The following is a 121,896-nucleotide window of genomic DNA, read 5'->3' as shown; positions in this document are numbered from 1 at the left end:
TTGTCGAACCGAGTATTCTTGATGTTCGATTACTCAACAAGACAGTTGGCTTGAGTACCTCGAATTCAAACTTGACTCAATTAGCAACAAATGCATTTTCAAAAATTTTCTGAGTCAATCTCGAGTAGCTCTGTTACACTTTCTAGACAATATGTTTGAATTCAGATAAAACTGCTAAGAAATTTGTGAGAGAAGTCTAGTCTGATTAAATTCATAAACATAAATAATAAAGCACAACATGATCAACATTATGACCACCAAAAACTGAGATTCATCTCATCTTGCAAACAAGAAGCATTCATCCCAATTCCATTGATAGAAGGCACCAAACTCATACCAATTTTATTAAGAACACATGATTAAAACTAGAAACAGAAAGAATTGCATCAAGTGCTTGCATTTACCATGTACAAAATACACATATATAGCTTCAGGTAAATGAAATTACCTAACTTAGCATGAGAAGAATTATTGCTCGTAGCATGATCCTGGACCAACCGGAGGTCGCCGCGCGTAGAAATTGGAGACCGGAGCAGCTGCAACTCCACGCCTGTTCAATAGGCATCTAAAGTAGTGAAAGCGAGGTAAAGCTGTTTCAGTACTGTTGGCCTCTCTTCTGCTCCACAAGCGCTCTGTGGCGGAACCAAATGCAAAGCAATATATGTTAATGCCAACAAGAATTACAAGAACATGCATGTTTTACCTACATGATTTTGTCGTGTTATCGATTTCGGATGATTTTTTCAATTGATATCCAGTAAATTATACAGCATTTTACTTACTTTTTTTATGTCTTGCATGGTCTTTTTTATTTTACCAAGACAAGTGTTTTTTTTTATCAACCACTGATGATTAACCAAGTTAAATGGGTAGCTGAAATCTAAATGTGATAAAATAGTCAAACTACCCTCGCATTTTCCATCACCCTCCCCTAATTCATGACATACTTGTCGCGACTAAACTTGAATCCGGACTGTTATAAGTAATACTAGAGCCGACTCGAGTGCTATAAAGCAGAGCCGAACTTGGAGGGGAAGGAGGTGGTGGTGAACCACAATACCCAAGATGCAAACTCAGTTCCACCGGAGGTGCGACCTGAACTGAGTTCAATCGCGTCAATAACATCATAAATAAAGGGGATTGTATACAGCCTCTTTAAGTTGTTTAAAATTCAATCACCAAATTAACTTGAGTTAACCATTTCAAGTTGATGGCTGGGACCTGAAAATTTAATTGGACGAGTTGGATTCTAAACATTTTAATTCAAACAAACCATCTTTGTATTTTTTTTTTGATGAATAACCATCTTTATATTTATCATGTGGGTTTTTACAAAAAAACAAAAACAGCAATTTTTAGCAAAATTTGAAGGCATTTACGTCGTAAAAGAAACATCAAAATATAGGATTGGAGAAGTTTCCATGCAACATAGCTTACAAATATTTGTCTTACTCATTCTGATAACGTTCTTTTAGTTTCAGCAGATAGTGTGGTAAGAGATCACACTAAGGCATATTAAGCAACTGTGCAAGAATCGAAAATGATATTGTATGTCGAATTAAATGCTTACCTGCAGCTGCAGCTGCTCGAGGCCATATTGTCTGCTGAACAACAGAGGTATCAGCTGTCTCAGCCCACATGCAAACTTCTCCTCCAAGCACAAGCTCTTGCTCAGAAGCATTTTCTATTCCTTCCAGTGGCTCAGCATTGTAAACTTCGTACCAAGGGACGTCTAGATGATCAAGATACCAATACCCTTGATTGCTGAATATGCATCGGAAACCTTTTGCAACAGCTTTTGCACAAACCCCACCGACCAACCTGTAGCATCATGCAAGAATGTCATGTTTCAGAGACTGAAAGTGTTAAGAAATTTTAGCTTGATCAAGTATGCATGAAGCTATATAGTATGAAAATGCTGAAACGGAAAATACTGAAATAGAAAAAAACGAAACTGTGTTTTCTTCAAGAACAGGTTGTATTTAGAGAGTTTTGGAGTTTCATAAGTGTTCCCGAAAACGGAATTGAAAGGCCAATATGTAAGACCGAGAAGTCTATGTGCAATATAGGCATGAAGTATAGAAGCACAACTCACCAATTGTGCACTATCGTACTTGGATGAAGGTGTGATGGAAATGAAAGAAATGTTTCTTCCCTGAGATGAAAAGAAAAATATCAGATATCCATAGAGAAATATGTTTAAAAATTTGAACACATAATATCAAATATTTTAAGAACCAAACTAGTCATCAATCCGGATAACCTGGAGACTACAGATATAGGACTTAAATATCAGTTTTCCCTCCGAACAGAATATAATTTTAACAGTACATTAATCAAAAACTTATTAATTATCATGAATTTGCTCCATAACCCAGCGCATGTATCCCTGATCCCGCTTGTCAAATTAATACAGATTGATGAGTTTCTGAAAAATTTGATAATAAAAGTAATTGATGTGCCAAGTGACTAGAGCATGCAAGTTCATGGGGCAAAATTTGTAACAGATAGGAATATACCAGTTGACAGGAGTCCAGCCTTTTGAAATTGCTATCTCTTGAGCTCTAGTTACAAAATGTTGATATGCATCCTTAGTAGTAAAGTTCTGATCTTGAAGCCTATAGTTAGATCAGGGAAAATTACTAAAAATTAATTTCCCTTACTTTATAACTCTAGTTTTAATCGGAAACTGAAAAATTCAATAGTAGACATTTAACTAAAGCATGTTAGACATGCATTCCATATCCTGCAACTGTGATTTTTTGGAAAGATGAAACGAAGATCATCAAATGCCTAAATATACATGTCACTGTGATTGTGCAAAAACCTAATCAAAAAAACCATTAGGATGATTCAAGTTACGTACCATTGCTTCACATGTGGAGTAGATTTCCAGCAATCTGTCAAATATAGAACCCATTTCTATCACAACATTTTACCATAAGTGCATAAAGAGTGTACTCATACTATCACATTCATATAGTAAAACAAAAGATAATTTTCAAATTCACTACAAGTTGACCATGAGTCAAACATGAAGGTCCTCAGCTTTGTTTTTGGCTTCATTAAAGTCCAGAGATTCTCTTTGGACTATGAAAGTGTCTAATTCTGAGATAGAAAATGTGTTTTTGAGCAAAAATGAAAAAGCAATTTTACCTTTCATCTTTACATTGCACGGAAAATTTTCGAGTCTTCCGTGGCATTTGTTACCATTTCCTAAAACGCTTCTGAAATTCCGAAGTTTCATATATATAACCTATTCTAGAAAAGAAATTGTTTCATTGTCTCTAGTTTCAGAATTTCAGCTTAAATTAAGTATTACAGCTAAAATTACAGCAATGCAATAGTATGCCAATTGTTGTGAGTCTTGACTCTAATTGCAGTAAGCATTGCAGTAGAGTCTGCAAGACGGAATGTTTTGCCTTCTCTAGTTGTTTAACATATCACATAATCACTTTTCTTTTAATATATAATCATGCCACTTGTTTTGTTGATTATAAAGATAGCAAACACTCAATTTTCCACAATAAACCAACACAAACTGACCTGTGTTAACCTCATCGCCACCCAAGTGGAAGAGCTCAAAAGGAAAGATTTTTCTCATGTCTGCAAGACAAAAATTACAAGTAATAATCAGAAGAAAAAGAGTGGAATAATAATGAGAGTACATTTTCAGTAAGTCAAGCTGAAGGCCTAACAACTACACCCATGATTAAAAACTCTGAACTTGGGTCACTGAAAATAACATACGAACTCATTCATACTGTATTTATCTGTCAACTTGATACGTGCAGAATCTATGAATTAAGCATCAAACCAAAATCTTATTTTCTACATTAATACATATTTTAAAAGTAATACTAGTGACACCGAGAACATTAAGTTTGACATCGGCATAAACTAACCTTAACAAGCAGCAGGTTTAAAAAAAAAACTAAAAACATCTTACCTGAGAGAATGCCAGATATCACGTCAAAAGTGAAATTTTTTGAAACATCGAGCGGCTCTTTACAGGAAGTGGACGGCCAAAGATCAGGATATCCGGCTCCCCTGCACAGAAGAACACCACAAGAGTAAGGAATTTCATATAATGAAGAGTTACATGGACCACCATTTGTATACTCTGCATAACTAGTCGTTTATGCTGTGAAGTACTAAAAGTTTATGCATCAGGTCAGTTTTGCTCGAGTTCTAGAAGTTCCTCGTGTTCCTTAAGTTTTAGGCAGGTAGTCCTCTAGCAAAAATAATTTTACCAAAGGAGCCAATTTAAGTTCCTGATGTATAGACCAAGTTTGCACAAGATATAACACATGAAAGAAATAAAATTTTCTTCTTCGTTTTAGATTCCTTCTAAAGCTTCATGTTTAAAAAGAATACTATATGCCAAATCTCAGCTTAACTAAATGCATTTATGAAGAAGAAAATTTGAAATTACACTGTTTGAATTTACAGTACTGTAGCAAATATAGAATGCAAGTGGTGTCTTACCATGATTCTGCATGCCCAGGGACATCTATTTCTGCCAAGACATTGATGCCTGCCATAAGTGCATACAAACAATTTAGTTTTGAAAGTCATTCTACAGATCATATATTATTTCATGACCCAATCACTTAAATTTATTTTTGACTTTAATCTGCAGCTCTGCTTTTCTAGTAAATAATTAAACAATTAAAAAGAGTTCAGATATAGAAACTAATATTTGTTTTTATAAAGTTGCAAGGAACCATGATGATGAGGCTCACCTCTTATTTTGGCAAAGCTGCATATCGATACATGGACATAGGAAAAAAAACAGATGTTAGCCTACTCAAAGTAATGAAGCATAACATGCAACAAACATGAATAGAAGGCCTTATATATATAAACATAAATATATATGTATATATATATATATATATATATAGAGAGAGAGAGAGAGAGGAGCAATTTATATTTTCTACATACTTATAGCAATCAGAATGAATCTTACTTTACAATATCATAAGCATCCTCCACCGTGTATCGCTCCCACTTTGAATATGATCCTTGCCACAACTTTGGATACGTTGGTACTTCTAAAGGAAATGATTGCTCATCTATAATGTGCCAATGAAGGACATTCTACTGAATGTAAATTCCAATATCAGAATTGTATGACAAATAGTAAGATAATAAAAAAGACAGTGTAACAAATAAGTGCATGCCTAACTAAATTAAATTGGTAATTTACAAAGATTTTAAATGTATAGCATATCTTACAAGTTTGGCATATGTCATTGATTCAATTATCTGCTTAATAACATCAATTGGTAAGTAATGCCTCGATGTATCTGTAAAATTATGTAGATAACATTTCAGGACGAATTATATTAGAAGATTTTAATTTCTTTCCCTAGATAAAAGTGAGGCTTACCAAGTAGAAGCCCTCGATATGCAAATCTTGGTTTGTCTTGGATGTACCATGGTGCCTTGTGGATTTGGACAGATTTGGTTCCATAATCAAAAGTACATAATTGGCTGAATGTCTGGAAAATCACATAAAAGAAGATCGACTAAGAAAAGGAGAATTCACACAGCTAAAACCACTGCAAGTTCATCAATCTTTTAGCTTAGCATCTATACTTAAAAAGGAAGCACATAATGTATTCATTCATAGACATATTCAAGTAGATACATACCAAAAACGGATGCAGCATTTTTATAGTTTAACATCCAAATAAAGAAAAGCTAACTGGCCTCTATACTCTAAGCACAAGAAGCAAGTTCTTGCTCAGAAACATGGATTTATGACCAGCAATTTATTTCCAAAAAGGCAGGTGCTTATGACTAATTGAATTTGACACTCATGAGAGAAGAAAAAATACACTTCATACAAGTGACACCCTAGCATCGAGGGTATCACTTATATGAAGTGTATTTTTTAAACTTAGGCATCGTTGCACTAGCATGAAAACTATCAGGGCCTTTCAGTTTCCAGAGACTACAAGTTAGTCCATTTACTCCATAAAGTAATCAAATACAAATCTTTCAGTAGCCATTTTATATCTCCCATTTCATCCCATGCTTCAGCAAATGTACAACATGACTTTTTAAAACTCTTCGTTTAAAAAAAAAAAGTGTTCATTGGTTATAGAAACCAAATTGACATCAAGAAAACAAGTTATCACGACTTCGAGGATGGCCATTTTAATTCAAGAGTTCTTCAGACCATGATATCGGACCTGCATACAAAACAATCCACACATGCAATCCAACATATAAAATTTTAGTCAAATTGAATAAGCTACATCTTTTCTATATCTAATCTATTACGGAGCACCAAGGTCAATCTCAGTAACTGCAAACATATAATCTAATTTTGAATGCAAATGCTTTGTGACAAATTCACATTAATCATAAATACCTCCAATCCCCGCAATGCACCATAGATAGTATTTGCCTACAAAAGAGGGAAAAAGAATATTATTTGCCTGAAACAAAGTCAATAGCCACACTCCATGAATGAAAGCATAAACAACTTTAGTGAAAAGGTATGATCACACTTATAGCTTATCACTGAACTAACATGTTAGACATAGTCCAAACTTTCTCCTAATACAATTTGTAGAATCAATCTAGCAAAAAGTCAACACAAAAACAAATATTTCTATGAGGCCAAATATTTCTATGAGGCCAAATATTTCAGATGCACCATCAATTAAACAATCAATACAAACACACAGCTTCATGTAAATCTAATCATAAAAATAACCCACAAATCTCAAATCTTAAAACTTTTTACCTCAATTGTAGCCTCTCCAATAATAGACTGCCCATCCTTCTTATCCACAAACAAACTATAACTCTCATCAACTCCAAGATGAAGCTGCAAAAACACAAAAACACAAACAAAAAAGTCAAAATTGTCACTTTTTTTTCTTAACAGATACACTCCCCGAGCCGAAACTCATGATCACCGTCAACCCCCAAAATGTGATCATCCGCAAGGCCACATAACCGACAAATGCGGACTATAATGGCCAGCAGCCCCTCCATTTTTACCCGGGGTTCGAACCCGTGATCAAAATTCTGACTTAACCCAATTAAAATTCAAACAAAATTCAACAAACCCACCTCATCACTATCAGAAAAAACGACAATCTTCAAATGGGTAACATCAAAATCAGGTCTTTTAAACCGAAACAAATCAAAAACCGAACTGGAACCACCACTATGCTTAAAGATAATCTTTTTATATCTCTCAAACGCATCTTTAACAATAGTAGAGCTCGATTTAGAATCAAGAGTCAAAGAAAGTGAAGGGTCAACGGAGAGAGTGAGATTCCCAGAAGTGAATTGGGATGGAAGTGGCCAAATGTAAGTTAAAGAATCAAAATCAAGAACATTTTTAGTATTATTGAGTTGAAATGAGGGGTTTATGTGGAGTAATATTAGAATTGTGAGTATTGTTACAGATTTCAGTGTGGTTTGTGACATTGTTATGAGAGAATTTGAGTATGGTTGGTAAGTGAAGTGATTGAATGATTGAATTATATACGGTGAAATGAAATTGAATTAAGAAAAAAAAAAATTGAATTGAATTGAGTCTGTTTTTACCGTTGGGTAGATGCTTCTTATTTTGTGTTTAAAAGAACAAGATGCTTCCTTGTTCGCTTTCATGGTAATAAAAAATATGTTAAAACGTTGCCGTTTTATCTATAGTTATTCCACCACACCACTATTCATTATTTTCCTGTTTTTTATTTACCCTGCCAGAAGAAGAGAGAAATGTATGATTTCATGCACTTTTATTAGTTCATTAATTTTTAGGTTTGGTTTAAAATTATATGATATTTTTTATTATTAGCGCCTCTAACTTTTTTTTAATCTTTAATTATTTTTTTAATTAATTGGGTTCTTAAATTTATATTTTTTTCAACAGTTTAATCCTTAAACTTCTACTTTTTTCAATAATTGGGTCCTTCTCCAATCCATTAAAATGACTCAACTGACCAAAAAATATATATATTCTCACTAAAGAAGGAAAAATTAAAAATAAAAATAATCAAAAGTTATAGTTTTAGGTAATTTTTATTTGCATATAAAATTATAATGTTTTTTGTTTTTTAATATAATATTTAAAATTTAAAATAAAAAAATCAATCTTTAATTTCTTTTACAAGTAAAAGTCTTTTTCTTTTATTTTACGATCTACAATTATTATCAGGTGTTGTTTCAGTCAATAAAAACGACCATAACAACATCATCAAGTAAATTAAAATATATTAGTGTTAAAAACTACAAAAAATATATAAAATTGGATTTTTTCTGCTAAGTTTAAAAGTTTTGTTTAAATCACCATAAACGTAAAATTGTTGAAAATTTATATGGAAATAATCCTTCATTTTTCTTTTAATGTTTAAAAAATGGATATACTTTTGAAGTATAAAATACATAATATTCAAGAAAGCGGTTAAAAATTACAAAAATTAATGGTCGGCCGAAATAATAAGTTCCACCAGCTTGAGCACAAGTACTTAACTTTTAAAGTCTGTTTGCTTGATTATTCCTCAATAATAATAATAATAATAAATATTGATAATAATAATAAAATAATATTTATTTTTGTTGTTAGAATCATGCATTGGGCCAATGAACAACTTCTCTAATGCGGTAGATAAGCCCAATATCCTAGCCAAATCCACTAATGGGCTTGAATGAGGTTTACCTGTATCTATTAGCCACAATGGGCTACTGGTTTCATTGGATCCACATTCTCAAAATTGGGTTTAATTCAAATAAATCTCACGATTTTATAAAATGTGTTGCTAATTAAAATATTTGCAATAGACCAAGTTTATGTACTTATGATAATTAAATGTGCTTTTTTTCCTTGAATAATTAATTAAATAAATTAGATAATGATATGACTACTATATTTTTATGATTTTAAATATAATTGAAAAATAATTCATGTTAAGAAAAAAGAGTACTATAAATTGCTTGTGTGGCCAAGATGTCATTGTCTAGAACTAGGAGATATTGTTCAAAAATTAAATAAATAAATAAAATAATGTGTACATGTTTGTGTAAATTAATTTAATTTAACAACAAAAACAGGGGGTATCCATTTAAAGATACAATCATTCTACAAATATATTAGTTATATTGAATGTCCAAAATAAATATAAGTGACCCTACCGAAAATGAACTTATCTATAACTTTTCTTGTATAAAATCCTCACCTCTAGAGTTGTGGATTCTTGGAATTCAGCCAAAATTGGCTACTATACAATGAAAAGCTCTATTTTAATATAAAACAAATATTTATCATTTATTTATACTCCTGATATAAGCGTTACAAATAAGTATGCTTAATTCCTCCAACAAATGTTTTTTAAATTATAAAAATATCAATAAAAAATTAATAAATATATTTTATTATTTAAATTATATTTGGTTGCATATAAAATATTCTGATATTTTTTTGACAATTAAAAAAATATGCATTTGTGAGAATTTGAACTCGCGACTTGACAATTTGATGCTTATTGTTTATATAATGTGAATTATAATTCATTGGTTATCGGATATAAACTTTCTTTTTGATAATTAGAAGGTGGGGAGCGCTTGTGTGAAGAATCAATCCTATGCTCTAACAGATTGTTGTCTAACATTTATACCGTCTGGGTTATAACTCATTGGTTATCGGATATAAAATTAACAAATGGTCCCACAAATCCTAGTTGCTTACACCATCCACGTAAGCATCCCACAAATATGTCAATCGCTTTCTCTAATTGTCATCATAAATCCACCATCACACCTAACTTGTGTGGTCAAGGTCATGAGAAAGTTTTTTACTACCATCATCATATCTTCAACTATTGTTTTTCCTAATTTTATATTATTTAGTTTTAAAAAATAAAAAATATTTTGTTATCAAAGGTATTTTCTTGACCTTTCACTATTAACAAATAAAAAATTTGATAAATGAACTAAAAATAAGTTAGACAATCTTTTTTTCAACAATGTAATCTTTAAGTCTGAATTTTAAATACTTTTTAGTTGTCTTTATGAAATCAAAATACTTTATAGTAAAATAATATATGAAATCAATCAATTCAAATAAAATCTTTGATTATCTCATCTCCACACGAATACCAAACTCCTCCACGCATCCAGGCACGTGCTTACCCTTCAACCAATCACAACCATCCACGTACGCAACAAAACTTCCTCTTTTATATTTCCCCCTTTCCTTTCCCCCAACTCTCTGAAAAAGCTTCAACAACAGCTAGCCTCCATATATTTCACATTCCCAAAACACCCTCAGCGTCCCATCAAATTTTCAACTCCATACCCTTCAATGCAGCAAAACAAAAACACCACCATTTTTGCATAAAAACTCAGAGCTTTTCTTTAGCTAAGCGGAAACTGGCCCAATAATGGCACATGAGCACGAAGAAGAACTGTCTTTATTGTCTGTAAAAAACAATGGTGATCAGTCTTGGAGGTTAAATTTTGATGGGCATCAGTTATCTACAGAGTATAATAAAGAGAAACATTTGCCTCCCAATTTCCATAATTGTCTTGGGGTTTTACGTAATTTACCTTTACTTTTCTGTTTTTATAGTGATTTCCATTAGTGTGTCTAGTTTTTGTTTGATGCTTAGCTTGTTTTTTTGTGGGTTTGTATAAAGTATTGATCTTTTTGGGTTGTTTTAATGGAAATAATTTAGTTTAGCTTTTGTTTTTTTGGGTGTTGGTTATCTATTTTTGTTTTATTTTTATGAATATTGGGTATCTAGGTACCACGGACACGGATAATGGTGTTATTTTAAGGTTTTCTATGTAAAAAGATGAATTTTTGTGTCCGAAATGTCTAGTATCTGTATATGAAGTGTCCGTGCTACCTAGTTGGGTATTAATTGATCAATTCGTTGTTTCGTTGGCTAATTGATTTTAAATGTTTGCTTGTATAGTTGATAAATGTGGATGATGGTTGTTTGCTATAGTTTCTGTAAGAGGAATGTTTTAATGGATATTTAATTTTTTAGCTATTTTAGTAAGATTTTAGTATAAAACACTACTAGTTCTTTGTCGTGTTTACTAGTTTTTTTTTAGTTTGGTAGTGTGTATTTTTGGTTGGATTTTACTTGGTCTTAGTTTTAGTTTTCTTGATTGACTAAGAGGGAAAATGTGTTGTTCTTGTTATTTACTTATAGTAGTTTATCATTTTGTAGCCTAAAAAGGGTAATGGCATGCTTGAAATGCACTAGCTCTTTGATAGCTGAGTTAAAAATGACATGCTTAGCTGAGTTACAACTCTTTTGTGTTTTTTATGATTTAGGTCCAGAAGATGATGTTGCAGAATACTATCAGCAGCAGGTGGAAATGCTCGAGGGATTTACGGAAATGGACGCCTTGGCTGAGCGTGGCTTTATTCCTGGAATGTCGAAGGTGTTTGGCATTATCTTTCTGTCTCTTTTGAAACACAGTTGACATAAGCTCTCTGTTCCTGAAGCTAAATTTTTGTTGTTATGACTGCAGGAGGAGCAAGAACATTTAGCGAGAAGTGAGACCTTTGCGATTCGAATATCAAATATTGCTAATATGGTTCTTTTTGTTGCTAAGGTGTATGCATCTGTCAGAAGTGGTTCATTGGCCATTATAGCTTCCACTTTGGACTCTTTGCTTGACCTTTTATCCGGTTTCATCCTATGGTTCACTGCATTCACAATGCAAACACCTAGTCCTTATCAATATCCTATTGGAAAGAAGCGCATGCAGCCATTGGTTAGTCTTGTATCTACTTGTCTAGAAACATTGGTCATTTTATTTATTTTGGCATATTTTTCTTATATTACACGAACCAGTGCTCAGAACTTGTTATTGGATCACTTATCATATTACTTACTTGTTTTGGAATGTGTCATTCATTGTTTATCAACATATTTATCAGGAAACTAACATGATATGATACTAGTGCAGAAACTTTGGTCATTATATTTATTTTGGCATATTTCTCTTATAAATCACGAATCAATGCTTATAACTTGTTATAGAATCACATATCATGTCGCCCATTACTTTTGGAATTGTCATTCATTGTTTATCACCATATTTTATCAGAAAAGTAACAATGATACTAGTCTCGAAACTTTGGTCATTTCATTTATTTTGTCATATATCTCTTATTAATCATGAATCAATGCCCTCAGAACTTGTTATTGAATCACATATCATGTCACCCATTTCTTTTGGATTGTGTCATTATGTCATATTTTATCAGAAAAGTGACATGACACAAAAAAATTGACTTATAATGTCAATAGGACGTTAGATTCGAGCGTATGGCAAGTAAAAAAGAATATATTGTGTATCATACTTTATTTTATTCCTTATAACAGTGAAGGGCAAGAAGTTGCTGGTTAGACATGATTTGATAATGCTGCATGGTAATGTCGCATATGGCTGTCAGGCAAAGAATATTTTGTCATATCAATACTTCTTCAACTGTGATGCCAATTCCTTTTGATTTTTCTCTGCTTTACCATATTGCTATTTCTTTTTCATTTCTTTAACGGATAAGATCTTGCATTGACACTAAGATATGGGACTAGATTTCGTAATGTTGTTTTCTTGAAAAGCACAAATCTAAATAAGTAAATGTTGTTGACTCTTAAGATATGGACTTGATTTCATGGTGTTGTTTGAGATGCGCAAAGTAAAGTATTATAAATTTAGGTCTTTCCAGGATTTCATATAGAAATTTTGTGTTTATTAGTAGTATCTACGAATTTTCTCTGCACTTCTCATAGAAATTCTGTCTGTTGAATACATGGATGCCTATTTTTTTTCTTTGTTGTGCTATACATTCCTTAAGTACCATTTAAGCTCAACACCATAACCTGTGAGTTATATGTACAGGGAATTCTTGTTTTTGCCTCTGTTATGGCAACTCTGGGACTTCAGATAATCTTGGAATCATTGCGTGCATTGTTATATGATGTAAGTGGACCCGAATCTAGTGAACAAGTCTTTTTTCCATCGATGAATATTCCATTTTATTAAATATAAGATAAAAAAAATTCCCGGATGTACGTGAAAGGATATCCATGCCTGACATATGGACTACTGCTCTTTCCAGGATAGTCAATTTGATTTGACAAAAGAGCAAGAACGTTGGGTCGTGGGCATAATGCTTTCTGTCACTTTGGTAAAACTTCTTCTGATGGTTTATTGCCGCACCTTCACTAATGAGATTGTCAAAGCTTACGCCCAGGATCACTTTTTCGATGTTATTACAAACATTATTGGCCTAATTGCTGCACTCCTTGCTAGCTACATGGAAGGATGGATGGATCCCGTTGGGGCAATAATTGTAAGGAAAATTGCCTTCTTCCTCTTTCTGTCTCCTTATTGTTTTTCCATTCATTGCATTGATAGATATGAATATTTGTGTGGTAATCGTAATCATGGACCATTGCTTTTAAATAAGTGAAGTTTACAAGATTTAAAGCTGAGAATTGGCTACAAAGCATAATTGGTTGGCTACAATTGATAAAATTATCATTGATATGTGCCGAACTTGTCTAGACTTCATATTTTCTTTTGAAAAAAGAAAAGTTCATATTGCTGCAATTTGCTAGCGTATTAGACACTGACATATAGACTGAAATGGAAAATGAATGACAATGTGAATGAGTTCATGTATTACAGCTCTTCGGAATTTGGGGCAGCATGTTTTGTTTGCATTATGAAGCTGAAATTGAGATGTTAAGTTTCTTGAAAGCTTGTCAAGTCTTATGTTTGATGTCTTCATTTTGAAAATGAAAATTCTTCTGAAACTCCATATTTATATTACGTTTTTTGTAAAACATATCATATAGTCACTTACCATTTCCACGTTTCTCGATTCTGTTTTTCTTTTGCTTCTGTACTACATAGATGAGATGTTTAATTTTGAAGGCCGAATGAATAAATTTTGCAAATCTTTCCTTTTTAGCTGATTCATTATGATAAGCCTTCTATCTTAACATTAATGTTTGATATTCCTTCAGCTGGCCCTTTACACCATTCGCACATGGTCGATGACAGTGTTAGAAAATGTGAATTCTCTTGTCGGAAAATCAGCTACTCCAGACTATCTGAAAAAACTCACATACCTTTGTTGGAACCATCACAAGGCGGTTCGACACATCGATACAGTTCGAGCTTACACCTTCGGATCTCACTACTTCGTGGAAGTTGACATTGTTCTACCCGCTAGCATGCCCTTGCAAGAGGCTCATGATATCGGAGAATCCTTACAGGAGAAGCTAGAGCTGCTGCCGGAGATTGAGCGAGCTTTTGTTCATCTTGATTATGAGTACACACACAAGCCTGAGCATGCGCAGTCCTAAGCATAGTAAGAAGTAAAATTTAATATGTTTTTTGCTATGTTCTTTTGGTTTTCTTCCGAGTAGCTTAGGCTGTACGTAAGCAAGTTGATTGAAAATTATCATATGCAGATGATTGTTGATTGTAAATTTCACTAATGCTCAGTTCAAAATTTAGTATTGGTGGCATGTATGGACTAGGAAAGACCGAAAGAGGATTTGAGAAACATAGTAAAGTGAGTCTGGCACCATATCTAGGAGTTAAAATTAGTATGAGCAAAGGGTCAATCCGATCCTTACACTTGTAATTTGGAATCAAATTACTCACTCTTAGCTATTTTGATCACTTAAGGACAACACTCCTCGTTTTTAGAATAAATAAGGATAAAACTGTATAATGTATACACATTCAGGAACAAGAATGATCCAATTTTGTCCTTAATTGATCTAAATATACAAAATATTGTTCTTAATTGATTATAATGATTGAATAAGAGTTATATATCTCGATTCACAAGTTTATGGATCGAGATGACATTTACTCAAGTTAGTATAATATATTTTTGGTTTAATGTTTAGGAACGAAGGTTCATTTCGGCCGTCCAACTTGTGATAAAAGATCAGAAAGTGTTTAAGTTTGAAATTGTGAATTTGACATAACATGACATCAATCTTGATGATCAAAGTGTGTTTTCTTATGCCAACTTGAATGGTTCATAATAAACCTTGATTGTAATGTTCAATGTGATACAGCAGTAAGTATTGTTTCAGAACTGAGAAAGGAATAGAAATTGGCGCCAATCTATTTTACTCATCCCTATACAAAATGGTAAAACAAGAGTCGAAATGATGTGATTGCATCGAATCGAGCCAATTTGTAAGTTACTCGAAATTCATTCAAAATTGATTCGATATTAAACGACCCAAGTTTGAGTTTCAACTATTCGAATCAATTGTCCAATAGAGTTCAAACGTTAATATATTTGCCTTATTAAGCTCGCAAACGTAATAAAAGTTTGGTTAATTTATTTTTTATTATTTGAAAGTATTTATTCATAGTAATATTTTACTATACAAATTTAAATTTATTTTTATGTATTTATTAATTTTGAATCGATTTTTGAATTTTAAATATTAGAATTTATCTGAGTTTAATCTTTATCATATATCTAGTTTACTAGAAAAAACCTATCCACTTTTTTCTTCTTCGGCTGACATTAATAGTTTAATTTTTCCGTTGGCAGTGACTATCTATTTTTCAATATTACTATAATTTCATAAAATTTAATACATAGCAATTTGTTTTTCATTTTTGTTCTTGATGGATTAAAATCCATTGATGAAGTGCATATCAAATTCAAATTATCACAAACTAATAATCAAAGATAGAAAACCATTCAACAATAAAGATGAAATCATTTATGGGTTATAGTATATTTTTAATGTTGTTTTCTTTATTGTTTTTTTGTCCTTTTTTGCGTGAAAGGTTTGTCGTTATTTTTTTTATTATAAAAAGTCCATTCTTGTGAAATGGTGGTTGAATCAAATGTTATGGATGTAGTTTTTGATATCAAAATTTAATTTGCAGGTGTTAAAAAAATTTGATCAACAAATATACTCTATTGCAAAACGGTTGATAATTAAGATTAGTTTTCATAGTAAACTACGAATAAAATATTACATATTAGCGTATATTGTCTATTCCATATTAAGTCATCAGATCTAGATTTTCAATTTTTTCAATTTTTTTTCTTCAGATATGACTATTTCAAATTCGACTTAATAATGATCATTTTAAATGGATCTGTAATATTTTTTTTTTAAACTATAGTCAATTATTAGTAAGCTTGGGCGTCCTTGACATGATAATGACATTAGCCTCCGGCCGGTCCACCGTCCACGGGACAGCTACTCTATCCTCCATTTATAAGATCATCCATGCCTTATGCCATTAACGAAATCACGCAACCACATTAGTAGTATTATGCAATGCGTACACGAAATAGCTTCTTTTAAATGATTTTAAAAAAAAGTGCAAAGTCGCACATTATTTTTAATGCCGACTAATTTCAGTTCAAGTTGACTAAATTAAAAATTATATCCCTATATTGGTCCATTAATTTTATTAATTATCCATATCCAAATTGTAATGTGTCTAGTTCGATATAAGTTGCTTATGTTGATTTAATTAACTAGTCTGAGTAGAAAAGTTTAAATTTAAATTTTGATATAATTGTACATGATTTGTGTTGTGCAATGTAGACACGAACTATCACCTGGTGAATTGTCATGCAAATAAGCGTAAAACAAAGTCGAGGAAAGCATTAAGCGTGGATATAGATACGAAATCATGATGTTTGCACCGGATAATGTCGCTCAATGATAAAGAAAAGAGTATCATTTTGTGCCGCCGAATCGACTGTGCCGCAATGTTCTCCTATCAAATTATGGGTATCACTTTGTGCCACAATTTCGGGAGGTGATAATTGGTGATTTTGTTGGACTTTTGTCGTTTGGGGGAAATGACTCAAAAAATTATTTAGGCACTGTCTTTTGATACTCTCCATTAGCTATCAAATATATGTGACAACGTCATATAATATAGGAGAAAGAAATGCATCTGCTACCTTAAACCGGAAAATGAAACATTTTAATTTGGTCCCCTGTACTTTTATAAAACTCTAATTTTGGACCCTATATTTTTTTTTATAACGAGGACTCACTCTATTGAGCCGAAACTCAATATCATTGTTAAATCCCGGGATGTGGGCCGCCCGCAAGCCCACATACCTGGTAATTCCGGATAATAATGGCCAGTAATCCAACCTCAACCACTCCATATTAAGAAGAGTTTTTTACATAAATCCCCTAAAAATGCTATGGTGTTTCACTTTTCCCTCACCATTTTGATTTTGGCAAAAATCTCTCAAAAAAAATAAAAAGTTTACAAAAATCCCTCATAACACAAAATAAAAAAAAATGAGACAATATTGTCCTTGATATTTGTCAACATTTCATTGGTCTATGTTTGAATCAATCAAATGATGACACGTGGCAAATGTGGATTTGGTTAGACAAACTAACCAACCGCCACCGACCAATTTTCGGTCCGACCGGCCGGACCACCGCGGTCAACGCCGGTCAACGGCCAGACCCCGCGGTCAACGGCGGTCAACCAACGGTCAACGGCAATCAACAATAGTGGTGAGATTTTAAAAGAATTAAATAAAAATACAAATTTGCTATTAGTAGGAATAGAACCCATGACCTCTCACTCTTTGTCCATGTGTCTAACCATCAAGGCAAGACATGTTTGTTGTCTTTATTTACTCTTTTATATATATACATATACTCTTTAATAATGTATAAGAAAGCATTTAAACTAAATATAAACATATTAAAATGGTTGATTATAAATTATATATTATTATAAAATACTAATAAAATATTACGCTTGTTAAAATTTAAATTAATTTATTCTAATTAAATTAATACTAGTGTAAATTAAATATTAACTTAAAGTAAATTAAGTTAAAATAAATTTATAAATTAATGTATTAGAAACACAATTAACTTAATGTCAACTCGATATAAACTCAAAATTAATTATATAAGTTAATTTAGTTGATATTAAGTTAGTTTTTAAAATTATAATAAATTACTAAAAAAATTGCTTCAAATTGACATGTAACCTTCATCAAGTTTACATTGAGTTGACATTAGGTTCACATCGAGTTGACATTAGGTTCACATTGAGTTGATATTAAGTTACATTTCAAAATTAAAATAATTTACTTTTTCAGATTGACATTAAATTTATATTGAGTTGACATTAGGTTTGCATTCCATTGACATGATATTTACACTGAGTTGACATTAGGATTACATTGAATTGACATTACGTTTACATTGAGTTGACATTGAGTTGATATTAAGTCGACGTTGAGTTGATATTAAGTTAATTTTTAAAATTATAATAATTTACTAAAACATTTACTTTGAATTGACATGTAGTTTACATCAATTTTACATTGAGTTGATATTAGATTTACATTCACTTGACATTGAGTCGACATTGAGTTGATATTAAGTTTAATTTATATTAAGTTTACATTTAGTTGATATTAGGTTTATATTGAGTTGACATTGAGTCATCATTGAGTTCACATTGATTCGACGTTGAGTTGACATTAGATTTATATTGGGTTGACACTGAATCATCATTGAATTTACATTGATTTGACGTTAAGTTGACATTAATTTACAAAAATAATTGCAAAAAATTTTAAATAATTTACTTTCAATATACAATTAGTTTATTTTTAAAAGTATGAATTATAAAAAAAATAATTTTACTATTATAATAAAAAATAATTTCATTTAAAATTTATAATTATTTATCAAAATATTTACTTTGAGTTGATATTTAGTGAACATTAAATTTACATTAAGTTGACATAAATTTATATTAAGTTCACATTAAGTTTACTTTGAGTTTATATTGAGTTGACATTGAGTTCATATTAAGTTTATATTCAGTTCATATTAAGTTTATATTGAGTTGACATTGAGTCATCATTGAGTTTACATTGATTCGACGTTGAGTTGACATTAGGTTTATATTGGGTTGACACTGAGTCATCATTGAGTTTACATTGATTCGACGTTGAGTTGACATTAAATTTACATAAATCATTGCGAAAAATCTTAAATAATATACTTTCATTCTACAATTAGTTTATTTTTAAAAGTATGAATTATAAAAAAATAATTTTACTATTATAATAAAAAAATAATTTCATTTAAAATTTATAATTATTTATCAAAATATTTACTTTGAGTTGATATTTAGTGAACATTAAATTTACATTAAGTTGACATAAATTTATATTAAGTTCACATTAAGTTTACTTTGAGTTTATATTAAGTTGACATTGAGTTCATATTAAGTTTATATTCAGTTCATTTATTTTAAATTTACTTTCGACTCATGTCAATAAAATCTTAGATAGTTTGCTTTTAAATTACTATTACTTTATTTGTCATTTTATAAATTATTTTTAATAGTATAAATAATAAAGTTAACATTAAGTTGTCATTGAGTTGACATTAAGTCGTTATTAGGTTTATATTGAATTTTTGTCCACCATGGCGGGTCCCACCACCACGTATCCGACCACGACCACCTCGGGTTTGACCAGCAAACCATTATATTTTTTAATTTTAACAAGTGAAATATCTTACTAGTCTTACTCATGTATTAATAAAGAGTGTAAAATATAAATATATGTATATTGTATATTTGTACTGTGTAAATATTTATTAAATAAATTAAATTAGACTTATTTAATAGTAACTTTAATTTAAACTGATATTTAGTTTATATTTAATTTATACTATAAAAATAATTTCATTTTAATAAATTTATAATCAGATGTATATAATATATATATACATTATAGAGCAAATGTTGACAGCAATAAGCCTTTGCCTTAATGGCAAAGCACTTGGTCATTCTTGTAAGAGGTCAAGGGTTCAAATCCCCTTAACTCTAATATGATGTTTTATTTAATTTTTAATTATTAAACAAATATTGGTCCAACCATTAAAAATGGTCAGACCACCAACCATTGGTGGTCCGACCGACGTTCACCAGCATTGGTTTGACCGTTTGACCGCGGTGGTCCGGCCGTTTACCGGCATTGACCGCGGTGGTCCGGCCGTTGACCGCGGTGGTCCGGCCGTTGACCGGTGTTGACCGCGGTGGTCCGGCCGTTGACCGGCGTTGACCGCGGTGGTCCGGCCGTTGACCGGCGTTGACCGCGGTGGTCCGGCCGTTGACCGGCGTTGACCGCGGTGGTCCGGCCGTTGACCGGCCAATACTGATCTAACCGATGGTGGTTCGGTTAGAATTGGCCGGTTTATGTAAAATGAGGAGAAATTATTAGGTGTAATGAAAACACAATAGGTAAAATACACCATAGGGATAAAATAGTAATCACAACTATTAAAAGGTAGGGATGAAAAGAATCTTTTAAAATTGAGGGATTTTTGCAAAAAAAAAAAGTTGTGTAATTTATACAAACTTTTGAGTTTTTGGGTGATTTGGTGTAATTTTCTCTATTAAGAAAAGGCGTAGCCGGGATTCGAACCCACGATCTTTGGCGCCCAGATGGCTAAGTATTAAACCACTAGACCAAATCCGTGCGGGCAGACCCTATACTTTTGTTATGTTAAAATTAGCCTTAAATTTTTATTTTGATAAAAATCGTTGTGTATGATACAAGTGAATTTTATTTTTTACGGTCATAATACGTATAAAATGAAGTTCTTTTTTATATATTTTTATTAAAGTTAGCAATATTTACAATTATTTTTCGACAAAATAAATATAAATAAAATATTAAAGATTATAAATAAAATATTAACATTGTAAAATATAATTTAAGTTAAAAATTTAAAAAAATTATATCATTTAATGACTTTTATTTTCTATTTTTTTATTATTCTTAAATAAAAAAATAAAATTGATTCTTTTAGTCCAAACCCTAAAAAATAGTAAATTTTTACGATTTTTATCAGTTATGACCAAACATTTCAAAACTTGCAAATATAACCTGTTTTTATATATTATGTTTCTTTTATAGCCATTTTTGAATTGATTTAGTTTTTTTTATTGTGATTAAACCTTTTATTATAACACAGCACGCAAATGTTTGATATTTTATTGTGATTAAATCTTTTTTAATCTTATATACATGACTGTCATATTGACAACAAAATTGGTTTGATTTGAAGTTAGGTGTAAAAGGAACATAATTTGCCAAAACGGGATTATATTTGCAAATTTTAAAAAATTTGGTCATAATTGACAAAAATCGTAAAAATTTAGTATTTTTTGAGGGTTTGACCTTTTTTTTATTATATGTAGTGTTAATAAGATGGATAATAATAGTCTAAAATTTATAGTTGTTAAATTCATATTTTTTTTTTGAAATAGTTTCTTTTCAAATAAGTGACTTATATATTAATTAGACAATGGAGACTACATAATTTTAAATTTTCATAATTTAAATTGAATTGTATTTTTTTGTTGAAATAAGATGGAAATGGTTAAATGCAATTAAAATAAATTTTAAATTAAAAATAATTAAGTTGAAGATAAATCTTATTCATTAAGTACAACTAAAATTAAATTAAAAAATCACATATTTGATACTTATAATTTTGATACATTTGTTCAATAAGGGTTAACAAAAGTATAACAACCAATTTAGAAGTTAATATTAGATTTTAAACTTTTTCATAGTTTTAGTTGAGTGATTTTAATTTTTTTTAAACAGATAAAAATGAAATTGATTAAAGTTAAGCTATAAGAATTAAACTTATTAGATAAAAATCATCATTAAATAAAAAGATGTATTATTATCAAAATAGAAAAAGAAGGAGTACTATTTTTAGCAATAAAAGTACAAGGTTTAAATTTTATTTTTGTAAAAATAGAGGGAGAAAAGATGCATTTGTTCCAGGAATATATGAGTTGGTTTGGTGTACGTAACATTGATTTGTTTGTTCTTTTTGTCCACTTGAACTTTTCCGGAATGACGTCCCAATCCATTTCAATGAATCTTGGCACTTTTATAGCCTAAATGACAAGTCCTTTTAGTGTATTTATATAATCGCAATAAAAACAATTATTACTACAACACTACTCTCAACAACTCAAAATGGTTTATTTATCATAAAAAAAAGTCTATTTAAAATTGGCCCCATCCATTTTTTATGTTTAAAAATTTGTTTATCCTTTTTTTTTAAATTAATCTAGTACATCGGGTTTTCTATTTATCTATTTTAAATTTTAATTCTTTTTGACTGAAATAGAATGTGCATACTTGTTGTACAACCTGCATGAGAATGAATTTAAATATCCATAATTCAATGGAGTCAATATATTGATAAAATAAAATATCAAACTTGAAAAGAAATTAAATTAATAAAGTTTACAAATATAGAAACATATTGCATAAAAACAACTTAAAAAAGAGACTATATAAATTAAAAAATTGAATATATAAAGATCATTTATCATAACGTGAAAATTATTAACCACATAACGGTAGTTGAACCACACTTTTATAATATTCATCTATAAATAATTCATTAGATAAAAAAGAACTATAAAACCTAATGAATACTATTTTTTTTAAAAACCAAATAAATTAAAAATTGAAATATAAAATTCTTTAATAAATTAAACCTTCAAAATTGTATTTAGTCAGGAATGTATAGTTTTTAATTAAAATAGATTAAGGAACAAATAAAATTTATTATGTTAAAAAAGAGTAACAATTAATTTTAATATATTTAAAAATATCATATTATAGTTGAGATTCGTTCATAATACTTTATTCTCTGTATATCGAAAATAAAAATAAAAATCTATAATCACTACTATTTTCAATCGATACTTTTAAAAATCTTATAAAAGGGGGCATCATGACTTAGAGTAATTGATCTTTCATTGTATTTTTAAAATTTAAAAATATAACAATAGATTAGATTTTACTAACAAACTTTTATTGTACATATTTTAACAAAAAAAAAAGTAAATTTAACTCTCGAGGTCGAGATATAAAGAGTTAAAATTTAACATTAACGCCTTGACTCTTCGTAATAACGAAACAGCCCAGAGCCCGCCAAATTTTACCAACAGCAACAAAATTAAAAATTCCCCATATACCCCACAAATTAAAAATTAGATTCAAATCCGTCCACGCATTTTTGTTTTTTATATAATTTTGGACCCATTTCACGCTTTCTATCTACCACAAACTTTTGCAATTGGACCCCTATCTTCCTCCCAATAGTTTTCCACCTCTCCGGTGCGCATGGAGATAAACTACGCTTCCATAAGCTCACCGGACCACCTCACCCCCACAGCTATGTCCTCCTCATCTTCGCCGCGATCCTCCTCCATAACCCGACCCGTTAAGGTCATCCCGCTCCAACATCCTACTACGACGTCGTCTTCTTCCGCCGATAATATTCCTTCTGCTTTATTTTCGCGATGGAGAACTCAGATGAAACGCATGTCGTTTAATGAATGGCTGGAAACGCTGTTACCTTGTTGCCGTTGGATTAGAACTTATAAATGGAATGAATATTTTCAATCTGATCTTATGGCTGGTATTACCATCGGTATTATGCTCGTTCCGCAGGTGATTATTATTATTTTTAACTGACTTCCTTGACACACTTCCTGGCATGCACTCATACGAAATGCGTTTTTAATTCGTTCCGTACGGTTTCAACGAGCTTAAATTTATTATTTTCTGTTTGTTTCTCGAGAAAATTAAAATTGTTCCGGATATAATTTTTTTTCCTTTCTAATGCGTTTCTGGTCTTCATTTTGTCAAACTGCACGTTTTCCGCGTCATTTTTTTCTGTGATAAATTTATATTAATCACTCAACTACAGCTGATAAAATATATGGCTGCGGTTTTTGAATTTTTCAATTTTAAATTATTTATGGCTGCGGTTTTTGAATTTTACAGCATTATGCGATTTTGATAGATTTTGTTTTCAAGTTCAAATCAGTGCTTTTTTACTGTTTTGACTTTTTTAGCCTCTCATTATTGGTTGTGGATTAATTTGACAACAAAACAATGTAATTGGACTAAATTGTACTATAAGTTGATTAATTTTGGCTGTAATTGAACAGGGAATGTCATACGCGAAATTAGCAGGGCTTCAACCAATTTATGGACTCTGTAAGTCTAGCAGTAATCTTTTTTTTACTGTGTATGATTTTTGAATTTTTGATATTAAATATTATAAATAAAATTTTACTGAGATTTAAGTTTGTGAGTTGATGGTTTATAAGTGAAGATTTTGTATTGACTTTGAATGCACTGTGTTGGTTTTGCAAGGTAGATACTGGTTTTGTGCCAGTGTTTGTTTATGCTATATTTGGGTCATCTAGACAACTGGCAACTGGTCCCGTGGCATTAGTTTCTCTGCTAGTCTCTAATGTTTTAAGTGGAATCGCGGATCCGTCGGATCCTTTATATACAGAACTTGCAATACTATTGGCACTTATGGTTGGAGTTCTGGAAGGCATCATGGGGCTTTTAAGGTAAATCTGCTCAATGTTATCATCGCACTAATAGTCGAAAATGCTTCCGTGCAATTTGGTGGCATATATGTACGTATATACATGTCAGGCATCCTAGAGATGTAACTTTGCCAAAATCTTGAGTTTGTTTTGTTCTGTCAGTAGCCGCGCTAGGAATGTACTCTTTGGTTTTAGGGATAAATAAACTCTGGAATAGGGTGCCGATGTCTTTTTCCTTTTCCTTTGTAGGCTTGGATGGCTTATACGCTTCATCAGCCACTCTGTGATTTCTGGTTTCACAACTGCATCGGCCATCGTGATTGCATTATCTCAAGCAAAATATTTCTTGGGATATGATATTGTACGAAGTAGCAAGATTGTGCCATTGATTAAGAGCATAATAGCTGGAGCGGATAAGGTATGATTGTAGAAATGGTGGATTCTCGATATTTATATTTGTACATGTAGTTTGAAAACATTAGTGTAGTGGGGAAGTTTTAGAAAGGTTTTCCTACCGATGGTGATCATCTACTACTTTCCTTTACTAATGTTCCAGGCTTGGTGCTATCACTCATTAATTCCTTCTGTTAACAGGTGGTATTTTCCTTTTGTAGTTCTCGTGGCCCCCTTTTGTGATGGGATCTATCATTCTTGCAACAATTCTGTTTATGAAGCATTTGGTATGATTCAGTTCAGTTTCTATTTCGCTGTGAAATTTGTTTACTTGGATCAATGTTTATGATTGCAATGTTCCATGTTTAAGGGAAAATCAAGGAAACAATTCAAGTTTCTTCGAGCAGCAGGACCACTCACAGCTGTTGTTATGGGTACAACTTTTGCAAAAATGTTTCACCCATCCTCCATTTCCTTGGTATGAACGACGGAACTGCTAATACTTACTGTACCTTTTTTCTTTCTTACTTTATGATTGATGGACTTAAGGTGCAACTTCTTTGTTAAAACTTTCTAAGTGTACATGTTTTCAATCAGAATATATCAATTGTACATGCTTTCCAGTTTTGGCAACTGGGAGACTACAATTAGAATGAATTCTTTCTCATAAGGCTTGTCATTTCCATAGGGAGGGAAAATTAGCTCATTGATTATCCAAGTGTTTTTTTTACTTCATGTTTGGTAGGATTGCCACTCTCTGCTCCCCAAATCAATTACTCGTGTGCTTTATGGTCACTGAAGTCTTTTTGATTTTCACTTGTATTGTATACTTCTCCACAGCCTATATCTTGAAGGCCTTCCTCTTTATATTTGTGTATCCAAAGATTTACTTTTTGCATTTTTCTCTCCAATGTGCAATATATGCCAGAGGTTTTGGTTGCTTGCCTTCCTAATGTTTTTGGAATTTCCAGTTTGTAGTACATATTTAACATAGAGTAAGCCATATAGGAATGATGGCTATATAATTTTTCTTTTTCACATTTCATGTGTCTGAGTGTATGCTTTAATTTTTATACTTTTTTATCTGAAAATTTCTTCTCATTTAGATAAATCATTATCAGAGCAAACTTTGATATTACTTCTTGTTTTAGGTAGGGGATATACCCCAGGGCCTGCCAAGCTTCTCGATTCCAAAAGAATTTGGGCATGTGAAATCTTTGATCCCAACAGCTATTCTTATTACTGGTGTAGCCATATTGGTAAGAGAATTTATGATGAATAAGTCTGTTTCTAATTCATTGTTTCATTAATTCGAGTTGCTATTTTTATTCCAATAGCCTCGAACTTTATACTGTAGGAATCTGTTGGGATTGCAAAAGCCTTGGCAGCAAAGAATGGGTATGAGCTAGATTCAAGTCAAGAGGTATGTTCGAATGTTCGTGAAACCTGTGGTCTCATTTCTATGTAATAACTGTGCTGTTTTTGGCACTTTGCATCCTCTGCTATCAACACTAAAGTAGATAATCTTCCTTGCTCTCAGCTCACAAATGAGCTGTACTTTTTTCTACAGACCAATAAGAGTTGTGTATAAAAGAAAATGTGACATTGTTGATTGGAGAGTATGTTTTATGGATGAAAGGCACTGCATAATTAATTAGGATGGAGGCACAATTGGTTATTGTGACAGTTCAATAGTAAACCTGCAACATTTTGATCTATATATGTTTAAATTGGGTATTAACATAAGTGCACAAGATAAATTGTAACTCCACTGTTTTATTTCAACAGTTGTTTGGTCTTGGTTTGGCGAATATCTGCGGCTCTTTTTTTTCAGCATACCCTGCAACAGGTTAGATTTCTGATGATCTCCTACAAAATGCAAAATTTTCTAGGATGTTAGCATGGAAATCCGTGCTGTTCTTCACATTTCTGTTTATTGTAAGTACTTTTACTGCAAAGATATGAAGTAAACTGAGGGTCCTTTTTCCAAACTTGTTATGCAGGTTCATTTTCTAGGTCAGCTGTAAGTAATGAAAGCGGGGCAAAAACTGGCTTATCTGGAGTTATTACTGGTATCATCATATGCTGCTCTCTTCTATTCTTGACGCCACTGTTTGAATACATTCCCTTGGTGAGTTTTCATTACTAATCTATTTTAGTTGGTAATGCTTCAAAGGAAAACTACATTAACTACTATGGTGGTCATAATCCAAAATTTCCTGTCAAACATGTAGTGTTTATTTCTGCCAGTTGATATAATAGTTCTCTCTCTCAAAATGCTCATGATGGCTCTCTTTTGGATTTTTTTCCTTGCAGTGTTCTCTGGCTGCAATAGTAGTGTCTGCTGTGATGGGACTGGTGAGTAAATTAAAATGAGCTTTTTGAATGATAATGCATTGTGATTTTTCATATATTAATATTCCTGCTTTCGCCTACAAATCAGTCATATCCAAGTTGCTAATGTATTATGTACCGTTGTTGGATTTCATTGTTGTGGAGTATAAATTTGGGGTGCTCTTAGTTACATTCATTCAGTTTTGGAAGTTAAGTGTTTTTCCAAAAAAATTATAGCAATAACTTTTTGCTATATTTGCATATTTAGAAGTATATGTTCTCTGAAATGCTGAAAAGCTGATGTTATTATTTTATTAGTACTTACACTTTGCATTGTCCTATTAATATGAAATAACAAAAAGTAGCTGAGATCAATATATGTAGAAAACTATTTTCTATTTTTTCTTTAGAACTTCCTATATGGTGAAATGAAACTATTTAATTTTTCTTACAAGCCAATGAAGGAAGAACTGGAATCATTCAATTTTACAATACTAGTTAGTGCTTGCGCATACTTGTGCATTTATAAAGAACAGTAATTTATTTGTTTTTCAGAATAAATCTTCAATTTAATATTTATTCTCTCAGTGATGGATGTTCTTCATGCTAGGTGGATTATGATGAGGCTATCTTCTTATGGCATGTAGACAAGAAAGATTTTCTTCTTTGGACCATTACTAGCACGACAACACTGTTTCTAGGCATTGAGATTGGTGTCCTTCTTGGGGTAAGTATTTACATAAATCATAAATTGTGGGATTAGTGTCTTGAGCAATATGAAGGGAACTTTCTTTTAACTTTAATTTTGTTTGGATTTGTAGGTTGGTGTATCACTTGCTTTTGTTATCCATGAATCAGCGAATCCACACATTGGTAAGTGGTTCTTGCATTACAGTTTTCAGCTGGTAAAATAGGTATATAATATTTTATGTGTGTTAATATAGGTGTAATCATCTTTTTCAATATTTTAGAGGATTTCTACTTTTTGATCATTCGTTAATGTTCTTTATGTCTTTAGGAGAGTATTTTTTTCACTAAATAAATTAAAATAATTACTTTTTTCTTTATGTTTCCGAAATGCAGCTGTTTTGGGGCGTCTTCCTGGCACAACTGTTTACAGAAACCTTCAACAATACCCAGAAGCATATTCTTACAATGGAATTGTGATTGTTCGAGTTGATGCGCCAATTTATTTTGCTAATATAAGTTACATAAAAGAGAGGTGCATATATCTACTTCCCTAAATGAACTGTAGCCCTATGAAACAATCTTAATCATCACCAATCTTTTATCTCCTTTTCTATTATTATATCAAGTTTGTTTGAATTTTAAGCCAACAATAACATTTGTTGTCAGACTACGGGAATATGAAGTTGATGTAGACAAATCTTCCAGACGCGGACCAGAAGTTGAAAGAATTTATTTTGTGATTTTAGAGATGGCGCGTAAGTCTTCCACTTTTATTTGCTACCTTATTGAAATATTAAACCTTGTATTTTCATTGAAGCATTGAGCTTAATAGTTTGTTTAAAAGGAAGCAAAATTAGAGATCTGCACTGCATATCAAGAATTTCTGAAGTGGCACTGGTCATGAAATGCTTCTGGTTATTTTTTGGCTGAGTTCAAAAATTATATTACCATGATTATAACTGACAAAGCATATGACATTGATATATTTCATCAAATGTTGATCCGTCTGTGTGGAAACAACATGATATTTGTAGAATAAGTAACAATTTTATGTTTAAATTTATATAATGCAATTTGGGAGTTGGAATCTAATGGATAAGTTTGTCATATCGTCGATGTCTGATAAACACCTCACCAGTAGTCAGCCAGTCTATTACTTCCCTAAATAATTTCCAAATCTTCTTTTCAGTACTTGTGGATTTGTTTGTGAAGGTTATTGAACCAAACTTTGATAATGGCTCACCAATTTACTAAATTATGCATGCTACAATTTTGCAGCCGTCACATATGTAGACTCCAGCGCTGTTCAAGCCTTGAAAGACTTGTATCACGAGTACAAGTCACGAGATATCCAGGTTTAGTGTTCACACCGCTACAAATAACATTTTAATTATGAATTGTTTGTTTATGGATTAGAATTATAATCCTTCTGCATGCACCGGCTTATTTTGCAGATCGCCATCTCAAATCCCAACCGAGAGGTTTTGCTATCCTTAATGAAAGCTGGTCTGATAGACCTTATTGGTAAGGAATGGTACTTTGTGAGAGTGCATGATGCTGTTCAAGTTTGCCTTCAGCATGTTCAGAGCTCAAACCAGACACCGAAGCTTGCAGATTCATTAAAAGATGATAAATCAAGTTTCTTTCGTAGGTTACTGAAAGAAAGAGATAATGACTCCTCTGTTGCTGACGTGGAGTCAGGCGATACTAAACTGTTGATTTCCAAGAACATTGATCCCCAATTGGAGCCATTGTTATCTCGGAAGTCGTGAAATTCTCTCGGTTTCTATAGCAAATATTTGATGCTTTTTTTTTTTGCAATCAAAGGCAATGCCTATATAAAACATATATATGTATATCATTCAACTTCCCAAGCTGATTAGGTGGATTGTTTTCTTGTAAGTAGTCTTCATTGTTGTAATAATTCATTGTAATTCTTCATTTTGATTTTTGAGTAGGGATTGATCATTGTAGATTACACTGTTAAATTGTATCTCTAATAAAATTTGTCAGTTCACAATTTCCATCTTTTGATTCTATTATTTTGTTCTTGTCTATGTGCAATCTCTATCCTTATAATATGTAAATCATCAAGCCATTGTTAAACATTTTTACCTTCTTTATCCAACTGATACTTCTCAAGTCACATATTTTGCTGGCTAATGTACTTGTATCTATATGGAACTTGATCGAATTTCATTTTGAACAATTCTAGCTAGAATTTTGTAAAATTGATGAGATTCAAATTTAACTCGATTATCTATATAAATATTATTAAGTATACAAATAAAGATATTATTGTAAGAGTTTGTCAAGTCAAGTATTATGATGTTCGAATTCGCCTCAACAATAGACTCGAATTGCTCGAACTCGACTTTAGCTCATCAATTGACATCAAATAGTTCCAATTTGACTCGATTCGATTAATACCCCTACTCTACATCAAATAATCCCTGTTAAAAGAGGCAAATTTACTAGCTATAAGCACTAGAAGGCTAAAGCTAGTAGTAGTGATGACTTTGAAATCTAATAATTAAAATATAAGTTTCAAATAACATAAGCAATAAATCTGTTCAGCAGAATATATAAAAGAAAGAATTCAAATGATTGAACACTGAGCCAAGTATGTGAAAAACTCCTGCAAGTGATACAAAAACCCACATCGGAAACAGAAGCACATGAGTTGTAAGCGAGACTCTATAAATATAATTTAAGCAGGACTGGTCAAACTGCCTTAAACTAATGAGTAAGGAAAACAAAGCGAGCGGTGGGAGCTGCTCGCCGCGCTACTAGAATTTGTGCGCAAGTATTTTTGGAGGGTAATAGGCTGGCCGAGTGTTGACGCTGCTTACTTTTGCAGAACTCACTTGTGCGGGCCTCCCGTTAAAAGGACCCATCCCCCAAAACAATTCTCAAAGTTTTACGTATTTTGTTCAGCCAATTTATTTCATATCCAACAGGAGATAGGGGTCCAGAACAAGAGAAGAATACAATGTGGTTTCAATTACATCCAATGAACTCGATACATCGTTTTTTTAGGCTTAATTTTTTAAAAAAATCCCACCGTACCCAATTTTAAGTTTTTATGTTTCATCTCTACCCAAAAACATTAAATTGTACTCTTTTCATTTGAAAAAAAGTTTAAAACAATCCTTCATTTTTAACTTATATACTAATTAGATATTAATGTTATTAATAGTACAAAAATACCATTTTTTTCAAAAAATTAAAAATAATAATATTTTTTTAAAAAAAAATATTTCCGACAAAAAATTAATTAATTATTTGGATGTATTTGATTATTTTTTAAGTTTAAGGATTTATTTGTATTTTTTAAAATAGAAAAAAGTATGTTTTAAACTCTTTTCCAAATAAAAATAGTACAATTTAATGCTTTTTGAGGTTTTTTTAAGGAATTAAGCTATTTTTTTATTCTTCCTTTTAGATTTACATATAAGGTGTTGATTGAACCGACTACGGTTTATGGAAACATATTCGCCTCCCATCTTGGTGAGATGACTAATAAGGGTGAAAAAAACCCGGCCGGATTAATCGACCGAAGCAATGATTTTTGGTCGGTTTGGCTCAATTATAAATTCAGATCGGTCGATTCGGTTTTGACATAAAAAAATTTAGTTTTAGATTAATGGTTGGATTTGAGATTGGATTATTCAAATTAAGCGAACCGACCAATTATGCCATTTTTTTTAGTTAATTTCTTATATTTTGTTGGTTTTACCAAAACCGATCGGATTACCGACCTATACGATCGATTTGGTTTTGAATATTTTTCCCTTTTCTGATTCGGTCAGTTCGGATAGAATTTTTATTCACTTGGTTCTATTTTAACTATTCGGTCGATCGGTGAATTCAATTTGGTGATTGTCACCGAACCGGCCGACTGCTCACCCTAGTGACAGGTAATTATTTTCTGCAATGTTTAATATGTTGGCAGGATGTTTAACTATTGAGTTGCACGGAAATTTATAAAAACTTGTAATTTTTTCATGTTTATTTTTGGAAAAACTTCTCAGTCCTAAAATATTATAACTATAAGTTATTTTTAGAAGAATATAATTTTTCCAGGTGGTATTTTATCTTTTTCTGCTTTAGTGTTTTCGTTTTCACCCAGCTTGTAGTTATGCTGAAAGAAAGATTATTCTTTTTTTCGGTTTTGGAATTAAAACGTTTCGATTTTTATTTCTTTCTTGATTTGCAGTGTTATACTTTTTTACAGATAGCAATTCAGATGAGACTATTTTGATGAAAATGTGTTGAAGAAACGAACAATTTTTGTTGTATTAGGATGCTCCATCAATTCTTAATTTGTTTGCTTTACCGAATTTGCATCAATAATTTATGTACTGTCAAGAAATTTAAATTGTGAAACTTATTCATATGATCTTTCTTTATCATTTTCTTTTGCTAAACAAAACAAACAGAATTTGGACTTGTAAATTAATTTCTTTTCAATATAAATATTTAGATAACATTAATTTTATATATCCACAACTATGACCAAATTGACGAAAACATCTTTAGGATTTTTTTGACAATAGATATGACAATTATTTCTAAATTAAAAAAACAAATTAATAAAAATATAAAATATAAAATTCATCATCTCAAGTTATTTCAATAATTAATTAGTAAATTTTCGCCATTTAAAATTAGAGTGAAAAAAGAATCAAAAATCCTATTAATATGTTTGGAATTCTTGATATAAAAGCCAAATTAGAATAATATAAAGTAATATCAAGAGTATATATAATTTTTTTTCAACTCGAATTTGAACAAATGATTACAATTGAAACTGAGATTTTTAAAAATAGAATGAAATTGATGATTTTAAAAAGTTTGGACGATAAACAAAAAAAATTAAAAAACATAAGGTATTTTTGAACAATAAGCCTAATTTTTTTAAAGATTTATGTCATAAAAATTTACCATATTTTTTCACTGGAAAAAAGTTCACATATGGCTTTTTATAACATTCTAAAGTTGCCCTTAATAAAAAAATATATTCAAATATTGCAGTTTAATTTTTTTAAATAAAAAACATTAAATCAGTTTATTTTATTTATTTATTTTCAATTTTTTTAAACCCTTATATAAAAAAGGTTTATAAAATTCAAATAATCTCACTCAAATGATTCACTTTAAAAATATATAATATTAATTAATGAATATTAAATTTTTTATTAATAACAATTTTTTAAATACAACGAGTAGTAATTTACAAAATATGACAACCTACTACTGCTGCCTGAGCCGCCACCGTCCATGTCTCCTCCTCAGCGTCCCAGACTAGATTTCAGGCAAGGATTATTTTTTTTAGGGTGATATTGCTTTTAAATTTTTAACATTATTAAGAAACTACTTAAAATCAAAACATAAAAAAGAATAAAAAAAAAATCAGTTTGATGAGGTATTGTGTTGGTCCTCGGCACCATTAACCGGTCAAGAAAAATGAGTCCTTTTGCAGCAAATTACATGCGAGCAGATGAATAAAACGGTGTTTAGCATGCACAGTAATAAGGCATCGACGCCGGACGATTTAAATCCAGTATTTTTTTATGAATTATTAGAACACAATCCAGTATATGTGACTGATTTGAGACCTATTTTACTGTATAACATGGCTTATAAAATCATATTTAAAGGTTTAGCTACCGTATGAAACATTTTTTCCTCGATTTGAGACAGTTCAAGATCCAATTTTTTTGGTTCAATCAGTTCAATTTTTGATTTGATCACTCAGTTCAATTGCCGATTTAATCTAATTTAACCAATTCAATTTTGTGGGACTGCATTTTAAATTTTTAAACTCAGTTGAACCGAACAGCTTATTATTTCTCATTTTAACCAGTTCAACTGGCCGATCAGATCCGGTTTTTTAATTACTGTTTTACACCACATATAGTTTCTACTCAAATACGGATATAGAGAGTAATTCGAGCTCTGCAAATTATAGGACACACTAAATTTTCATTGTACCTGTGTAAGAGAATAGTCTTGTTCATTTCTTGGTAGCTTTTAACGATCTTACAAGTGGCAGCAGTTGATTGGAGGAGAAAGTTAAATTATTTGGCTACTTTTTAGATTACCATTTGGGAACTATTGATTTGCCCCTTAGTGAATGTTTTTTGAATTTTAAGGACCCACCAATCACGTGGAGGAGGCTGCCTGAAATGTAACAAGACAAAAAAATTAGAGTAATTTATAAATTGGAAAATTACAAAAAATGACCTATATGTGTACCAACAATTGATTGAATCCCAATTTGATTAACCATCTCTATCGAATGCATTATAGATGTGTAAAGGTTCAAACTAGGGGTGTGTATTACATGTTCGGCCGTCGAATCAAACCAATGGCGGAGCCATTCACTGATCAAGTCTTGCTCCCGCTTTGATCAGAATTGATCGGAAATGTAAGTTTCTTTTACACATTTTGAAAAATTTGTCAATTTTTCGATTTAGTAGATTTTTTTATAATAGGGTTTGATTATGCTAATGTTTTGACTGGAATTGAGAACGAATTTATGGCTAATCGTGTTAGAAATCAGTATGTTTTATAACACAAAAACCATGTCACAAATAAATGCTTTAATAGAAGATAATCGCCATCCATTTATTAATTCGAGAGAAATAGATGATTCACATTCAGCCTCTACTGTTTTTGCCAATTGATTATTTTCTGATCTTTGTGATAATATAAATGTCCAAAAATATTTTGTTTATCCAGAGTATGAACTGCATAAAAATCAGAAAGGGTAATGTTATTTAATTCATTAACTATACGTATTTTTTTAATTTAATAGTAATAAACTTTAAAAAGTGTAAAACAAGAACTTCTATTTTTTTTTAAAATTGAAATATGAGGTCATACTATGCTGACGTGACATTTATATATTGGTTGATTTTGCTGAAGTGAAAGTCATTTTAATTGCCACCTCAGCATATTATGACCGGCTTAATCACCAAAAAACCCCACCTTTTAGCCACTTTTCAATTGCGCCTTGACGTAGCAATTTTGTCAGCTGCACCTTCGCACCTTTGAGTTTCAATTCCATTCTTAAAATCAAATTGAACTCTTTTCCACTCGGAAAAAATTCATAAAAATCCTTATAAATTACTTATTTGAACTCTTGTCCACATAAAAAACCCTTTGTAATAATAGCTAAATTGTATTCTTTTAGTTGCAATAATAGGCAAATTGCATTTTTATGCGAAAACTTTTAAGTTTTGAGTTTTTTTGCCACTTATGATTTTTAATATATCATTATTTATCAAAAAATAATAGTAGCCTAATAGACTAACTGAAGATAAAAAGTTTGACCAACAATTTGGCTATTATTCTAACAGAAAACTGCAAGTTGGCTATTATTATAAAAATTAAAAAATTTGAATTAAACTATAATAGGTCGTAAAAGTTTTAAATTTTTTTCACCATTAAATCTTTCTTTTAAAACCTGAACCTGATTTTCAGTCCTCAATTTTTCACAGACTAACTCACAGATTGTACCTTGAGCCCTTGATAAGTTTGATACTTTTTACAATTAACAATTTTTATTTGCAGCCATTTTTTAACCTTTTTGTTTTATTTGAATTCGAGAATAGAATATGTAAATGATGAGATAAACTTACTTAACTACAATACACCTATAATATTATTTTAAAAATAAAAATGTCAATTAATTAATGTTTATTTTTAAATATTTATATCTACTCGTATCTATAATTATCTATTTTATATCTTGAAGACGATGTACCCATTGAGCTTGAAAAATTTCATATGTTAATTACTTTTTACTTTAATTGGTTACATATGTAAATAATTGTTTTTATTCTATTGGACCGTCATAAAATATGAATCTCTTTACATTGTGAAGAAGTCGTGTATTAAATTTTTGAGGACATTGAACTTTACAAAAGTTTTAAAATGGACATTGAACTATTTTTTGTTATAAAATGAATATTAAACTTAGCAAAACGTTATAAAAGGAGGATACTCAGCCATTTTTCGTCCAATCAATAGAGAACACGTGGCTGGAAGTCCTTATTTTTGTAACATTTCGCCAAATACTAACTTTATACCAAAAATTAGTTTAGTATCAATTTTGTAGTTTTAATATAATTTAGCAGAAGGAATACCCTATTGAAGTCCGTCCCAAAATTATACTATTCAGATTACTCTTTGATTGATATATTATTTGCCTTTTAGTGGCTATGTTTTGTCCTTCTCACCTTGTCCCTTTAGGCTTTATATTATAATATTTATACAGAAGTTCATAAACTTCATCTTCATCCTCCAATCTAATTATTTCATTTCTCCTCTAATTAATTAAAATAGCATATATCATAATTGTTTTTCCTCAGGTTCATGGAGGATCACTCTACTGCTTCATACATACACTTGGTTAGACTTATTAATTAATATGCAGGAGATCATAAACTTGCTATATTTTTTTATTGATAATTTAATTAAATTCTGTTGATTGATTTGATTATTAGCTAATCATCAATTAAATATGAATTAATTGTTCTATTTAATTTTATTCAGGTTCACCACCTTATTGAGAAATGCTTGATATATCATATGAGTAAAGAGGAGTGCATGGAAGCCATCTCCAAACATGCAAACATCAAACCTGTCATCACCTCCACAGGTTTCTCTTTAATTTTCTTTCTCCTTCTTAAAAGTATCAATTTACCCCCTAAATTTGTCGTCCGTGATCAATTAGCTCCAAAATTAACTTTTTATAGATCACACATTTTGGATATTTTTGATCAATAAGAAAATGAAAAAGACTTAAAACAAGCATCCTATTTGATCTTTCTTTCCTATTCCTTCTTTTCTAACATGTTCTTCAAAGTTGCACGGAAATAAAAACACTGAAACGAAAAATGCTAAAAATTAAACAATGAAATAATTTTTTTAATAAAATTATGCTATTAATGTAAATTTTCGGGGGTTTTAGAGGCGTTTATGGAAACAATATCCGGAAACAAAACAACACAACATAGAACTCGATGAATTTCCGAGTAACATGGATGTTTTTCCAAGTCATGAGTTGTATATGTGCATATGCAGTATGGGATGAACTAGAGAAGGAGAACAAGAAATTCTTTGAGGTGTATGCTGAATCCAAAGGCAAAGATCACATAATGTCACGGGAAGAAACAACTCAAATGATCTATAAAATCTCTGAATCCTCAAAAAAATTCGATGATCAAACATCGAAATGAACGATCTACGAAAACGCTCGATCCAATCTCTCTTTTGCTTCCTAGAGATTGTTAGTCTTGCCTTTCTCTTTTCTAAGTTCATAAATTAAATCCTGTGAGAAGCACACATGTGGTCCCTTTAAATGTAAATGTGCATCATGAAAATGTAAGACAAATAAAAAAAAAGCAAGAAAATGATATTGCTTGTAAGTATTAATGTAATGAACTCATTGTTTCATTATTTATGCATAGATAATTTTCGATTACTGAACTATATTTTTTTATAGAATGGTTATCAGCGTTTCACTTGTTATATTTTAATAATCGAACTTTTAATAATATTTCTAGGTTATCCATTCAATTTCGATCAATAATTTCCTATTGCTGCCAATAGGTTAGAATTTCTCGGTTGCTGGGTATCTAACTTTATATTCTTTGTTGCAATATAAATTTTTTTAGTCCTTACATTTTACTGAAAAAACTAGCTTAAAAGATAAACAATTTTTTAATTAAAATGGTAGTTTTTTTTATTTTTGTCAAAATAAAAAAGAAATATACATTTTAAGTATTTTGTCGATTTCCTCATGCTAAATTTGGAAGTTGAGATTACTTAAATTAAGGACTACAATTATAGCAGCCATGCATGGTCACAGTCAGCAACTTTCCTCTTATGAAGGAGATGTCTGCGGCTTATGCGAGAGAGCCGGTCTAAAATCAACAATATGCCGCTCACTTCTAAATCATAGTACACATTCAATTGAAATTTAATATATTATATTAAAATCTATCTAAAACCATCTAAAAAAACTTCACGCTGTTAATTTTTATTTTAGATTTAATTGCTATTAATTTTAACCTGATTTACAATTTTAACACGAATTTTTAATTTTGAAAATGTCGGAAATCAACTTTTGAAATTTTTGATTCGAAATATGCCAAACAATTTTTCTATCAAAAAATATCGATGTGGATGCCGGAACAATGTTTATTCCGGAATCCGGTGTCCACATCAACATTTTTTGACGAAAAATTCTTTGATATATCGAACTGTAAAAAATAATAATTGTATGAAATTTCCAAAATTGAAAGTTCGTGTTAAAATTGCAAAACACACTAAAATTTATAATTTTTAAAAGAATTAAGCCTTTATTTTATATGCTCTTTTTTTTAATTTTCTTTTAGGTTTAATCAACCGAAAATACCTCATATTTTTACTTTTTTATATCCCAAACTTTTAGAATTATAAATATTATCTTATTTACCAACTTTTAATTTTAATTGTACCCAATTTTTCAAATTGGAGAGTTTTCACTTTAAAAAAAAATTAAATGTCTTTCATATTTGATATGTAGTCTCAATTTTTAGTGATTTTTAAAATATTAGAAGCTTATTTTAATTAAGTGTTATATATGAATAACATTTTTGAACGAGTAAAAAAACTCCAATTTGAAGAGATTTGCAGTAATGGGTACAATTCAAATTAAATTTTTTAAAATGGAGTAAAATTGATGATTAGAAAATGTTGTATATAGACGATTTGCAGCTTTAGAATTTCTGGATGAATTATGAAATCGTTTTGCAATTCTAGAATTTACTAGCTAGATTATAAATTTATTCTACAACTATAGAATTTCTGGCCGAATGATAAAATTATTCCGCAATTTTAAAATTTGTTGACCAGATTCTAAAGTTATATTTCAAATTTTCTATTTTTTCTGATTTCTAAATTTATCCAGCAACTTGCATGATTTACTACATGGACTCTAAAGTTATACTGCAGCTCTATTAATTTTGGTTGGAATCTGAAGTTGTCATGCAACATGCAAATTTGGTGATATTTGTAATATGTTCATTAACGTAAGGTGGATGAATTGGTGTCTGGTTTGATTTTCAGTGGATTAGGCTGTGAGAGGTTGTTTCTCACTAACTACTTGAAGATTTGAGAGTGAAATGGCTCGGCCGATATATTTTCAGAACGATCACCGGCTGCTTAGGCTCCGCGTTTCAAATTTGTTATCCTAACCATCTCCTCTTCTCTACCGGGAGCCTGGCCCCTTCTTCTATCATATCTACCGCCTTCGGCTATTGAAATCTTGAATGGAGCCTAACCAAGATTTACAAATCTTGTTTTACTTTGCGATTCCCGAATATATAAATTCTAGCTTCGCCTGCCGTCACTGTATAGAGATTTTAGGGTTATTCTATGTTGGTTATTCGGAGAATTTAGCGAGTAGAAATTAGGGGGATTTGAGTTCTCCATAAATTGAGCTTTTAAAAATTAAGAATTTTAGTAGAAAGTGTTTTAGTAATTATAAATTTAGATAGGGGAGGTGTTAATCTATATGGATGTCATTATATCTTAGCCACATTAAAACGACTATTGCTCATTAAATCTGTAGAGCCGGGTCAGCGGAACTTTACTACTTTCTATTTAAGGCACCGTTTGGATTGATGGATTTTAAACGATGGATTTTAAACAATCAATGGATTTGGACAAAATCCATCGTTTGTCTCAAAAAAGAATTAATAGAATCCATGGATTTATAAATGAGAAAATTACACATATGGGCTAAATAAGGGCTTTTATAACAAAAATGCTAAGCCTCTTAAATTCTTTCATCAATGCTAACTTTTTCTTTACATCTATGAGCTAAACACGGTAAATTATTACATCTCATACATAGTTAATCCTAACCTTCCACTTATTATATCTTTGGTTCATTTTTTTCATAAACCAACACATGTTGCTTTTCTTTTTCTTTTTCTTTTCACTCTTTATATTTTCTTATTTATTCCAGCCATGTTAACCTTTTCATCAATTTTTTTATTCTTTTTAGTTCTCCATTTATTTATTTATTTATTTATTTATTTTATTCTTTTTGATTCCTCATTCCTTTAATCGAACCCTCATTTTTTCATTATTCTATATAAATACCTGTCATGGCTAATAACCTGGAAGAATTTAGTTTTGTGTTGTTTTAGTAGTGAGAATTGAAGATTGAGTGATTAAAAAGAGTTGCGGAAATGGTGTTTATATAGAAGAATTTGATGGAGTGATGTGTGTGTAAACATAGGCACGTTATGAGCCAAAGAGGGTGATGGATGGCAGTATTAGTAGGTGGTGTTGTTAATACTGTTGTAACAAACACATAATTTTGTTATTAATTATAGAATTTGCTATTGGTTATTAACAGGTGTTGGACCCTCTTTATTTAATGCTTTTGCCTACATTTCTATGTTATATATACCTTCTTCTACTAATTGAGATCAGATATTAATTTATCACCGAAATATAAAGTTGGTTAATTAACTTCCGATAAGTTGTTTCCATCAACAACAAAAATGTAGTTTCCAAAAGACCTTTTTTGATTTTTTTATGGTAAAATTTTGAGAAAAATTACACTATGCATCTTTCTTTTTAATTTTTTTATATGAATACGCTTTAACTGCTATAAAAATACTTTTTTTTAATTATTAGTTTTATAAATACCCCATTTTATTAATAAGCTATTAGTAATCTACCAAAATGTGTTTTTTTTTTTGCAAAAAATAAATAAAAAAAATTGGAACGTATTTTTGTAAACATTTAGTTGAATCGACTTCATCTTGAGTATTTTTGTAAAAAGCCCAAAATTTTGTCGGTGAATCGACTTCATCTTGAGTTCTTAATTTAATAGCATTAGAGGCTAATTGAGAACTATAAGAGCTGTAGTCAAACAAAAGGGGGATAATTTTGGAGATTTTCAGTCTGAATTGCCCATAATAAATATATTATTAAAATTATATTTGATATGTATTATTTATGTATTTGAGATGTATTATTTATATATTTTTATGTGAGTATATCATTTTTTATATTTCTTCTTTAAATAATTATAAGATTATGTATTAGATTTGTTTCATATATGTATTTGAGATATATTTTTTCAATATGTTTCATTAATATTATTTGACTATCTTCGAGATACATATCAGATACATATGTTATACATTACAGATACATGTCAGAAACATCTCAATTACATTTATTTTGAAATACATATTAATTCATCAAATGTGTTTGACATGTTTCTTAAATGTATTTGTTAGACAAATTGGTAATATATAATTTATACATGATAAATATATCTTTGGTATGCGTTTTCTCGTTAATGGTGGTACCTCAATGCCTTCGAGATACATTTTCGGTACATCTCATATACATTTTCGATACATCTCGAATACATCATCAATACATATCGGAAACAGTTCAAAGAATATTTAAATATATATTCTATATATATATATGTCGTTTAGATGTATTTTTAGATACATCTTTCATATACAATTAAAACATGATAAATATATTTTTAATACGTATCATTGATAAATAATTTATACAATTTACAGAGCATGCGACATATTTTTTATTTTAATATATGTTATATATAGATTTTAACTACTCGTAAGTTATATATTCAATGCGATAAATATATAACTCAAATACAAATACTATACATATTTGACACTTTTTTGTACATATCAGAAATAGTTTCGACGTATATTTTTTATTTTAATATATGTATTATGTGTGTATTTTGAGATGTAGTATTATCGATATATCTCTGATAAATTATCGATAAATCTATGATACATCGTGGATAAGTGTTTGTAATTCAAGTGAGGATGTTTAGTTTGATAAAAGTTGAGCTAAAAAAAATCACAACTTATTATTTGCATGCTTCAATTTATTGTGAATAGTAACATATCAAAATGTTATTGATATTATTTGATGCGTGAATTTTAATTAAAGCACGTGATATATATATATCTTTTAATTTAAAATATATTATACATACACCTTATAGACACATAAATAATATATATTAATAATATATTTATTTATTTATTTATTTATTTTTATTTTAAAAATATGAAAAAATAATAATCAGATATGTCCTTGATACATATATGATACATAACAGATACATAAACGATACATGTTTAAATAGTTCGACAAAATGACGCGTGACTGACGCACGCATCTGACGCGCGTGTCAGACGCATGTCAGACGCGTTTCTGACGCGTTTTTAACCTATTCTGACGCGTTTTTGATCTTTTTTTGTTTGTTTTGTGTGTGACATGTGTCGCATTTTCATTGGAAAGGTATTAAATGTAAAGTTTCAATTTTTTGAGGTGCTCATGTAATATTTCAGCAAATTTAGCATTGTTATTTTCTTCCTCTTTTTGTATAGTTTTGTTATTTTCTCTTTATAAATTCCCTCATTTTCTACAATCCATCATTTTTGAGGGTTTTGATTTCCCACCTAATAGGTGGGAAAGTCCAAATCCACCATTTTTTATGAATGATGTATTGTTATACTATTTATTTTTTCCCATAAATAATGTTAAAAACCATTGATTTTATTTTCAATCCAAACGATGGAATTTTAAAATCCATGGATTTAAATTCCATTGATTTAGAATCCATCGATTTTGTTAAAATCCATGGATTTTAAAAACCATCAATCCAAACGGTGCCTTAATTCAAATTCGGTCCGTATCTCACATTTGTTATTCAAATTTGACCTTTATGTTTTAAGGGAGTTTATGTATTGGTCTAAAAAAATAAAAATATGTGCATTTTTTATCTCAATCCGAAAAAATTAAAAAAGATGCCTCATGTTTTTTCTGATTTATTGTTTTTACTCTTAATATTTAAAATAATTATGATTTTACTCCGTCAACATATAGGTATCATTATCATAACTTTCTATAAAATTATTTTGATTTTATTCTGTTATCATATAGGTATCATTATTATATATATCATAATTTCTTTGTATCATTTTACATATTTTATCACTACTATTATCATAATCTTATCATACTATTATCAATACTCTCTTTTTATAAAAATTATTATTAATATTATCATAATGTATTTTATCATAATATCATCATAATCTAATTTATCATAACAGTATCATAAAATATTATCATAACATTATCATGACTGTATCAATAACATTATCATAATTTTATCATACTATTATCATAAATTTTATCATACTATATAAAAATATCTATCTATTATCATGAGCATGTCATAAGGTTATCATACTATTATCATAAACTGTATCATACTATTATCATAACCATATAATGCAATGATACCGATGTGATAATATTATGATACAGTTATAATAACATTAATGATACCGATATGATAATTAAACATTGTTTTCTTATAAAAAATTATTTTTTGCAGTATTATGATATCGATATAATAATGTTAATGATACCCACATGATAATTACACATTGCCTTCTGCAATTTCTGCAGATTTTTAGATATGAATCTAAAAAAATTCAAAAGCAATTTTTTTGATCTGTAAATTAAAATAAATCGTAATTATCACAACGAGTTAAGAAACAATTGCTAAAATTACATATGAAGAATGGCAGAACGATAGAGAAAAAATGACAAAGAAGAAGAGAAATAAAATGGAGAAGAAATGCTTAGAGTAAAAAAATAAAAAATAAATAAGTATTATTACAATAAAAATAAATTTCAGAATAAAATAATAAAAATGTTAAAAAGGTGAGATATTTCCTCTATTTTTTTATTGAAGTAAAAATTATAATTAATTATTTTAAAAAATAGAATATTTTCATCGATTTCTCAATATTTGATATATGTGAGCTCATTCCGCACACTTTTAGTTTATATATATAAAAATTTATATTATAATAAAAGTTTGAATCCGTTCATTTTTATGGGTTGGACTCAAACTAGACTAAACAAAATTAGTCTGTTCAAATCTTGGCCCAAAACTGACGGAATAATCCATTAATAAATTTCTTGCTCACTTTCTGGAGTATAGATAGGGCCGGCCCTAGGCATAGGCCACTAAGATCTGTGTCTGGGACCTCAACTTTTAAGGGGGCCCATATAAATATAGAGTCCTTCAAAAATATATGATTTGCTAAATATATGATTGATTTTTTTAATATGTATATATATATTGGACTTTTTAAGTGATATATATGAAAATTATTATTTTAACAGTTAACTAGATTTTTTAATAGTTAGAACCTTGTGAAGGGAAAAGGGCCCCATATTTACCTTAGGTCCTCTAAAAGTATATACATAAATATTAAACCAATTAAAATATACATATTTATCATGCGTTTAGTAATAAGTATTGCAAGTGTTATTTTAAAAATTAAATAAACCCCTTAGTAAAATGTATGCGGTCTCTAACTAATACCAACAAAAATAATAGATTATTTATATATTTTTTTATCGATTAGGTCCTAATTTATATCTATTTATCTACTTAATAAAAAATTGAATATGTATTTTTTAAAATTTTGTAAGAATATGATTTTTTTAACTTTTTTTTACAAACATGCGCTTTTTAAAAATTTACCAATGATGTCTATCAAAAATGTACTTTTGTAGAAATAAAAAAAAATGAAAAATGAGTGTATTTTAAAGAAATAAAATAAAACGAGCGTATTTTATAAACAATTAAAGAAAGTAATTTGTTTTCTAAATAGCTCCAGAAAATCGCCCAGAGCTTCATTTCGTCTAAGGCCAGCCCTGAGTATAGATTACAGTCACATGAAATCTAAAAGGTGTAATAGACTAAACTAGAAAATGGAGATAAAGAAGTAAAATGTACAAAATTGGGGGCTAAATAATGCAATAAATCAAGAATAAACGTAAGAATGGATGTTGATTGAGCTAACCTATATAAGTCGAAGAAGACATATTTGGCAGCAGCAAACAATTGGTGAATGACAAGTAATTGTTTTGTTATGCACATTAGACCAATATCACCAATAATTCTAATTTATTTATTTCTTTTGTTTTTTAGTTGTTTGTCTCATATTTCTTGCAAGACAAAAGTACTAGGCTTACAACACTTGAAAGTTCCATGGCGGTGGAAAATTTATTTTACTCGGTTCATCTTATTTTAAACCAATCAGCATATGACACATCATCTTGCTTAATCTACAATCATATCAAATACTAGCTTTATATGTACTAGTGCCGGTTGACATGGCAACCAATGCTGACATGTCATCCTAATTCACCATGCTTTCAATCCACACTATGTGATTGTTGAGGATCGATCCTTCTTCTTCAGATTTTTTGCATGGTTGGATTAAAGAAAAGTAATTCATTTTCCCCCTCAACTTATAAACAATGGACAATTAACACGCATGAACTTGCATATTATGGGCAATTAGCCCCATTTTGAAGAAATAGCTTAAACTTTAATGGGGCAAATTGCCAATTGAGAGACAAATAACTTACAAATTTAGAGGGCAAATTACCAAAATAGGGCTAATTGCCCATAATATGCAAGTTCATGACTAAATTACCCACAAAGTTAATTTATGTGTTAATTGGCCATTGCTTACAAGTTGAGGGGGCAAATTGTTACTTAAATCTTAAATTCTCTTTCCATTTCAATAAATGATCCACTTTGTCATATTTACAGATAGACAATACTCTAAATATCTATAAATATTTTTTTATAATACCTTATTAATACTATGATTAATTCACTTTCATATGATAATTGTGAATTTACGATCAATAATAATTTTAAATAAAAACAATATAAAAATTAATTTTAAAAACTATACTTTATTATAGACAAGTATTTAAAAAGAAGAGGAAATGAATGGGAGTAGTAATTAGAATTTAAGTAATAAATTTGGAATTGTGGATATATCAATATAATTTGCAATGATGCATGAAAAAATAAATAAAAATAAATTATGCTCTAATAGTGGCATATGGATTCAAAATAGATACAAATTTACAATAAGTTGGAAAAAGTACAAATTTAAGTATATAGGAATAAATTGAGAAAAAACCTCACTTTGTATATTTTTTTCTAAAAAACATAAAAAAATTGATTGTAGTACTTCATGTCCTTTTGTGCGCTTCACTCCTTTTAAATTTTCTTCCATTCTCCTCCTTCATTTAAAACTTCAATCAAAATTTATTAAATTCATTTTTTCCCTTTCTTTTCTAATGATTTATCTCAATCCACCCAAAATTTTAAATTTAATTTCTTACTCTATCTCAATCCACCCAATATCCCATCTCATTAGAATATTATCTTGGTCCTTTTCAAACGCTTTTATCTTCATATTTTTATTTAAATGTTATTTAAAATAATTTAAAAAATAAAATTCCTAATATTTATCAAAATTTTACGAATTTATATCTAATTGTTTTGAATTTATTTTTAAAATAAATTTTATTTTTTCGATCCTATTAAAAATTAAAACAAAAAATTAGAATAGATCATTTCTAGTTTTTGAAAATGTAAGCCGATAATTCCAAATAAATTACAGGTCCAGAAAGTAGAGTTGGATATAAACCGGTTAACCGGTCCGTAAAAATCATTTGCAATCTGACCATGATATTGTGATTATAAAATTAAAAATCTACACTTAAAATATAAAACAATTAATCATTTAGAACGTTTTGATTTTTAATTATACCAATTTTAGCTACATAACCATAAAAAAGTCTAGTTCAAAAAAAAAAATTAAATTTTATTTTCTTTCAAAAAATTGCTATACATTATTTTTGAAAATTTTTTGTAGGTTTTTTTCTCGTATACAGAATAAAATATTTAAATATTTAATATATATGCGTAACCGTGATAAATCATGTCATATGACACAAGTCTCGGAATAGGTTTAGTTCTAATATCACAAACTAATCTGATTGAAAATCCGCTCACGGCCAACAATTTATGAGATCAACTTTATTAGTAGATTATAGGAATGGTGGGTAGATGCTGACACATTTCGCCATTTTTTTATAGCCGTCTTATGTTCTAAACATACATTACTGCTAATGATAAGAAAGTATTGTTGGTTGATTCATATATACACCGCTACAGTTACTAGAATTGGCAATGTATAACTAAAATTTTCTTCATAAAAAATTTGATATTGAAGATTGTGATGCACACTCTTATAATAAGAAAAAATTTAGTCTCTGATTTTCTCCTAAATAAAGTTAGTTTTACTTTAACTATCAGAGATGATATGTACACCGTTATTAAGGATGGTTTGTTCATCGAAAATAATTTTGCTACTGACGGTAAATGTTAATTGAAATAAAGGTAGCCTTCCTACTTATGTTATGTGATTTTAATATTTGACATGCTAGACTCTGTTATGTCAATAAGAAAATTATTAATAATATGAATATTTTTGATTTAATATTATAAATGTCATTGAATAATTTCAAAAAAATTGAATTAGTTATGCAAAATAACTAAGATATCACATAAATTTATTGTCATAAAAACTTAACCGTTTGATTTAATCCATTTTAATTTTACTAAATTCAGGCGAGGAGCAGATCTACTCCTCGCCGGGAGGAGCAGATGCTCCTCGTTGAGGAGCTGTCGGAGGAGCTGCTCCTCCTCCGAAAACTTAAAAAATTGTTTTTATTCAATTTAAATTTAATTATTTTTTTGACTTTATGAAGAAGATGAGTTTTTTGTATGATTTATTATATTATAGAATATTTAGATTATTTGATAAATATGAGGATCTATTTTAAATATTAACCAAATGAAAAGAGTTCAATTTAATATTTTAGGGTGCAATTGAAACTCAGAAATTTGAAATAGGATAAAATTGAAAAAATCGTTACGTCGAGATGAAATTAAAAACCAAAATAAAGATCAGGGTTTTTTCAGTTCATTAGCCTTATTATAAATTCATACAAATATTTTTCATGTTCGAGATATGAAGTTTCGATGATTAATACAAATCAAACTATAAATTTAATTTAAATTAGATTATAAAATAATTTTAATTTTCAAATGAAATTATAAAATCAAAGATTTTAAAAATCCAATATATCAAAGAATTTTTGTATAATTTAATTTTATTATAAATAAAATTTAATTTAACTTAATTTTTTAAAAAATGAAATTTGAATTGGAAGGGGCCCATTGTTCACGTGGAGGGGGTGACTAAAATGATAATCCTACAAGACAAAAGAATACTCAGTAACAAATCTGCCCTAATCCCCTCCCAACCAATGATTATCCATCTCTCACGTGGGACTGCTGAATCCATCTCACCCCACCATTACCCCCTCACTTTTCTATAATTATAATCTCTGCATTGCACCCCCTGATATCGATCATTACATTTTAATTCCTTAAGCTGCACAGTATAGTAGTTCATGGGAGACTCCTCTGCTTCATACATACACATGGTACTTAGACTTAATTATTATATATACATATACTAGTATATTTGTTTCTGTTTCTTGTTGTTCAAGTCTGTGATCTTGATGATGATGATGATGGTTTCATTTGTTTAGGTGCACCACCTTATTGAGAAGTGCTTGATTTTTCATATGACAAAACAAGAGTGCATCGAAGCTCTCTCCAAACATGCAAATATTACGCCTGTCATCACCTCCACAGGTCTGTTTTCTCATCTTTTTACCTATTTTTCACTCTTTTTTCATCAGAAGTCAGTCAATCATGTCATGATTGATATATTTGTTGTTAATACAAGTACAAATTTAACAATATAGAACTCGTATTCCTGTTATTTTTCTATCTTTTAAACACTTATGACATGATGTGTGATCAAGAGGATATTAGCTAGCAAGAAAATCCAAGTTGCATACGCTGATATATTTAACCAGGTTCAGCTGTTGCTAGGGCTGACCTAGTTTTAACTAAAACTATTATTTTTTATAAACCCTAATGATCCCAGGCTTGATTGATTAAGAAATTTTTGCATGAACTTAGTTCACTTCTCATGATTATGAACCACGGATTTTTTTATATAAACTCAGTTTTTTGTATAGGATCCTAAACCATTCTTATATCACTAGACACATAAATGATACTAAATGAATGAATGAACCAATCACATTAATTGATATTTATTTAACTAAATTTAAAATATTTTATTGTGATTGTTCATTCATTCATTTATACTATGTGTCACGTTATAAATGAATAGTTTATGACTTTATGTGGTGAATTAAATTCACATAAAAAAATTATGGGATGGACTGGAATATGATAATATTGAATTAGAGAGGAAAAAAAAAAGAGATCCTATAAAAAACATGTATGTAAATCCAACATAAACATAATCTAACAGATTCTCATTCAAAATTAATAGTTTATAACTGTAAAAATAAAAAATGAAAAAACATTTTCAATTTTTTTGATGAACAATACGTATTCAAAATTAATAAAGATAATAATCATTGTTTTTTGGATTTGTAGCTCCTTTGTTGTTGCCTGCCACATCTTGTGGTCGTTCAAATAAGCTTATCATTATCCACAAAAATAAATACTGAAGTCTTTTGTGCAAATAGCCATAAGTAGCTTAATTTCATCTCATGGTATTCATTAATATAATACATGAAGATATTATTTTACGTGATTGAAATGAAACTATATAATATATTGACATGAAAATTTTATAATTATGCAGTTTGGAATGAGCTAGAGAAAGAGAACAAAGAATTCTTCGAAGCTTATGGTCGATCGAAAAGCAAAGATGATGATAGAATGTCGGAGGAAGAAACAAGTAAAATGATACAGAAGATGATCTCAGAATCAGAATCAGAATCCTCTACTAAACATTCTGATGATTCAATTAAATAATAATAATAATAAATAAATAATAATAATAGTAATAATAATAGATTCTTTCCTTTCTGATATATAATTGGTATTATTGGCTCCCTTCCAAGAAAATCCACTCACTCCAAAACAAACACAATTTGATGTACGTGTGGTCCATAATTACAATATGGAATTATATGTAACAACTCATGCTCTATATGCCACATCAATGCCTTATCAACATTTCATATATTTGTATATGAACCAACTGTTTTTTTATCAGTTTTTCAATTATAAGACTATTAAAAAAGTTAAAAATAAGTATAAGTTTTTTAGGCAAAATACTTCTAAATATATAATTTTGACTACTTTAAGAAATATATCCCTAAAAGAATTGAACAATATGGTTCATTGATTTGACGAGTTAGAACATTCATATCCAAACCACAATCCAAGCAAAGTTATGGAGTTTCTCTTTCATAACTGAATCATTTAAATAAATTCATATAATCACTTTAGATATATTTTGGATATTTATTGTCCCAATTCGTTAAATTAGTAAAAAATATTAATAAAATCTATTTTTAAGAATATATCTGCCAAAATAGTCAAGATTGTGGATATATAAAATTATTTTATCGCTTTTTTGGTATGATTTGTTACATAGGCAAGTAATTTGTGTACACTACCATCATTAAGTTGCCGATATAGAGCTTACTTTATCTTTTAGTACACGGTTGATTAGGAAAAAAAACGAAAAATAATTGATTGATATATATTTTAAAAATTGAAATACTAATTTAAATAAATATAAAAATTCAAATACTCAAATAGTATTTTCAAGAAAGTTCATACACCAACAAAGTAATTCTTCTCTAGATGTAATATAGTCCATTTCTTTTACAAAGTGATAGTAATACTAAGTGTGAACAGTTCAATCATCCAACTATTTAATGTAATTATGGAAATGACTCAAAAGCTTGTGATTGTGATTATGAAGTACACACTATCAAGTTTATAGGGCTCTCGAACTTTCAAGGTACAATACAGTTGTGTGATTCAGAATTTCGCCCTTATTAATATGAAATTTTGTGTCCTCCTTACAATTAATTCATTTCCGGCAATATTCCCTGGTTATATGCCAATCATGATCATTTCCTTTATTATGAAGAAGATGTTTGCGGGTTCTACAAGTCTAAAATTAATCAACGACTACATCATATCAATTATCAATTCGGACCATTATATTATATATCATGTGTTTACTCGTGGGGTATATGATCAGACACCACACTTGTCTGCCTGCTTTATGGTTTTGTTTTTCTGATTGGTTAGCTTTTGGATGATAATCCTAATTAACGTTGTTATTTTTGCACTTGCTTGGGTGCATGCAGCTGCCGGAATCATCTGATCTAGGGTTATGATGTAACATACAAACATCAAATTAAATGCAGGTGATCTGATGATTTATAACATTTACGATATTTAACTCTAAGGTGTGTTGATAACTGGTATTATAGTTCGATTTGTTTTCAGATTTAGTCTGCATGCATTTATGATTATTATAGAAAAAAAACTTTCGGATCCGTAATTTGAACATGAGATTACTTGATATAAAAAATGAACCAAAAAATATATTTGAAAATAAAAAAACCACCAATTTTAAAATGTCAAAACTCGTTGATCCGCAGGTCTGAATATTTGTAAAGTGAATTTTTATGATGGAGATCAATATACTTTATACTATATGGAAGAACGTATGAAGCCTTAGTAAGATAAATGATTGAGATATTCGTTGCCGAGAGTCATTCTGCAAACAAGCTGAAAAAATTAAGCTTCTAGGGGATAGAAAAGCCTCATGACTGCTCTTGGATTTGGAGAAAAATCTTGATGATTAGAGATAAGGTTAAGCACCTATTCTCTTGTGTTTTCAGTAATGGGAAAGCCTTCTCATTCTAGTTTGACCCCTGGATGAATGGCATGTCTATTAAAGATAAGTTTCCAGAAGTTAACTTAGTGGATGCTGATATTCCTTAAGAGGCCAAAGTTTCTGATGTGTGGAGAAATAACAGGTGGGCTCTTCCTGATCCAATGGATGAGCAAACCCAATTTGCTTGGAGCTATGTGACTAGCAACTTCAAAGTTAGAAATCAGGTTCCAGATATGATTAAGTTGAATGGCGAGCAAAGTGGTAAGTTCTCTTTGAGTAGTGCCTGGAGAAGCCTTAGCCCTGTGCAAATGAGAGTCCCTTGGTATTCTATTATCTGGTATCCTGGCTTAATCCCCAGACACTCTTTTATCACTTGGATGGATCTAAAAGGAGATTAAACACTAAGGATAAATTGATGAATTGGAGTAGTCCAGTCCAACACTCGTCATATATGCAACTCTCAGACTGAATCTATTGGTCATCTGTTCTTTGAGTGTAGTTTTTCTTCGAATGTTTGGAATAGAATACTAAGCATTTTTGGAGAACTAAGACAGAAGCTGAGTTGGAGAAGGAAAATTAGTTATCTCTCAAGAAGAGATAGAGGAAGATCTGTGAAAGCCAAAGCAAGAAGGCTCTGGTTTAATGCAGCAGTTTATCACTTATGGAAAGCAAGGAATGATGCTGTTTTCAATGGGTAATTGATCCTGAAGATCACTGAACTTTCGAGTTTTTTCATTTCAGTCACTAAACTATTTTTTTTCATTTTGATCACTGAACTTTCATTTTTTTTCATTTTGGTATTTTCAGGCCAAAAATGCTTAGGTGGCAGACATAATTAATTTTTTTTAACCTGAAAACTTGCCATATATGCATTATTTGATCGAAAAATTCATTTTCAAAGTAAAATTATGTATGTATGATAAATTTTCAAAGTAAAACTTATAAAATCCGGTTGTCACATGTCAATTTCCGGCTGCCACCTAAGCATTTTTGGTCTGAAATACCAAAATGAAAAAAAATGAAAGTTCAATGACCAAAATGAAAAAAAAAATAGTTTAGTGACTGAAATGAAAAAACTCGAAAGTTCAATGATGGTCAGGATCAATTACCCTGTTTTCAATAGCAAAGTGCAGAATACTGATCAAGTTGTGTCCAGGATTACTTTTGATGTAAGAGCTAAGCTTAACTAAGCTAATGTTGTTTAGTTTAGCCAATCCTTGTGTCTGCAGGGTCTTAGTTAGTGCTTGCAGGCCCTGTGGGCTAGTCTTGTGCCTTTGGGCTTCTGTGTAGCCCTTTGGGGTTGTATTCCTAGTTTTTTTAGTAGTATATTGCTGCTTTTGGTTGATGAGTTAATTAGAGGAAAAACGGGAATCAGCCAAATTAATTAGATAAATACGGTCCTAAGTTTCATTTTAGAGATTTAGACCTTCTTTTCTTTTTTTTTGATTTCTATACTTTCTGGTTTTGACAAATACGATCTTGTTTTTTTGTTCTTCAATTAAAAATTCAGTTCAAACCCTAACATAACCAAAAAAGCGGCAACCTTCGACACCATTCCTCCGCCATCACTGAAGCAGAGGTCGCCTTCTCCTTTCATTACTAGGTTTGCCAACAGAATTTAAATTTCTTCGCCGGAAATCGCATTCCGCCATGACTGAAGCGGCAGCGGTGACGACGGAGCGGAGATGAAGAAGCGTGGCGGTGAGAAAGGTTTTCATAGACAAATCTCTTTCTTTTAACACCCCACAACAAGAATGGGATAATTCTCCATGATGAAGAAGCTCTACTCCATTTTTTTCTATTATTTTTAAAGTAATGGTTAATTTCAACTCTACTTCTTGAGTTTTGTTGGGTTCATTATGGAGGTTGGTGGTAGATTGTCGTGGATATTTATGGATCTGTTATTTTTTTGTTGTTTGAGTGTTTTGCTGGTCTTTGATGTCGATCAAGAAGCTACAACAATTTTTGATTTTTGGTGTTGCACAACCTGCACTCTAAGTGTTTGAGGAAATGCTTATGAGAATTGTAATGTTTTTGAGTGTTTGGGTAACCAATGGCTAACATTAGGTAAACCGTTGGATAACTTGTAGAGAAGATGAGGCTGATGCCATTCAGTGAATTAGCCAAGGAGATCTGCTTGGAGAAGGGGATAGCGGTGCTGCGACAACGTAAAATGTTTATGGATTTGCTCATTTTTTTGTTGTTTGAGTTATGAGAATTGTAATGTTTTTGGGTGTTGGGTAACCAATGGTTAACATTAGGTAAATCGTTGGATAATTTGTAATAAATTTTATTTTGAATATATTATTCATAGTTATGCGAGACTGCGAGAAGCGAAATTGATGATCAGCCTGCACTCTAGGTGTTTGAAGAAATGCTTATGAGAATTGTAATGTTTTTAGGTGTTGGGTAACTAATGGTTACTATTGGGTAACCAATTGGGTAACTTTGTAATAAATTTTATTTTGAATATATTATTCATAAAATCGTTAGGTAACTGGTTGTCGTCGCCGGAGATGGCGGATCTGTTGTGATAAAATTTATTTTTTTGCTATTTTACCAATCGTTAGTTACTAATTTTTCTTTTATGAACGATTGTGGTGATGTGGTGGTGGTTTGATTTTTGGTGTTGCACTGCCTGCACTCTAACTGTTTGAAAAATTGCTTATGAGAATTGTAATATTTTTGGGTGTTAAGTTACCAATGGTTAACATTAGGTACACCGTTGAGTAACATGTAATCAATGTTATTTTGAATATATTATTAATAAAAACGTTAGTTAACTGTTGTTGAATTTTATTTTGTTGCTATTTAACTAATGGTGTACTAAAAGTACATTAATGATCTTGTTTTTAGTACAATGTTGGTTAACAAATGGTTAATTAATAATTTTAAATTTTAAAAAGACGATTTAGATTTTATTTGACGGTTGATGTGGCTGTGATGAAGATGGAGGGATTTGTAATAGGATTTTCAACTAGTTTAATGAAAATGGAGATTTGAATTTGTAATAGTTTTGTTTGTTGGTTAACCAACAGTGTTAGTATACCGTTGGGTAACCAAAATCGTATTTCTGAGATTAAAAAATATATTTTTGAGAATAACAAAAGTCGTTTTTGCAAAAAAAAAGTTCAGATTGTATTTTTCAAAAAACGATTTTGAGGTAGTATTCTTGAGAATATTTTATCTTTTTTTGGTATTTATCTAAAAAACCCTTGGTTGATTGACTAAAAAACAATGATTGAGATAATTTCTGTATACTCTTTTGATATTCTATAATAAAATCAAATTTGTTAAATGCTTTCTGAGTTTATTGAGTTAAAAGTTTGTTTGAGCATTGTTGGATTTTGATTAAAAAAAATCATGACATTGCAAAAGAGATTTTGTGTTAGTGGTACAGAAGATGGATTACAATGTCTATAATTGAAACAACATCACTTAGATTTAATTGGATCACTGATAAATCAATTTATTTGGGGATAACTAGATGAGAAGCATATGCTAGTAGATACAGGAGAATATTTGATATTCCCTAGCCTTTTTTTAGAATGGACCTGACCTACAACCTCTTCTGTCCAGAGAACATGTCAAGTGCCAAAAAGTTTACGAGGAGCGGTCATATGACCGCTTCTACAATCTAAACCGGTCAGAGAACCGTTTTAGCAAAATGACAACATAAAATTTTTTGATCCAAAATTTTATACAGATTTGGTTATTTATATCACATATGTGTCAAGATTTTGATTGGATTCCAAGTTGATATTGGAGTTAAAATTATGGTTAAGGGTCACATATGCACAATTTTGAATATTGATTTAGTGAAAGAGCAAGATGCATAATAAGACATGTAGGACAATAATGAATGTTAAACATGATTTCAAAATGCACATCTTTTAGGTCTCAGTATATAAAATGGTTAACATATCTTAAAGTCCTTGCATTTTTCATTTTTTCTTAATTTCGTCCCTAGACATTTTTATTTCTTTACTCGGTCCTTGTATTTTTGAAAATAATTTTATAAAGTTTTTTTGTTTTTTTATTTAGTACTTTGAAAAACACTCGAATTTGCTGTCTCACACTTTCGCATTTTTATTAACAAAAAACCTTTGTAAAATTGTTTTCGAAAGTACATGGATCAAATAAAGAAAAAAAATATAGGGACCTTAAGATAGATTTTGCCTGTATAAAACTATAAATTTGTCAATTATTTGATGTTGAAGTGAGATTAAATATTGCACTTGTGATATGTGATTATTGGGTTGGTTGATCATTAAGGGATATTTTACGATTTCAACATTTATTTGTTTAGTTTAATCGTTATAGGCTATTAATGACTTTTTTTCAAATATTAATTTTAAAACCAACAAAATTCGAATCACAAAATGTAAATTTATTCACCTCGCAATTGAATATTTGAGACAAACTGGTAGTTCGTGTTATTTGATAAAGATAATCCAAAACGACGTCGCATGGAAAAGGTCATGTTGGCACTGACGAGGCAATTGGTTTCCAATGGCTGGAAACGGGACATAGGCTAAAATGTAAAAATATTTAAAAAATTGGACTAGTATTTGAAACAAAGAGTAGTATGTGCTTAAATTGCAACAAAATGCTAAAAGTTGTGCTATTTGATAGGAATGACTCTATTATATTTGTTTTCATTCTAATAACTGTTTTGTTAATTTAGACTATTTTAATCATCGATTGTAAAATCACTGTAAGTAATATAGATATACTAATTAATATAATTTATAATATATATAAAAGTGTATTAGGGGCAAATATTTTCATTTATGGATAAAAATACCCTTTTCATAATTTGCAGAATTTAACTATTAAGAATCTTCTCTAATCCTAATCAACCACTTAAACTTACATGAAGATAAAAAATCTTTATATATTTTCTTAACCTTAACAATTAAAATTTTCGTATTCCTGATTAATCACTTGAAAATTATTCCTAATTCTTATCAATAATATTGTACTCTATGAATAACATAAATATAAAAAATTAAAAAATCATGTTTTGAATAACATATAAGTATAAAAATTAAAAGTTACGTTTGACTATTTTAAATATAAATTATAAATTATAAATATTTATACTTAATGAAATGTATATATATATATATGATAAATTATATAAACTTTATATTTATTAATATAAATAATCAATTAGCGCATCATATTACTAATCACTATGTATATCATACCTAAACAAAATAAGATAAATTAAGAGTATAATTTTAAATAAATAATATCAAATAAGTTCACATAACATGCCTATGTAAATTTTGGGAGTTATAATTGATGGATCTAAAAATCTTATACAACTAATGAATTTTATATTTTATCAACTTTGTATGATCATATACATTAGCTTATTAATATTACTAATTTAATTTTAAATTCTATATTTATATAATATTAAATATAAATGACGATAAATGTTCAAAAAAACCATCCGTAACAATTTTAAATATAAAATCTCAATACATATATAATTAAAAAATTACATTCAATAATCTCAAATACCAACCATAAAAATAATAAAAGTATAACTAATGTGCAGCGCACGAAATGAGTAAGTTGGTGAAATAACTTGGGTTAGGGTTGGGAAAATAAAAAGATTTGTTATATGAAATACTGTTTTTTTTTGTTATTTATTTTTTTATTATCCTTTTTAAATTTTTTACATTTTATAACGACTTTTTCTTATATACTATTTTTAAAAAACTTTACTTTTTATATTAACTCTTATTTTTTTTTTTATTATTTATTTTTCACCATTATATTTATGCACTTAATATTTATCACATATTTTTTTTATATAATTTTTTTGACTTTTTTGACTTTTGACTTTTTTTTGACTGTTGACGTTTTTCGTCAGTTTTAATAAAATATAAAATCAACATCATGTAATAAGCTAAGTAATTTAAATTTTTCAATCTTTTTTTACACTAATTTTTATTTTTTCAACTTTATTTCAAATTAAGTTTTCATTTTTTAATCTATTTCACATATAATGTGGTCTTTTTCGTTAATGCTAAAATCAACATAACATCAACACAATATCAACATAACATCAACACAATATCAACACAACATCAACATTGTAAAATTACAATAATTTAACATCATTATTGTTTTTTTCACTAATGTTAAAATCAACAAAATATCAACCGAAAATCAATACAGTATCAACACTGTAATGTTAGAACAATTCAACATGGTTATTTGTCTTCTTCCACAATACTAACATATCATTATATAGTCTCGTTTTTTTTTAACTTATTTCACAGATAAAATTATCTTATTTGCCAATGTTAAAATCAAGAAAATATTAACTGATTACCAACATAATATCAACATAAAATCAACAACATTGTAACATTACAATAATTAACCAATCAACCATCATTTAAAAATCGTACTACAGAATCAAAAAAGCGCAGAAATACAAACAAACACAGTAAGAATGCAGATTTAACAGATTTTTATTCCATAAAATCACAAAATTATTTTTATACAACATGAAAAGATAATCTTTATACATGTTTAATAATGAAAAATTATTGTTATATAAAAAAAATTACAGATCTGAAACGAAAAAGAAGAGGAAGATGAGAATCGATAAAATTCATATTTGATGAAATCAAAATAAAAAACAGCGATAGTAATAACGAGCGGAAAAATGACTTTGATTGCGAGACAAAGGTGGAATGGCGGAGATGGAGCGCGAATAGCAAATATGAAAATGTTGATCTATTGTATTGAAGATGAACAGAGATGATTATAGAGAAGTAGAAGAAGAAGAAGCTTTGTGAAAATTTGAGTAGAAATAAAGAGAGAAATATGACGAGAGAGGAAATAATTGTAATTATGAGAGGAGGGGTATATATGTAAACAGTATAAAAGATATTACATCATCCATGTACCGTATTTTAGAGATTGGACCTGTGTAAAAGTAGTATGTTTGAGATAGTTGGTTATTTGTGTAAAAAGCTCTAAATAATATGGACCTCGTATAAAATTTAAATGGAAAATTCAACCATTCATTACCCATCTAGTCGCTACCTACACCAACGCATTTGCCATCTTAACTCTAAAATCATGCAAGAACTAACAGATTCTTATATGATATTTTATTAATAGCTAAAGTTTAGAGAAACCAGCCATTACTCATTAATAGCAAAAACCACTACAAATAGATTCTTATATGACATTTTATTACAGAGGATAGAACCAGCTTGGTTTTGAATGTCATACACACACACTTCTCAATACATTTACATTTCATAGCTAGAGTTTGCAGAACTCATAACCTGGAACCCGTTTATGCGACCTTGGGCGCCCAGCCTGCAATTACATGTTCCTTTGCAGCTTTGGTCTTCACGAAAGATTCTCGAGAGAACATCATCTGCAAAACAAAGATTATGCATTAGCCTACCCCGGCAAATCCTTAAACTCTTAACTTTCATGAGTTCTTACTGCGCATATGAGAAAAAAGAGTCATAATTCCTTAAAAGCACATACCAATATGCACATTTCAAGGAACATAGTGAGAAATTTAACCGCGATAGTCAAATGAAAAGGAGGCTACTTAACATTGGTTCGATTTCATTAAGAAACAGCGATGAAAAATAATCGATATACTATACTGGCCAACAATAACTAAATGTTACAGCGTATGTGTAAGCAAGGACGGAGATAAGGAGGGGTGTGCAGTGGCACTTGCCCCTCCAAAAATCAAAATTATCCAAATTTTATTTAGTTTAGTGATAGAAAATTTATAAGAGTAATACTTTTCTACACAATTTCACCACTATAAAACTCATATGCATTATATAATCTAGCTAATACAATTTCTTTAATTTAATTGATCATTTATTTAATTAAAAAATTAATTATGTCATTAAAATATATTTTATACCTAACTAAATCTAATTCTTATTAATATATAAAAAGAAGTGTAGAAATTCGCGACTAATATTTGATATTTTTATACTGAATTAGACTCAGTTATTTTTATTGATAAAATTAAATTTATTTTTTATTTTTATAATTAAAAATGCGGAAACACTTGTGGGAGAAATTGAACTCACAATGTAACAATTTACTGTACAACGCGTATACCAGTTAAGTTATAGCTTATTAGAAATTTTTTTATTTTTTATGATAATTTTTAAATAAAAATTATAATTTTTTTGCCCCTCTAAAAAAAAAATTCTAGCTTCGTCCCTGTGTGTAAGTTTAACAGCAAATACCCACCCTCATATAGTCGTTGACACAAATCAAGTCTTCTGGGACAAACCACTTCTTAAAATGGCCAAGAGCAATGTCAAGATGGTACAGCTTTGGAGTCAAGCTCAAATCAGCAGCGGTGACCTTTTCTGCGGCAATGAATGGACCCTAATACAAAGCTCCATTAAATTAGTGTCTATGTTTATGCTCTACACCAAAACATAAGCATCTGTAATGATCTACGATTGTATTTCAATTGTATACATACATGTGCTTTCAAATGCTCATCAAATGCCTTCAATTCCGCGACCAAAGCCTGTTCTGATCCGTCATTTGGATCCTTGCTCTTCAAGAATTTGAGAAAAGCAGAGAAGATGCCTGAACCTCTGCAGTCTCAAATCATATAGATCATAAAAATGAGATTCCATTCCAAGATTTAGAGCATTGACATTCAAAGCAACCATACAAATTCACATTAAGACAGGAGCATGAGCAAAGAGACAAATATTTGAGCTTAACGTAAAGCATCTTCTAGCAAGATTTTATGCTAAACAAGAGAATAAAAATGAAGTTACATGTACATTTAAAGTTAATTTCCCAGATCTAACAAAAGATTAGCAGGATGTATTTTCTCCAAGCATATTATGACAAAAATGGCAATCAATAAGAAAGGAATCTTGAAGATTAATGTAATTGTAACGACAAAACGAACTTCTCAATAAGCAGATTTTTAAAGAAACTATAGAACGCGAACGTAATTCAAGAACAGCAAAGCAAATATGTACAACCATAATTCCCATACCATCATTTCATCTGGTAAAGATTTAAAAAGGCGGCCGGATCAACGAAATATAAACATAGAATCTACCAGAAGCGAAAGCGGATATGCTTACACAGAAGCAAATTCAGGAGGAGTAACCAGAGATGGCTCAGGATATTTCTCCTCCAGAAGCCCAACAATGACATCAGAGTCTAGCACAAATTTGTCATCATCACATTTGAGAGCAGGCACCTTCCCTTCAGGGCAAACCTGCAAAAACCTATCAACACAGCAATAAACCTCAGCTAAGTTTCAAAATCCATATAAGCAAATACAGACAATAATTCAAAAAACAATAAAAGAAAATAAAATGAACAATGGGTCAACCAGGTCCTCGAACTCGTACCTTGAAATCAAATAAGTCATTTTTAATTATTTTTAGTCAATTAGATCCTCAAACTCGTATTTCGTGGTCAAAGAAGTCACACGTTTGAGATCTATACACAGATAAGGGGTTATTTAACCTAAATTAAGAGAGTTAGGAATTTAATTGACTAAAAAAGTTAAAAATGACATTTTTGACCCCGAAGCACAAGTTTGAGTAGAAGTGATTTGTTTGATCCACAAACACAAGTTCAAGGGTTAGGTTGACCATTGCTTAAAATGGAATCATATGCTACAACTAAATGAACAAAGGGTCAATGCGACCTTTAAACTTGTGTCTCTAGGTCAATTAAATACATTTTAACTTTTTGGATTAATTAGATCTCAAATTTGTTTTTTCGGGTCAAATAAATCATTTTAAGTCATTTTTAATTTTATTAGTCAAACTCTCTTAATTTAGTTTCATATAATGTATATCTCAAATGCGGATTTATCCGGTCTCAAAACACAAATTTAGAAAACTAATTGATTAAAGTGGTCAATTTGTCCCTGAAAACACAAGTTCGTGATCTAATTGATAAAAAAGTTAAACTGTATTTATTTAACCTCGAGACACAAGTTTAGGAAACGCCTTGGCCCTTTGTTTAAAACTAAATTATCTCGAACTTTGAGATCTAGCGTTAGAATTCCATCATGTTTGATAAAATGAGTTAAAAGATTTCAAATTAACTAAAATAGCTACTTTGAGCTCGTTTTGTTGAAGAAAAGCAAGAATTTTCAAAGTGTTTTTTCACTATTTATAGACTGAATTCAACGCATAAACAGATATAATTAGCTCACACGCTTCACACAAACCATAAAGAAAACATAATCATTAAATCAATGATTCAGAAAATATACCACTGTGGCTTGTCACTGAGATTGACCAATTTATAAGTGTACGGAATCTTCTTCTCTTCCAGAGTCAACAGAGCTTTCTGACAAAACGGACCTGAAAATTTAAAATTCAATTGAAAGTTGAATTTCAAATGCATAATCATTAATCACTCCAAATTCTGAATTCAACAGAGAAAAAAAAATTAAAATTATGAGAGTTTTACAAAGAAAGCATACAATCTCCGAGAAGATCAGGTTCACCGGCGGCCGCCTTCACACATATCTCGAACGGCATTTTTCTTTTGTGAGATTTTTTTATGAGTGGAATTTGAGTGAGATGAAGAAGATAAGGAGCTAGGCCTCATTTTATAGTGGCAGTTTGTTAAGGTTGAACCGGATAAAAAAAAACAAGCTGGGTCAATTGAACCGAACCAAACTCATATGGTTGGTCTATAATTGACCAGTTAAATTATTACAGGTAGGCACTGGCTTTTGGGATTTTTTAAAAGGTAAACAACAAAAGTCTGTTTCTATTTTTAATTATTAAGTACTTTTGGTTTTATTATTTTTTTATTCATTTCACGTTTATAACATTTAAGATACAATCACTTTATTTCTGTAAGAGATTTTTATATTATATCTTGAATTTTATTTTATTTTTTGATGGAAATATCTTGAAGTTAATAATTGAAGTCTGTAAAATGAGAGGTTCTTATGATAGCTTCCGGCACTCCGAGCTTAACATTTTTATAGTCGGAATTCACAATAATTCCTATCTTTATTTTTTTTTTTTAAATCGAATTCCATCTCGACGTGGAGCCAGCCCTAACATGCGCCCCTAGAAAAAATCGTGCGGACGTACCCATCAACTCGAAAACAAATGTAATCGTTTTGTTTAGTTTTTCAGCCAAAATAATGTGATTTGAAGTACCACAAACACAAAGAGATCAGTATTGACATTAATTTTTTTAGTACAGGTCACAGCAACAAATATGAACTTTTCTTTTATTAAAAAAGTTTCATTAAACTAAATCGAAAGCAGCTACGAATGTGTAAAATATTCAGAAAATGGACCAAATAATTGATGATGATTTGACATAAAGCGATATGCCTAAGCAAGAACAAATATGATTTTAATATCTGATGAAGAAATGCAGCCATTGCCTAATCAAACAGTAGTAATATCAATACTACAATATTATCGTTTTTTTATTAGTATTTGTATAGTACACAGAACCATCAGCATTCAGTTTGGTTTTAAGGTGTCGTATACAGTTTTCTGTTACATTTCATAGCTCGAGTTTGACTCGTATAAGTTGTAACTGTGTTCATGGATTGACCTTAGGCTCCCACCCTGCAATCATATGTTCCTTTGAAGCTTTGGTCTTCTCGAAAGATTCACGAGAGAACATCAACTGCAAAACAAACATTTCCGTGAGTTCGTTGTATAGCATACTGAGAAATTGAAAACAATCTCAATAAACGCAAACACACCAGCAAACACACGTCGACAAATTTTAACAAACACAATGAGTGAAATTCAAGTGCATTAATAACACTAAAGACTATTTCTCTGGAAAACACAAGGCTTATTGATTGGTAAATGCCGGTAGATTCCGTACTTGTGAAAAATGAAAATTGAAAATCAACCAGTGTATTGGTTTTGATCACAACAGAGACCGAGGAAGAAAGAGTGATGTAAGGAGGCAGGGGCATGGGTCTTTTATGTGGCACAATCAATACAGAAGGGCATATCAAGCTAGGAAGCACGGAAACGTTGATGTGCCAACGTTTCTGCGTTTCCTAACGTTTCCGAAACGGGAACGTTAGGGAAACTCACCCAAAACGTTTCGGACCAATCTGCAATTAAGCAAAAAAAGACATGGGAAATTCTCTCATATTAAAAATCACCCCTCTGTTTCAGAAACTCAAATTAATTCTCTTGTCAATTATTTCTGATTTATACTTCATCTGCTCGTCTGAAAATGTCACCGCACCGCTCATCGGAGGTTAGCTTGAAGGAATTGTAAATTCATAATTTTTTTGGATCTGATTTTAGAATTGGTGGTATAAGATGAATGTAAAATTTTTATATTTTTGAAGAATTTTAATTTCAAAACAAGGAGCTGTGCATGTACAGAAAAGATACAGAGGTTTCAAGAAGAAGAAGCAGCATATGGCGACGATGACCAAATTTTGTTGTTTGCTTGTGTTTATTATAATTAGGTTTAGTTGACTGTGGGCTTGAACTATCTATTTTAACAAACTAATTTATGTATAATTAGGGCTTGAATTTTGGTTATTCATTTTATTAACTTTTTTTACAGTGAATTAATAGTTTTAAAAATGAATATTAATAATTTTATTTATAATTATTTATTTATATGAAATATCACAAAAATATAATTTTTATATATAATTTTTATATAGATTATCTTGTATAATATTTATATATATATATATGTGAAGTTTTAAAAATTGTAAAAATACCCTTATATTTTTAATATTTACACGTTTCCCCCACGTTTCGTGTCCTTCATTTTTAAAAAATGTCGTTTCCCCGTGTCCGTTTCGTGTCGTGTCCGTTTCCCGTTTCCGTTTCCGTGCTACTTAGATATCAAGTATTCTTGATGTGGAAATTTAAATTCCATCATTCAAATTTTTCAAGCGAAAAGTCTGCAACCAACGATAACTGGAGTTATGTGAAAATGATAAAACATTAGCAACTACATACCTTCATGTAGTCTTTGACATGAGTTAAATCTTCGGGTACAGTCCACTTCTTAAAATGGCCAAGAGCAACCTCAAGATGATACAGCTTTGGTGCCAAGCTCAAATCGGCAGCAGTGACCTTTTCTCCAGCAATGAATGGACCCTGATTCAAAGCTCCAATAAATTAATTTACATAATTTTATGATACCAAAATCGAGAAATTAAAAAATACATTTTTACTCGATTTATGTTTGGGTTTCAAGTGTGAACATACATGCGCCTTAAGATGCTCTTCCAAGGCCTTCAATTCCACAAGCACGGCCTGTTCTGATCCATCATCGGGATTTTTGCTCTTCAAGAATTTGACAAAGGCAGAAAACATCTTTGAACCTCTGCAGTCTCAAATCATAAAATTGCAAACATAAGAATACATAAAACCTTCAAATTCAAATTTATTAAATAATAAATGCAGCTACACAAATGCATCAGCAAACAAGAACATGAGCAAGCCACAAATTTATCCATAAAAAGTAGAGTAAGCGTACTTATTGACACATTTAAACTTCATTTTTCATGGTGAAATCAACAATTTACCGAGCGTTCTGTTAAAATATCAGGAAATTTAACTAGCGATGAACTTATCAAGGAGCAACTGTCAAAACTACTTAAATATGCGAGGCACTATAAGCAGAGAAATAAGAATCACAGCCACATTCCAAATTCTGGAGAAGAGATTTAAGAACAAGACGGTAAATGTAGAACTACTAGAATCTATCACTAACCCTCAGAATCGAATCAGAGAATAAAATGAAAAAAAAAAACAATAAACTGATTACCATATTAATCTAATACAAAGATTTCTACAAGAAGAAACAAAGAAACCTTACACAGAAGCATATTCTGGAGGAGTGACTAGAGATGGCACAGGGTACTTCTCCTCGAGAATCTTAACGATAACATCAGAGTCTGACACCCATTTTTCATCAACTTTTAGAACTGGTACCTTCCCTTCAGGACTTATTTCCAAAAACCTATGAGTAAAACAACAAACATCAGTGCTGAATTCTTAAACTGTCCACAGATTGTTTTAAAAAGTACTCTAAATGTTACAAAAACATGGTCCTGAAAGAAAACTTAAAATCAATAGTCCCCAAAGAAAACTTAAAATCAATAGTCCCCAGAGAAAACTTAAAATCAATAGTCCCCAAAGAAAACTTAGATACTTTCAGCTATTCTCAATCTTTTACTAGCTATACAGCATTTTTGGTCCCGAATTGACTTTTGGGTGAACTGACTTTTCGACAAGCCTCTATGATCGAAAGATCTACCGTTCGGTTCAACCATTAGCAACCCTATTTGAATTATTAAATATTTGAACATAACATATGACGGGTCTATGTGCTTGTTCACGACAAATCTAATGAGAATTTGAACGCGGAGATGTATTAGAAATGTAAAAATCATAAAATTATAGTTGCAAACTCTAACTCAAAAAGTAAACAACCTAAATAATTGAATTAAGAAAACAAATATCAGCACATAAACAGACATAAATATGTAGGGCACAAGGGCAGAGCACAAGACAAATAAAGGTACAAAACTTTGTATTAAACAGACAAAACAATGCAAATCAAGTGGTAAAACTTCAATGAACCCATCACATCACCAGCATAATAATCAAACTAGGAATCAACATGGTGTATACATAAGTTCAAGTGTACTATACAACTAGGTAGCACCGACACGGACATCGAAAAAGGGTGTTATTTTAGTAAAAAAATAAAGTTTCGTGTCCAAAACGCCAAGTGTGTTCGTTCAATAACACTAATTAAGAAGATTATTTTCTAACCAAGAATGAATTGGAGTGATTGAGATATACCATTGAGGTTTATCAGTGAGATTGATGAGGTGTAATTTGTATGAAATTTTCTTCTCTTCTAAAGTCAACAGAACTCTTTGAGAAAATGGACCTGCATAAATCAAAAAAGAAAACCTAAATCAATCAAAAAAATTAAAAATTACATACCATAATCTAAAATTAAACCAAAATTTTGTCAAGAGAAATTGAAGAAATTACAATCTCCAAGAACATGAGGAGCACCAGCAGCAGCCTTCACACAGATCTCCAAAGTCATTTTTTATGTTATTTGTCAAAGTTTCTGCTGTGATTTGAAGCTACCAGTACAAATATATGAAGGTCAGATCGCTCTGGGCATTATTTAAATGTTCAATTTTTTGGTAAAGTTCTGGATTATTCCATTTTTTCGACTAACCAAACCAATTAAACCAAATCAGATCGAACCAGGGCGGTCGGATCGATATATATCTGATAGTATTATCTAGTTTTTAATTTTAAGATAATAGGTAGCTGCCAAAAAATTTAACGTGAATTTTTATTTTTTATTTTTTATTTTTTATACAAAAATAATAAAATATCTCTTGTTCTTTTGGTCTTTTGCAAAATTATGTAATAGAAGTCAAATTTGCAGGATATATCAAGTTTTGTTTGTGATTTGTTTTCGTTAAAAAAAATAATGCTACAATTATTTTTGGTTAGAGTGGCATTATTAGAACAATGATTACTTTGTATGAAAAAAATAGATAATAAGTATAAAAAAATTTGATTTTTTTTTAAAAGTATATATTAGTTTTTTTAACTTTTTAGTACATTTAAGCCCTTTTTTTGTCAAATCACCAAAAGAGGAGCAATTTTATTGCTTTTTAAGAGATACACCTGAATTACACTGGTTAAAGAACCAGAAAACAAAAATCAGAATCTACTTCTGCTAGTTACATTACATCTAGCCTCAACTATGCTTTTAATACTGCAGAAAATTTGCTCTACTGACTTGTGCTTCTGGTTGAAGACTAAGTCATTTCTGGTGCACCAAATCTGATAAATTGCTGCACAGAAGCACATCTTCCTCACTCTTGCAATATTAGATTTCCCTTTAGTTCTTCTGATGAAGAAACTTACTTCTCTCCTCCATGTATAACCTTCTCTACTAAAACCCAAATACTCCAGAATTTTCCTCCAAATGGCTTTGGTAAAACTACACTCAAAAAACAGATGACTGGTACACTCCATCTGATGATTACAGAAGCAGCAGATATCATCTGCTATTATACTCCATTTGCATAGCTTATCCTTGGTATGTAGCCTATTAAGGAGGGCTAACCAAGCAATAAAAGAATTCCTGGGAATATTCCCTTTGAACCAAACAAGTCTATACCAAGGCACATCATCAATAACAGGAAGCAATTTCTTCCAGGTGCTACTAATAGTAAACTTCCACTAGCATTTGCTTTCCATGTGACAGTATCTTCCTTATCCTCTTCTATAGCAGCATGCCTTCTAATGTAGTTCCACCCAGTAGCAGTATTCTCATCTATGGGGTCAGGCAAAGACCACTGGCCTCTACTCCACAGATCTTTAACAACTGCAGCTTTAGAGATATCTGCATCTTTTATGTTAATGCTAGGGAAAAGTTGAACTACTGATTTTTCTTCTAACCATGGATCATACCAGAAAGAGAATCTTTTACCATTCCCTAACTCATACTTGAATAAATGCATGATATTCTTTCTAACATTCAAAAGCTGCCTCCAGCTCCATGATCAGTCTCCTGGTTTACTCAGGCCCCAGAAACTTAGCTTCTTCAACTTGTTTATTATGACCCACTTTGCCCAGATAGTTGGCTTCATGGTGACCAGGTCCCAGACATGTTTACTAATTGCAGCTATATTCCAGAGATGCATAGGTTTTACACCCAAGCCACCCTTATTCTTGCTATTACAAACGGTTTCCCAATTCACTAAACCACCTTTTTTAAGACTGTTGGAACCATGCTATAAAAAGGATCTGCAAACTGCCTCCACTCCTCTAACAACAGCCTTGGGAATCAGAAATATAGAGCACCAGTATACATGCATGCTCAAAAGAACTGAGTTGACTAGTTGAAGTCTCCCTGCATAGGATAGGCTCCTAGAAGTCCAGTGGCTTATTCTATTGGTGATTCTCAGGGTGAGGTTCTCACAATGAGATTTTGTGAGTTTAGAGGAAATTAGGGGGAGTCCTAAGTACTTAATGGGTAAGCTGCCTTCCTGAAAACCTAAAATATTTAGAGTTTCATTCTTACTGCTAACACCATTAAAGAAGACAGAGCTCTTATTGTTGTTAGGAACTAGTCCAGAACAATCAGAAAAGGCATCAATAGACTTTTTAATTATACTCACAGAGTTCACATCACTCTTGCAAAACATGAAGAGATCATCAGCAAAGGTTAGTTGACAAAGCTTCAGAACATTACAGCCTTTGTGGTACTTGAATCCAGTTCCAGGTTTAGTGTTTCTGATTACTAACCTAGTAAAGTACTCCATACACAAGACAAATATGAGAGGGGAGATTGGATCACCCTGCCTGAGACCTTTACCACCATTAAAATACCCTTCTGACTCCCCATTCATCACCACAGAGAATTTAACAGTTTTAATACAAGTCATAATGAGCTTAATGAACTTGCTAGGGAACCTATAGCCAATGAGAATCTCCTCTACAAAATCCCAGTTGACAGTATCATAGGCTTTTTGGATATCAATTTTTAAGGCACAATCATTACTATCATTCCTGTGGTAATTTTTTACTATCTCATGAGCTAACAAGATGTTATCCACTATACTTCTTCCAGGAACAAAGGCAGATTGGGTATCATTTACTAGCTTAGTCAATACAGTTCTAAGCCTATTAGTTAGAATTTCTGAAATGCATTTGTACATCATATTACAACATGCAATAGGTCTATAGTCACTGATTGAGCTAGGATTATGTACCTTAGGAATGAGAGTAATAACAGTTGGGTTGGTTTCTTTCAGCATTTTTCCATTAGCAAAAAACTCTGAAATTGCCATGTTAACATCACTTTCCACAATCCTCCAGCTCCTCTTATAAAACTCACTGCTGTACCCATCTGGCCCAGGGGCTTTATCTCTTTTAATAGAGAACATGGCCTTTTTGATCTCCTCTGGGGTAACATCTCCTACTAACAAGACTCTGTCTTCATCAGATAGCACATATCCTTCAAGGAAAATGTTAGGCTCAGCATGATATCTCCTGGGATTTGCAGTCCCTATGAACCCCTGAAAGTGAGTAATGATCTCCTCTTTAATCTCATCTTGATCTTCACTAACAACTCCATTTTCTCATCTTAAGGGACAAGATTCTCTTTCTTAACTGTCTCTGCTTAATACAGTTGTGAAAGAATTTTGAGTTTTGATCTCCAAAATTTATCCACAAGGCTCTTGATTTCTGTCTAAGGATGTTTTCTTCCCAAGATAGCAGCTTAAACAAGTGAGCATTGCAAGCTCTCTCCTCATCTTGAAGAATAGTGTTGAAAGGATTCAAGGATAAGTTTGCTTGGAGATTCAAAAGCATGTCTCTAGTCTGACTCACCCTTTTAGAAATGTCATTAAAGTCCTTGTTATTTAAAGACCTCAGACTTCTCCTAAGATCTTTCAGCCTTTGATAGTGTTGATACATTCTATTGCCTCTAAAATTTATCCTCCAAACTTCCTCAACAATCTGTAAGAAATTGTCATGTTCACACCAAACATTGTAAAATCTAAACATAGATTTCCTGTGGGAGGGATTAATGTTTAAACTAATCATTAAAGGAGAATGATCAGACACTCCAGGGCTTAAAATCTCATAGAAATTGTCCTCCCAGCTTTTAGTAGCTGTCTCATTCATGAAACACCAATCAATCTTCCTCCATACTCTATTATCCCCTTCTTGATTATTATTCCATGTGAACTTCAGGCCCTTGTGACTAACTTCAGATAAGAGATTGATGTCTAACCAGTTCTGGAACTCCTCAGCTGCTCGGACATCAATTTCAACTCCTCCTTGTCTATTACTGTTATTCAGCACTGCATTAAAGTCTCCAGTGACAATCCAATTACCAGGAACCCCCAACAAGTTTGAATTTAGATGATGCCACATATCCTTCCTTTCTTCTGACACATATGAACCATACACAAATGAAACACAAAATTGTGTTCTATTCATCTTTATACTGCAATGCACAAACTGCTTGTGATAAACTACCTTCTCCAATTTGACTAAATCTGAGTTGTAAAGGACCCAAATTCTACCCATATCAGAGCATGTGTAGTTATGTATTACTTCCCAACCTACCAATTTCTTGCTTAAGTTTTTCCAGATTTTCTCAAAACTAGAATAACTAGCTCTAGTCTCTATAACTCCAATCATACACAGTTTTTGTCTTTTTATCAGAATGATTAACTCTGATTGTTTTAGAGGGTTATTCAGCCCTCTAATGTTCCATGAACCTATCATTTATCTATTTCAATAGGTTTGGGAAGGATTCTCCCTTTTCTGCCTTCACCTATAACTCCAACTCCATTCTTTTGGACATCAGTAATTCTATCACCTATGATATCAATCCTTTGTACGGAATCAAAAGGATTAGAAGATACCTTAGCTGTAGTCAAATTAGACTTCTTGCTATTTATAGGGACAGTGTTATCTTCCTTGATCTTGTCAACAACAGAATCTTCAACTTTTCGAACAGTGCTCACCTCTTTACTTACTTGGCTTTTGATAGCAGCTTTGCAGTTGTTACTCAGATGCCCCAACCTTTTGCAGACCTCACATCTCTGAGGCTTCCATTCATATTCAATTTTCTGTGAAAACTGGACTCCTCTTTCATCCTGAAGAATCACCCTATCAGGGAACTCCCCATTAGCTTCCATCTCCACAAGGATCCTTGCAAAATCCAGCTTGGTTCTGCTCAGAGTGCATTGATCACAGTACAAGGGGGCTCCACAGATGCTTCCTATCTTGCTCAACATTTCTTTTGTCCAGAATTCCCATGGTAATCCAGGAAGATGAATCCATATAGGAATAGATGTTAACTCAGAAGGGTCCATGGCCATTCTAGGTTTCCATTTCTTCAATAAAAATGGTCTCTGGTCAAAAGTGTACATGATCTTATTGCAATTATCCTCCGAGTCAAATTCAAACAAGAACATTGAAGCATTGATCCTTCTAACACTCAGTAACCCATCCTTATTCCATCTATTTCTCACATAAGCCATGATTCTCTTAGTTTTTGGGTATAACCCATAAACACAGCCTATTATTGCATTTTTCCATCGAAATTCTTCTCTACTCACTTCACTAGTATTAAAATTGACAACTTTAATACCATTAGTAACTGCAGGGGGAATGAACTGGAGTTCACTATTGCTACTCCTAGTTCTATTATCCCCAAATAATGATTTCCAATTTTTAGGGTTTCCCCCAGTTTCTCCCTGGATATCCTTTGTAACAACATTACAGTTAGCATTACTCTCAACACAATCATCAATTCCATCAATTACCTCATCATCTTTTTCAAGATTCAAGATTCCAGATTCTTGAATGTTTGATGCAGGGACCATCGGTTCAATCAGCAGTTTCTGATTTCCAATCAACATAATCGGATCTCTTCGACTTGTAGTAGGCTCTTGCGACACTATCGGAGACGTAATCGAAGGTGTAACCGGCTTCTTCTGAGCTCTCTTCCTCACCATTAGCGATGGCGTGTGCTAGAAAACGGTTATTTTCTAACTTACGCACAGAGAGAAAAGAGGAGAGAGAAAACGGTAAATATAACACATGTCAACCATTATTAAACCTTTATTGTTTTAAAATTGAAAATAAACTCATTTAACTACTTTTTGGACACTTACTTTTTCAATTTTTGGTAAATATTTTAAATATTTAAAAAATTTAATTTTTTTTTCTATATGATTATGAGAGACATGTCAACCATTAACAAGTGTTCCTAATGATATTGGACGAAATGAATTATTTATTTTATTTGAAAATAAAAAGGGTTTATCTGTAACAAAAAAACTGATCTGTGAAAACTACGAGAGTTTTTTATATCTTTTGTTTAAAAATTCCAATTTGACAAATTATTTTTTTAATATTTTTTTATTTTATTTAGAAATATCATAACTTTTGCAAACATTAAAAACCAACTCACACTTTCTGATGTAACAATAAAATTGTAAAATTCTGAATTATTGTGAAATAAAGAAATGCGAAATGATTGAATTTTTCCTATTTAAAATTGTGGTAATTTCCTGAAATACATGTTTTGTTAACTTATTTATACCTTTATCTGCCAAGTTTTGATTTTTCTTTTTTACTTTTTTTTATTTACGAAAAATATCTTTTTATTTTTTTAATTTCAAAAATACATTTTTTTCGATTTCCGATTTCGGTTTTTGGTTTTTACGGGTCGGTTGACCAAACCGACCGACAATTCTTTTATATAGTGTAAGTTAGTGTATATATATAGTGTTAATTTTTATTTTTTATAGATTTTTTCCTGTAATTTTTTTAATTTTGTTTTATAGTGTAACAGTAGCGTATATATAGTGTTTTTATGGTGTTTATATAGTGTAAGATTAGTATATATATAGTGTATAAATAGTGTATTTATGGCATTTTGTAGTGTTTTTTTGTGGTTTACATCATAAAACACTGCAAATACACCATAAACACTCCAAATACACCATAAACGCTCCAAATACACCATAAACACAGTAAATGCACCATAAATATACTAAAAACGGCAGAAATACACTATATATACACCAAAAATATACTAAAACGTAAATAGATTATAAAATTACTATAAATGCACCATAAATCAATTTTTTCTTTACAAAATCAGTAGCAATAATCTATGAATAAGAGACGACAAAATAAATAATTATATGAATAATTGAACAACTTTATAAATAAAAAATCATATCCACGTATTTATAAAGTAGATTGAGAAATGAGATTTTTACACATTTCAGAAACATGTCGAACGTCGGTGAATGTTCTAACTTCTCCATCATATATCTTGATCTTGACTAAACCAATGCTCATAACTACAACTCCATTGTCAACTTTATTATAGTCAAAAAACCAATCAAAATTAGCACAAATGTGATATGATCAACCCGATTCTGCGTAAAAATTCAAACTTATCTGTTTATATTGCACTTTTGGAACAAAAACGGTTTTCTAGGTTAAACTGGTTGTAGAAGCGGCTCCTCCTAAAACCTGATTCTGCGTCCCAAATTGCTAGCACATCTTCATGGTCCTCATTTAATTCATCTTCAACAATATTGGTTTGAACGTTAGGCTTTCGTAGTTTTTGATTTTTGGATTTTTTTCAATAATCATTCTTAGATACCCATTCTTCTTGCAATAATTACAAGTAGATTTTTTGTGTTTCAGACACTTGTTATCATAATTTGTATCCATGCTAGTAGTGATTGTAAGAACAGTATCAAACATCTTGCTAACATTCCCCATTAGCTCCTTCAAAAATAGGACAGATTTAACTCCTCAACCGAAAGTGTGCCATATTCAAAAAATAAATTTTCACGGAATTGCTTAGAGTTAATGTCATAAAGATTCGCCAACTTTACATGTTTTCTCATTTTAATAACGCAGTTTAAATTTTCTCATTTTCATGCACGAACTAACACTTTTTCTCAAATTCATGCACAGTGCTAAGGTGTCATGACTCCATTGGTGTAATTCGCTGAGGTGGAGGTTATTTTACACTAATGAATGAGTCACCTCAACACCGTGCATGAATTAGAGAAAAAGTAGTAGTTCGTGCATGAAAATGAGAAAATTTAAACTGCGTGATTAAAATGAGGAAACGTGTAAAGTTCGTGATTTTTTTTTACATTAACCCAATTGCTTATAATCATAAGGTAATGAATGAAGCAACATAATCTTTCTTATCCAATTTAATATCCAAACTCTCCAAATCCATTTATAATGGAGTTCAATTTCTCAAAATGTAGTTTCAAAGACGTACCGTTCAGCCGAGAGTGGATCACCTCAAGTCCAAATTCCCTCCATTTTTCTAAAATCCATTTAGATATTTGAAACCTAAGCAATATGATAAAAATGGAGGGAATTAAATGTTATTTTGCTTAAGTGTGAACATCTAAGTGGACTTGAAGACAATGGAAAAATTTTGAATTTGAAAGGAGCCATTCAAATAAAGAGAAGTTTACTGGTGAGATTTTCTTCAAGAACTGCGATTCAAGTTTCTTCCACAAATTTAAGGCGGATTTTTTCGCATAGAACTTCACGCAAATATCATCAAAAAAACATAACAGGATGGTAGATAGAGCTCTCTCATTGAAATCTTCAATCTCGTCTTTTATCATCTTTTGTATCATCTTCTCCTTCTACAATAACGTTTTTTGCAATCCAGTTTGTGTCAAATAGTCACACATCTTGATTTAAAATTCATGGTGCGAGCAAACTTTTAAAATTCAAATTTCTCTATAACCATATCAGAATATTTCCCAAATCAGAACCATCACTTGGATACCACTTGTTGTGAGATTAGTCGCACCTGAATAGCAAGAAATTTATAAAGAATCAAGCTTGTGGAAATAGAATCGAACTAAAAAACAAATACAAGATTTGTGTGGTTCGTGATAAACTAATCCATGGGCAAAGAAACGAATGTTTATTCACTAATAGATGAATATTACAAAAGCATGGTATATATTTTTTAATCAAACCCAACAATAAACCCAAATAATACTTTGATCGTACTAATCTGCCTCGCACTTTTAAATTCTAAAAGTTACAAGTTGTCTATTTATTGAGTTCAAAATAGGTAAAAGGAATAAGGAGTCCAAATTCTAATAAGATTAGACTTCCTTTTTCTACACGGTAAATATAATTAATATATAGCACGTATTAGGATAAATTAAAATTCTAAACTAATTAGAATTTTAAAAATAATCCTAACACTTATAAACCACATGGCTATACAATTATATCCCTCTCTTAAACTTAAATTATTGAAATTTGTGTTAACACTTTTTTAAAGAATTTTTTTTCAATCTTTTAAAGCATATTTTATGCATAACAAAATTAATTCTAACAACTAAAATTTAAGTTTGAATATACTTCTATATTTAGAATTTTAATTTTAATTTTTGTACAACTACTAATTTACCTTTTCCTATTTTATTATATTGTTAAAATAATATAATAATTATTCCAATTTAATTTAATTCAAAAAACTATTTACAAATTATTAAGAAACTTTATCGAATAACATTGTTTTTACTTTTATATTCTTCAATTACATTAAATTTACATCTTTATATGAGCTTTTATTATTTAAAGAGAAATGGTATTCATAATGCTAATGTTATAATTATTTATTTATAAAAAAGTAATTGTTATTTTATAGATTAAAATTATCAATTAAAATAAAGAGAAAATTATTATAAGACCCCTCACATTTTTCATAATTCATAGTTTGGTACCCTTTGATTGAAAATCAAACGATTTGGTATCTCAATTTTATTTCTGTAAATTATAAGGTCCTTCTATTAAATATAAGTACTCAATCGTTAACGGGATAAAATGTGAGGTATTAAATTGTTTGGAAATGAGATAACAAATCGTTTACATAATTGAAACTAAGATACTAAATCGTTTATATAATTAAAATTGAGGTATTAAAATCGTTTGAAAGTAAGTTTTAAATTATTAACGGAACTAACAGAAAGCTTTTATAGTTTATAAAATCAAAAATGAGGTATGAAATCATTTGATTTTTAGATAAGATGTACCAAACTGTTAATTACCACAAACATGAGGGGCCTTAAAATAATTTATTTTAAAATAAAACATTAAAACAAAAACTATGTTTCAGATAGATAAAGGAAAAATCTAATTACAAATATAAAACTAACTTAGACATCTATAAACAATACCTATTACAATAGACCAAAAAGTTTTTCCAAAGGCCTAATTACTTAAAAACCACCCACCTTTTAATTATTTTTCATTTATACCATGACCTAGGAAAATTTTCAATTGTACCCTATTTTTGATTTTTATATGTCATCTCTACCCTAATGAGTTAAATTGACCTATTTTCTTTTAAAAAAAAGTTTAAATTAGTCCTTTATTTTTCACCTATATTCTAATTAAACGTTAATGTTAATCATTTATGTATCTTGTTTTTAATATTTTTATCTTTAAATTAATTAAATTATCAAAAAAATTATACAAACTAGTTTTTAGTTTACGTGTTACACACGTGGCTCGTAGTGTGACTCGTCAAATTATCAAAAAATATTTAAAATATAATTAATTTGGAATAGTTGTTTTATTTAATATTTTAAATGACTATTTTAATAGGTTAACATTTTTAATTGATACTCAAATTTTATAATTATAGAAAATTTAAATAGAAAATAGTAAATAATAATTAAAATAGTAATTTATTGGAAATAGTTTACCTTATTTAAAATTCTATATGATTAAAAAAATTAAAATTAAAATTACTAAATATTTAAATAGTTTTTTTTTAAGTTAGTACTCTACATAATTATTTTAACATATTAATTTATTTTAATTAGTACTTTGACTAATAATTATTTTAATATAGAAATTTATTTTATTTAGTACTCTAACTTTAATAATTATCTTAACATAATAATTTATTTTAGTTAGTACTTTAACTTTAATAATTATCTTAATATAGTAGTTTATTTTAGTTGGTACTCTAACTTTAAAATTATCTTAACAGTTTTTAATTAATAATTAAATTTTATAAAGTGAAAAGAATATTAACGTAAATGTGCATGTTCCCCATCCGTATTTCGCACGTGGCTCGTAGTGTGACTCGTCAAATTATCAAATAAATTTTTGAAAAGTAGTTAATTTGAAATAGTTTAGCTTATATTAAATATTTTAGATAATAATTTTAATTGTTTAAAAAATTAAATTGATATTCAAATTTTAAATTATAAAAAAATTTAATAGAAAATATGAAATAGCAATTACTATCGTGTGATAGTTATCAATTTATCACTAAACAATTGGATTGGATCAACCATTACCAAAATCTCAAAAGAACTTACGGGTATCCACCATCATTAGAGTTTTCTACTGTTCATTGGAATATATTCATGACAATTCTGAATTAATCAATACTACATATTTAGAATCAATCAATCTTACAAATTTATCGAATACTTGGTGTGTTTTTTTTATGAAAACTTGGTGATTAAACAAACTAAATCATGAGAAAATATACCCGTGCAATGTATATAATTTGTCATTGATTTAAGTCCTAAGCATAATTTTAATTCTCATAGTAATCTTAACTTCAATAAGGTACAATTAGTACTCTAACCTATTTTAATATAGTAATTTATAGTAGTTTATTTTAGTTAAAACTCTAGTAGTTTATTTTAGTTAGTACTCTAACTTGTCTTTATATAGTAGTTTATTTTAGTTAGTATTCTAACTTATCTTAATATAATAGTTTATTTTAGTTAGTATTCTAATTTTAATAATTATCTTAATAGATTTTAATTAATAATTAAATTTTATAAAGTGAAAAGGACATTAACGTAAATGTGCCTGTCCTCCCCCCCCCCATCCGTGCTTTTATATATAGTATAAATGAAACATAAAAATCAAAAATAGAGTACAATTGAAAAAATTTCTAGGTCATGGTATAAATGAAAAAAAAATTATAAGGTGGGTGGTTTTTAAATAATTAGGCCTTTTCCAAAATATAGAAATTAATCATTTATTTTAAAATAATTCTAATATTTTAGCAAAAAATAATCAATTTAAACTCACTCGATAACAATACTCCATAGATGCAAAAAGTGGCCAATAAAAATAGCATTTTAGCCCTTGGCATTTACTTAACGTTAAACTTAAATTGGTGCGGATTCTCCCAAAAGGAAAATCCTCCAAAAATAGGCGTATGCCGTTATTTGCGGCGGGCAAAAGGGCTCAAAAACTACCGAGCTTTCATTTTTTTTTCAATAACACCCTCACCTTGTAATTTTGTCAATAGCACCCTATTTCGTATTTTTCAATTTCAATAGCACCCTAATTGAGAAAATTAGATGATTTGATTACTATAAGGATGAAAATTTTCAAAAGAACTAAATTTAAAGGTGAAATTATACTTTTTTCTACTTGAACACATTTAAACAAGTCCTTTTAACTTAAAAAAAATTCAAATAAGTCCTCGATAAATGAGTTTAATTTGATGATTTAGGGTGCTATTGAAATCGAAAAATACGAAATAGGGTGCTATTGACAAAATTACAAGGTCGGGGTGCTATTGAAATCCAAAAATACGAAATAGGGTGCTATTGAAAAAATTACAAGGTCAGGGTGCTATTGAAAAAAAAATGAAAGGTGGGTAGTTTTTGAGCCCTTTTGCCTTTGCGGCGAGCACACGGTATTCTTTAGTAAAAGGCGAAAGAATAGTTCGCTATGGGCTCACCGCACGGCTTCGTAATTTCTACGATGCATACGCTACCCATTTTATAAGCTGTTTGCTTGCCTCTCAATTTCTTTCTTCCGATGTGGGTTTTCAAATCCCAAATCCCCAAGTGCACTTGCATGTAGATCTAGTAATTCTTGTTTGTGGCATATAAACGGATCAAATTAATTCGTTTAGTTATAAAGACAATTAGTTTAAATACGAATACGATATAATTTGATATATAAAATTCAACTACGACATGAATATATACGGATTACATGACACGGAAAATCAACCTTTATTGGTCTTTTATATTGTACTTTTAATAATTATTTGTTATTGAAAATTTAGATATTTTACTTAAGTTATTTTTAAAAAATAATTGAATTATTTTGATTTCAAAATTAAATATTTTTAAATACAAATATGCTCAAATATTTCACTTAAGAAAGTCAGCTCCTTATGATTATATTATATTTTATATTGAATACCATTTTAAGTAGGGGTGTACATGGTTTGTTTTAATTGATTTATCATTGATATTTTATTCCAAACCAATTATACTAGTTTGATAAATTTCTAAACTAAAATCAAACCAAATAGATTATAAACCAGTAAAATTATTTTGGTTTTATTTGATAATTTTTTTTTCGAAATCAATTCAAAGCATCATCAAACAATTATTTATTTATCAAGTAAATTAAACAAAATAATGATTTAAAATTATTAATTCATCAAAAATAAATATTATATATATAGAATAAATTATAATAATGACTAACAAATGAAACAAATATATAAAATTTTTATATTATAATTTTTTACATTTTATTAATATGTTTATATTCTAGAAGTATAACATTTACTGATAAATAATAAATATACAAATATACAAATATTAAAATTATAAATAATAATAATTATTATTTTATCAGATGATATTTAAATATATTATTTTATCAATTACTGTTTTAAAATAAAATAGTGATAGAAACCTTATTTTTAAGTTATAATACTTATAATTTTAATAGAAATATATATATATATAAATGTATATGTATTGGTTTGATTTGTTTTGGTTTATGTTGGTTTGTAAGTTTTGAAACCGTAAACCAGACTAATAATTAATTATTTTCTATTTTTTAAATTAAAATCAAACCAACAATCTTCTAGGCTTTAATATTTTGTTTGGTTTGATTGAATTAGTTTGATTTGATTAGTTTTAATTTTTTTTGTACAACCCTACTTTTAAGGTTGCAAAAATAATTAAATTATGCCTTGTGAAATAGAGCATCAACACTTTTTTGGAAACGAGATCTTTACTAACCATTTTTAAAATTCTAAAGGCTTTTGTATAAAAAGGTGTATTTGAGATTACAAAAATTCAAGATGGGTTTACTTATTCTTTGAATTAAACATTAATAGTATTATTTGTACCTTTTTTCCTTTACAATATAATCAAAATAGTCAAAGCTATTTTTAATAAAAAGAAGAATTCGAATTTTTAGGTCACTGATATTGAATACATGTCTTGCTGGTATGGCAGATGATGTAGGTCCACAATTTGTAAATTCATAATTCTATAATTGAATTAAGTATATGAACAAGTAACATGTATTCCCAGGAGAAAACACTGACTATGTACAATGATCCATTTGATGCTTTTTTTAGGTAAAATAAAATGTTTTAAAAACACCAACTTTTTAGGCTCTTTTTAATTAGCGTATTCTAATCTTATAAAATGGTTAATTTTAACCAAACCTTTACCTTTAACTTTTAATCGTACTCAATTTTATAAATTGGATAATTTTCCATCCGAAAAATATCTAGAAAAATCCTTATCAATGATTTATTTGAACTCTTTTGCACTCGTAAAATGAATGACCAATTTAAACTTCTTTCAAGTGAAAGATAGATCAATTTAGTATTTGTTGGTACCATTGGAAGTGAAAGATGCATATTTAAACAAAATTGACGATTATATATTTTTGAAGGGGCTAAAATGTGAGTTTAGACATGTTGTCTTTATATATATATATATATATATATATATATATATATATATATATATATATATATATATATATATATAATGAAATCTAGTTGATTTATGTCTACATGGAAGCTTGTTTGCGCTTCATTTCTTTCTTACCTTGATATATGTACGATACATCAAAACATCTCATACTTTTTTATCTTGTCATCTTATCCACTCTTCAAATTTAAAATTTTAAAACGAAATCCGGATGTGATATATGTATAAATTTGTCGGATTTCATTAAAACCCTGTCGGAGTCACCAAAGGGATAGTAAAGTACTATAACCCCTACAATCAATTACCCACCATTTTTCCTATACAATATAATTTAAATATTCGATGTTATTTTTACCAAATAAGTTCGAATATTTGGGTCATTAATATTGCATAAATGTCTTGTTGATATGACAGATGATGCTGGTTCATTATCTGTAAATCTATAATGCTATTTTTGTAAAAAAAAGTATGATCAAATACCATGTATTCCCCAGAAGAAGAAAAACATTGAACTATGTACAATGATTCATATTTGATGCTTTCTTTATAATGGATGGACGTAGATTTGAAGGAGAAGAATTTCATAAATATAGTGGGAAACAACTTGGATAGCACCGATCATAGTTCCAACTCAAGGCTTTACGCACTAATTTACTGTTGTCTTTTTTTATTATGCATTTGCACAACTCACACACAAACTTCATTTTTAAATTAGATTTTATTTGTCTATATTTTTGTGTGGCGGCAGAAATTTAGATAAATTTATTGGCTAATAAATTAATTTTAAAGTTTAACTTCTACTAAAAGCATACTAATCCACAGAATATTACAGGATTAATCATCCAATAATATCTACATTTTTTTATATTTTTCATTTATAGTTTCATCTTTTAAAACTCTCAATTTTAGCTCATTTTAAAAAAAAATCAGTTTCAATTATATTCATTTGTTTAAATTAGAATGAAAATAAATATAAATAATATTATTTCATATTATTCTAATTTGCATTATTTTATAAAAAATTGAACAAAGGATCATTTTCACCCCTCATCTTGCGTTAAAATATCAAAAAAGTCCAAAACTGAAAAACCGGATCACTTATACCCTGAAATTGTGTAAACCAGATCAAAAAAGCCCCTTTGCTGACGTGACGCTCTAATTAGAGAGTGAGATTTAAATCAATTTCTAATTAATCATAATCAACACTAACTAATCATACTTAATCACTAATTAATTAAAATCTAACACTAATTAAATAAATAAATTTTTTAAAACTTCTACAAAAAAAAAGTAAAATATACTATAAAGTCCCTATATTTTTAAATATTATTAATAAAATAAATAAAGTTTTAAATTAAATTATTAATTTGAAAGTTTTATATGTTAATTTAAAAAAATAAAAAATTTAAGCACCATTTTAACCTTTTTTATGTTAAAAACCACTTTGAAAAGAAAATCACTATCTAATACCGGAGAGTGTACCTCACTCTCTGAGGTGAGAGTGATGAGGGGTGTTTTTGAGCCGAAATGTACAAGTTTAGGATATATACGATCCTTTTTTCCAGTTTTGGGCTTTTTTGATTTTTTGACGCAAGATGAGGGGTGAAAGTGATCCTTTGTTCATAAAAAATTTCAAATATGAAGCAATAAGAAAAGTATATTTGAGCTATTTTTCGACTCCAATATAAACATATGGTTATAATTGAAACTGAAAATAAAAAATAAAATTAAATTAAATTTTTTAAAGTCGAGGCTATAAATTTTTTGAAAATAGTGGGATATTTTCATTCCAGCCGCTGAATTTTTTTATAGTCACGCTCAAAAGGAGATTCAATATTTGTTTTCATTTGTCTTTTGGATCGTCTCATAGACATAGGTAAGCCTATATACCTATCATGATGAACCGCTTAGCCACATCCTTAAACCATCATATCCTTAACCTTGTCTCGAGCATCGGTTTGAGAGAAAACTACTATATGAGGGTCAAATTGTTTTGCGGTTATTCAACTATATTATTTTTCAGAAACGTTCAGTTGCCCACCGGTTTTCAGGGCTTTGTCTGATTAATCCAAATTCGACCCCCCTTGTGCACCTAGTATGGTGGATAAATCTGCTAGCAAGGATTTTTTGCATTTACAAAACTGGAACCTGATCCAACTAGAATTTAGATCTCTGATATTGACAGAAAGAAAGAAAGAGAAAGGAGGAAGAAGAAGCTGCTTAAGAGAGAGAAGAGAATATTTCTATTTCATGATGATGATTGCAACGGTTACATTCTCCCTTTTAATAACAAACTGGCTTGGACTCATATGCCAGCTCAGCACAACATAACAGAATTCTTAATAACAATGATAAAAACGGATAATTAGAATGGGCCTAGAATGGGCCAAATTCTACACATAACAGTATCTCCCCCTTAAGGAACCTTGTCCTCAAGGTTAATCTGTGGAAACCTTTGCTGTAAATCGAATAAGAACTCCCAAGTAGCTTCCTCTGGTGACATGCCTGACCATTGCACTAGGACTTTTGTAGCTGCTTGATTTCCTCTTTTAACCATTTTCCTATCCAAGATGGAAGTAGGAACTGCAGGCACCTGAGGATTGCTTGGTAGTTCATTTTCTGGCACAACAGTCTCAGGAACAGATTTCTTGAGCTGGGATACATGAAACACAGGGTGTATTTCAGCCTGAGGTGGTAGTTTCAACTTGTATGCAGCTGCTCCAATCTTGTCCTCAATGCAATAAGGACCATAAAATAGAGGAGATAACTTGACATTTTGCCTTCTTTTCACAGTCTGCTGTCTGTAAGGTTGCAGCTTCAAATAAACCCAGTCCCCAATACTGAAGGTTCTGTCACTCCTATGTTTATCAGCTTGCTGCTTCATGCGCCCCTGAGCTCTCTGAAGATGGTATTTCATGACCTTCAATGCCATGTCTCTATCTTTCAAAAATTGATCCACAGCTGAAATTTTGGAGTCACCAGGGAAATAAGGTATGTGTAGAGGAGGTGGCATTCCGTAAACTATCTCAAAGGGTGTAGTTTGAATTGCTGAATGGAAGTTGGTGTTGTACCACCATTCAGCTAGTGGCAACCAGGAAGACCATTGCTTGGGATTTGTCCCTGTCATGCACCTTAGGTATGTTTCCAAGCAACGATTAACCACTTCAGTTTGGCCATCTGTTTGAGGGTGGTATGCAGATGATCTGAGCAGTTCTACCCCCTGTAATTTGAACAGTTCCTCCCAGAATTTACTAACAAAGATGGGATCTCTGTCACTCACTATGGTAGCAGGGGTGCCATGGAGTTTAAACACATTAGTCATAAATGTCTTAGCAATGGTAGCTGCATTGTAAGGGTGACTAATTGCCAAGAAGTGAGCATATTTACTCAATCTGTCAACCACTACCATAATCACTTCTTTCCCTTGAGACTTGGGTAATCCCTCAATAAAGTCCATGCTGATGTCAGTCCAGATGCCTTCTGGAATAGGCAAGGGCTGAAGTAGGCCAGGAGTGTTGATGTTTTCTGGTTTGCATGTCTGACAAATAGAACAGTTTTGGATATACAACCTGACATCCCTGTCCATTCCCTTCCAGTAGAAGAGCAGTTTAAGCCTCCTTAAGGTAGCTTGCATGCCTGAATGCCCACCCAATGAAGAACCATGCAGTAAATGCAGAATTTTCTGTTTAAGTGGCACCAGGTTACCTATGACCAGCCTTCCCTTTCTTCTTAATAACCCATCAATCCATGTATAAGGAGTTGAACTGAGTTTCCCACTGGTTATTTCAGCAATAATCTCTTGCAGCTTCTGGTCTACTGTCCAGCTCTCTTCAATTTCTGGTAGGAGTTGGCTCTCTGGAGTGGTCAGAGTTAACATCACTAACTCAGAAGAAGGCAGTCTAGAAAGAGCATCTGCTGCTAGGTTGTCCACCCCTTTCTTGTAGCAAATTTCAAAGTCATAGCCAAAGAGTTTGGCTATGTATTTCTGCTGGTGAGAAGTGGTGATTCTCTGTTCCAACAAGAATTTTAAACTTTGATGGTCTGTTTTAATCATAAACCTCCTGTGAGCTATATAGTGATCCCACTTTTTAACAGCATGGACTACTGCTAACAATTCCTTCTCATACACAGATAATGACTGGTGCCTAATAGCCAAAGCCTTACTGATGTATGCAATAGGATGGTGCTCCTGCATCAGAACTGCTCCAATTCCCACATCACAAGCATCAGTTTCAATTACAAACTGCTTTTCCATAGAGGGTAGTGCTAGTACAGGGGCAGATATCAAAGCTTGCTTGAGGTTGGAAAAAGCAGACTCTGCACCTTCACTCCAGCCAAAGTTGTCCTTCTTTAAAAGTTCAGTCAAGGGCTTGCTAATAATGCCAAACCCCTTGATAAACCTTCTATAATAACCTGCCAAGCCCAGAAATCCTCTAAGCTGTTTCACTGTCTTAGGAACTGGCCAGTTAGCAACAGCATCCACCTTTTTGGGGTCAGTAGCCACCCCAGACCTGCTTATAATGTGACCCAAGTATTCCACAGAATGTACCCCAAACATACATTTGCTCTGCTTAGCATATAACTGGTGCTCCTTAAGCTTATCAAACACAGACCTCAAATGAACCATATGGTCCTCCAAATCTTTACTATATATCAGTATATCATCAAAGAATACTAACACAAACTTCCTTAAAAAAGGTCTGAATATGTCATTCATTAAGCTCTGGAAGTAGAAGGAGCATTGGTGAGCCCAAAAGGCATTACTGTAAACTCATAATGCCCATCATGAGACCTGAAGGCTGTTTTGTACCTGTCATCAATGAGCATTCTAATCTGGTGGTAGCCAGATCTTAAATCAATTTTAGAAAAAACACTAGCACCCTGAAGTTCTTCTAGTAATTCTTCTATGACAGGTATAAGAAACCTATCCTTGACAGTTTGCTTATTAAGTTCCCTATAATCAATGCACATTCTCCATGTATTGTCTTTTTTCTTAACTAATACAATTGGGGAAGAGAATGGACTAACACTAGGCTGTATAATTCCCTTCTGCAGCAGATCAAAAATCATACCCTCTATAGCTGTTTTCTGCAAAGGGGAATGTTTATAGGGTCTAATATTAACAGCCTTATATCCTTCTATTAAGGGAATCCTATGGTCATGGACCCTAGAAGGTGGCAATTCAGTAGGTTCCTCAAAGATACTACTATATTCATGCAGCAGATGGTTAAGGCTCAGACTAGAGACCTTAACTGAGACAGAGTGATTACCTTCCTCAGCAGTTGGGGCCTCCTTGACTTGAACAACAAAAGCCAGAGGTATGTGATGCTGTAGCAATTTGCTCATATTGCTCTCTGTCATTACCTTGAGAGTAGTGGAATTCTCTCCCCACAGGTTATGCTCCACACCATTAATAGTGAAGGTCATGCTCAACTGTTTAAAATTCCAGCTAATGTTTCCCAGTGTAGCTAGCCACTGAACTCCCAAGACCATCTCACAACCTGCCAAGTTCATCACATAAAAATCTGAAGTATAGTTATGACCTTGCATAGTCCAACCAAATTGCTTGCATATGTGGGAGCATCTGATTTGCTGCCCATTTGCAACCGTTATACTCACAGGTTGTATAGCCTGTAAGGTACAGCCCAGACCCTTAGCAATGGTGCTGTCTAAAAAATTGTTTGTGCTGCCTGAATCCACTAGCAGGTGAAGCAGCTTCTTCTTATGTTTTCCCACTAACTTCATTGTTTGAAAACATTGGAAGTCCCTCTCAGTAAAGCCTGTCATAGCATTGAGTGAAATGGTGGGATTCACCTCTTCCTCATAACCATCAATGTTCCAGGTAAATGTTTCCCCACTTTCCTCAGGGTTACCTTCCAGCTCCTCAGGCCAGTCCTGCACCACCACCATGTGCAACTGTCTTTTCTTGCAACGATGGCCAGGAATGAATTTCTCATCACACCAGAAACATAAGTTTTAGCCCTTTTTTCGTTCATTTCCTCATCAGTTAGCCTCCTGGTCTTAGGTGGAACATAACGGTTTTGGTTAAGGTTGTTTCTGTAGTTTGTAGTAGCTGGTTTAGGAAAATGGGTGGGAGTAGGTAGTAAGGGAGGTTTAGGGTTTATATTTGGCTGAAAGGTAGGTTGGGAGGTTGTGTTTGTTTTGTTAATGTAAGCTTTAGGGTTTTTTGTAGCTGTAAGGTAAGAATCCTGCAGTCGAGCTAAGGCATATGCCTGCTGCAAGGTTTTGGGTCCCAACATTCTTAAAGGAATTCGTATCTCGTCTTTCAATCCACTCAAGAAACAACTCAGAGCATATTCCTCACTGAGTGTAACCTTATGGGATAACACATCAAATTCTTCCATGTATGAAAGCAAAGCACCGGTTTGAGTTAACCCCTTCAAATCTGCCATGGGATCCTCATAGACTTGATCACCAAATCTCACTCTGAGAGAAGCAAGATACTCTTCCCAGGGTGGTTCCCCTCCTCCTCCTCTGTTCTTAACAAAGGATTGGTGCCATTGCAGAGCCCTTCCTTCCATGTGTATGGCTGCCAGTTTAACTCTTGCATTTGGTGGAGTGAAATCAATCTGAAAAAATCTCTCGCACTTAAATGCCCAACCCTCCAAATCATCACCATCAAACCTTGGAAACTCGATCTTGGTGAATCTGGTAGCCATTTGGTAGGTATTGCCCGTGCTCTGTTGCTGGGTATTAACATTTTGCTGGGTATTATTTAGGATATCCACAAAAGTAGGTGTGAAAACACGTGGGTTGTGGGTAGGAGCTGTATGAACTGGCTGTGGATGTGGGTCCATGGTGGGTGAGGTAGAAGCTGAGCTTCTCTGTGACGGTGGTATGAGTGAGGCTAGCATGGATTTCAGCTCTTGAAGTTCGTTGGTGATGCCAGCAAAATGTTGGTCATGCTTCCTGTTGATTTCATCTTGTTTCTTGTTGTTTTCCAGAATCAGTCCTTTAGAAATGTTTCTGAAGGACTCTTCCATTTTCTTCTGCTCCTGGGTTCTGGTGTTATCAGCAACTGACATGTTTTTTTTTGGATATTACGGGAGTGCAGATCCAAGGATGGACTGCTCTGATACCAAATGATCCAACTAGAATTTAGATCTCTGATATTGACAGAAAGAAAGAAAGAGAAAGGAGGAAGAAGAAGCTGCTTAAGAGAGAGAAGAGAATATTTCTATTTCATGATGATGATTGCAACGGTTACATTCTCCCTTTTAATAACAAACTGGCTTGGAGTCATATGCCAGCTCAGCACAACATAACAGAATTCTTAATAACAATGATAAAAACGGATAATTAGAATGGGCCTAGAATGGGCCAAATTCTACACATAACAGAACCTGAGACCTTAATTAAGCGATATTAAACCACTTACCACTTGAAGCAACCCCTGTTGATATAGCAATGCAATTTTTTTATTTTGGTTATGTGGCAAAAACTTTTAGCAACTTATAAACGATTGAACCGATATTTTAAAAATTAAACCGGTGGCTGCACCGGTGAAGCCATCAGTTCCTAGTTTAACCGGTTCAACCGGTTGAGTGAAATTTTAAAAATCAAAAATATTGAATTGAGACAAATTGCAGGTATGTAGCGACAGATATTTCCGTCGCCTAGCTTCATTGTTAGGTCCGGCAAGTGGTTCACCGGTTCTACCACCAGTTTAACTACCAGTTCAATCGGTTTTTTTTGTCTTGATTCGGTCCAATCCAGTTGAACTAGAATTCTGGCTTTTATAATTTTTGGACCGGACAACTAGCCGGTTCTCGGGTGTAATCCGATCCGGTTTTAAAACAATGGATTGAACTATTCATGATGGACCCAAATCAATCAACTAAATAATATTAGTAGCTAGCTAGTGTGTTATTGTCATATCTCCACTTAAACTACATATAAAATAAACAGAAAGAAGAACCAAAACGACTATTTATAAACTTAAATTCAAGAAAAAATTAAGTGAAAATTTTGATGGTGATGATGAAGATATGTAAGTGGATGCATGAGCTGAAACCAGTCTTATTAATGGTGATTGTTCAATTCTGCTTTGCTGGGATAAATGTTTTTTACAAATTAGCTGCCTACGATGGTATGAGCTTGAAGGTTCTTATAGCTTACAGATTCATTTTTGCCATTCTTTTCTTGATTCCTCTTGCTCTTATCTTTGAGAGGTAATTATTATATTTCTCATTACTAGTATTTTTTTCATTTTCTTTATATATTTAATTATATTTATGGTTTACATGCAAATAAATTTAAATTAAAAAATCCGATCAATCGATGCTGATGTTGAGCGCTGGAATCTAAAAACCAAAGGCACGATAAGATGAATTTTAGCGTCCATATTAGCTCCGATAGATTGGATTTTAATCAGTGATTCCAATTATAAAAAAAATTGTATTTCAAATTATAAAAATTTAAAATTCTAGTTGAAATTGTAAAACACGATATATGTTATGGTTTCCTATGAATTTTGTTTCAAAAAAAAAAACCTAAAATTAATTCGTTCATTGTCATGCAGGAAGAGCAGGCCTAAACTTACATGGACTATCATTTTTCAAGCATTTTTATGTGGTTTCTTTGGGTAAACGCTTAGTGCATATATATATTACACTACTTGAAAAAGTTCTTAACATTTCTGAAGTTTCAATTAAAATAAAATTTTAAATATTGATTGACACTTTCGCAATATATTGTAACGCTGGTAAGATTATAATTAATTATTGTATTAATGAAATATATTTTATTAATTTTTAATTTTTAAATATAAAATACTAATAAAATGTTGAATAGGGAGTTAGAAAAAATTGAGATGGATTTATAAAATTTAATTCAAGGGTGATGATGGGATGCTAGTTGCGCACAATATAATTTTTAACGGTGTTAATATAAATTGGACGGAAATGATTTTTGTGAAAATTCAATTACAATTGAAGAACTTTATGGTTATGATTTGAAATAAAAATATGTAAATATTGTAATTACATTTACAGGGGATCATTGACTCAAAATTTGTATGCTGAAAGTTTGGTATTGACATCGGCAACATTTGCTTCTGCCATGACTAATCTTATACCAGCAGTCACCTTTATCTTAGCCGTTTCTTTCAGGTACATTTTCGGCCGGTTTGGTCAGCTTGTTGGTTCGGCTAGTTCAGTTGATTTTACATTAAAATTAACAAAAAATATTTATATATCTAAAACCGAATTGAACTGAACAACCAAATTTTTTATAATAGAAAATTGAATCAACCAAATAATTCCATTTTTAAAATCGAGCTGAATACAAATTTTAAAAAATTAATTTTTTAAAACTAAATCAAACCAGTTGGTTTGGTTGATTTTTGGTTATTTATGTTCGTTAACATTAGAACTCAACTAATTTTAACCAGAATTAAAAAAGGCAAATTTGTCATCAAATTATTTTATATTAGTATTTTCACTACCTTTTGAAACACTAAAAACATATTTGGACTAGGTTCCAAATATGAAGAATATTTTTGAATTTCAATTTTAAAATCTAGATACTATTAGAAACCAAAATTAGAAAATAGAGTAAGATTGACGATTTTAAAGTTTCAAATATAAATAAATAAAGTTAAAAACATAAAGAATTTTTTAGATAATTAGACCAATATCTATTCATAGCACGATTTAAACCGTGTAACAAATAGATTGGCCTACTTATAATTTGAACATACTAAATTTCAATTTATTTTCTTTCTTCTTTTTAGACAAATTACTTGTTGTAATCTAATTTGATATTTCTAAGCGAGTCTTTATCCCATACAATATTTGTACCATGTCATATTTACAACAAGCCAATTACTATTTGTGAAAGAAATTTTTTAATTATTATTTATTTTTTTTCGTTAAATATTTCACATGATTAACGTATTATTGGTTTGTTACATTAATGATACGACGAAATTGAATAACTTTTATTTCTGAGCTAATGGATGTTGATTATGTAATTTTAGGTTGGAGAAATTGAAATTGAAAAGCAAAGCAGGAAATGCAAAACTGATAGGCACAATAGTATGTCTTGGTGGGGCAATGCTACTAACATTTTACAAAGGATCAGAAATTAAAATATGGTCAATACACATAAATTTGATGAAAATGATCAAACCTCAAGGAGGACACGTGGCATCATCAAGTAGCACTCAGATTTTGGGAAGCATATTAGCTTTAATAAATTGCTTCTCATTTTCTCTATGGTTAATTATTCAAGCAAAAATGAGTGCAAATTATCCATGTCCTTATTCAAGTACTGCTTTGATGACAATAATGGCTGCAATTCAACAAGTTATTTTCACTCTTTGCACTGAGAAAGATTGGAATCAATGGAAATTAGGTTGGAACATAAGGTTTTTTGCATCAGCTTATGCGGTATGTTTATCTCATCTTTAATTATTATGACAATGTGAAGGGATACGGTCAAGTCGAGTTGAAATAAATCGGAACACTGGTAAATTCAAACTTGACTTTGATTCTACTTTTAAAAAAATCGACTCAAATTCGATAGAGTTTTATTTAGATAGCTCGAGTTTGAAATCAAAAGAATGATTAAAAATCAACCTCGACTCGGTTATCTGTTACAAGATTTTAAAATTTAAATTTTAGAATATAAAAAAATTATACCAACAGTGTCTAGACTTTTACGAATCTGTTACTATTTTAAATTAGTATGTGACATGCAAAAGTATACACATTTAATCCTTTATCGATCGTCAAATAATTGATAAGATAAAAATTAAATTTTAAATTTGGTGTTATAGTTTGTTATTTAGATTTCACAAAAATAAATGTATTATTTGCACATACTACTACTATTTTTTGTTGATATAACAAAAATTAAACAACTATGAAATCTATTGTTTTCTTTCACGTCAATGACTAAAATATACATAAAAGCATTTATGTAAAATATTTTAATAAATTGAAATACGAATTGAAAATAACTAAAAATAAAAAAACTAAAATAGCTTATTCATAAAAATTTAGACACCATTGATATGATTTCTCATATAAAAATGAGAGTATTTATTAAGAATAAAAATATAATCAAAGTTCGATGAAACGAATATCTTGATGTTTGAATGCAACTCAGTAATTAATTTAAGTAATTCAAAGCCAAATATTAAATTAATTTTGAATAATTTACAAATCTGGTAGATCTATGAGAATTCTGATCATGTCACTCAAACGTATGTCTAATTTTATCTTTTTTTTTATAATTATGTCTAATTTTATTTTGTTATTATTTTACTATATATGTCTTAATTGATAATTTACTTGGTGAATTTGATGCTTGTATTACAGGGAATTATAGTGCATGGTATGATGATAACTCTCATGATTTGGTGTGTGAGATTAAAAGGACCATTATACACATCAGCTTTTTACCCTCTCATGCTCCTTTTCACTGCCTTGGCTGGTCCTTTGTTAATCGATGAAAATCTACACGTTGGAAGGTATATGCACGCTAGTATTATAAGCTCATCCATGAACTTTTTCGGTACGAACCAAACCGAAAAAGTAAAATAAAATTGAATCAAAAAAACCAACCGAAAATCAGTCTTGGTTTGATATAAAATACTTTGAAGTTTAAACCCTTTCAAATTCAATTCGGTTTAGTTTTATAAAATACATATTAAAATTTCAGTGTGATTAATTTAGTTCGATTTTGTATACAATCTAAGCTTGATCTTTATTATTTTGTAAAAATGCAGCATACTGGGAGCAACATTGATAGTGTGTGGACTATATGCAGTGTTATGGGGTAAAAATAAAGAAATGAAGAAAATTTCTCTGCTTACACCACCCAAAATCTCCCAAGAAATTGAAACCATTATTAGTCCAACTCAAAATTGCAACAGAGGTGCACTTTTAGATCAACATTTATCCGATAAGATAAATGGAAATGAAGAAAAAGTGTAATTTTCATTTTGTTAAAACAAATCAATGTAGGTAGCAATGAACTAGCACACGAAAACATTGATTACCGGAATAGAAGACGGAAAAATGTTATTTTTTATAAAAATATTTTAAAAATATAGAGTTTGAAGAGTTTTGACGAAGAAAGTTTATGTACACATATTCTGGCAAGCCTTTCCATTTCAAATGCCTAACAAACTGCAGAGAATTTACTTATACTGCCAAGCAAGTCAGAATTTTTTACACTAGGTGAAAAAGAAAACTAATACATTAAGTAAAAAGGCATAGTTTAGATGGATTACTTCAGCATAGTAGCATATTGTAGATGATACCGCAGGGATATTTGCAATCAATCAGCGAGCTTTGTGATAAAATTTGGATGTAGAGTGTAGTACAGATATCTTTATGATAACAGTCTTCCGTGTCCAAGGACGGAAAAGGAATTGGCTGATCAATGGGTCTCTGTTAACCTTGATGGTTCCATAGATAATATCCCTGATGCCATCCTCCTCCTGTTTGCTGATACGACCAAGGCGTTTGGTACCGAGGTGTATAATACCCCCAAGGTGAGGCTACTGGTACTAAAAAAGTTCATCCATTAGTCCCTCTAGGATCTTTGTTAGCAAAAATACCAACTTGTAATACTCGACAAGTCGAGGTTGAACACACAGAAATGAGAGGTTTAAAGTGAATGAAATATGACTTTGATTTTCAATTCGTTTAGCTAACGAGTGATTGGTTTTTGATTAACACTACGGAAATAAATCAAGCAACAATAAATAAACTATAAGCAACAACAATAAAACGACTAATTGATTAAAGGATTAAAACAACAATTAAAAGCGCATAAGGGTTGCTAATCATGCCAAAGCAATTCCTAAGTAGATAGGTCGGGTGTACGAGTATTGGTTCGGGTCAAGTCATTCTAAAGTATCAAAATCCGCTCTCTCGAGCCGGAAGTCAAAAAAGCGGCAATTGATTAATAAGTCGAAATTCAACTCACTCTCGCGCAATTGGATGTCGACTACACCAATCAATCCGATTAATCCGCAAGCTCAAACAACTGCCAAATTCCTAAATCACTCTCGTGCATTTAGGTGTTAAGCTTATGCTTAACTAGGTCTATTTGATTAGTTTAACTCTCGCCCTCACTAATCAAACACTAAACAAAGATTAAGGGATCAATTTAATCTAGGCATTAAAATTAATAAACACCACAAAATCCTACTCCATACAACCTTAACTAATCATCTAGCAATCATATGAAGCAATCATAACAACCCCTATACTAGAAGTTTAACTACTCATGACTAAAGAAACATTAACTACTAAGCAAAGATTAGTAAACATAATAAAGATTAGATGAGTTACCTTAAGTAGCAATGAAGAACAATCAATCATAAAATAATGAAGATTCAAAAGTAATAAAAACTTGCATTAAATAAATGGAGATCTTGTTCTACAAAACAATAAAAGCTCCACACCAACATCAATGGTGAAAACTATGAAGTTCTAATCCCTAAAAAGATGCTAACTAATTGAGAGAGAGGCAACACAAAAGGAATAAGTAAATGGGTTAATGTCATAAAAATTCACCAACTTTACACGTTTTCTCATTTTAATCATGTAGTTTTAATTTTCTCATTTTCATGCACGAACTACCACTTTTTCTCAAATTCATGCACGGTGCTGAGGTGTCACGACTCCATTGGTGTAATTCGCTGAGGTGGAGGTCATTTTACACCAATGAATGAGTGTCACCTCAGCGCCATGCATGAATTTGGAAAAAAGTGGTAGTTCGTGCATGAAAATGAGAAAATTTAAACTGCGTGATTAAAATGAGAAAACGTATAAAATTCGTGATTTTTTTGACATTAACCCTAAGTAAATTGTCAAATGTTGCGTACAAAACATAAAGTGGTACTTATAGTTTTCTAAAAAAGGAAATAGAAAATATCCTAAATATGAGTGTTGGGCCAAAAGAGGAAGTGTGCATGTGCCTTGTCCTTTTCTTCAGATTCTGAAATTCAGCCTTTTTGCCTTTGCTCGATTCGTGCAACCCAACTTACACATGGGTGCACGATCCAAGCAACATCCCTTGGAGCAAACTGCTTCTTGTTCTAATTGTGCACGAATCGTGCAAGTCCTTGGGGGTGTACTACTCGATCCGTGTAACCCTTAGGCTTCAAGAATTATTCGATTCCTTTAGTCCCGGCTTTGCTTCTTGCTTGCTTTCCTTGATTCTTCCTTTTTAACACCAAAAATGCTCCGTTATCCTGAAAATCTTAAGCACACAAATAAGGTATATGTACACCTCAAAATATATAATAAAAGACGTTAAAGCGCATTAAAAACACTATAGAATATATGAGTATTTTACTTCTATCAATCTTGGGGCAGTGTGATGTCTTAGACTATTTGATAGGAGTAAAATACTCCTATATTACGAGTCTCTTTCGCATCGCTTTGTAGACTTTTGTTGCATGTTTCGAGTGATTATATCGCTTATTACGTGTTTTACTGTTTCAGGAGGAACGAAGCGTATGTGAAGGGTTTTGAGTCCAAAAGAGCAAAGAATCGATGATATGTGGAAGTCGAGAGAGAGATTGAAGCAAAGGGCGAAGAAAAGATTAAAGAAGCCTCTCTCCTGCATGGTCTCGATCGAGAAGCACAATTTCACCTTGCTTCTCGATCGAGAAGAAGAGCAAAATTCGGCAGGGATTTTGGACATCAAGCTTCTCGATCGAGAAGCTGACTTTAATGAAGCTTCTCGATCGAGAAGGGCCAGAATTCAGCATTTCAAATCAGCTTTGGGTCTTGTGCTCTCTTGGCCCACTTCCACTTTTGGACAAACAAGCTTGTAATAGGATGTTTTTTTATTTCCTTTTTGGGCTTTACTATATTAGGACACCTTATGTCACATTTTAGGGTAAGCCTCTTTGGTAGCAACATTTATTACTCTAGTAATTATTCCCTTAGTTGGTGTGACTTGTTCTTGGAGATTCCTCCATTGTTAAGGATTTTGAAGCTTTTATTTCCAGATTTTGGGTTTTGAATTCATCTTTAATACAAGCTTAGTTATTGAATCTTCATTATCTTGTTCATGCTTTATTATTCTTCATTGTTATTTGAGGTAAGCTTTCTCACTTTTATTATGATGATTTACTATTGCTTAGTTGTTGTTTTTACTTTAATCATGAGTAGCTAAACTCCTAGTCTAGGGGTTGTTTATGATTGCTATGTATGATTGTTAGATGATTGGTTAGGGTTGTATGGGTTAGGGTTTTGTTGTGTTCAATGATCTTAATGCTTGAAATAAGTTAGCTCCTTATTTGATGATTTGTGTTTGATTAGTGAGGACGAGAGTTAAGCTAATTGAATAGACCTTGTTAACCATAAGCTTAAGACCTAAATGCGCGAGAGTGATTTGGGGATTTAGCGGTTGTTTGAGTTGCGGATTAATCGGATTGATTGTTGTAGTCGACATCCACTTGTGCGAGAGTGATTTGGATTTCGACTCATTAATCAATTGTCGATTCGTCAATTTCCGGCTCGAGAGAGCGGATTTAGATACTTTAGAACGGCTCGACCCGAACCAACACCCATATACCCGACCTATTACCTAGGAATCTCGATGGCATGATTAGCAACCCTTAGGCGCTTTTAATTATCGTTTTTAATCCGTTAATCAATTAATCGTTTAATTCTTAATTGCTTCTTAGTCTAATCAGTGTTTGTTTAATTTTAGTTCCGCTGTTTTTAATCAAAAATCCAACTACTCTTTGCTTTCCGAATTGAAAATCAAAGTCAATTTCATTCACTTTAAACCCCTTGTCTTCGTGGGATCGACATCCGACTTCCGGATTACTACGAGTTGGCATTATTGCGTGAGCATTTTTGTCAACAAGTTTTTGGCGCCGTTGCCGGGGACTAGGTTGCGTTTAATTGATTGAAAGTATTTTGAAATTCGGTCGAGTTAGCGTTAATTTCTGTTTTTACTTTTATTGTTCGTTCTTGCGTTTTCGTGATTTACGCTCGGTTCTCTTGTCGTTGTTTGTGTAGGAATTTACCCTTTGTGTATGCATAATACACGGCGTGCTAATTTCCCGCTAGAACCTTTTCAAGAGGATCTCGGTAGTTACGAAAGAGGAGTGAGAAGAAGAGCCCGGATTCCTTTAGTTATGGAGGGTGACGGACATGGTTATGAGGTAGAGGAAGGATTCAATCCTCTAGTGGACGAAGGGGAACAACAATACCCACCCCCTCCTCCACTTGAGAATGTGAATCAACAAAGGCAACAAGAGCGACCAAGGGAGGTTCGCCCTCGAGTGCAACCGCAAGTGCAAAATCAACCGAGGCAAACTTTGGGCGAGTTCTTCTTGCCGGATGTGGATAATGCCACGTTTGGATGTTTTGCTATGCCGGTTCAAGCGGCAACTTTTGAGATCAAGCCGAGTACTATCCAACTCTTGGAGAACCGTTGTGCTTTCTTTGGGTTGAAGCATGAGGACCCAAATGCCCATATAGCCAAGTTCTTGGGGGTCCTTAACACGTTCAAGCTTCATGGGATAACCGCGGACCAAATCAAGCTCCGGATGTTCCCTTTTTCTTTGAGGGATAAGGCTAGTTTGTGGCTTCAATCTCTACCCAATGAATCGATCCATACTTGGAGGGAGTTGGCTCAAGCTTTCCTTAACAAGTACTTTCCACATGGCAAGACAACGAAGCTAACCAAAGACATTCTTGAGTTTGTGCAATTCGACGGGGAGTCGCTCTATGAAGCTTGGGAGCGTTTTAAGGATTTACAAAGGAGTGTTCCCCATCATAAGCTTAACAAGGAGCATGTGATTCAGATTTTCTATGATGCAACGAATGTCACCACTAGAGCGACTATTGATGCGGCTTCGGGGGGGTCTTTGATGCAAAAGACGTATGAAGAGGCTCTTGAGTTGGTAGAAAAGTTGGCCATGGTTAGTAGCACATGGGGACCCACGGAAAGAAGGGCACCGGCTAGTCAAAAGTCGGTAATGACGCTTGACCAAGTTAGAGAGATGGAGGCTATCAAGGAAAAAAATGCTTCACTCCAAGCACAATTGGATGCTTTAAAAAAACAAGTTGCGCCTAGAAATGCTCCGGTGGCTTATGTTCAAGTCGGATGTGAGTTTTGTGGTGATTTCAACCATTCGGGGGGAGAATGTCTAGTTACGGGGCAAGCTTTGAGTGAGCAAGTAAACTATGTCGGGGGTCAAAGACAAGCAAATGATCCTTATTCCAACACCTACAATCCCGGGTGGAGGAATCATCCAAACTTTGGGTGGAGAAATCAAGAGGGGCAAGGCAATGCTCAAGGGTCAAATCAAGCGGGTTCAAGCTTCCAAAGCAATAATAGGCCTCCACAACAACAAGGTCACTATCAAGGAAACCCAAACCATGGGAACAATTACGGTGGAAGACCACAACATCCTCCCGGTTTTCAACAACCACGGAATACGGATGAGGGAAATGTGCTTGCCAAGGTGCTTGAGAAATTAGAGAAAATGGAGCAAAGGGAGAAGAACCAAGCTTCCACTATTCACCATTTGGAAACTCAAATTTCTCAAATGGCTATCTCACTTCAAGGTAGAACTCAAGGAGGGTTGCCATCCACGACGGAAAATAATCCTAGAGAACATGTTAAGGCGGTAGAGCTCCGAAGTGGGAGAAACCTTGAGAAAGCAAATGGGAAGAAGCATGTTGTGGAGGAAGATGAACCCCAAATTGTGATTGATATAGCAAGCTCAAGCCAAGAAATACCAAAGGAGCGTGAGGAGGTGGCTATTGAGGTGGAAGAGCCTTATGTGAGACCGCCACCGCCACCACCGTTTGTACCACCGGTTCCATTTCCAAGCCGGTTAAGGAAAGCTCAAGGGAACGAAAAGTTTCATAAGTTCCTTGAGATTTTCAAGAAATTGCAAATTAACCTTAGCTTGGCGGATGCACTCCGGGAGATGCCGCAATATGCCAAATTCTTGAAGGATATCATTACCAACAAACGGAGTTGGGATAGTGGTGCAACGGTTCCCATTCCGGAAGTTTGTAGCTCAATCATTTTGAATGATTTACCGGCTAAGTTGAAGGACCCAGGGAGTTTTACTATACCTTGCACTATTGGCACTATGAGTTCTATAAATTGCTTATGTGATCTTGGTGCTAGCATTAATCTTATGCCTCTAACTCTTTTCAGGGAATTATGTGGAGATCAAACCGTGAAGAGCACCTCGATGGTACTCCAACTAGCGGATCATTCATTGAAGAGGCCGTATGGGATTGTTGAGGATGTGCTTGTGAAAGTGGATAAGTTCATATTCCCGGTTGATTTTGTGATCTTGGATTATGCGGTGGATAAGGAATGCCCAATGATCTTAGGGCGGCCCTTTATGAACACCGGGAGAGCTTTGATTGATGTGCATGGTGGGAAATTGACCTTGCGAATCGATGAGGAAACGGTTGAGTTCGATATGAAGAAAGTAATGAGGAGTACCATCGAGGAAGAAGAGTGTATGAGGGTTGATTTGGTAGATGAAGTTGTGAGGGATCAAGTTGAGGAAAACGTGGAAGCATTCAACCGAGGAACGTTGGAAAAATTTGACAATTTCACCTATGCTCAGGAGCTTCTCGATCGAGAAGCACAATTACACCTTGCTTCTCGATCGAGAAGAAGAGGTGAAATTGGCAGAGATTTCCAACCAAGAGCTTCTCGATCGAGAAGCAACTCCCAGTCCACTTCTCGATCGAGAAGCTCAGGAAGGGGGAAGATGTCGCAAGTTTCAAAGGTTGTCTTCCATTCCGATGATCTTAGTGATGCATACACCGAAGATGATGAACCTAAGCCGGAGAATTTGAGAAAGAACGATGGTGTGACTCCTCCATCCTCCGAGTTACCACCAATTGTTGAAATGAAGCCGCTTCCGGCTCATCTCCGGTATACTTTTGTGGGGGAGAATGAAACCTTACCGATAATCATCTCCAACAAGCTTTCTACGGAACAAGAGAAGAGGGTTGTGCAAGTAGTGAAAGGGCATGTGTTAGCCATGGGGTGGCAAATTTCCGACATTCGAGGCATAAGTCCTCAAGTGGTGATGCATAAGATCCACCTTGAGGATGAAGCCAAGAATTGTACTCAAAGGCAAAGAAGATTGAACCCTAATATGAAGGAGGTTGTGCACAAGGAAATAGTAAAGCTTCTAGATGCCGGGATTATTTATCCGATCTCCGATAGTGGTTGGGTTAGTCCGGTTCAATGTGTGCCTAAGAAGGGAGGAATGACGGTAGTAGAGAACGAGAAAGGGGAACAAATCTCTACACGAACGGTTACCGGGTGGAGAGTTTGTATTGACTATCGAAGGTTGAACGCGGAGACCCGGAAGGACCACTACCCGCTACCATTCATCGATCAAATGCTTGAAAGGGTGGCGGGTCACAAGTACTATTGCTTTCTCGATGGATATTCCGGCTACAACCAAATCTTAATCTTTCCGGATGACCAAGAGAAAACAACGTTCACATGTCCCTATGGTACCTTTGCGTATCGACGAATGCCCTTCGGTTTATGCAACGCACCCGCCACATTTCAAAGATGCATGACCTCGATATTCAATGATATGGTGGAAGATATAATGGAGGTATTCATGGACGATTTCTCCGTTTTTGGTGACTCGTTTGATGGTTGTTTGGCGAATCTTGAGCGTGTTCTAGCACGGTGTGAGGAGACCAACTTGGTGCTTAATTGGGAGAAATGCCATTTCATGGTAGAAGAGGGAATTGTGCTCGGGCATAGAATCTCGGAAGCGGGTATTGAGGTAGATAGGGCAAAGACAGAGGTTATAGAGAAGTTGGTGGCTCCGGTGACGGTTAAAGGAGTCCGGGCATTTTTGGGCCACGCGGGTTTCTATCGCCGGTTCATCAAGGATTTCTCATCCATTGCGAGGCCATTAACGAGTTTGCTAGTAAAGGATGCCCCATTTGAGTTCACCAAGGAGTGTCAAGAGGCTTTTGAGAAATTGAAGGAGGCCCTTGTGACCGCTCCTATTATTTCATCTCCGGATTGGAACTTGCCTTTTGAGCTTATGTGTGATGCAAGCGATCAAGCCTTGGGATGTGTATTGGGTCAACGGAAGGACAAGAAAGTGCATGTGATCTATTATGCAAGTCGGACAATGGCGGGGGCCCAACTCAACTACACCACTACCGAAAAGGAAATGTTGGCGGTAGTTTTTGCTTTGGATAAATTTCGGCAATACTTGCTTGGGTCCAAGTGTATCATCTACACCGACCATGCCGCTTTGAAATACCTCTTTACCAAGCAAGATGCCAAGCCAAGACTAATCCGATGGATCCTCCTAATGCAAGAATTCGACATCGAGATTCGGGATAAAAAGGGCACGGAGAATGTGGTGGCGGACCATTTGTCAAGATTCGAGAATCCGGAGCCAATTCCTCTCGGTATGGAAATCAACGAGTGGTTTCCGGACGAAACGCTTATGGTGATCCGGGAAATGGAAACTCCATGGTATGCCGACATTGCTAATTTCCTTTCATCTAAGGTAATGCCTCCGGATTTGACGCACCATCAAAGGAAGAAGTTCCTTTCCGATGCTAAGAGGTTTCTTTGGGATGAGCCGTATTTGTTTAAGGAGTGTGGAGACGGAATGTTGCGGCGTTGTGTCGCTTTGAAGGAAATGATGCCCATCTTGGAGGCTTGTCATACATCCGATTACGCCGGTCATTATGGAGTGGCGAGGACCGCCGCTAAGGTATTGGAGAGCGGATTCTTTTGGCCTACCTTATTCCGTGATGCTAAGGACTTTGTGAGCCATTGTGATAGGTGCCAACGGGTTGGGAACATTTCTAAAAGGGATGAGATGCCGTTAACTTCGGTGCAAGAGGTAGAGATCTTCGATGTTTGGGGGATTGACTTCATGGGTCCCTTTCCGATGTCGCATGGGAACTTATATATTTTAGTTGGCGTATGTTACGTATCGAAATGGGTGGAAGCGGAAGCTCTACCTACCAATGACGCCAAGGTAGTTTTGAAGTTCCTCAAGAGGTTGATGAATCGGTTCGGCACCCCACGAGTTATTATTAGCGACGGTGGATCTCATTTTTGCAACCGGCAATTCGATGCATTAATGAAGAAGTACAATGTGTATCACCGGGTTGCTACCCCCTATCATCCGCAAACAAGTGGGCAAGTTGAGGTCTCTAACCGGGAGTTGAAGCGAATATTGGAGAAGACGGTGAATGGGACTCGCAAGGATTGGAGTTTGAAGCTTGACGATGCATTATGGGCATATCGCACGGCATTCAAAACGCCATTAGGTATGACCCCTTATCGCATTGTGTATGGGAAAGCATGTCATCTACCCTTGGAATTAGAGCACCGGGCCTATTGGGCGATTAAAAAGTTGAATTTTGATCTAAAAGCGGCGGGGGAAAAACGCTTGTTGCAATTGAATGAATTGGAGGAATTCCGGTTCTTGGCATATGAGAATGCGAAGCTTTACAAGGAGAAGACCAAGCGGTGGCACGATGCCCACATTTCCCCTAAAACTTTCGAAGTTGGAACGTATGTATTGGTGTATAATTCGAGGTTGAGATTGTTTCCGGGAAAGCTTAAGTCCCGATGGAGTGGACCATTTAAGATTCGGAGTGTGGCGAATCATGGTGCCATTGAGTTGGAGAATCAAGGAGGTGAAACGTTTAAGGTCAACGGACACCGTTGCAAGCCCTACTTGGGGCCTTTAACGGATCAAAAGGGGGAACAATGTTATCTCGACCCCACCTCATGAGTTCTACAAGCAAGAATGGTCGAGCTTTTGACTTAAAACAAGCGCACTTGGGAGGCATTCCCAAGCGGTTAGATTTTCTTTCTTTTTACTTATTTCTTTCGTTTTAGTTATTTACTTTGGGAAATTTTCATTCTTTTTTTTTTTTTTTTTTTTGACTTAGTTTAGTTTTGTTTATATCGTTTGTTCTCTTTAATGCCGGGGTGTTCATGTTTTTGATGTGTAGAAAATAGAAAAGCACGGAGCTAATTTGAGTTGGGAAGCATTGGACAAGACTTTTTGAAGTTTTGAAAGAAGTTGTGCAGAAATCAGGGGCTTCTCGATCGAGAAGCCAATTTTGCCTATGCTTCTCGATCGAGAAGAAGAGCAAAAATTGGCAGGGAATTCCTTCAAAGAGCTTCTCGATCGAGAAGCTAGTTTAAATGGTGCTTCTCGATCGAGAAGCATGAAGAATCTGAATTTGAATTTCGAATTTTTTGCCAATTTTTGCTTCCCTAGGTCCAACATTTGCACATGGGGGTGTGAGGTGGTTCATTCTAGGCCATTGGATACATCAAACACAAAGCACAAGAAAGGGAATGTCATTTTCAAGGAATATTCAAAATTCAAAATTGAATTTCCATCTTTAAAAAACCCCTACACTTCATCTTCTTCCTTCATCTTTTCCATTTCAAGCAAAACACCATAACTTCTTCTCTCTTCAAGCAAAAATTCGGCCACCCCCTTTCACCACCTAAACAACCACCAAACTTCAACCTAAACACATATTTACCCACCCTTTTGCCTATAGTTATCATGGCCGGAACCTCAAGGGCAAGCAAAGGAAAGTCCGCCGCCACCGCACCCACCCCCGTTCCGAGACCTCTCCGAGGAAAGAAGAAGACCGCCTCCGGTGCATCGGTTGTGGGACCCAACACACCGGGTTCCCTCACAAGGAAATATGAAGCACCTTTCGAGATCCGCTCCGACGAGGAAGGCAAGCGTTTCCTAGAATTGAAGGGCCAAAAATTCGCCATTCCCTATCAAATTAATTGGGAAGATATGGGCCGTTTGGGGTTGATCGAAGAAGTGGAGCAATTCTTGGAGCCGTTGGGTGTGCTCACACTTGCTAAAGCGCCGGAGGTGGGGTATGAGGAATTGACTTGGGAGTTTTTCACAAGTCTTAAATTAGAGGAAGGGTACTCCAATTCGTTAATCGTAAGGTTGTTTGGAGTGGAATACGAATTAGGGGTATCCGCTCTAAAAAGGAAGCACGGAATGAAGGCGGATGGTTTGCGCACCAACCCGAGGCAATTTGACTACAAAGGAGTGTGGAAAGAGGTATCGGATTTGGAGGGTTATCAAGCGAAGACGGCCAAGGTGAACGACATCAAGGACACCGCTCTTGTGGTGGCGGTGAAATGGCTTGGCCATACTTTCGGGGGGCGTCACGAGTACAACAAGGTGGGGGAAACCGAGGTTGTGATGATGAATGCTATGATGCATCCCGAGGTGGCCGATTATCGGATTGACTCCGCCAACCGCCTAATTACCACTTTTCTCGATGTTCCGGAGGCGGGCACAAAGCTCGGTTTTGGATGGTTGGTCACCCGAATAGCAAAAGAATTTGGTGTCCCCAATGAGAAGTTCGAAGGACTCACCCCGATACCGTCTCGCTCCATTGATATCAAGCATCTTGACAAGGCCGGGTATGTTCACAAAGGGAATGTTGTTCCCTATTTCAAACGCGGCCCATGGCTAAAGGCGCACGGGCAAGAAGCGGCGAGACAAGCGGAATTTGGAGGTCAAGGTGAAGAAGAAGAGCATGGCGAGGAGGGTGATCAAGAGCTTGATCAAGAACAACCGGCACCTAGAAGAGAAAAGGAGCCGGTAAGAAGAAGAGAGAAAGCAACGGCGGAACCGGAGGTTCAAGAAGAAGGGGCCCAATGGGGCCAACCATGGGCCACTAGCTCACATGGGGGAAGTAGCTTTGAGGATGAACAACGCCAATTTATGGCGGAGCAAAGGAGAATTTGGAACGAAACTAGATATGAAATGAAGCGGCTCCGTCATAGGCAAAGAAGGGAAGCGGAAAAATTGCAAGCATACTTCAATGCCCAAGGAGGGCCCCACTACCCGTCACCTACTCCATCCCCCGAACCCCCGGCGTTCGACTAGCGAGATTTGCATTTTCTAACCCTATCTCTTACAATTTCTTGTTTTATTTTATTTCTTGCTTAAGGGACTAAGTTAGAAATAGTTTGAGGAGGGTAGCGAAATTGTATCTCGTTTCTATCTTTTATTGCTTTATGTTGTGTTTTATTTTTGTTAATTTTAGTTGCTAGAGTTTAGTTAGGTTGTTGTGTCGCCTCCACTAAAGCTCTTGTACTAAGCATGTGAAATGAATCGAAAATGAGAATTAGTCACTTGGCAACGTGTTGAACCATATCAATATGTATTATCTCTCGTGTCTTATTGCCATAATGCATTTGTTTAGATTTAACAACTTTGATTAAATGCGTGCTTAATGGATGTAATTCGATATGACATGTGTGAAGGGATAGTGTTTAAATTGATCTTTAGTTATTAATCTTTGGATGTGATGGTTTAAACTTAATACGGTTGCATGATGTGCGAAATCGTGAAAAATTTGTGTTGGCATAATTTGGGCATAATTGGCATGAAAACATAGGGATTGAACAATAGGCATAACACCACATTTTTCATATTGAGTTATTTCGAGCCTACTTGTCTTTGTGAGTGTTGCCTTGTCCGGAATTCCTAGAATTTGCTCGGTGTCCATTCAAAATTGCATTGTTGAGTGATTGATAATTAAATGACTATGGCATTAGGTGTAACCATTCTAGAGACCGCTTAAAAAGCCTACCTTTAACCTTTAGATAGCCAATTTTGAGCTTAGACCTTTGTTGATATTACCATGCTAACAACACAATCCCTTTCTTAATTTTCCACTTTCATTCACCCAACTTGACTTGACAACTAGTGTGAGGAGGAGAGGGTAATAGCTTGATGAACATAAAGAGGAGTGAACTTGAACTAAAAGTGAAATTAGTGCCTAAGAAAGAAGAAGAAAGAAAAAAAAAATATAAAAATATGCAAGGGAAAGAAGAAAAAAAATCCAAAAAGAGAAAAAATATAAAAAGAAAGAAAGAAAAAAAAAATAATAATATAAAGGCATGAGATTGAGTTAAGCGTTCAAAAAGAGTTCAAAAATATAAAAAGTCCAAGCTAGCCCAAGTTCTTATCAATGTTTTAACTAGTTTCAAGTCAAGTTTTAGCCTAAAGTATCAACTTTGATCTACCCCGACCTTGGCCACGTTACAACCCGTGCAAGCCCATGAGATAATTATTGATCACCGAGCTAAGTAGTGGAGTTTAGGACTATGAGCAAACCTATGGGAATTCCGTGTTTGTGTGCTTAATTTTTTTTATCTAAACACTTGTGTGTTAGAGCGATACCTAGTGAGGATTTTGATGCCTAGGTACAATTGTTTATGTTTGATTATTGCCATGACTTGCCCTACATTGTTGCTTAACCAAATAATCGCATGTCCCGTAAACGATGGTGATAGCTTGAGTGTTCAAGATTAATGTTAAACTAATGCAATTGTGTTCTCTTTGCCTTCGCATTATGTCATTACAAATTGCATTACTCATTTGTTCGCATTGATTATAGTTGTTGACATTAGACATTTGCATTTGTACAATTTGGTAATGGGAGTATGAATATTGATGTGTGTTCAACCTTGCCAATGTCTCTAAGTTAGTTGTGGTTTAATGCATTTCTTGCTTGAGGACAAGCAAGGTTTAGTGTGAGGAGGTTTGATAGGAGTAAAATACTCCTATATTACGAGTCTCTTTCGCATCGCTTTGTAGACTTTTGTTGCATGTTTCGAGTGATTATATCGCTTATTACGTGTTTTACTGTTTCAGGAGGAACGAAGCGTATGTGAAGGGTTTTGAGTCCAAAAGAGCAAAGAATCGATGATATGTGGAAGTCGAGAGAGAGATTGAAGCAAAGGGCGAAGAAAAGATTAAAGAAGCCTCTCTCCTGCATGGTCTCGATCGAGAAGCACAATTTCACCTTGCTTCTCGATCGAGAAGAAGAGCAAAATTCGGCAGGGATTTTGGACATCAAGCTTCTCGATCGAGAAGCTGACTTTAATGAAGCTTCTCGATCGAGAAGGGCCAGAATTCAGCATTTCAAATCAGCTTTGGGTCTTGTGCTCTCTTGGCCCACTTCCACTTTTGGACAAACAAGCTTGTAATAGGATGTTTTTTTATTTCCTTTTTGGGCTTTACTATATTAGGACACCTTATGTCACATTTTAGGGTAAGCCTCTTTGGTAGCAACATTTATTACTCTAGTAATTATTCCCTTAGTTGGTGTGACTTGTTCTTGGAGATTCCTCCATTGTTAAGGATTTTGAAGCTTTTATTTCCAGATTTTGGGTTTTGAATTCATCTTTAATACAAGCTTAGTTATTGAATCTTCATTATCTTGTTCATGCTTTATTATTCTTCATTGTTATTTGAGGTAAGCTTTCTCACTTTTATTATGATGATTTACTATTGCTTAGTTGTTGTTTTTACTTTAATCATGAGTAGCTAAACTCCTAGTCTAGGGGTTGTTTATGATTGCTATGTATGATTGTTAGATGATTGGTTAGGGTTGTATGGGTTAGGGTTTTGTTGTGTTCAATGATCTTAATGCTTGAAATAAGTTAGCTCCTTATTTGATGATTTGTGTTTGATTAGTGAGGACGAGAGTTAAGCTAATTGAATAGACCTTGTTAACCATAAGCTTAAGACCTAAATGCGCGAGAGTGATTTGGGGATTTAGCGGTTGTTTGAGTTGCGGATTAATCGGATTGATTGTTGTAGTCGACATCCACTTGTGCGAGAGTGATTTGGATTTCGACTCATTAATCAATTGTCGATTCGTCAATTTCCGGCTCGAGAGAGCGGATTTAGATACTTTAGAACGGCTCGACCCGAACCAACACCCATATACCCGACCTATTACCTAGGAATCTCGATGGCATGATTAGCAACCCTTAGGCGCTTTTAATTATCGTTTTTAATCCGTTAATCAATTAATCGTTTAATTCTTAATTGCTTCTTAGTCTAATCAGTGTTTGTTTAATTTTAGTTCCGCTGTTTTTAATCAAAAATCCAACTACTCTTTGCTTTCCGAATTGAAAATCAAAGTCAATTTCATTCACTTTAAACCCCTTGTCTTCGTGGGATCGACATCCGACTTCCGGATTACTACGAGTTGGCATTATTGCGTGAGCATTTTTGTCAACACTATTCCACTAGTAGCTAGTCGCACTCTATTTGCCAAAGGTGTGGTTCCTCTGGTCCCTTCATTCACCGGGGCAGGTGGAAGATTTAGACCATTACTAATGGATCCGGGAATTAAACCATTGCTAACAGGCAGTCGTTCGGTCGTTCGATCTACTCCTGGTGGGGGTGGTTCTTCTCTACCTTCCATTGCGATCACGAAATCAAGATTGAATTTTTTCAGGAAACAAATATTCATTTCCTACAGACGGCGCCAAATGATGGTTTTATCGTGGCCGATATGGTCTGGGCTTCAACCTGTCAAAGTAAACAAGTTAGAAGGATTCAAGTCGGTGTTGGCTTGAATACCCGCTGACGCCTAAGTCAGACTTTGAATAGATTTTTGATTGACGACTGTAGTAGAAGAAAATAATTAATGCACCTTTCTCTGATCTAGGGCCTTTTTTATATAGTTCACTGTCTTTGAGTTTTATTTGAATACTTTTCTTTGAGTTTGTCTCAGTGATCTTCTTGTTGAGATCTTATAAGCTTGATCTTGATCCCTTTGTTATTGGAATTCTGTTAACCCGCTTCTATCTATTAATGAATAGGGTTTAGTTCCGGATTGTCTCAACATTGTCTATCCATTAAATTTGAGAAATAAACAACATTGAGTCTAGTTTGTGGGTCAGTCTATGTTAGCTATGTTGTTATGTCTGGTCCATATTCATCAGTAATTGTAACCTTCAATATAAGTTATAGGTGAAAGACCCCAAACATCTGAGCTAATCAATTCTAAAGGTTCGTTAGCAACAATATTAGAGGTAGGAAAAGGAAGCTTATGACTTTTTCTCACACAACAAGCATGACATAAATAAAAAACTTTATTAGAAAGCACAAGAATTTTAGAATTCTGCAAATCATCAATAATAATACGAGACGAGGCATGCCCTAATCTTTCATGCCAAGTGGATAACGAACACTGCAAGGCTGTGAATGTTGAGCCAACAACTTTTACAATGGAAGCGAGTATAAACCTTTATCATTCAGGCCAAAAATCAAAATTCTCTTTATGAGGATATCCTTTATTTCATAGTGGCAAAGGAAAAATTCAATGGAAACACGACAGATAAGAGATTATCACAAATATGCGGAACCTGAAGGACATTACCAAGATTAAATAAAACTTGATTAGACTGAAATTTAGATGAACAAATATGAGTGATTGGAAGAGTTTTACCATTGCCTATTTTGATTCCATCCGGACCTTGATATTCTGTTGGAGTTGTAAGATTATCAAGATAAGTAGTGAGATGACGTGTGGCACCCGTATCCATTATCCAAGGCTGATTTGGTTGGTGAGTTGCAGCCAAATTTGAGACATGTTGTGGTTGTTGAGGGCGGTTGTTCCGATGGATTTTTGGAGATGGGCATTTTTTGGTATAATGGCCAGTTCAATTATAACTAAAACAAGTAACAGCCATCCAATCAATGGATGAATAGTGAGAATGTTATCATGGATATTGTAATTCCCCAAAAGGGTTGGTTTTGTCCAAGAAGAGCAGTTGGAACTGTTGTTATGAGCAAATGTGCCATGTTTAAACTGCCGCTGGAAACAAGCACCATAACCTTAGAATATGTTGTTGCGACCACGAGACTGACCGCCTGAACTTTAAAAAATAGTAGAGATTTAGCCAATAACAGCTGCATTTTCTGCATTAATGCTTGTTTCCTCAGAGAATAACAAGCCATAAAGAATATCAAAATTGATTACATCGTCAGAGTTGTAAAGAACAGATGAATGGTATATAAGCCGAACCCGAACCATTCATAAATCACTTTAACCAGGTTATCTTCTTGGATAGAATTAACTAAAGCAGAGAGTTGACAACACATACTTTGGCTTATTGTGCGTACATCGCAATGGATTCATTGGATTCTTTTTGTAGACGATAAAAATTCAATTTGATGGTTCAAATTTGATCTTTAGAACCTGAACCATAGGCAGGTGTAAGCGTTTGCTACGCATCTATTGCCCGAGTAACATTTACCAATTGAGGAAGATAATTTTCAGAAACTAAACAGAAAATCCAACTGAGTACCATCTGATCTTGTTTGTACCAGTTGTGATGAGCAATATTTGATTGATTGCCATGTGTGAAGGCTGGCGGTTGTTCATCCGTTCCATCGATGCGGCCAACAAGATCATAACTCTAGAAAAGTGGAAGCAACCGTGCTTGCCATAGAAGGTACTTGTTGTTATTGAGTTTGATGGATAGTTGTATAGAAATATTTGGATGGAAAGTTATGGACATGGTGGAGGAAGAAGGCGATATCATGGCTTGGTCGTTTGGTTTTGAAACCCTGTTAGGGCTTGTTAGGGTACTGATACCATATAGGAGTAGGTAATTAAATGTTCAATAATAATAAAATATATAAGTATTTATAATATGGTGTTGTAATTTAGTTGTACTAAATACATTAGTTGTCTAACTAATATTTGAATTTTAAATACAAAATCTTATTATAATCCTATGAAATAGAACATTAATTGCTATTTTCCAAATTTTTCCCGATTAATTAATTGAAAGAATATAACAACACAAATAAAAATAGTATTCATAAATGTTAACAAATTACTCCATCCGTCCCAAATTGATAGGCAGTTTAGGACAAACACAAATTTTAAGAAATTGTACTTATCAAGATAAAATTAGTAAATTTATAAACAAATACCACACTTATCCTTATTTATTATAGTAGCAATTTTATCTTTTAGCATCTTTTTGTTATTTTCAATGCATTCAACTATAATTAATGAGGGTATATATGACAATTAGTCATTCAAGCAATAAATTACTGCCTATAATTTGGGACAAAGAAAATGTAAATAGTGCCTATCAATTTGGGACGGAGGGAGTACAAGATAAGAATAATTTAGTAAAAGTGTCTATAAATTAAGACATATTAACTACTTTCTCAGTTCTCGTGTGAAAACAAAATACGACAAATATTATAAACCGTGAGTAATATTTATACTTGTTAATATTTAGATAATAACGTTATGATTATGAGTAAAGTATATTTTTATAAAAAATTTAAATATTAAATTAGTTGAAAAAAAGATGCATAAATCATAATGACTGGTTAGCACATTAATAGTTGTTCGGTATCATTCAAAAATGTATGCTTATTGTTCAAAAATAAAAATAATTGTTTATGGATTATTTAATGATGATATGAGATTGGATGTTGCATTTATGACAAATACCTATTAGATTGACAACAAGGTAAAATTAAGCGTTATATTACAATTTCTAACATTGATTTTTTAAATTATTTTTATAGGCTACTAATAACTTTTTGTTTCAAATATCAATTTTATTTTCTTGAAAATTATAAAATTTCATTAATTAAAAAGTCATTTGATCGATTAACACGTGATTTTGAAATTTTTGGAAAACACAATCCCTCCAAACACTGTTTGTAGCATTGGTTGCTAAAGTCTCTCTAGCTAAACAATGAATAAGCGTATTAATACCCTTATTACAACAACAAATACTATAGTCAGAAATGGCTTTGACAATTCAACACATTTTTATCATGAAAAATAGAACCGTCATTAATAAAAGCATTAATTACGGATTCTAGAATCAATTAGTGGAGTTGTTTAGTTTCAGTTTTTTTCAAAATTGGCTATCAATTGGAATAAAATAATGCTATTAATTTTAAATCACCAATTTAATAAGAACATTATAAATAATTAGTATATTTTCAACTAAATTAATTAATTTTTTTAATATGTATAAAAATCAAATCAGTCTATCAATTATGTGAGAAATTTTTTAGATAGACCTAATCCACCACGTCATTCGTGGACTAAGCTAATCATATCATAACACCTCATTAAAATGAGGGTATTTTTGTAATTCCATTATTCAAAATTGTATGCAAATAACAAACGAAATTACAAAAACACCCTTATTTTAATGAGATATTATGATATGACTGGTTTAGTCTACGGATGACTTGGTAAACTGAGTGTATATAAGAATTTCTCCAATTACGAAAAGAAAATACATATTTAATTTTTAACTTTATTCATGGTGGACACTTAGCAGACAGCATCTTCTTCAATTTTTAATAAATCTAGCTGGTTAGTGTGTTATCATCATATCTCCACTTTAAATACACAAAATAAACAGAGAGAAGAAGAAATTTAGTAAATAAATTTTTGTGATGATGAAGATATTGGAGTGGGTGCATGAGGTGAAACCAGTGTTATTAATGGTGGTTGTTCAGCTCAGTTTTGCTGCAACTAATGTTCTCTACAAATTAGCTGCCTATGATGGTATGAGCTTGGAAGTTCTTATAGCTTACAGATTCATTTTTGCCCTTGCTTTCTTGATTCCTCTGGCTCTTATCTTTGAAAGGTAATTTTTAATTTATCATTACTTTATCAATTTCATTTTCTTCCATACGCATTTTTGATTAAAATTGCAGTTTAAAATTGAATTTTTTTTTATTTAATCATTTAAAAATATTTTATCACTTTTTATACGAAACTTTCAGAATCGTCAATTTTATTCAATTTTTAATTTTCTATTTCTATTTTACCCATTTTTTTTAATTTAAGTCACTTTAGTGATGTCTGTACTTAGAGGGGTTTTGTCCCCCAAGATGTTCAACAATATGTATTGGCTGATCTTCCAGCTGTGAGATTTTAATGATATTGTTTTGTTTCAAAAAAAAACTTCAAAAAAAATTCAATTGCCTTTATAGTGACATATAGTCTCAATTTTTGATATATTTTAAAATATTAAGTGTCTATTTAGAGTAAGTGCCAAATATTAAAAATATATTTTAACATATTGAGAATAAAAAAAATTCAATTTTAAATTAAATATAATTGAAACTGGAAATTTAAAATGCAATAAAATTAAGGTCAAATAACTAAAAAAGGCCAAACTAATCATGAAAAATTCACAAAAATTTAATTTTTTTAATTTTATCAAATTTGTCCTGAAATGCAGGATTTCATTTCAATTACGTCCAACTACGCGATTTTGCTTATGTGGCACTGATGTGTGGCATGCCTCATCAGCGCCACGTAGATGCCACATCAGCAAAATCACGTAGTTGGATATAATTGAAATAAAAACTCGCGTTGCAGGACAAATTAGAAAAAAATTGAAAGGTTTGGACTTTTGTGATTTTTGTTTTTAAAAAAGTTTAGCCTTTTTTGGTCATCTGGCCTAAGATTAGCGATTTTGAAAATTTGAGATATTAAAATAAAACAAAATAAAAAGTATTCTTTAAAATGATTAGGTCTAAAACTTATTATTTATAACAATATTTTAATTTCAATAGATTTTAATTTTTTGCAATTAAAAAAAAATGATCAATTTTGATTTTTTTTTACAATTAAAATTAACAATTGAAAATCCAATCAATCAGTACTGATATAGAACGTCAGAATCTAAAAAAGAAAGATATGGTGAGATAGATTCTCGCGTCGATATCAACACCGATTAATTAAATTTTCAATTGGTGATACTAGCTGCAAAAAAAAAATTATAAAAATTTAAAATCTATATTAAAATTCTACAACATAATATAGTTTATAAAATTATTGCATTTAAAATCAATCAATTAAATTTTGTTGCTTATAAACCGAAAAGGTTAGTTATAATATTGTTAAAAAAGCCTTTTGAATCTTCTAAGGTATAACGTCTTAAAACACCAAAAAACCTTTTAGGTGTTTAACAATTTTAATTACCAATGTCAGATGTCAATGTTAGCCTAAGTTTGATTTTTAGCTTCAACTATAGTTATTCATTCAATTTTTTTAATTTTAATTAAATATAATATTTTTTTAATAAAAATTATTTTATCAAAATTAAAGCACAATTGACGAATTTAAAAGAGTCTAATCATTAATGAAAATGATAAGGGACCAATTTTTGCAAAACTTAATTGAATAAAATTAAAATATACTTCCTCCGTCCCATTTTATTTGTCCACTTTTTATATTCTCACATATTAACAAAATATTAAATACTAACAATTCTTTCTTTTATATCCTTTTTTGATTCTTGAGTTAATTTAGAATTACTATATTGAAAAAGAAAAAAATAGTCAATACAATAATAATAACATTAAATGTTAACACAAATGTATTTATGGTACACATTATTTTATAAATTATATCCATAAATATTAAAGGTAAAAGAGGAAAATATGTGTGTATAATACAATTGTGACAAACATTTTGGAACATCGAAATATAGTGTAGTGGACAAATAAAATGGGACGGGGGAGTATTTATTAAAAATAGTAATAACAATGATTTATAAAAATTTGTTAGAATTGACTGCACACTACAAGTTTTTTATTTTTTTAGATGATTAAGCTAGTTTTTAATCATTTATTGTCATCCATGCAGGAAGAGCAGGCCTAAACTTACATGGACTATCATTTTTCAAGCATTTTTGTGCGGTTTTTTTGGGTAAGTGCGAAGTGCATAGTCATGTAAAAGAACTTCAATATGTTAGAGATAATAAGGAGTTTATCTAAAGAGTTTCAAATTTTAGATGTATTAATTTTTTTAAAATGGTACCAAAATCTCTATAATTGAAAATTTGGAGTTTGGTTTTTATTAACATTAATTAAGTAATTATACGTACAATGAAAATGGACATATATTTATTTACATTTTAAATCTAACGAGCATTCACGTGCGGAAATGTTTTAGAGATAATATTTTTCATCATAAACTCATCTAATAGATAATTTTTTTGATAAATTGATTATTTTAAATAATATTTTAAACTTTCCATTAAATAACATCTATATTTAATTTGATTTTTTTTTCAAGTTTTATTAAAATAAGAGTTTTTAAGGGTTTTAAAGTCTTAAGAAATATAATGCTAATATCTTAAATTGAACTAAAATTTTCTAATTCATATTTTAATTTTAATTTTCTTCCAAATAAAAAAAATATTCACAAAAATCTTACTTTATTTTACCTTCTTATAGTCTTATGTATTAAGAATCCTTACCTTACCTTATCATATCCTTTCTCTTTAGTTCGCTCCCGTCGATATCTAGATTTCATAGTTTAGGTGTTAAATAATGTAATTATTGTAATTGCAGGGGATCACTACCCCAAAATTTATACACCGAGAGTTTGGTACTAACATCAGTAATGTTTGTTTCTGCAATGACTAATCTCATACCAGCAGTTACCTTCATCTTTGCCGTTCTCTTCGGGTACAATTTTATTATTATTTGATTAGTTATTTATGAGGAATTTTATTTAGATCGAATTTATTTATTTATAAATTTGAGTTAATTAAGTATTAAAGAAATATTAAAAATATAAAAAAGCATTACCTTTTCAAATATTGTAATGTTCTAATTAAATAATTAGTCTATTATCAAAATGCTTGTTCTATTAACATAGTTCTCACTTTAGCTAGAGTAGGACTGAAAATGAATAGGTAGATGGATCTTGTTCATATCTTGTCGATCCATTCCATTAACATGTGCAATTAAGGTCAATATAAATACGGCCTATTTATAAACCGTGTTAATAGGAACACGACATAAAAATTAAACAAATTATGTATGTTAACTCATATAACCTGTTTAATTTAGTAAGTCGATTATGGGTCCGGTACAAATTAACACGGCCTACTATTTTTTTAACAAAGGCTAAAATTTCCATTAATAATAACGAAAATTACATGAACGGTTTCTCAACATACTGAGTCAACTATTTTAGAAAAGATGATGAGAGCTGTAAAAATACAGTCATCGACTAGGACTAAACTAACCACCAAGGGTCACCCAAATTTATAGACTAAAACTAGATCTAATAATAAAATCTAGATTATTGAACGATCACGACTGATCACATCTTTTGTGATACATCTATTCTCTTGAAGATTAAAAACAATATCGATATTGACGCAAAACATACATGTACTTAATGAAATCCGCCGGAAGATGCTGCCTATAATTGTTTTAGAGATTCAAGCCGTTTGCACCGCAAAAAACAATTTCATCTCGAAAGATGAAAAAACTACTCTTAATTTCGATTAGATTAGACCTAATTTCAATTAAAATACTATGATAGAAAATAATTTCTAGATCTAGACTAAAATTGGCAAAGAAAGAAACTTTATTCAAAAATTAAAGATAAAAACTATGAAAAAAAACTAAATTTATGAGATTGGGGAGGTGATTTTTGGCAAAAAATGGCCAAAAACCACCCCAAATGAATAAAAAGAAGAAAATTTATTAAGGTTTGAGAGGTTTTTCAAGAGAGAGACGGCTAGGGTTCTACAAGTTATATTAATTAATGTTTCAACACGGCCTATTAAGCTCATTTATATATGATAAATAGATCAAATATGGATGACACAATTACAACATGTTTAATCTTTATAGTTACGTGATTTGAATATGAATAATTTTAACACAATATATTAAACATATTTATTTAATCGTCATAAATGGATAATTTATTACGATAGAGTAATCCCAATTATAATATATTTGTTTTTTTTATATTAGGCAAATTGTATTGGTGGGATAAATTATTTTGACATTCCTAAGCTAATGGATGTTGATTGTGTAATTTTAGGTTGGAAAAAATGGTAATAGAAAGCAAAGCAGGGAAGGCAAAAATGATAGGCACATTAGTATGTCTTGGCGGGGCAATGATACTAACATTTTACAAAGGATCAGAAATTAAGATATGGGCTACAAATATAAGTTTGATGAAAATGGTGAACCCTCATGGAGGACACGTGGCATCATCAAGTAGCACTCAGGTTTTGGGAGGTTTATTAGCTTTGATAATTTGCTTCTCATTTTCTTTATGGTTAATTATCCAAGCTAAAATGAGTGCTAATTACCCATGTCCTTATTCAAACACATCTTTGATGACTATAATGGCTGCAATTCAACAAGTTATTTTCACTCTTTGCATTGAGAGAGATTGGAGTCAATGGAAATTAGGTTGGAACATAAGGTTGTTCGCTACAGCTTTCGCGGTATGTTTAATATCTCCTCTTTATGACATCGAGTAGTGTAAAACTGTTCGAGCTCGAATTTAAAAATTTAAGCTCGAGTTCAAGCTCGGGCCAGTATAACACATTCGAACTCGAGCTTGATCTTTGTCTAACTCGGACTCGGCCCGGCCCGTTTACACTCCTGATTGTGAGATAAGTCGAATCGATATGAAACATTGTCAAATTCAAACGCATTCGATTTTGAAAATAAAAATCAAAAATCAATTCGAGTTTTATTTAATAATTTGAGCTTAAATTGGTAGAATAATTCAAAATCGAGTCTGATTTGATGTCTATATAAAAATTTAGAATGTAAAAATAAGAATTCTATTTACAAATATATATAATTATAAACGATATAAAAGGTAAATTAATCAAAATTTAGGTAGACTCGTGAGTTTGTCGGTGCAAGTATTTTAATGTTTGAACTTGATTTGGTCATTGACTCGAATAGTTAAACTTTCAACCGTCTAAATTAATATTGAATCAACTTTTTAATATTTTTAAGCTAATACAATATAAAGTGCTTTTTTGTTTGATTCGGTTATATTTTTCGTGAGTCACTAGATCTAATAAGATGAAGGTAAAATCTATTCTAAGGTTTCTGTATTTTTTTATCTTGTCTCTATGTGTTTTTACCTTCTTACTTGGTCCCTGTACTTCCGATTTTGCTTTTATATTATTATCATACATGACTTAATAATTTAAATGGTGAATTTAGGGAATTGTAGCGCATGGTATGATGGTAACTCTCATGATTTGGTGTGTGAGGTTAAAAGGACCATTGTACACATCAGCTTTTTACCCTCTCATGCTCCTTTTCACTGCCTTGGCGGGTTCTTTGCTACTTGATGAAACTCTACATGTTGGAAGGTATAGGTCTATACATTATTGGTTTGGTTCAGTTGAGTTCGATTTAATAAGCAAGCGACCAAAACCGATAAATTTATTCAATATCCGAACTGAATTGATCCGGAGTTCAACTTAAATGGAATCCGAGCCAAGCCAGATTATTTTGTCGGTTTGATTCGGTCCGGATAACAAATTTCGATTTTACACTTTATCTTCGTTATTTTGTGAAAATGCAGCATACTTGGAGCAACATTGATCGTGTGTGGACTCTATGCAGTATTATGGGGTAAAGACAAAGAAATGAAGAAAATGTCTCAAATCTCTAAAGAAAATGAAGCCATTAGCGACAATGGCAGTGCTAAAAATTGCAATAGAGGTGCACAGTTAGATCACATTTAATCAAAAAGATGCATGAAAACGAAGAAAATGCGTAAATTTCATTTTGTCAAAACATATAAATGTCGCTAGCAAGCTATAAAGTACGGAAATATAATTTTAAAACGAGAAACGCTGAAATATAATGCATTTTTTTGAGTAATAAATTCTCGATTTCACTGTAGTTTATTTGAATTTTTTTAAGTAATATACTTTAGTTTGTTTTATTTTGATGACTAAATTTTAATTTTATTTCAATTATAAGGATTTTTTTGTCTCTAAACACATAAATATCGCATTGATTATTGGCTACACAAAAAATAAAAAACACCCTCTTCCTTTTTTTTGTCGATTCCGGTTGTCGAGTCAGCAAAAATACACCCAATTTTCATATCGATGATAGATTTGCAATAAAAATGAAAGGTGGTGATTTATATGAAAACTTTTAAGAACATGATTAAAATAAAAAAAACGTATAAAAATGATGATTTTATATGGAATTAACCTTAAATATAGAGTTTTGAAATTTTGAAAGTCTCTCTAAAAAACATATGCATTAGAATGTAGGACTCGAAAAGTTTCCGTGCTTCAGAGCTAGCAAGTTGCAAGCCTTTCCAGAGAAAGTTTCCAAGTCATTATAGTATTTTTATAATGACTAACAAATATGTAGAAAATTTACTTCATACTTCCAAGCAAGTCAGGATTTTTACATATGTACACTAGATGAAGAAAAAAACTATCACAGAATGCAAAATGGCACAGTTTAGATGGATTACTTGAACATAGCAGCTAAAAAGCACAGTTACAATGACATCGATGGGAGCGATTTTCAATCAATCAGCGAGCTTTGCGACAAAATTTGGTTGTAGAATGTCGTATGGATATCTTTCACGAAGTCTTTTGAAGTATGATTTCATCAAACCATTCTTCCGAGCAATATCAGACCGCACCCAACTCGGATTGTTTCCTGGCGAACCGGTGACTATTATTACTGTGTTTTCATTTGCTAAATTAGCCAAAGTCACCATTGCCTCCGGCTCAGTAGCCGATGACGCATCAACCATGAAGATATGACTAAAATGATGAGCAGAAACGCCTTCATTATGCAGCCGAAAGCTACGCATGTAAGTAGACAATATTACTCTAAAATTCCCGAGTACGTCCACCTGCGGACAAGCAAAACATTCCCCTGCATAAAGACTCGAAGCAAGGACTTCGGTAGGTACACCATCTGTTTCCCGAAACGCTGCATTAGCTTGAAACTTTTCAGACTCAGGAATCTCCTTCAAACTCGTCATCAGAATATCACATGTGCTGTTAATTGGTGCACATATGAGAATCCGGTGGTTTCGAGAGCTTCGGTAGATTTCTAGCACTGATTGTTGGACTACCAATCCGGTTCTTGATACTAGGTTGAACTAGAATATATCCGTTTTACTTTAGCAACACATAATGGACCGTCAATAAGATAAGGTGGTGAACCGGGGATTGATATGATCTGAAGAACTGCAAAATTCTGATCCGGAGCAAGCTTATGATTGCAATAAATATCCGGTGATGGTGAAGGCATGTTCTCCCTAAAGCTCAAACCGGGGAAAATGAAGCTTTCAAATAACAGATCTGTGACAGCTTGAATTGCTTGATAAGACCTTTTTAAACAAACTCTGTTAAATGAGAAACTAACATCATATTTGTAGTATGGAAAATGCTGAGCATAAAAATCTTCACCGAATTCAACCAAAACCGTAGTGCTTTTCTCGACACGATAGATAATTCCCTGGTTAATTCACATTTGAAAGCATCAAAATCGCAGATAAGATGAAAATAAACACAGCTAGTAATTCAGGAAGCTGACCTGGAACATCTCAGTTTTGCTTCCTGATGGTCTAGCAAAGACAAGTCCAGGAGAATTGACAATTGCATCCAATTTTTCTCATTATTATTTTATGCAAAATGTTATAACATTCTTGTAATGGTATGCTAATCTACTCAACTGTAATGTTGCGATGGAGTAATTAATAATCAGAATATACAGAAATATTATCGACAAACGACAAGCAGCAACGAATATACCTCAGTGTAATAATCCTCAACATATAGAAGAGCAGCAAAGTAGTCCTTGTACAGTGACAGAGACAGTGGACATTTAAGAATTTCAGGCACCTTGTCTTAATAATATGTTGTTATAGCAAATGGGAAAAAATTGTATACTTCTATCCATACATCTGATTTCGAAACGAAAGAAAAGTTAAACTCAAAAAAATCCAAACATTTGTTGCTTTAATTTTATCAATATTATTGACTCAAACACTCCAACCATCAAATAGCAAATTCAGAAAAATTCAAACACTCAAATACCAAATTCAGAAAAATTCACACACTCAAATAGTACAGTTTTTCCCTCAATTGCATGCAGATTAAACAGATGACCAACATTGGCTTCTTTCGGCACTATAATATGGATTACAGATTTGTGATAAACATGGGATCATCACTATAATATGGATCTCTCAAGTTAATTCTTTCAAAGTATGATATCCTGAGTCCTCTAGTCCTTGCAACACTAGATCGCACCCAACCTGGCCGATTTCCGGGTGCACCGGTGACTATGACAGTTGTGCTCTCATCGGCTAAACTGGACAGAGCAACCATTACTTCTGGCTCAGTAGCCGATGAGGCATCCAGCAGAAAAACATGACTAAAATGACCAGGAGTGATGCCTACATTACGCAGCCGAAAGCTACTCATATAAGTAGATATTACCACTCTGAATTTCTGGAGTTCCTCAAATTTAGGAACAGCAAAGTATTCATCTTGATATTTGTATAGACACGACGGAAGAATATCTTCCGGCACGTCGTCTTTATCTCGAAATGCAGCATTCGCTCGAAATATATCAGAATCCGGCATGTACTTGTTCAGTTTTTTGTTCAGAAGGTCACATGTGCTGTTAATTGGCGCACATAAAAGAATCCGGTGCTTCGGAGATCTTTGATAAATGTCAAGTACTGCTTCTTTAACCACTAGTCCAGTTCTTGATAATTCAAAAATATCCCTTGTTGCACAAAGAGGGCCGTTGACGAGATAAGGTGGTGGACCCTGACAGTTTAAGACATGAGAAACTGCAGACCTTTGATCTAAATCAAGGTTATGATTACAAAAAGGCGGTGTTAAGCTGAGGATGCTCCTTCTGAAGTCATAATCAGGAAAAATGAAGTTTCTGAATAACTCATTCGATGCAGCTGCGATTGCTTGATGACACCTTTTCAAACAAACTCTGTTAAAACCGAATGAAACATCATATTTCCTGGTAGAGTGGTGCTGACGGTGAAATTCTTTATCAAACTTGACTAGTACAGTAGTGCTTTTCTCCACGCGATAAATATTACCCTGGTTACCAATTAAGATCATTAGCAATGTGAATCTTTAGAGAAAAAGCTATATAAATGACATGGTTGAATATTTTTGTTCACC

At 31.9% G+C, this 121,896-nt stretch overlaps 11 protein-coding genes, 1 non-coding gene and 1 pseudogene across 13 annotated transcripts in view; 7 read left to right on the top strand and 6 right to left on the bottom strand.

Annotated features, from left to right (window-relative positions):
• Positions 1 to 276: 276 nt before the first annotated feature.
• LOC126661005 (beta-hexosaminidase 1) lies at positions 277 to 7,575 on the bottom strand. The gene is made up of 15 exons (XM_050354755.2): positions 7,096 to 7,575; positions 6,764 to 6,847; positions 6,386 to 6,421; positions 5,396 to 5,507; positions 5,242 to 5,312; positions 4,973 to 5,103; positions 4,746 to 4,762; positions 4,489 to 4,537; positions 3,950 to 4,050; positions 3,547 to 3,606; positions 2,867 to 2,900; positions 2,520 to 2,618; positions 2,096 to 2,155; positions 1,571 to 1,821; positions 277 to 632 (listed from the first exon to the last, which is right to left on the bottom strand). The coding sequence occupies exons 1-15, from the start codon at positions 7,456 to 7,458 to the stop codon at positions 469 to 471; spliced, it is 1,632 nt and encodes a 543-aa protein (XP_050210712.1). The 5' UTR covers positions 7,459 to 7,575; the 3' UTR covers positions 277 to 468.
• Positions 7,576 to 10,223: 2,648 nt separating this feature from the next.
• LOC126661322 (metal tolerance protein 11) lies at positions 10,224 to 14,534 on the top strand. The gene is made up of 6 exons (XM_050355145.2): positions 10,224 to 10,566; positions 11,315 to 11,424; positions 11,515 to 11,760; positions 12,895 to 12,975; positions 13,115 to 13,348; positions 14,028 to 14,534. The coding sequence occupies exons 1-6, from the start codon at positions 10,410 to 10,412 to the stop codon at positions 14,367 to 14,369; spliced, it is 1,170 nt and encodes a 389-aa protein (XP_050211102.1). The 5' UTR covers positions 10,224 to 10,409; the 3' UTR covers positions 14,370 to 14,534.
• An 8,672-nt stretch (positions 14,535 to 23,206) lies between these two features.
• On the top strand, positions 23,207 to 29,896 carry LOC126660948 (sulfate transporter 4.1, chloroplastic-like). 2 transcript variants are annotated; one of them, XM_050354675.2, is made up of 17 exons: positions 23,207 to 23,563; positions 24,067 to 24,115; positions 24,279 to 24,480; positions 24,709 to 24,877; positions 25,074 to 25,139; positions 25,223 to 25,330; positions 26,004 to 26,111; positions 26,210 to 26,275; positions 26,641 to 26,701; positions 26,856 to 26,983; positions 27,169 to 27,210; positions 27,797 to 27,913; positions 28,008 to 28,059; positions 28,270 to 28,408; positions 28,543 to 28,631; positions 29,155 to 29,231; positions 29,331 to 29,896. In XM_050354675.2, the coding sequence occupies exons 1-17, from the start codon at positions 23,234 to 23,236 to the stop codon at positions 29,646 to 29,648; spliced, it is 2,121 nt and encodes a 706-aa protein (XP_050210632.1). In that variant the 5' UTR covers positions 23,207 to 23,233; the 3' UTR covers positions 29,649 to 29,896. The 2 variants fall into 2 exon arrangements, with proteins under 2 accessions (XP_050210632.1, XP_050210633.1); XM_050354676.2 differs by having other exon boundaries at positions 23,522 to 23,563; positions 24,275 to 24,480.
• Positions 29,897 to 30,605: 709 nt separating this feature from the next.
• LOC126662376 (U12 minor spliceosomal RNA) lies at positions 30,606 to 30,758 on the top strand. The gene has a single exon (XR_007635753.1). It is a non-coding gene; the product is annotated as a U12 minor spliceosomal RNA (small nuclear RNA).
• Positions 30,759 to 36,048: 5,290 nt separating this feature from the next.
• On the top strand, positions 36,049 to 37,347 carry LOC126661001 (uncharacterized). Its single transcript, XM_050354749.2, has 3 exons — positions 36,049 to 36,297; positions 36,442 to 36,547; positions 36,973 to 37,347. The coding sequence occupies exons 1-3, from the start codon at positions 36,262 to 36,264 to the stop codon at positions 37,125 to 37,127; spliced, it is 297 nt and encodes a 98-aa protein (XP_050210706.1). The 5' UTR covers positions 36,049 to 36,261; the 3' UTR covers positions 37,128 to 37,347.
• Positions 37,348 to 48,253: 10,906 nt separating this feature from the next.
• On the top strand, positions 48,254 to 50,004 carry LOC126661124 (uncharacterized). Its single transcript, XM_050354915.2, has 3 exons — positions 48,254 to 48,363; positions 48,472 to 48,577; positions 49,611 to 50,004. The coding sequence occupies exons 1-3, from the start codon at positions 48,331 to 48,333 to the stop codon at positions 49,781 to 49,783; spliced, it is 312 nt and encodes a 103-aa protein (XP_050210872.1). The 5' UTR covers positions 48,254 to 48,330; the 3' UTR covers positions 49,784 to 50,004.
• Positions 50,005 to 58,835: 8,831 nt separating this feature from the next.
• LOC126660773 (glutathione S-transferase DHAR2-like) lies at positions 58,836 to 62,288 on the bottom strand. Its single transcript, XM_050354437.2, has 6 exons — positions 62,176 to 62,288; positions 61,963 to 62,053; positions 60,812 to 60,958; positions 60,187 to 60,304; positions 59,946 to 60,086; positions 58,836 to 59,094 (listed from the first exon to the last, which is right to left on the bottom strand). Exons 1-6 carry the CDS (start codon positions 62,231 to 62,233, stop codon positions 59,011 to 59,013), a joined length of 639 nt encoding a protein of 212 aa, XP_050210394.1. The 5' UTR covers positions 62,234 to 62,288; the 3' UTR covers positions 58,836 to 59,010.
• Positions 62,289 to 63,098: 810 nt separating this feature from the next.
• LOC126661381 (glutathione S-transferase DHAR2-like) lies at positions 63,099 to 66,844 on the bottom strand. Its single transcript, XM_050355216.2, has 6 exons — positions 66,728 to 66,844; positions 66,530 to 66,620; positions 65,538 to 65,681; positions 64,925 to 65,042; positions 64,673 to 64,813; positions 63,099 to 63,353 (listed from the first exon to the last, which is right to left on the bottom strand). The coding sequence occupies exons 1-6, from the start codon at positions 66,783 to 66,785 to the stop codon at positions 63,267 to 63,269; spliced, it is 639 nt and encodes a 212-aa protein (XP_050211173.1). The 5' UTR covers positions 66,786 to 66,844; the 3' UTR covers positions 63,099 to 63,266.
• Positions 66,845 to 67,420: 576 nt separating this feature from the next.
• Positions 67,421 to 68,226, bottom strand: LOC126662035 (uncharacterized). The gene is made up of 2 exons (XM_050355922.1): positions 67,904 to 68,226; positions 67,421 to 67,811 (listed from the first exon to the last, which is right to left on the bottom strand). The coding sequence occupies exons 1-2, from the start codon at positions 68,224 to 68,226 to the stop codon at positions 67,421 to 67,423; spliced, it is 714 nt and encodes a 237-aa protein (XP_050211879.1).
• Positions 68,227 to 78,904: 10,678 nt separating this feature from the next.
• On the bottom strand, positions 78,905 to 79,038 carry LOC126662428 (U5 spliceosomal RNA; annotated as a pseudogene).
• A 9,920-nt stretch (positions 79,039 to 88,958) lies between these two features.
• Positions 88,959 to 93,176, top strand: LOC126659640 (WAT1-related protein At1g68170-like). The gene is made up of 6 exons (XM_050352958.2): positions 88,959 to 89,237; positions 89,588 to 89,650; positions 90,060 to 90,176; positions 91,046 to 91,457; positions 92,391 to 92,542; positions 92,801 to 93,176. The coding sequence occupies exons 1-6, from the start codon at positions 89,038 to 89,040 to the stop codon at positions 93,006 to 93,008; spliced, it is 1,152 nt and encodes a 383-aa protein (XP_050208915.1). The 5' UTR covers positions 88,959 to 89,037; the 3' UTR covers positions 93,009 to 93,176.
• A 19,094-nt stretch (positions 93,177 to 112,270) lies between these two features.
• LOC126662147 (WAT1-related protein At1g68170-like) lies at positions 112,271 to 118,606 on the top strand. Its single transcript, XM_050356038.2, has 6 exons — positions 112,271 to 112,548; positions 114,561 to 114,623; positions 115,271 to 115,387; positions 116,766 to 117,177; positions 117,917 to 118,068; positions 118,284 to 118,606. Exons 1-6 carry the CDS (start codon positions 112,355 to 112,357, stop codon positions 118,444 to 118,446), a joined length of 1,101 nt encoding a protein of 366 aa, XP_050211995.1. The 5' UTR covers positions 112,271 to 112,354; the 3' UTR covers positions 118,447 to 118,606.
• A 2,147-nt stretch (positions 118,607 to 120,753) lies between these two features.
• LOC126662146 (probable RNA helicase SDE3) overlaps positions 120,754 to 121,896 on the bottom strand; it is a 3,090-nt gene continuing 1,947 nt past the window's right edge. Inside the window, exon 4 of the mRNA XM_050356037.2 lies at positions 120,754 to 121,812. Within this exon, the coding sequence (XP_050211994.1) occupies positions 120,886 to 121,812 (927 nt within the window). The 3' untranslated portion in view covers positions 120,754 to 120,885. The remainder of the gene's footprint in view (positions 121,813 to 121,896) is intronic.

Source organism: Mercurialis annua, linkage group LG8 (genome assembly GCF_937616625.2).
Source record: "Mercurialis annua linkage group LG8, ddMerAnnu1.2, whole genome shotgun sequence".
Taxonomy (NCBI): domain Eukaryota; kingdom Viridiplantae; phylum Streptophyta; class Magnoliopsida; order Malpighiales; family Euphorbiaceae; genus Mercurialis; species Mercurialis annua.
The sequence above is the reverse complement of the archived record's forward strand: the minus strand, read 5'-3'. Positions and strand labels throughout refer to the sequence as shown.

Excerpts from the sequence above, each read along its gene's own strand:
- LOC126661005 (XM_050354755.2), bottom strand. The coding sequence starts at position 7,458 with ATGTCACAAACCACACTGAAATCTGTAACAATACTCACAATTCTAATA. Across the intron at positions 2,156-2,519 it reads GGCTGGACTCCTGTCAACTG|GGAAGAAACATTTCTTTCAT; the intron begins GTATATTCCTAT and ends TTTTCATCTCAG. Across the intron at positions 633-1,570 it reads TCGAGCAGCTGCAGCTGCAG|AGCGCTTGTGGAGCAGAAGA; the intron begins GTAAGCATTTAA and ends GTTCCGCCACAG.
- LOC126661322 (XM_050355145.2), top strand. The coding sequence starts at position 10,410 with ATGGCACATGAGCACGAAGAAGAACTGTCTTTATTGTCTGTAAAAAAC. Across the intron at positions 12,976-13,114 it reads TGCGTGCATTGTTATATGAT|GATAGTCAATTTGATTTGAC; the intron begins GTAAGTGGACCC and ends TGCTCTTTCCAG. Across the intron at positions 13,349-14,027 it reads ATCCCGTTGGGGCAATAATT|CTGGCCCTTTACACCATTCG; the intron begins GTAAGGAAAATT and ends ATATTCCTTCAG.
- LOC126660948 (XM_050354675.2), top strand. The coding sequence starts at position 23,234 with ATGGAGATAAACTACGCTTCCATAAGCTCACCGGACCACCTCACCCCC. Across the intron at positions 23,564-24,066 it reads GTATTATGCTCGTTCCGCAG|GGAATGTCATACGCGAAATT; the intron begins GTGATTATTATT and ends GTAATTGAACAG. Across the intron at positions 28,632-29,154 it reads TGTGATTTTAGAGATGGCGC|CCGTCACATATGTAGACTCC; the intron begins GTAAGTCTTCCA and ends ACAATTTTGCAG.
- LOC126661001 (XM_050354749.2), top strand. The coding sequence starts at position 36,262 with ATGGAGGATCACTCTACTGCTTCATACATACACTTG. Across the intron at positions 36,298-36,441 it reads CTGCTTCATACATACACTTG|GTTCACCACCTTATTGAGAA; the intron begins GTTAGACTTATT and ends AATTTTATTCAG. Across the intron at positions 36,548-36,972 it reads ACCTGTCATCACCTCCACAG|TATGGGATGAACTAGAGAAG; the intron begins GTTTCTCTTTAA and ends GTGCATATGCAG.
- LOC126661124 (XM_050354915.2), top strand. The coding sequence starts at position 48,331 with ATGGGAGACTCCTCTGCTTCATACATACACATG. Across the intron at positions 48,364-48,471 it reads CTGCTTCATACATACACATG|GTGCACCACCTTATTGAGAA; the intron begins GTACTTAGACTT and ends TCATTTGTTTAG. Across the intron at positions 48,578-49,610 it reads GCCTGTCATCACCTCCACAG|TTTGGAATGAGCTAGAGAAA; the intron begins GTCTGTTTTCTC and ends ATAATTATGCAG.
- LOC126660773 (XM_050354437.2), bottom strand. The coding sequence starts at position 62,233 with ATGCCGTTCGAGATATGTGTGAAGGCGGCCGCCGGTGAACCTGATCTT. Across the intron at positions 62,054-62,175 it reads ACCTGATCTTCTCGGAGATT|GTCCGTTTTGTCAGAAAGCT; the intron begins GTATGCTTTCTT and ends TTAAATTTTCAG. Across the intron at positions 60,305-60,811 it reads CCTCCTGAATTTGCTTCTGT|AGGTTCAGGCATCTTCTCTG; the intron begins GTAAGCATATCC and ends TTGAGACTGCAG.
- LOC126661381 (XM_050355216.2), bottom strand. The coding sequence starts at position 66,785 with ATGACTTTGGAGATCTGTGTGAAGGCTGCTGCTGGTGCTCCTCATGTT. Across the intron at positions 66,621-66,727 it reads TCCTCATGTTCTTGGAGATT|GTCCATTTTCTCAAAGAGTT; the intron begins GTAATTTCTTCA and ends TGATTTATGCAG. Across the intron at positions 64,814-64,924 it reads AAGAGCATCTTAAGGCGCAT|GGTCCATTCATTGCTGGAGA; the intron begins GTATGTTCACAC and ends GCTTTGAATCAG.
- LOC126662035 (XM_050355922.1), bottom strand. The coding sequence starts at position 68,226 with ATGCATTTATTCAAGTATGAGTTAGGGAATGGTAAAAGATTCTCTTTC. Across the intron at positions 67,812-67,903 it reads CCTGGAAGAAATTGCTTCCT|GCTACATACCAAGGATAAGC; the intron begins GTTATTGATGAT and ends CCTCCTTAATAG.
- LOC126659640 (XM_050352958.2), top strand. The coding sequence starts at position 89,038 with ATGGTGATGATGAAGATATGTAAGTGGATGCATGAGCTGAAACCAGTC. Across the intron at positions 90,177-91,045 it reads ATCTTAGCCGTTTCTTTCAG|GTTGGAGAAATTGAAATTGA; the intron begins GTACATTTTCGG and ends ATGTAATTTTAG. Across the intron at positions 91,458-92,390 it reads TTTTTGCATCAGCTTATGCG|GGAATTATAGTGCATGGTAT; the intron begins GTATGTTTATCT and ends CTTGTATTACAG.
- LOC126662147 (XM_050356038.2), top strand. The coding sequence starts at position 112,355 with ATGATGAAGATATTGGAGTGGGTGCATGAGGTGAAACCAGTGTTATTA. Across the intron at positions 112,549-114,560 it reads CTGGCTCTTATCTTTGAAAG|GAAGAGCAGGCCTAAACTTA; the intron begins GTAATTTTTAAT and ends TCATCCATGCAG. Across the intron at positions 118,069-118,283 it reads GAAACTCTACATGTTGGAAG|CATACTTGGAGCAACATTGA; the intron begins GTATAGGTCTAT and ends GTGAAAATGCAG.